At 33.2% G+C, this 101,357-nt stretch overlaps 3 protein-coding genes across 9 annotated transcripts; 2 read left to right on the top strand and 1 right to left on the bottom strand.

The window, feature by feature from the left end:
• Positions 1 to 9,814: 9,814 nt before the first annotated feature.
• Positions 9,815 to 10,824, top strand: LOC114328158 (protein KTI12 homolog). The gene has a single exon (XM_028276940.2). It carries the CDS (start codon positions 9,924 to 9,926, stop codon positions 10,755 to 10,757), a length of 834 nt encoding a protein of 277 aa, XP_028132741.1. The 5' UTR covers positions 9,815 to 9,923; the 3' UTR covers positions 10,758 to 10,824.
• Positions 10,795 to 47,852, bottom strand: LOC114328159 (UDP-GlcNAc:betaGal beta-1,3-N-acetylglucosaminyltransferase-like protein 1). Of its 6 annotated transcripts, none has more exons than XR_007696746.1 (9): positions 47,527 to 47,852; positions 47,246 to 47,471; positions 47,126 to 47,190; positions 41,884 to 41,952; positions 41,668 to 41,831; positions 39,346 to 39,498; positions 33,694 to 33,976; positions 14,188 to 24,250; positions 10,795 to 13,245 (listed from the first exon to the last, which is right to left on the bottom strand). XR_007696746.1 is itself a non-coding variant. In XM_028276941.2 (8 exons), the coding sequence occupies exons 1-8, from the start codon at positions 47,548 to 47,550 to the stop codon at positions 24,170 to 24,172; spliced, it is 1,065 nt and encodes a 354-aa protein (XP_028132742.1). In that variant the 5' UTR covers positions 47,551 to 47,852; the 3' UTR covers positions 10,795 to 24,169. The 6 variants fall into 6 exon arrangements, 1 of the variants encoding a protein (XP_028132742.1); XR_007696747.1 differs by having other exon boundaries at positions 10,795 to 14,280; positions 16,991 to 24,250; XR_007696749.1 differs by having other exon boundaries at positions 16,991 to 24,250.
• A 1,584-nt stretch (positions 47,853 to 49,436) lies between these two features.
• On the top strand, positions 49,437 to 95,192 carry LOC114328160 (translocating chain-associated membrane protein 1). 2 transcript variants are annotated; one of them, XM_028276942.2, is made up of 7 exons: positions 49,437 to 49,871; positions 49,957 to 50,121; positions 68,829 to 69,157; positions 75,226 to 75,335; positions 76,020 to 76,203; positions 88,467 to 88,576; positions 94,916 to 95,192. In XM_028276942.2, the coding sequence occupies exons 1-7, from the start codon at positions 49,743 to 49,745 to the stop codon at positions 94,993 to 94,995; spliced, it is 1,107 nt and encodes a 368-aa protein (XP_028132743.1). In that variant the 5' UTR covers positions 49,437 to 49,742; the 3' UTR covers positions 94,996 to 95,192. The 2 variants fall into 2 exon arrangements, with proteins under 2 accessions (XP_028132743.1, XP_028132745.1); XM_028276944.2 differs by having other exon boundaries at positions 88,467 to 88,624.
• The last annotated feature ends 6,165 nt before the right edge of the window (positions 95,193 to 101,357 follow it).

Below are 101,357 nucleotides of genomic sequence, written 5' to 3'. Positions count from 1 at the left end.
TAAAAGCCAAAAACATTATGAGAGAAAATTAACACGGCTTGTTTACAGAAGCATTTGTTTAAAAAACATGTAAAAAAATAAGTTCCTATCTACATGCAAGGGCATGATTGATGATTATGTGTTGTTGATGATTAAAATAACAAATATATTAAAACCAAAAAATACCAGAAAATAAAGAAAATATAGTATTAATGTCTATTTTATAGATTTTAAAAGCGTTCGAGCGGGTGCAGCCCAGGACCTTGATAGGAAGATTGAACGACATCGGAGTCGACAAGAGATTCTAAAATTATAGAAGCTATTTATTGGAATCACACAGCAATCATAAAGACCAATGGTAACACGTCAAGGCCAATTGAAATACAACGAGGTGTCAGACAGGGTTGTGTGCTATCACCGATATCTACTGTTTAATGTCTACTATGAGGTATTATTTTCTAACGTTTTATCGTACTTTTCAGAAGGAATCAGGATAAACGGGCAAATAGTAAATAACATCCGCAATGCAGATGACACGGTATTAATGACTGATTCGGACCATAGTCTTCAGATACTGTTAAATAGGGTTACTGCGAAAACCAAAGTTATGAAAATATCAAGGAACAAAAAATTACCCCTTCCATATGTGAACCACCAACAGCTTGAATACGTAAACCAATACAAATATCTTGGTTGCTGGTTCATCAATCAACTCGATTATAAACAAGAAGTAAGAGCGAGAATAGAGGTAGCCCGACAAGGGTTCATCAAAATGAAAAGCTTATTTTGTAACAGTAGCATTAATATATCAACCTTAGATGCCGTTTTCTGCATTTGATATGTGTGGTCAATACTTTTGTATGGAACGGAGGCCTGGACACTCAACATAACACTGATGAACAAGTTAGAAGCCTTTGAACTCTGGCTTTATAGAAGAATCTTGAAAATACCTTGGACAACTCATACCACCAACGAAAATGTTCTGAGGAGAATAGGTACAGATAGAGAGCTGCTAAGAATTATCAAAGTCAGGAAGCTACCTGGGACACATACTGAGAAACGAAAAGTACTGCCTCGCGCAACTGATCATTCAAGGTAAGATTGAAGGAAAACGGGGTCCCGGTAGGTGCCAGATTTCATGGTTTAGAAATATTAGAGACTGGACCGACCTTGATTTAACACTTTGTTTAGAGGCGCATTGGACAGAGACAGATTTGCCAGTGTAGTCGCTAACCTCCGCACTAAAGGGGAAAGCACCACAAGAAGAAGATGGTGTTAATGTTTATATGGAATGAAATTCTTTGCAAATGTCTAAATTAATTAAGTTCTAGATTATTGAAACGAATATAATTGAAGCAAAAAGATTATACTGATACAAAACACTCATATAACACGATTATGAATTATCTAATTATCCAGATTTAAGTCACGCAGCTCTCAGTCTCTCTTTTTGAATGAGCTCATAGAGATGTTAATTAAACCCCAGCAATTAAAATTTCAGTTCAAGTGGTGTATGCCATCTAGTACATTACACAACTTATCTTTCTCATTTTTAGCCTATATCTACTAGTCCTATTCCTCCTAGATTTTTTCGTAATGTTCTTTGTTCAATGTAATGTGAGAAGTGTCCTTACTTTACGCCTAAAATTTTCCAAACCCAAATAATAATTTCTGACGATCAAACAATTTTAGCAGACGACAAATACGACATCGTCTACACGACGAAAAAGCTAGAAAAAGAATTTGGAAGCTGAGGTTCGGAACTTAACTAAAATCAAACGCAATACATGGTCATTGGAAACAGTGAAGAAAACCTGGAGATAAATAACAACTCCATAAAACAAAGAAATTAATATAAATCAAAAATGAATAACCATTTTCAATTTCGTTGCAACACGAAACTACAGCCGCATCATATTCTAGTTCAATCAGAGAGTGCTGCAAGCACCTCTACCGGTTTCTAAACTTATTAGTCTCTCATCAGGAGGCACATATGCTCTCATATGCATCTCTCTGACGCAACTACGACAAACCCCGGCGTGCAGTTACGGATTGCAACGAACGAAATGGCATGGATGCCCTAGCGGCAACTGCTAGCAAAAGACGAAGTTTTCAATCTAATAGCACATAAAACAACACCAAAAATGCTGCTCTACATCCTACTAGATTGAAAACAATGGGAACCTTCTCTGGTTACACCTCCGAGGCTTCTAAAATTTGCAAGCCATAACGGATGCTGAGAATAAGGAAGATGAGGGAATTCTACAATTTATAATTCACGTCCCATCTGCTCAGCGCGATAAACTTCCAACGAGAAAGGTTCCCTTCGTACTCCAATCAGAGTAAACATGTAAATCAAAAATGAATAACCATTTTCAATTTCGTTGCAACACGAAACTACAGCCGCACCATTACTCCAGCCCAATCAGAGAGTGCAGCAAGCACCTCTACCGGTTTCGAAACTTATTAGTCTCTCATCAGGGGCACATATGCTGCTTTCTCTGACCCAACCAGGACAAACCCCGGCGTGCAGTTACGGATTGCAACTAACGAAATAGCAGGGATGCCTTAGCGGCAACTGCCAACTTCGTCTTTTGCTAGCAGTTGGCGCTAAATTTCGTTCGTTGCAATCCGTAACTGCACGCCGGGGTTTGTCCTAGTTGGGTCAGAGAGAGCTGCATATTATGTGCCTCCTGATGAGAGACTAATAAGTTTCGAAATCGGTAGAGGTGCTTGCACCACTCCCTGATTGAACTAGAATATGATGCGGGTGTAGTTTCGTGTTGCAACGAAATTTAAAATGGTTATTCATTTTTGATTTACATGTTTACTCTGATTGGAGTACGAAGGGAACCATTCTCGTTGGAACTTTACCGCGCTGAGCAGATGGGACGTGAATTATAAATTGTAAAATTTCCTCATCTTCCTTAGTCTCAGCATCCGTTATGGCTTGCAAATTGTAGAAGCCTCGGAGGTGTAACCAGAGAAAGTTTCCATTGTTTTCAATCTAGTAGGATGTAGATCAGCATTTTTGGTGTTGTTTTATGTGCTATTAGATTGAAGACTTCGTCTTTCGTCTTTTAAATTAATATAAATACTTAGGAGTAACTTTAACAAATACCGAATCAGATGAAAATAAATGAAAAAATTAATGGAAAAAATTTCCAACCTTGTGAAATCGGTAGGTACTCACCCTAGGGACCGCAGACGTTCGGATATAATAAGCGTCTCTTTGTAAAGACAATGAAGTTGACTTTACTGAGTAACAAGACATATATACGACTCATTACTAATTACATGGCTATAAAGGTTCCACAACAAAGCCAAAAATAAAAAAGGATCAGATGAAACGGGTATCATAAATAAAATTAAAAAAAAAAAGAAAAGACACTAACCCAAAAATTACACTTGATTATATGGAGCGACATTACAAACAAAACTAAACAACATAATTACACTTTTATAAAAAAGAACTTTTTATAATATCTACCACGTTTTTATTATTTATATAGGACACGATATAAAATTATAAATTATTTTGTCGTTTCAATTCCTATGTCATAGTAGGGGAGGAAAGTATGCTAAATTTGCAATTACTCGAGCGTTATGGAGACCTATTGGGTTGTGAAGATTCGGTCCTAAAACCAGAAAAAGTTAAGTAAAGTTTTCCATTTAAGTAGGCACTTTCCATTTTTGAATTTAATTTTCCATTTCCAACAATCGATATTCCCGATTATAGCACCACCTATCCATAATTCGAAAACATGTCTCGAACAAGTTACTTATTTTTACGTAAGGAATACAAATCTGAAATAAAAAATGGGGTTCCTATTTAAGAATTTAAAGAAATCCCCACCCCACCTCCGTGGGAGGTCGTGTTTGGTGTCATTCGATAGATTTTTCAAAAATTATAAATACGTGTATTTTGCAGTTTTTCGATCTGATGTTGTATTTTGACACTGTACTGAATATTGGACACGTATTTTTTAGTTTTTCGATCTGACGTTCACTTCGCGAAATATTCGCTTTTTTTGTGAAACTGTGTGACTCGCCCATTTCCTTACGCCCCGCTCAAATCGTCGGATTTCTTAAATATACACTGTTTTGCATGTACTTAACTTACCTTATCTTAACCTGACGATTTCGAGTTTTTCTACGAATAGATTTTTTTTTCGGACCCCCCTTAACGAACTCCAAGTATTAAGAGCCAATATATGGTAGAGGTATATTAACAGGGAAAAAGGTTTCTCCCCATGTTATAATCTGACGCGCTCGAGTAACTGCAAAAATCCCCTACCATAAAATTATAAATTATTTTATTGTTTCAATTCCTATGTCATGAACGAATTTTGTAATCGATTTTAAACTCATATAAATCATGGAAAATAAAATAATTCATAAATTCAGGGGCTCAACAATGTAAGTCAGCTATATTTCTTACCTATCTGCTCCTGAACACTACACTTTCACTAATCACTTTTATATTATTTAAACTACACCTTCTGACACGAAAACTTTAGAATTTTTAATTTTCATAAAATATTTATTTTTGAGAATTTTTTATGTAAACGAACTAGCGAGGGAATTTTAAATATTCAGTAGCGGTTACAAGTGAATATAGAAAATTTTACATGACAGAGAAAGTAACGCCTTTTTTGAAAAAACCTTTAACCTTTTCTCAAAAAAGGCGTTACTTTCGAAATCTTTTGATAACCAATTTTACCATAATATAAGATTTAAAATTGCTTAAAATTTTAAATAAAACTCAATGCATCCATGTAAAAGCGGTCGAATATCGCATTGTCATTAAGTTATGGAGCTATTCTGAAAATTTCATATCTCTAGCTGGTCGGGAAGTATGTTTTTAAAATCGATTACAAAATTTTTCAGGCAGTAGTGGAAAGCTGCTCATTGTATGGCTCATGAGACGTGGGTGACAAATAAAAAAATCGAAAAAAATAAATGCGACGGAAATGATGTTTAGGAGAAGAAGCTGTAGATTAACACTAATGGACGAAGTGATAAATGAACGAATTATAGAATTATTCTATAATATTATATTATTTTCATAATATTATTACCAGGTCTCTATAATCTTACTTAACCATTTAAAAATGTGTGGTGGATTTTACAAATATTCAACTTATGTCAATAAAAACTGGCTTATCGAAACAGTACTAGGAGGAAAAAAAGTTTTAAAAACATTGTGTTTAACTAATGGTATGGTACCACAATAATAAATTAATTGGAATGCATACAGACATTTGGGGGAGTTTAAGGGAACAAAACACTTATAAATTTTTTATGGGGGTGCACAAATTTCACTGTTATCTATTTTTTACGATGTTCCTGCCATAAGAAAGCCACATGTCCATTTTAAATCAAAAATCTCCAAGAAAAAAAATTTGAATTACTCCTCTTGGTTTAGAAACGTACTATAATACCTTTTGATATATTGCAAAAAAATCGATTTTTATTTTGTAACTTCAAAGGGCTGTAACTTTTTTTATGTGCATACTTTGTACTAAGGTAAGTTAGGTTCAATCGAACCATTTTTGGTCCCGGAATAAGTGATTTAATTTACGACCTGCCTTTTTGTTACACCATGTTGGTTAGGGTGGTTCGAAAAAAACTTTTTTCTTATTTCAGATTGCTATAGTGCGCAAAAGTTGCCATTGGTATAGACTTGAAAAAAGCACTAATTATTATTTTTTTATTAATTTTTCTTCCGGTCGCGCAATGCCATCTAAGTTAGCAAAAATTGTGAAAAACCTTAATTTTTCAATTTTTTTTAAACAGGTCAGATGGTTTTAATTGCGTTCCTATAAAATAAATTAACTACTAAAAGTATGTAAAATCAATATAAATGCACTTATTACACATTTGTTTCATATCTTCCTGTCGATCAACGTAATACAAAATGAGTAAAATTAGTAGTTTTTGCAAAATTTCAAAGATTGACTGTTTAGTACAATTTAATCATACGACTTTTAGAGATGCTATAGTTTAATTCAATTACAATAATATATTTAAAATTCAAGCATCTAACATACATTTTGATATTCAAGTGGAATTAGGTCGCGCAGCTTCGTCAAAAACAGCAGACTACCGAGAGGCGAGGCGAAAGTGGCGAATACCAGCGAAGCTCGCGCAGCCACAAATAGAGATACATGTGGGAAGACCTCTACAATGGAGTATGTATTTGTCTTCTCCATTACAACGAACTGCCATTCCGCCACCTTTTCCAACACTTAGATGGAAATACAACAGGCACTATAGGATATACGGACCCATTGGAAAGGCTCTACCTGATTGTGAAAGACTACCAGTTGTTGGTTCTAATATAGCCGTCTCTGGAACTATGTCCACACACTTTACTTGAAGCTACGGTCACTGGCTTAACGCATCTTTCAATTGCCTGTGTATGGCATGGCAAAGTATCTATACTCAGAACAGGCTTGAAGTCATTGATCACATACTGTTTTATCTCTTCATTAGTCAATGTTCTCAGCCGTAGAGGGGAGTCAGTATACTGGTGTTTCATTTGATAATTTCGTAATACTATTTAGCTTCAAAGTTTAAGTTTGGTGGTTTAAAGACTCTGATAGAGTCACTTTCAGATATTGCTTGCTCTTCCTTAACCCTTAAATGCATCGTGTTGCCGTTCGGCAACATAGGTAAACGAGTCAATAAAATGTCTATTCTGATTCGAATTTGAAGTAACTGCATGGCGTTGCCTGTAGTCTACATAGTGTAAATATTAAATAGTTTGGCACTTTTTGCACAGATGGCATAAACATGCACTTCGACCCATCGAGTTGTTTGGCAGCTAACCTGTAACGTCGTGTATTATTTGATGAAGTTTGTGAGTCGTATCTAGTTAGAATATTAGTGATTTATTATTGAAAAAATATCCTAGTTACTAGGTAAGGTATCTACTTTTTACTTTTATTATGCTCCCTTGTTGTTTTTACCGCATTCATGAGAAAAATGAAAAACATTCTTTTGTTGCTGTTTTGCTACAGTGCGCACTCAAGAATCTCCGACACAGAATATTTACATCTGATACTTTATTACAGAATGCATCGTCAGAATTATTTGTCGGAAAAGGATCTGCAGGAATATTGGGCAAATTTCACAGGCCTGAGTAGTGAAGATGAAAGTGATTTCTCCGACACAGATAGTATTGCAGACCCTGAATTTGAACCTAACTATGGCGACGAATCTGATGAAGAAACGTGCAATGGGGCTAAAGATATGGCAGAGGAGATAGACACAACAAAAAATATGGAAATGCTAGAAAGTGAGCAAATCATCCAGGAGAATGAAAGCTTGCCATCTACCGATCTTGGAGCACCCGGTAATGTAGTTGTTCGTTTGGCTAGCATTATTCCAGAGCATCAAATTTCCGTCTTTATCATGATAATTATTATACAGGTGTACCGCTGCTTGTACATAATGCCAAAAGGGGAATATTATCATTGGGAACAGTTCAAAGGCAACGGATACCATATTGCAAATTACCAACACATACGAATATGAAGAATTTCTTCGTGGTGACAGTCATGAATATACTGCAACGGTTGACGGCGTAGATATCTCATCTACAACAGATCTCATCTACAAAGATAATAAAAATAACGTCTTGCTTTCCACTTTTGCAGGTATATCTCCTATATACAAATAAAACGCTTTGATAAGACTGCGAGAAAAACAGTTGCCAATACTGGATACTCTATAAAAGAGCGACGGTTGCTAAGAACCCAAGGCAAAGCTTTTAACACAAGCAGCTTTTCGCAGAGAACTTGCAGAGTGTCTGTGCAAAATGAGCACAGCCACTGCAAAAAGAGGGAGACCAAGTACATTGGAAGCTGACATCTAAGACAAGAAAAAGAGAGGACTAGCTCAGTACATTCCCCCCAAAGATATTAGTAGGGACCAATATGGACACTGGCCGACTATAGAAGATAACAAACAACGGTATAAATATCCCAATTGTAAAGGGTTTACACATACAAAATGTCAGAAATGTGGTGTGGCACTGTGTTTCAATAAAAATAATAATTGTTTTTATAATTTTCATGTAAAGTAACAATGCAGATTTTATATCCTAACTTGACCTTGTATGCACAATGTAGCATTTTGGCAACAAACATGTTATTGTCAAAAACAAAGTGTTTAAAATTAAACTTAATTTTTTTTATTATTTTTTCATCATTTCTAAGCTTCTCCTAAAAGCTTTTTTTGATATTTGACATCAATAAAAAAAATCATGCATTTAAGGGTTAAAGGCCGCGTCCCACGATCAAATAATTTGATCAAACTGGTTTGAGCAAACTGAAAGTGACAGTTAGTGACGTCACATCCTGAGTGTTCATTGTGGATAATAATGAAAAATTTTAATTCTAAATAAAGTACAAACAAGTTAGACAACTCAATACAAAAAATTTGATCAAACTAGACTGATAGTGAGAGCACAGATTTTTGGAATTTAAAAAAAACTGCAATTATGACGTCACTTTGACGTACTTCCTCAAGTACGTCAAGTTTGCTCAAATTATTTGATGGTGAGACGCGGCCTTCATGATACGCCTAAAGCCCAGCTATCGGATATGGTTTCTGTCATCAGTTACCATAGCCAAAAGTAAATTTTCGGGATGGGAAAAGTAAGCATTCCGTTGTCAAACGGGATCAACAACTTGAAGAAGCTCTTCTGGTAAGTACCTTGAATATTCAATTATTTTGTAATCATGTCTAGGCCCGTCTGTGAATTTGTGGTTTATTTTTGTGGCAAACCACATAGGCATATTGAGAATGAATGTGACAATCTCTCTCAGATTTTCAGAAGGGTTGGACACACTGATGTAGAAACGCAAAACTCGATTTGCAGTAGTAAGCCATCTTGAATGTGAGGTTGGGATAGGATCACGTACCCACTACAAAGTCTTCTGGACAATGTCCTGACTTGATGACTTCTGATATCTCAAGCAAGTACAATTATTGGTGCTTGCTAAGAATAAGCTTGTCAACTTTTGGAATCTCACAATCAATAGGATTAAAATCAATAAGTGCGGTAGTCTTTCACAATCAGGTAGGGCCTTTCCAATTGGTCCGGAATATCCTATTGGTGGTGGTGAAATGGCAGTTCGTTGTAATGGAGAAGACAAATACTACATTGTAGAGGTATTCCCACATGTAACTTTATTTGTGGCAGCGCGCGCTTAGCTGGCATTCTTCACTTTCGCCTCGTCTCTCGAAAGTCTGCTGTTTTTGACGAAGCAGCGAGACCGAATTCCACTTGAATATCAAAATTTATCTTATATGCTTGGATTTTAAATATATTATTGTAATTAAATTAAACTATACCATCTCTAAAAGTCGTATGATTAAATTTTACCAAACAGTCAAACTTTGAAATTTTGCAAAAACTACTAATTTTACTCATTTTGTATTATGTTGCGCGACCGGAAGATATGAAACAAATGTATAATAAGTGCATTTATATTGATTTTACATGCTTTTAGTAGTTAATTCATGGTATAGGAACGCAATTAAAACCATCTGGCCTGTTAAAAAAATATATGAAAAATTAAGGTTTTTCACAATTTTTGCTAACTTCGATGGCATTGCGCGACCGGAAGACAAATTAATAAAAAAATAATAATTAGTGCTTTTTTCAAGTGTATACCAATGGCAAGTTTTGCGCACAATAAAAAAAAAAATTTTCGAACCACCCTAATGTTGGTTCACCTTTTTAATCCCTGCATCAAAAAAACTCTACGCCTATGACATTTGTCCTTCCCACTCCTTTCTTCATAATCTGTCGCTTCTTCTTCAACGATGTCAAATTCGAAGTTCGAAGAGGAAGAGACGTAAAAAAGAAGAATTAATTAACCACAATGTTTGTTTGTAATTTTTAGTTTATAAATTAGAATAAGAAAAAAATGCCTTTAATAGTAATTACAGGTGTTCCAAGCAGTGGTAAAACTACAAGAAGTCAAGAATTACGAAAATTCTTTGAAGAACAAGGTAAAGAAGTTCATATTATTAGTGAATTAGACCATATTGTGAATGCTGGTTTTGAAAAGAACTCCTTCTATGACGATAAAGACAAAGAAAAGCATATTAGAGGACTTTTGAAATCTGAGGTATTAAAATTAGTGTCTGCTAATAATATTGTAATTTTGGATGCCTTGAATTACATAAAAGGATATAGATATGAACTTTTCTGCGGAACCAAAGCGAATAAATGTACTCAGTGTACAGTTCACACTGAAATAAATCGAGAAGAGGCTTGGCAGTTTAATGAAAACCGAACAAATGAAGCTGAAAAATACAATAGAGAAACCTTTGATGCCCTTGTTATGAGGTACGAAGATCCTAATGGTAACAACAGATGGGACGCTCCGTTATTCACTATTTTTCCTAATCAAGATTTGGATTTAGACAGTATTTATGCCAGCTTATTTAAGAAAAAAGCTCCAAAACCAAACATGTCTACACAGAATCCTCCTCTGAAATCTACTAACTTTTTATATGACTTAGATCAAGTAACTAAAAAAATTGTAGACGAGTTAGTAAAAGAGAAGAAAAATGGACATAATGGTGTTGTTACTGTGGCTGGATTTGATGATTTAGAAGTTGATATATCTAATATGAGTATACAACAGATAATGAACTCTAGACGACAATACATCACTTATTCAAAAATGCATGCACCTGATCCTGATAGAATACCTAAATTATTTGTTCAGTTCTTAACTACTACTCTTAAATAATATAATATGTTTATAAAGGTGAAAATTATACACAATATTTATTGTAAATATAAATTTTATTTTTTAACTTTCCTCTCAATGGTCATCCTCAATTTGATTTTTTTACGTTCTCCTAACATCGAGATATAAAAGTATCCATATCTCACCACCACTCAAACAGTGGCATAAGTCAAAAAGGTAAAGTATCGAGAAGACGCAGTTTAAAATTTGTGCTAGAACTTTTCCAGGTTTAATTCAAGAACTATTAAAATTAGAACAATAACTATAGGTTAGGTTACAAAGATTTTTGAAGCTCTACAAAATAGAGTATTTAGCTCTACTAAAAATATTTAATAAAGAATAATTTTCTTTGAGATGTGACACTATACAGATAATCAGCCGTGTGATGGATGACCGAAGTTATCTTTAACTTAAAGTTATCCTGTAGTTAAGTTATAATCCTCGAATTGGTGTGATCTATCATTATTTAACTTAACTACTTGCGTTATTTCTTGACAGTTTTTGAGTTATCAGTATATCAACATGTATCAACTGTCACTTTATAACGCGACGTTAAACCTCAAGTTATGAGATAACTCTGTAGTTATGTAAGGATTTGTAAGGTTAGATCATCTTTTGACTTGTTTTTAGATATAAATCAAGTGAATATTCAATGAAGAACGCTGCTTCATATTGTCCTAGGACTTTATGCGGCATGTTATTAATTTAATATCAAATATAAAGCAGTGCAAAATTAAAAATATCAAAAAAACCGACTTCAAATAACAATTAAAAGCCCTTAGGTAATAATATGATTAAAATAATAATTAACAATAAAAAAAAGCTAATAATTTAAGAATAGAAGGGTAATACAATTCTAAAAATCATACAAAACTCAACTCGAGATATAATTGTTGAATATAAGTTGAAATTTATAAACATATGCAGTGTTGCCAGAGAAATTTTTGTAAATGCACTGGAATGACTGACATAGTGACACAAAATGTACTAAACCAACACATTTTGTACAAAGACTTAAAAAAACGTTGTTTAATGTTATTTGAAGCAAATTTCTCATATCACAAAATTGGAGGTTTTTACTTTAAGATACTTAAGTATCAAAAGTTTGGTTGTTAATTGTATCAAATTGGTACAATTGTACCATCTCTGCATCCTGTCAAGCCTGTGGCATGTTCCGATCAATCTCTCGCGCTCACTCCAACTTGTAATATTTCTACATAAGGTTCTCTTTGTTACTTCAAACTTTGTTAGTCAAATGTTATTTCTCTTTTTTAATGTTGAAGAAATAACTATCTCATAATGGTGACAGATACATCACACCGAATTTACGAAAATAGTTATGGGCACGTTATCCCTGAGTTATCTTAACTTTAACTCAAATGTTAAAGATAACTTCGGTCATTAATCACACGGCTGAATATAACAAAAAATTGACGAAACATTATTTTTTATTAAAAGTGGTTTTAGCAGTACAGAATATAATATCATTATTATTATCTGGTTAGCAGGTTATAGTTTTTAATCCTGCACTTTTTAATCCTGGTCTAACTTTAAATATAATTGTTGATTGAATACCCGAATATTCAGGTATTCAATCAATTATATAAGTATCAAAATTAAACAAAAAATACTGCAAAAAAAAATAAAGGTGTCACTTTTCTTGAGCACATTCACAGATTGTTTTGAATAAAGCAATGGCATAATATACTGTCTTAACTCAACAAACGGCACTTTATATAGATCTTAGATGGACAACTGCCTTGTGCAAGCTGATATGTGTCACTGTTTATGTAACATCATTGATTTTGGTTAATTACATAATGACGCTAGTGTCACCTAACGACAAATAATTGTACCGTGGAATTTTTGAGATAAGATTTTGTAGTTTTATTAAACTGTTGGTGCAAGTTTTTATTTATTTTTTTTTTGAGTTGTGACACTATTTGAGCGGAAGTGCGATATATGAAACAACTTATAGAGCTAGGTAATATATGCACATAAAAAACATTTTTTACAACTAGTCAAAACTATAAAGTCTATATCATATATTTATATAATAATTGTAAAGAAAAATAAAAAAATTGAAGACACTCGTGGGAGTGCCGGCAGAAGTGAAAACTTCTTATAGTATATAAATTACGAGGTGAATGCATTTTCCCCATCCAAAAAGAAGTCCTATACCTATATCATATACGCGATGCGTATACCCTATACTATTTATGTATATGTATGTACATACACCTAATTTATATACGTACAAAATTTATTTCAGCGAAGTGATGACGATCGAAAATTCAATACTTTTTCCCCATCCAAGAAGTGCACAACGTCCCTAAAGAAATTTTCAATTCAAAAATTTATTTCGTCGAAGCGATGACGGTCGCTAATTTTATACTTTTTCCCCATCCAAAAAGTGCACAACGTCCCTCAAGAAATTTTCACTTCAAATATTTATTTCGTCGAAGCGATGACGGTCGCTAATTTAATACTTTCTCCCATCCAAAAAGTGCACAACGTCCCTGAAGAAGTTTTCACTTCAAAAATTTATTTCGTCGAAGCGATGACGGTCCCTAATTTAATACTTTTGCCCCATCCAAAAAGAGCACAACGTCCCTAAAGAAATTTTCACTTCAAAAATGTATTTCGTCGAAGCGATGACGGTCGCTAATTTAATATTTTCCCCATCCAAAAAGTGCACTATGTCCCTCAGTCCCTCAAGAAATGTTTTACTTCAAATATTTATTTCGTCGCAGCGATGACGGTCGCTAATTTAATACTTTTTCCCATCCAAAAAGTGCACAACGTCCCTAAAGAAGTTTTCACTTCAAATATTTATTTCGTCGAAGCGATGAAGGTCCCTAATTCAATACTTTTCCCCCATCAAAAAAGTGCACAACGTCCCTAAAGAAATTTTCACTTCAAAAATTTATTTCGTCGAAGTGATGATGGTCGCTAATTTAATAATTTTTGCCCATCCAAAGAGTGCACAACGTCCCTAAAAAACGTTACTTCAAAAATTTATTTCATCGAAGCGATGACGGTCGCTAATTTAATACTTTCTCCCATCCAAAAAGTGCACAACGTCCCTGAAGAAGTTTTCACTTCAAAAATTTATTTCGTCGAAGCGATGACGGTCCCTAATTTAATACTTTTGCCCCATCCAAAAAGAGCACAACGTCCCTAAAGAAATTTTCACTTCAAAAATGTATTTCGTCGAAGCGATGACGGTCGCTAATTTAATACTTTCTCCCATCCAAAAAGTGCACAACGTCCCTGAAGAAGTTTTCACTTCAAAAATTTATTTCGTCGAAGCGATGACGGTCCCTAATTTAATACTTTTGCCCCATCCAAAAAGAGCACAACGTCCCTAAAGAAATTTTCACTTCAAAAATTTATTTCGTCGAAGCGATGACGGTCCCTAATTTAATACTTTTGCCCCATCCAAAAAGTGCACAACGTCCCTCAAGAAATTTTCACTTCAAATATTTATTTCGTCGAAGCGATGACGGTCGCTAATTTAATACTTTCTCCCATCCAAAAAGTGCACAACGTCCCTGAAGAAGTTTTCACTTCAAAAATTTATTTCCTCGAAGCGATGACGGTCCCTAATTTAATACTTTTGCCCCATCCAAAAAGAGCACAACGTCCCTAAAGAAATTTTCACTTCAAAAATGTATTTCGTCGAAGCGATGACGGTCGCTAATTTAATATTTTCCCCATCCAAAAAGTGCACTATGTCCCTCAGTCCCTCAAGAAATGTTTTACTTCAAATGTTTATTTCGTCGCAGCGATGACGGTCGCTAATTTAATACTTTTTCCCATCCAAAAAGTGCACAACGTCCCTAAAGAAGTTTTCACTTCAAATATTTATTTCGTCGAAGCGATGAAGGTCCCTAATTTAATACTTTTCCCCCATCAAAAAAGTGCACAACGTCCCTACAGAAATTTTCACTTCAAAAATTTATTTCGTCGAAGTGATGATGGTCGCTAATTTAATAATTTTTGCCCATCCAAAAATGCACAACGTCCCTCAAGAAGTTTTCACTTCAAATATTTATTTCATCGAAGCGATGACGGTCCCTAATTTAATACTTTCTCCCATCCAAAAAGTGCACAACGTCCCTGAAGAAGTTTTCACTTCAAAAATTTATTTCGTCGAAGCGATGACGCTCCCTAATTCAATACTTTTGCCCCATCCAAAAAGAGCACAACGTCCCTAAAGAAATTTTCACTTCAAAAATTTATTTCGTCGAAGCGATGACGGTCGCTAATTTAATATTTTTCCCATCCAAAAAGTGCACATGTCCCTCAGTCCCTCAAGAAATGTTTTACTTCAAATATTTATTTCGTCGCAGCGATGACGGTCGCTAATTTAATACTTTTTCCCATCCAAAAAGTGCACAAGGTCCCTAAAGAAGTTTTCACTTCAAATATTTATTTCGTCGAAGCGATGAAGGTCCCTAATTCAATACTTTTCCCCCATCAAAAAAGTGCACAACGTCCCTAAAGAAATTTTCACTTCAAAAATTTATTTCGTCGAAGTGATGATGGTCGCTAATTTAATAATTTTTGCCCATCCAAAGAGTGCACAACGTCCCTAAAAAACGTTACTTCAAAAATTTATTTCATCGAAGCGATGAGGGTCGCTAATTTAATACTTTTTTCCATCGAATAAGTGCACAACGTCCCTAAAGAAGTTTCACTTCAAATATTTATTTCGTCGAAGCGATGACGGTCGCTAATTTAATCATTTTTCTTCATCCAAAAAGTGCACAACGTCACTCAGGAAGTTTTCACTTCCAAAAAAGTATTTCATCGAAGCGATGACGGTCGCTAATTTAATACTTTTTCCCATCCAAAAAGTGCACATCGTCCCTAAAGAAGTTTTCATTTCAAATATTTATTTCGTCGAAGTGATGATGGTCGTTAATTTAATACTTTTTTCCATCGAAAAAGTGCACAACGTCCCTAAAGAAGTTTCACTTCAAATATTTATTTCGTCGAAGCGATGACGGTCACTAATTTAATAATTTTCTCCCATCCAAAAAGTGCACAACGTCACTCAGGAAGTTTTCACGTCCAAAAAAGTATTTCATCGAAGCGATGACGGTCGCTAATTTAATACTTTTTCCCATCCAAAAAGTGCACGTCCCTAAAGAAGTTTTCACTTCAAATATTTATTTAGTCGAAGTGATGATGGTCGCTAATTTAATACTTTTTTCCATCGAAAAAGTGCACAACGTTCCTAAAGAAGTCTCACTTCAAATATTTATTTCGTCGAAGCGATGACGGTCGCTAATTTAATAATTTTTCCCCATCCAAAAAGTGCACGTCACTCAGGAAGTTTTCACTTCCAAAAAAGTATTTCATCGAAGCGATGACGGTCGCTAATTTAATACTTTTTCCCATCCAAAAATGCACAACGTCCCTTAAGAAGTTTTCACTTCAAATATTTATTTAGTCGAAGTGATGATGGTCGCTAATTTAATACTTTTTTCCATCGAAAAAGTGCACAACGTTCCTAAAGAAGTCTCACTTCAAATATTTATTTCGTCGAAGCGATGACGGTCGCTAATTTAATAATTTTTCCCCATCCAAAAAGTGCACGTCACTCAGGAAGTTTTCACTTCCAAAAAAGTATTTCATCGAAGCGATGACGGTCGCTAATTTAATACTTTTTCCCATCCAAAAATGCACAACGTCCCTTAAGAAGTTTTCACTTCAAATATTTATTTAGTCGAAGTGATGATGGTCGCTAATTTAATACTTTTTCCCATCCAAAAAGTGCACAACGTCCCTAAAGAAGTTTTCACTTCAAATATTTATTTCGTCGAAGCGATGAAGGTCCCTAATTCAATACTTTTCCCCCATCAAAAAAGTGCACAACGTCCCTAAAGAAATTTTCACTTCAAAAATTTATTTCGTCGAAGTGATGATGGTCGCTAATTTAATAATTTTTGCCCATCCAAAGAGTGCACAACGTCCCTAAAAAACGTTACTTCAAAAATTTATTTCATCGAAGCGATGACGGTCGCTAATTTAATACTTTCTCCCATCCAAAAAGTGCACAACGTCCCTGAAGAAGTTTTCACTTCAAAAATTTATTTCGTCGAAGCGATGACGGTCCCTAATTTAATACTTTTGCCCCATCCAAAAAGAGCACAACGTCCCTAAAGAAATTTTCACTTCAAAAATTTATTTCGTCGAAGCGATGACGGTCCCTAATTTAATACTTTTGCCCCATCCAAAAAGTGCACAACGTCCCTCAAGAAATTTTCACTTCAAATATTTATTTCGTCGAAGCGATGACGGTCGCTAATTTAATACTTTCTCCCATCCAAAAAGTGCACAACGTCCCTGAAGAAGTTTTCACTTCAAAAATTTATTTCCTCGAAGCGATGACGGTCCCTAATTTAATACTTTTGCCCCATCCAAAAAGAGCACAACGTCCCTAAAGAAATTTTCACTTCAAAAATGTATTTCGTCGAAGCGATGACGGTCGCTAATTTAATATTTTCCCCATCCAAAAAGTGCACTATGTCCCTCAGTCCCTCAAGAAATGTTTTACTTCAAATGTTTATTTCGTCGCAGCGATGACGGTCGCTAATTTAATACTTTTTCCCATCCAAAAAGTGCACAACGTCCCTAAAGAAGTTTTCACTTCAAATATTTATTTCGTCGAAGCGATGAAGGTCCCTAATTTAATACTTTTCCCCCATCAAAAAAGTGCACAACGTCCCTACAGAAATTTTCACTTCAAAAATTTATTTCGTCGAAGTGATGATGGTCGCTAATTTAATAATTTTTGCCCATCCAAAAATGCACAACGTCCCTCAAGAAGTTTTCACTTCAAATATTTATTTCATCGAAGCGATGACGGTCCCTAATTTAATACTTTCTCCCATCCAAAAAGTGCACAACGTCCCTGAAGAAGTTTTCACTTCAAAAATTTATTTCGTCGAAGCGATGACGCTCCCTAATTCAATACTTTTGCCCCATCCAAAAAGAGCACAACGTCCCTAAAGAAATTTTCACTTCAAAAATTTATTTCGTCGAAGCGATGACGGTCGCTAATTTAATATTTTTCCCATCCAAAAAGTGCACATGTCCCTCAGTCCCTCAAGAAATGTTTTACTTCAAATATTTATTTCGTCGCAGCGATGACGGTCGCTAATTTAATACTTTTTCCCATCCAAAAAGTGCACAAGGTCCCTAAAGAAGTTTTCACTTCAAATATTTATTTCGTCGAAGCGATGAAGGTCCCTAATTCAATACTTTTCCCCCATCAAAAAAGTGCACAACGTCCCTAAAGAAATTTTCACTTCAAAAATTTATTTCGTCGAAGTGATGATGGTCGCTAATTTAATAATTTTTGCCCATCCAAAGAGTGTACAACGTCCCTAAAAAACGTTACTTCAAAAATTTATTTCATCGAAGCGATGAGGGTCGCTAATTTAATACTTTTTTCCATCGAATAAGTGCACAACGTCCCTAAAGAAGTTTCACTTCAAATATTTATTTCGTCGAAGCGATGACGGTCGCTAATTTAATCATTTTTCTTCATCCAAAAAGTGCACAACGTCACTCAGGAAGTTTTCACTTCCAAAAAAGTATTTCGTCGAAGCGATGACGGTCGCTAATTTAATACTTTTTCCCATCCAAAAAGTGCACATCGTCCCTAAAGAAGTTTTCATTTCAAATATTTATTTCGTCGAAGTGATGATGGTCGTTAATTTAATACTTTTTTCCATCGAAAAAGTGCACAACGTCCCTAAAGAAGTTTCACTTCAAATATTTATTTCGTCGAAGCGATGACGGTCACTAATTTAATAATTTTCTCCCATCCAAAAAGTGCACAACGTCACTCAGGAAGTTTTCACGTCCAAAAAAGTATTTCATCGAAGCGATGACGGTCGCTAATTTAATACTTTTTCCCATCCAAAAAGTGCACGTCCCTAAAGAAGTTTTCACTTCAAATATTTATTTAGTCGAAGTGATGATGGTCGCTAATTTAATACTTTTTTCCATCGAAAAAGTGCACAACGTTCCTAAAGAAGTCTCACTTCAAATATTTATTTCGTCGAAGCGATGACGGTCACTAATTTAATAATTTTCTCCCATCCAAAAAGTGCACAACGTCACTCAGGAAGTTTTCACGTCCAAAAAAGTATTTCATCGAAGCGATGACGGTCGCTAATTTAATACTTTTTCCCATCCAAAAAGTGCACGTCCCTAAAGAAGTTTTCACTTCAAATATTTATTTAGTCGAAGTGATGATGGTCGCTAATTTAATACTTTTTTCCATCGAAAAAGTGCACAACGTTCCTAAAGAAGTCTCACTTCAAATATTTATTTCGTCGAAGCGATGACGGTCGCTAATTTAATAATTTTTCCCCATCCAAAAAGTGCACGTCACTCAGGAAGTTTTCACTTCCAAAAAAGTATTTCATCGAAGCGATGACGGTCGCTAATTTAATACTTTTTCCCATCCAAAAATGCACAACGTCCCTTAAGAAGTTTTCACTTCAAATATTTATTTAGTCGAAGTGATGATGGTCGCTAATTTAATACTTTTTCCCATCCAAAAAGTGCACAACGTCCCTAAAGAAGTTTTCACTTCAAATATTTATTTCGTCGAAGCGATGAAGGTCCCTAATTCAATACTTTTCCCCCATCAAAAAAGTGCACAACGTCCCTAAAGAAATTTTCACTTCAAAAATTTATTTCGTCGAAGTGATGATGGTCGCTAATTTAATAATTTTTGCCCATCCAAAGAGTGCACAACGTCCCTAAAAAACGTTACTTCAAAAATTTATTTCATCGAAGCGATGACGGTCGCTAATTTAATACTTTCTCCCATCCAAAAAGTGCACAACGTCCCTGAAGAAGTTTTCACTTCAAAAATTTATTTCGTCGAAGCGATGACGGTCCCTAATTTAATACTTTTGCCCCATCCAAAAAGAGCACAACGTCCCTAAAGAAATTTTCACTTCAAAAATTTATTTCGTCGAAGCGATGACGGTCCCTAATTTAATACTTTTGCCCCATCCAAAAAGTGCACAACGTCCCTCAAGAAATTTTCACTTCAAATATTTATTTCGTCGAAGCGATGACGGTCGCTAATTTAATACTTTCTCCCATCCAAAAAGTGCACAACGTCCCTGAAGAAGTTTTCACTTCAAAAATTTATTTCCTCGAAGCGATGACGGTCCCTAATTTAATACTTTTGCCCCATCCAAAAAGAGCACAACGTCCCTAAAGAAATTTTCACTTCAAAAATGTATTTCGTCGAAGCGATGACGGTCGCTAATTTAATATTTTCCCCATCCAAAAAGTGCACTATGTCCCTCAGTCCCTCAAGAAATGTTTTACTTCAAATGTTTATTTCGTCGCAGCGATGACGGTCGCTAATTTAATACTTTTTCCCATCCAAAAAGTGCACAACGTCCCTAAAGAAGTTTTCACTTCAAATATTTATTTCGTCGAAGCGATGAAGGTCCCTAATTTAATACTTTTCCCCCATCAAAAAAGTGCACAACGTCCCTACAGAAATTTTCACTTCAAAAATTTATTTCGTCGAAGTGATGATGGTCGCTAATTTAATAATTTTTGCCCATCCAAAAATGCACAACGTCCCTCAAGAAGTTTTCACTTCAAATATTTATTTCATCGAAGCGATGACGGTCCCTAATTTAATACTTTCTCCCATCCAAAAAGTGCACAACGTCCCTGAAGAAGTTTTCACTTCAAAAATTTATTTCGTCGAAGCGATGACGCTCCCTAATTCAATACTTTTGCCCCATCCAAAAAGAGCACAACGTCCCTAAAGAAATTTTCACTTCAAAAATTTATTTCGTCGAAGCGATGACGGTCGCTAATTTAATATTTTTCCCATCCAAAAAGTGCACATGTCCCTCAGTCCCTCAAGAAATGTTTTACTTCAAATATTTATTTCGTCGCAGCGATGACGGTCGCTAATTTAATACTTTTTCCCATCCAAAAAGTGCACAAGGTCCCTAAAGAAGTTTTCACTTCAAATATTTATTTCGTCGAAGCGATGAAGGTCCCTAATTCAATACTTTTCCCCCATCAAAAAAGTGCACAACGTCCCTAAAGAAATTTTCACTTCAAAAATTTATTTCGTCGAAGTGATGATGGTCGCTAATTTAATAATTTTTGCCCATCCAAAGAGTGCACAACGTCCCTAAAAAACGTTACTTCAAAAATTTATTTCATCGAAGCGATGAGGGTCGCTAATTTAATACTTTTTTCCATCGAATAAGTGCACAACGTCCCTAAAGAAGTTTCACTTCAAATATTTATTTCGTCGAAGCGATGACGGTCGCTAATTTAATCATTTTTCTTCATCCAAAAAGTGCACAACGTCACTCAGGAAGTTTTCACTTCCAAAAAAGTATTTCGTCGAAGCGATGACGGTCGCTAATTTAATACTTTTTCCCATCCAAAAAGTGCACATCGTCCCTAAAGAAGTTTTCATTTCAAATATTTATTTCGTCGAAGTGATGATGGTCGTTAATTTAATACTTTTTTCCATCGAAAAAGTGCACAACGTCCCTAAAGAAGTTTCACTTCAAATATTTATTTCGTCGAAGCGATGACGGTCACTAATTTAATAATTTTCTCCCATCCAAAAAGTGCACAACGTCACTCAGGAAGTTTTCACGTCCAAAAAAGTATTTCATCGAAGCGATGACGGTCGCTAATTTAATACTTTTTCCCATCCAAAAAGTGCACGTCCCTAAAGAAGTTTTCACTTCAAATATTTATTTAGTCGAAGTGATGATGGTCGCTAATTTAATACTTTTTTCCATCGAAAAAGTGCACAACGTTCCTAAAGAAGTCTCACTTCAAATATTTATTTCGTCGAAGCGATGACGGTCGCTAATTTAATAATTTTTCCCCATCCAAAAAGTGCACGTCACTCAGGAAGTTTTCACTTCCAAAAAAGTATTTCATCGAAGCGATGACGGTCGCTAATTTAATACTTTTTCCCATCCAAAAATGCACAACGTCCCTTAAGAAGTTTTCACTTCAAAAATTTATTTCATCGAAGCGATGAGGGTTGCTAATTTAATACTTTTTTCCGTCGAAAAAGTGCACAACGTCCCTAAAGAAGTTTCACTTCAAATATTTATTTCGTCGAAGCGATGACGGTCGCTAATTTAATAATTTTTCCCCATCCAAAAAGTGCACAACCTCACTCAGGAAGTTTTCACTTCAAAAATGTATTTCATCGAAGCGATGACGGTCGCTAATTTAATACTTTTTTACATCCAAAAAGAGCACAACGTCCCTAAAAAAAGTTTTCACTTCAAATGTTTATTTCGTCGAAGCGATGACGGTCGCGATGTCAGTCGCTAATTTAATACTTTCTTCCATCCAAAAAGAGCACAACGTCCCTAAAGAACTTTTCACTTCAAATATTTCTTTCGTCGAAGCGATGACGGTCCCTAATTCAATACTTTTCCCTCATCCAAAAAGTGCACAACGTCCCTCAAGAAGTTTTCACTTCAAAAATTTATTTCATAGAAGCGATGACGGTCGCTAATTTAATAATTTTTCCCCATCCAAAAAGTGCACAACGTCACTCAAGAAGTTTTCACTTCAAAAATTTATTTCATCGAAGCGATGACGGTCGCTAATTTAATACTTTTTTCCATCCAAAAAGAGCACAACGTCCCTAAAGAAGTTTTCACTTCAAAAATGTATTTCGCCGAAGCGATGACGGTCGCTAATTCAATACTTTTCCCCCATCTAAAAAGTGCACAACGTCCTCAAAAGAAGTTTTCACTTTAAAAATTTATTTTGCCGAAGCGATGACGGTCGCCAATTTAATACTTTATCCCATCCAAAAATTGCACAAGGTCCCTAAAGAAGTTTTCACTTCAATATACATACGTACAAAATTTATTTCGCCGAAGAGATGACGGCCGCGAAATAAATCCTTTTTCCCCATCATAAAAATGCCACAAGGAAATAGCTTCAGAACAAAATCCAAAAATAGGTTTTACATTTATTTTAAATTTAAATACTTTATACAATTTATGTATAGATACACATAATATACATACGTACAAAATTTATTTCGCCGAAGAGATGACGGTCGCGAAATAAATCCTTTTTCCCCATCCTAAAATAGGTTTTACATTTATTTTAAATTTTAATACTTCTATACAATTTAGAAAGTGCTAAATTTGGACTCATGGTTAACTACAACAAAACCAAAATCATGGTTATTGATCGCCAACAACAGTTTCCTGAAACCCAAACTATTGCGGGATGCGAGGTAGTCTCATCTATGATATATCTTGGAGCTCTAGTTAACAACACAGGCAGTTGTGAACCCGAAATTAGAAGACGCATTCAACTAGCAAGAGCAGCAATGAGTGAACTAAACGGGGTCTGGCGTGATCGTCACATTACTATGACAAACAAAAAGAGACTCGTTTCAACTCTGGTCTTTTCCATATTTTACTATGCATGCGAGACATGGACAGTCAAAGAATCAGATAGACGACGTATAGACGCCTTTGAAATGTGGACATGGAGACGCCTGCTTCGAATTCCATGGACGGCTCGCCGTACAAATGTCTCGGTTCTGGATGAAATTAAACCGGATCAGCGTCTCTCCAGTACCGTTTACTCTAGAATTTTAAAGTTCTTTGGTCATATCCATCGGAGTGATCACAAAATGGAGCGGTTGGTGGTCCAAGGAAGGCCTCAGACTCAACGCCAACGCGGAAGATCTCCACAGCGATGGGCGGACATTACTAAAAAGCTTCTCAACAAACAGTATACTGAGGCAATACATGTAACTGATGACCGCGACCAGTGGAGAAATATTATCAATCAAACTGTCCGAGCTGCTGAAGCCCAATTATGAACCACAACACATCTACTAAGATGTTAATGACTATGATGATGATACAATTTATATATACCTACAAATAATATATAGCATAAGCGATGACGGTCGTGATGACGGTCGCAAATTCAATGCTTTTCCCCTATCCAAAAAATCGATGACGGTCGCGAATTCAATGCTTTTTCCCCTATCCAAAAATCGCATAACGTCCCTAAAGAAGTTTTCACTTCAAAAATAACAAGAAAACATATAGTCGGTTTGCTAAACTCAGACATAACTGACTAGTGATCTTAGTAGGTAATTTTATTGTTTTTGGCCAATTTTGCCAAAATTGGCAAAATTACTAACTACTTAATAATTATTTTTTTGGCAATTTTACCAAAATGGTAAAACTACTTACTAAAATCACTAGCCAGTTGTGTCTGAGTTTAGCAAACCAACATTAATAAAGAAAGAAATCATTTGAAAAAAAATAGATATTTCATTATTTACAGAACTGCATCAATGATACTACCTTATTTTTGGTCTAACTGAATATTACATATTCTAGACCTTCTTGCAGATTTAAAGACTGCAAATTGTCTTCAAAAACTCCACCAGTCATATCCTAAAAGATTAAAATTTTAAATATTTTTAATACATATTAACACGTTGACGGACAGAACGTCTATAGACGTCTAATTTCTATTCTACTCTCCAAAATACATATAGTGTCACAACACTTGCTTATACATTTGACGCACTGTCCGTCAACGTGTTAAGTATGAAAAAGTTGGTAATATCACTCTTCCGTTTATATCTATACTCATAGTTGTAGTTTTCACATCCAATACAACAAGGGCGGCTCTGGCAGGGAGGCGCTAGGGGCACTGCCCTCCCGCTAGCTCACTTAATGTAGTACATATCTCATACAATTTATTTTGAATGAATCTTTCTTTATTTAAAAAGCTAATAAATATTCAGTCGATGCGACGAGATGCTGCAAAAAGTATACAAATACCTACATAATTTAACAGTGTTTACCCGCACCATTGATTAAAAACAACTACACAGTGTAGTTTTTAATCAATGCCCGCACCCGATGATGGGCTCTTTTTCGAGCGACCGCGGGCACTGTTGTCAAGTTAGAAAAATATCGGGCGGTAGATGATGACTTGCCGTGTGCTAAAAAAGAAATATTCTCAGATTCAGGTAGTAACTGGCAACGTTACGGTATTTGCCTTAGCAATCGGTATCGCATCAGTATACTTCACTCCGGACCAACTCCGGACACAGCCCGAGCTTAGTTTTCGGCCTGTTAGTTTACAATTCTTAATAATTCTGAACTCATTATTGTTAATATCCGATAATTCGATATGGCAACAAATATTAATAGTGTAGGTACGCTTTATTAAGACAAAAGTATTTTGGACTTTTTTTAAATACAAAACAATTAGGACCTTCTAGACTCTAGACCAAAATTGGACATAATTCAGGCGGGACAAAGTGGTAATAGAACTTTTAATCGAAAATGCAATAAGAAACATTATTTGTTAGCAGATTAATTATATCGCTTCTATTGTTTTAAGTGTTTATTGTTTTCACCACAAGTGGACGAAGCTTGGACTATCCGGGGTAAATGATAAAACATATCTCAGAGAAAATTAAAAAACAGCGTTAGCCCCAAGGCTCCAAACATATTCCACTATTGCGTTGAATACCAATTATTAGGGTCAATAAATATTAAATCACAGTTAGACTCGGCTTTTAGAAGATCAATAAAGGAACATAACGAGATAGTGGCCAAAACAGATACGTATTAAATAGAATAATCGACTGCATTAAATTTTGCGGAGCGTTTGAATTAGCTCTAAGAGGTCACGATGAAAGACCAAAAATAAGCATTTTTTTAAAAAAGATTTTCTCAGAACCTTTATTAAAAATGAACATAAAACTTCTTGCATATTCATATCTAACTCTTAGAGAATACAAAAAATATATCTTTTTTCATTTATGTACGTACACTAATATTGTAGAGGTCGCCAAAGTCGAGGCCTCAAAAAAACGTAGTTCCGATGGCGGACAGTTAATCTCAGGATTGGGAGCTCTGAAACAAAAAAATCGTACGGCATTTGAAAAAGGAAAGTTTCTTACGTGACAATTTACCACCGTTAGTGAAAAATTCCGCAAAAAAAGATTTACGGAACATTGAAAAATTTTTGTGAAAAAATCGCCCATTTGTCTTCAGTTTTTCATGGTTAAAAAATATTTATTGTTTATTTTTTGGTCAAATTGTGGTAAATTGTCACGTAAGGAACCTTTCTTTTTCAAATGCAGTACGATTTTTTTGTTTCAGATATCCCAATCCTGAGATTAACTGTCCGCCATAATTTTTCGAGGCCTCGACTTTTGCGCCCTCTACAATATTATTTTATTTCGGGGTCTTATCAAAAGGTACTAGCACACTTTAGAAGACCAAAAATAAGCATTTTTTCAAAAAAAAATTTCTCAGAACCTTTATTAAAAATGAACATAAAACTTTTTGCATATTCATATCTAACTCTTAGAGAATACAAAAAATATATCTTTTTTCATTTATGTACGTACACTAATATTGTAGAGGTCGCCAAAGTCGAGGCCTCGAAAAAAAGTAGTTCCGATGGCGGACATAGTTAATCTCAGGATTGGGATCTCTGAAACAAAAAAATCGTACGGCATTTGAAAAAGGAAAGTTTCTTACGTGACAGTTTACCACCGTTAGTGAAAAATTCCGCAAAAAAAAAATTTTACGGAACATTGAAAAATTTTTGTGAAAAAATCGCCCATTTGTCTTCAGTTTTTCATGGTTAAAAAATATTTATTGTTTATTTTTTGGTCAAATTGTGGTAAATTGTCACGTAAGGAACCTTTCTTTTTCAAATGCAGTACGATTTTTTTGTTTCAGATATCCCAATCCTGAGATTAACTGTCCGCCATCATTTTTCGAGGCCTCGACTTTTGCGCCCTCTACAATATTAGTGTAAGTGCATAAATGAAAAAAGATATATTTTTTGTACTCTTTAAGAGTTAGATATTAATACGTAAAAAGTTTTATGTTCATTTTTAATAAAGGTTCTGAGAAAAAAATTCTTGAAAAAAAAATGATTATTTTTGGTCTTCTAAAGTGTACTAGTTACCTTTTAATAGGAGAAGTTAACACTTATTGCAAAAACATGTAACCAAAAATAATACAGTAGAACCCCGATTATCCGTGTGTGGATTATCCGTGCTATGATTTTCTATTACTTAGATTGCATTTTTGAGGTTTTATTAAAATAGCGTCACTGTAAATCACTCGACGGAAACTCTATACGCGGAGAGGGAGACTCATAATGAAAGATTTATTTTTTCTGTTGTCTTTTTATGGTAGGGCTATATGTATGGATATACGTACATATGTATTACAATAAGAAATAAATGTTCGGATTATCCGTGCCAACGTCCGGTCCCGAGGAGCACGGATAATCGGGGTTCTACTGTACAACCTTTTTGGAAACTTCAAAAATTATTTAAAACGAACTGCTGGATTCAATGTTATTTATAGCTCGTGGATTAATAAGCAAAGAGGTAGAAATGGCTCCTTATGTGCCAATTGAGGCTGATGAGACTACTGACGCTTCCGTTTAAGATCAAATGATTTTATTTTTAATTTTGAGATATACCCTTGGCAATCAAATCTTTGAACGATTAGGGGGATATTTTATATACCTGATTCGCATAATGCAGAGGGAATTAGTAAGTGTATTTGAGAGCAACTTAATAATTTAAACTTGAACAATACTCCTAATAAGTCAATTGGCCAAAGTTATGATTCCCAAAATGCCAAAATTAGTTCAAATTCTTTTCCATGCTCATTTTATCCATTGTTATGCTCATTGTTAATTTGATTGTATCCAAGGCAGCTTTTGAGCATCTTCTTCTTCTTTACGTGCCATATCCGCTACGGAGGTTCGTAATCATCATGGCTATTCTGATCTTAGATGCTGCTGCTCTGAATAGTTCGGTTGATGTGCATCCGTACCAATCCCTCAAGTTACGCAACCATGAGATTCTTCTTCTTCCGACACTACTCTTGCCCTGGATTTGCCCCTGTGTAATTAATTGAAGTATGTTGTATCTCTCATTACGCATAACATGCCCCAGTTATTGCAGATTTCGTGTCTTGATGGTTTCCAATATTTCCAGTCTTTTGTTGACCCTTCTTATGTTGACTCTTTTGAGCATAAAATGGTAAAACTCTTTTTACTAACTTAATTGTTAATAATTTCATATTTGCCGCTCAAAATAAAAGTGCCCCACCGATATTTTTACCCACGAGCCGCCACTGCAATACAATCCAAAGATTAATTTTACGTTTTTTAATCAAATATTATGATGGGCATTATAACTCTTATTTCTGTATTACATGTGGATTAAAATAGAGGTTTGTCCCTAATGTAACTATAAAATTTATTTCTACAGCAATTACAATTTTAAATGCATTAATTTTTGTGCTGGAATGCTGTGGTGTACATTTCAAACACAGACAATTTTGAATTTGATATTTCTTTTCAACGAATAGTTTGAAACATAGAGACATACTATACAGGGTGAGGCAGATAAAGGGCCTATTAGAAATATCTCGAGAACCAAAGCTAAGAGAATCTTGCAAATTGGAATACAGGGGTTTTGAGGTATGAACTATTTAATGAAAATATTTTCTTCTCTTTGCTGCTTCCGGTTATACCGGAAGTTGATTGTAACTTCGTTTTTTTAAATGGGACACCCTGTATATTTTTAGATTTTTTGATTTTCCTCGATTTCTTCTTTCTTAAAATATAAGGTTTTGTAATATTATACAGGGTAGGTTAAAAGATAATTACGTTTTCTTATTAATTTCGTAGCAACATTAACACCCTGTAGGATTGTAGTAGATTGGTATAATAAATTCTATTAATGTTCAAATGATTTTTAATATAGTCTACTATTGTTAAGAGTTATTGGTATAGTTAAACTTTTCATTTTAATATACAGGGTTGGTCGAAACTCGGAATGAGTATTTTCTGAGTTTTCTTAAATGGAACACCCTGTATTTTAGTATTGTAATGAAATGTTATTTTATGGTACTTTTTAATTTCTTAAGCATTCCCTATACCTAACTTCTTTAATTTGTGAGTTATTGGTGATTAAAGCCAAACATTAATTGCAACACAAAATAGGTGAAATTGTATTAGGTTGGCCGTGAAAATATTCAGTCACAAATAATTTTTTGGAAATAAATACATATTAATCTATACTGATACTTAAAATTGCCAATAGTGGTTGAGGTATCAAAATACCATCGAAGTTAAGATTGTTGGTGCGATTAACAATTAAGCACAAACTAAAGCAGTTAGGTATAGGGAATGCTTAAGAAGTAAAAAGTACCATGAAATATCATTTCATTACAATACTAAAATATAGGGTGTTCCATTTAAGAAAACTCAGAAAATACTCATTCCGAGTTTCGACCCACCCTGTATACTAAAATTAAAAATTTAGCTACACTAATAATTGTTAACAATAGTAGACTATATTAAAAATCATTTGAACATAAATAGAGTTTATTATGTCAAACTACTACAATCCTACAGGGTGGGAATATTGCTACGAAATTAATAAGAAAACGTAATTATCTTTTAACCTACCCTGTATATTATTACAAAACCATATATTTTAAGAAAGAAGAAATCGAGGAGAATTCAAAAATGTAAAAATATACAGGGTGTCCCATTTAAAAAAACGAAGTTATAAGCAAGTTCCGGTATAACCGGAAGTACCAAATAGATGAAAATATTTTCATTAAATAGATCAGTCTTCAAAACCCCCTTATTCCAATTTTCATAATTCAATTGTCTTTAGTTCTCGAGATATTTCTAATAGGCCCTTTATCTGCCTCACCCTATATAGTGTGTTCCAACGAGAATTTGACCACCCCTTCCCCAGAAACTCAGAAAATAACGTAAGAGTTTCTTCACAGTTTAAAAAAACACGTCGATTTGTATTGGAAGGGGGACGAATTTTCATGCAAAATTCATGCCCTCAAATGTAACCCCCTACTGCCCCTCCAGTTTTTTTTAAATAACAAGTGTAGTCGAGGAAGCTAGGACAAATAATCCCCGGACAAAAAATCCCCACAAAAAATCCCGGGCAAATAATCCCCACAAATTTTTTTGGACAAAATATCATACATGAAAGTGTGAGTTTTTTTAAAAAATCGTGGAAAATATGGGGAATGAGCTAAGGCCCCGTTTTCATGACAGGCGCTTAACGCGCATTTTGATAACGCGCGATTACAACTATTGTCCTTTTCATGATCATTTTTCAGTGCGTCACAAATGATAGGAAAAAGGGTAAGTCCGTGATAATACACATTTCCCATATAGCACACAACGTCCGATGTACGTCCATATAACGTCCATATGGACGTCCAAACGTCCATGGACCAAAACTGGACGTACTATGTACGTACATTACGGGACGTCCATTGGACGTTGGATTTCAACGTACATTGGACATCCATTTGTTGTCCATGGATATTTTACACAAAACGCGACTATTATATTAAGTCCCAATACAAACTAAATGAGAATCTTCTTGACAACGTTGTCGCTCTTCGCGCTATCGGTCGTGAAAGGTAGTATTAGGCAGGTACTTTTAGGGGATTATCGCTGTTAATTATTGTGGAATACTGAAGGATGGTTTATTTATGATAATTCACAGAATGGCAAACGCGCTTGTAATATACAACAACGGTACTGACTCTAAAAATAGTTTGGAACAGAAACAGAACAGAGATTAAACCTCTTTTAATGTGCATGCTTCCTAGGGCGTCATTATCTAAATCTCGTCTTTATGAAAATACATCCTGTGATATATTTGTGTTTTCTGTTTATCGTGCCAAGTGCAGCCGTGCATTAATGAAGTTCCTAGTTCCTATAATAAAGTATATATTATAATGAAGTTATAGTAAAGAGAAATAAAAAAGTCTTTTGTGTAATATTTTTAAGTATAGGAGTTTAGTATTATAAGGAACTATTTCCTATAAAGGCTTTTTGCTATGTATTCACAAAATTATGGATACTAGATTTCTTTCTGAAAAGTGCCCTACAAATGTCCATAAGACGTACATTGAATGTACATAAGGTGTACACTGAAAGCTTCAATACAACGTACAATGTACGTTTGTAGCGGACGTTCTATGGACGTCCAATTTTGTGAACTCTGGACATTCGTTGGACGTCCATCGGATGTCCATTGTACCTTAGCGGGACGTCCATTGGACGTTCCAATGTACACAGATGTACGTCCATTGGATGTCCATAAAACGTACTTGTGCTATCTGGGTTATGACATTTATTCTAACATGACATTTTAGTTAAATCTGACAGTTGTCATATTTTATTTTCAATTTAGAATAAAAACAAATCAAATGTGTTTCTTGCATTTATAAAATGGTATTTTCTTTGATTTGTATAGTCTTATAAATTATACAGATTATATTTGTAATATTATTATCTAATTAAAAAAAATATTTTTTTTAATTATGGCGCCATCTATCGACAACTAGAATAATCACAGAACTAGAAGTAATCACCGACGTGCCTTTTTTTCTGTCACATACAATTTAATGCGTTAGAAAGAAATCGAAAAACTGTGACGCACTGAAAGATGATCATGAGAAAAAGAATACATACATTTTACTTGAGACCGTTCACATGCCAACGCGCGTTAGGATGTGAACGGTCTTCAGTAAAATGTATGTGGTTGTAATCGCGCGTTATCAAAATGCGCGTTAAGCGCCTGTCATGAAAACGGGGCCTTAGCTCATTCCCCATATCTTCCACAATTTTTGAAAAAACTCACACTCTTTTGTCATTAAAATTTGAAGTTTTCAGCATAGAATTGGAATTCGAAATTTATTAAAATTTCGGGAAAACTTTTAGATAACTATTAGGCAGCAAATATTTCTTGTGGATTTTTGTCCGGGATTTTTTGTGGGGATATTTTGTCCAAAAAAATTTGTGGGGCTTATTTGTCCGGGATTTTTTGTGGGCATTTTTTGTTCGGGGATTTTTTGTCCGGGGATTTTTTGTCCGGGGATTTTTTGTGTGGATTTTTTGTCCGGGGATTATTTGTCCGGACCCCGTAGTCGAGTTGTGCATCATTTGAAAGGTATTTTTTTTCTGTACACGACCCTCATTTTTTTTTAGTTTGCGGAATAACTTTAAAGGCAATTTTGGATTTAACTAATTTAGAATACATTTGTTAAATCCAAAATTACCTTTAATTTTATTATGTAAATTAAAAAAACAGAGTGTCGTATAGAGAAAAAAATTACCTTTCAAATGATCACTCGACCACACTTGCTATTTAAACAAACTGGGGGTTGATTCGGGGTAGTAGGAGGTTACATTTGAGGGTATGAATTTTGCATGAAAATTCGTCCCCCTCCTATTATAAATTGACGTGTTTTTTAAATTTTGAAGAAGCTCTTGGTTTTTGAGTTGCTGGGGGGGGGTCAAATTTTGCACCCTTACAATAAATAAAATATATGCATATTTATTACTTGGGAATGACCAGGAAAACCTAGGCTTGACAGTTGGTCAACTATTTTCAATGGGAAATAAGACACAATTTTACCAAAAAAATGATTTTATTAACGTTTCTACGCCCAAGTCGGGTGTCGTTGTCAAAATACAAAATAATACTAGATTAAACAAAAATGTTGTTGCTTAGCAAAAAATTCTTCTAATAATTTATTTAATCTGACTCATTTATATCGGCAATTCAGGCATGTATTATACATTTTAAAGTAGAAGACTTTAAAATGGTATTGCCAATATTGATGAGTTGCGTTCCTGGGACGACTTTACTAAAAGATAGTTCATTCGATTACATGAAATCAACCTCAACTCAAGAATATCCGCCACAAAAAATCATAGCAGGTGATCTGTCTTTAAAAAGACAACCAAATGCAACGGTGGCAGTAAAATTCTCGCGCTAGAGATTCCATAGTAAATCTCGAGGGAAAACCAGGAAAAAACCTCGTGATACTATCCCGACATCGTAAGTATTTGGGCTTACATTTAGTTTACTCTCAAAACTAATACCAAATTCTGACTTTAATATAATATATGCTATTTTAAATTATAAATAATATTAATAATACATAGATATTATATAAATAATACTAAAATATAAAATATGTACTAACTCGTATGTTACTGACTTACTAATCGTGGATCGTGGTATTTTCTTTCTATTGACTTCCTCTTTTAGTATGGGTAACCACATCCTATTGCATTCTACCGAGGAATTTGCAACACAATTGTTTTCATTTAGCATAATTAGAGAAGCTTCTTTTTCTCTTTTTACTATATGTTTCTTTCATGACTATACTTGAATCTCCTCGTGATTTACTATGGGATCTCTAGCGCGAGAATTTTACTGCCACCGTTGCATTTGGTTGTCTTTTTAAAGACAGATCACATGCTATGATTTTTTGTGGCGGATATTCTTGAGTTGAGGTTGATTTCATGTAATCGAATGAACTATCTTTTAGTAAAGTCGTCCCAGGAACGCAACTCATCAATATTGGCAATACCATTTTAAATTCTTCTACTTTAAAATGTATAATACATGCCTGAATTGCCGATATAAATGAGTCAGATTAAATAAATTATTAGAAGAATTTTTTGCTAAGCAACAACATTTTTGTTTAATCTAGTATTATTTTGTATTTTGACAACGACACCCGACTTGGGCGTCGAAACGTTAATAAAATCATTTTTTTGGTAAAATTGTGGCTTATTTTCCATTGAAAATAGTTGATTATAAAAATGTCACAAGAAAATAGCTTCAGAACAACATTGACATTGTTTTTTGATTGGTCATTGTTAACTAAGCAAATACCTCCACACACTGGGGCTAATAGACACACCTCCATGGAGAAAGTGTGAACGAGAAGAGCATATTACCATCTTCTCCATATACTGATAATAATCATCTTACCATTTTTACACAAATAACCAAAGGTGGAAGTGCATCCTTGAAATGAACGATTTCAATCATCTTTTTCTTTCCTTTACGATCATTAGGGTTATATGGTATATAAGGTTTACCAATTTTATTACTATCTACATCACAGAAAGCTACAACTTTTGCTTGATTTTCCTTCGATAAAGAGTTGTATAATTTCTTGCCTTGCTTACCAGCATTCCAAATAGTAAACTGCGGCCAATCACTTAAAATTTTCTTTTGTAACCTATCTACTCGTAAATTCCAGATGGTATCCCTAAAAAAATAAGATCAGGTTAAAATTGCTCAGATTAAAAAAGGATTTAGTATTTTACAGTATCTCTAAAATCTTTATTTTGAAATATAGAATGGTTCCTTCTTTATTACAAACAAAAGTTTTCTTATATTCTTTAACTAAGTCTAAAAGTTTCCTTAGATTGCAGTTAACCCCTTCGGTACGGTGATGCACCCGTGTGCATCATGCTTGACTGTCCGCTCAGTACGGTGATGCACACGGGTGCATCATGAGTTTTCGTTCGCCATAAGGCGGTGTCACTATCTACATCATATTTCAGGTATTTTTGTTCTGTCCGAATTACCTTATTCAAATCTAAAAGTGGGGAAACCACGCCCAAAAGTGGGTGATGTCCAGAGGGAGATTATATTTAGTTAATTTGATTGGTGATAAGGTTGTTTGGATGTTTGACTGATGGGATTGTGTGGAAGGTGAATTTACTGTGCTGCTGTTAACAAATTACCTTACTATCCCTTGCAAGATAATTCGAATGGAATTTCCCAGATTAGGAGACTGGGACGATATCATGCACAAAATAATCTGGGGAATTCCATACGAATTATCTTGTTTATCTTTTTTAATAATTTTTGTTTAAAATGGTTCTTTATGGATAAAATTTAATTTAACTCACATACTATGTAGATGTATAATAAATTTATTAAAAATACTTTTATTTCTAAAATTAGTGTTATTATTACATTAACTTTCATTAGTTGTAGTGGGATACTGTATTTTAACGGACCGCGCGAAGCCGCTCGGTAAGCGCTCGAATTCGTATGCAGGAGCCGACTTGCCGAATGACGGTCCGGCACGAAGGGGTTAATGAAAATACTTAACTGTGCTGCAACTTTTTTAAAGTTGATACCATAATATATTGGTTGATTAAAAAAAGAAAAAATTATATATAATTTTTCTGTAAGGTTTCTATTGCTTAGAATATACAGACGATCTGTCAATTGGGATCAAGAACCAGGACGTTGTGTCAAAAAAATCTCTGAAGGGTGAAGCAGTCCACTCTGGTGTGAAGGTGAATGCCTAATCCTCAATCCAAAAAAGCAAAAATTTTCTTTACTAAAAGAAGACCACTACAAGGACTGCTTCCACCACTGCTCAGGAGGGTAGAGAGTTTTGTAATTCAGGCCAAATACTTGGTGTAATATCTGATCAGAAGCTGATGTGTTGACGTGGAATGTATGGACAGAAATTGTTGCAGATCATATCATAGGTCCCGTTTTCATTGATGGCAATTTGAATGGCGATACCAACTCTGACAAACTTACTTATTTTTAGCAAGATCAAGCACCACCCCATTACCAAATCAATGTTCGGCAGTGCCTCAGCCGACTATTTCCAAATCGGTGAATAGGGACACGAGGATCGTTGGGATGGCCAGCATGATCTCCTGATCTAACGACATTAGACTTTTTCTTATGGGGATATGTCAAAAATATTGTAAACCTTTCATCTCTTACAATCATATTAATGTACTAGTTTTGTTTTTTACGTTAGAAAGAGATAAACAGCAAGAAATGAACAGCACCACTTATTAGTTTTTGAGTGTGCTGTAGCAAATTTTTGTACACAGATCATTTTCACATCAAAATACTTAATATTTCCAAAACAGTTAAATACATTTTACATAAGATAATACCTAATATGTTTGGAATATTCTGAGGAATCCAAAAAATGAATAGTATATAGGGTGTTTATTTATAATAAAAAAGTTGGTATGAACCACTGTTACATGATACACCCTGTATGAAAAGTTTTTATTGTAAAAATGACGTGTCCCAGCGTTTTTTTTAATATGCACCCATTTATTTACTATCTAATTTATTCGGTTTGGCTGTTCCACTCTAGGTATATCGTACACATTATGCCTATACATAATTGACAAATTGAGCCCATCCGAATCAAAACCTGCTAAATCCTAAATTTTTCGTTCTGCTAAATCCAAACTAAAAGTACAAATTTCTGAAGATGTAAGGAGCATGCAGAATAATGACAAATTAGTGTGCAATTTTATATTTATTGATGCCCCTTTGATTAAGAAATGCCGAATACTTTTTGGAAAATTTACATTTTTAATGTTTTTCCTCCTGGCAAAATTTCAAAACATGGATCTAGCAAGTTTTGATTCTATAGGCCTCAATTAACACACTCTACACCATTTCTTAATTAGAGTTTATATAACATAAAGTTGGATTTATAGTTTGACCTAGCGTAGACGTAGACGCAACGGAGACATAAGAAACAGACTGGAAACGTAAGAAAATATTATGTCACTTTATAACTCGACCGCAATGTAGTGGAATTTTTGCGCATGAGTAGAAACAGTGACTTAATTCAACAATATAGACTATAAATTATACGAACCGTAAACAAACTTTGTGTTTATTTATTTATAAGGTACCTGACCCAAATAAGGCCCGGTTCCAAAGAAAGCCCATCGATTGTTTTTACTAAAAAAAATCGAATATTTCTCAAGGTGACGTTTGTCTCTGGACGCTACTGGCATCTATTGGCTAAATCTGAACTTAAATCGAGGTTAAGTGTGACTACGCCATGTTGATGTCAGTTGCTTGTCCAGACACGCTAGGCGCACATCAAATTACTATTTTCAGGTATTTATGAATTTATTGATGTTTTGAAATAAAAGTGATAAATAATTGTGTTATATATAATCTGATAGCTTATAATTTATATAATAGACAACATGTAAAATAACGTACTGTAACGTTTGAGTATTTACAGTTTTTCATAAAAATACAGGACAAGACACGGGTAAAGAAGCTGTCCCTATTAAGGCCCACCGGTAGAGTTATAAACAAGGCCCGTGGGCCTTATTTGGTGCCTGTATGTTTTCAGCAATGTTTATTTATTTAAAGCCTGTTTTTAAAACGTCACCTAGAGGTCGCAAAAGAAAAACACAAAGCATGAACCCTGGAAGAGCAGCCAAACTTAATAAGTTTATAGGAAACGACTATTATAACAAGTTAAAAGAGGTGCTGTCTAAATTGGACATTTTTGATAAACCGCATTTGATCTTTAATATGGATGAGAAAGGATGTCGACTTTCTCTACATAAATAACAATCAGTCTATGCTAAAAAAGGATCAAAAAGGGTACATATGATTGCTCTTGAACATGGTGAAAATGTTACCATAGTTTCATGTGAAAACGCTCTGGGCCAAGTTATACCTCAAATGATTCTCTTCAAAGTAAAAAGAATGCAGCCAGAATGGCAAGATAATCTTCCAGCTGGTTCGGTCATTGAAATGACAGAGAAAGGATCAATGACAACATCAACCTTTATAAAATGGGTACACTACTTTGCAAAGTTCAAACCACAAGGTCCTGTTTTACTTATTTTCGATGGAGATAAGTCTTACTTAGACGCAGGTATTGTTGATGCAGCTGACTTCCATGGCATTACACTTTTTTGTATTCCTAGCAACACTACACATGAGCTACAGTCGATGGACAAATCTGTATTTGAGCCTTTTGAAGAATATTGGGACCAAGAGGTTTTGTTGTACTAGACCACCACAAAAACTGACGAAGGACGTACGATTAATAAAAGCATTTTCGGAAAAATATTTTCCAAATTCTGGCCAAGAGCTGCTACACCTCATAATGTTTCAATTGGGTTTCGTGCCACAGGCATCTATCCGTTTGACCCTAATGTTATCCCGGAACAAGCATTTGCTCCATCTGAACTGTCGAGGCGAGATAACGTAAATGAAGAAGATACTCCATCGCTTACACAATCGAGGACCGATGACAACCAGGCACCAATGATACAAGAAAGAGACCCCTCTGAGAAAAAGTGTCAGAAAAGAAAGATTTATTCTTCGCCAGATTCAAGTACAACTTCAGTTTCCGACATCTTATCTTTTCACGATGATTCCAGTAATGACGAAGGTATTTTGGAGACTTCCTTTCAGTAAATTCTTCCTACACCTGAAATAAAAAAGAAAATTGTCCAGCCCCGAGCAAAGTCACTTAATTATAGAGCGGTTACAGTAAGTAAAGCTTTATTTACTGAAAAGGATAAAAATCAAGACAAAAAACCTATTAGTGATAAAGGGAAACAGACGAAACCAAAAAAAGGAGAACATAATATAAAACTAAAATCCAAAGGTCCAAGTGGATTGTAGTCAAAGGTTTGAAACTCATGAGAAAAAGAAGAGAGCTGGTTTTGCTACTGGTGTCAAGAGGACAGAATAGCAGATATGAGGCTATGCACCAAATGCCTTAAATACGTACACGAAGAATGTTTAGGATTAACAAGCAGAGACAAAACACCTACTTGTTTGTAAAAAGTGTGATTTATACACTGCGGATTATTACAAAACTGTAAAATTTCTTAAATGTGAATAAACGTATGTTTCTGATTTGATAAATGCCTTTATTTACTGGATATCTTTCAATAAAACACCCCCAAAAATAGTTAACAGTATCTAATTTTATTAACATCTAAAATCATGTATCAAATTAATGAACAAAATAAAATAACAATTAAAAAAAGGTGGGCCTTATTTGGATCAACTGGTGGGCCTTTTTTGGAACTACTGTACCCAATAAGGCCCACAACACTTATTTTGAAAAAACCGTTATAACTTTAAAAGTATTAAGATTTGATAAACTGTACCATAGTAAAATGAAAGAGCATAAACCTTCCATTCGTTTCCCATTGCTTTTAGAAATTAAATCGAATATTTAATATTTATTTAAAAATAATTAAATAAGACGGGCCTTATTTGGGTCAGGTACCTTACTATTATTTATTATAATATTTATCCGTTTTGTGTGTTACATGGATTAGGACATTAAGAAATACACGAAGGTATGCTCCTTGGTGCCGTGGGATTTCCAACTACATATTTTGTTTCATTTCCTGGTCTTTAAAATGTTTATTGGATTTATTATAAACCTATCGTATATGTGTGGATAGCCTCGAATTAGGCTAAAAAACAACTCATATTTATCTGAAATATTGAAATTACTCTATGATATATTTTTATTAAATTAATAACTTAACATCCATTGTAACAAATAATTACCAAAATTCGAATATGTTGATAAACAACTTTACAAAATGGATGAGGGCGGGTCCACTTTAGGCGACAGAACAAAATTCTTCCGTTTGATTGGCCAGACGCAAGAAACGCACTGTAAAAGATAAAAGTTGGCGAACTCTTCCGTTCCGTTACGTTTCTCTTACGTTCTGTCATGCGTTTACGTTCATTTATAAACAAGAGTACACAAAATTCGGTGTTGAACTTTTCCAGTGTGTCTACGTCTACGCTACGTCAAACTATAAATCCAGCTTAACAGTTAGGACTTACTGATGAACAGAAAAAGTAGCTTGGTTCGAATGAAATCTGTATATCAACAAACACTCGTCTACTCTAATAATTTTTCCACCAAGATCAAGATGCTTATAGAAAAAAATTAAGTCTTCTGGAGTTCCCATTCCTTTTTCCACAAATCCTCCTACTCTAAAAAATAATCAATGATATTATAGTCAAATGTACATTAAAGGACCCCTGTTGAACTGCCTCCTTGCAGGAATTAAAAAACAAATAGCGCTAAATTATGAGTTTTCATATCCCGCAGATTAAAAATTTTGAGCTCATTTCACTGGACAGGAATTTAATATTTTTTGTGGTGGAGGCTGACTCAACTCCCCCACTACTTAAAAATAGGGATATTGAATCGATCTTTGCGGCAGAATTACGAGATATTTATGAGTATGAGCTTTCGAAGTGATGTTTCGATTTTTGAGCTCATCCCTTAACCCCCAAACAACCGTTTAATTGATTCAACTCAAGAGAAAAATTAAAATATATCGTATTGCGGATATAATTAGTATAGCACATAAATTCTAAGAATAAACTCTTAAAATACGCGCATTTCGATTATTGCGCGTAACAACTCCCTCGCAAGAAAACCTTCCCATCTTCCCGGCTTAAGAGAGAATTGCGCTTAAAATTAATAAAATTAATTATTTTTGCGACTTCATATCGTTTACTAATTTATGAGCTTCTCGATTATTGAATTGCTATTAAAAAATTAATTTAGATAAAATGTAAATTAATATTCTATAAGTAGGTATAACTTTAGAGGCTGTTTATTCATAAATTAGCAAACAACATGTTATCTCAACATAATTAATTTTGTTCACACAAAATCCGGGAAGAGGGGAGGTTTTCTTACGAAGGGGTTGTAGCTCAATAATCAAAATGCGCATATTTTAAGAGTTTATTCTTATTTTTTATACGCTATACGAATAATATTCGCAATACGATATATTTTGATTTTTCTTAACATTTTTATCTTAAATTGAACCAATTAAAGGGCTAATCAACTATTTTCAATGGGAAATAAGCCACAATTTTACCAAAAAATGATTTTATTAACGTTTCGAAGCCCAAATCGGGTTTCGTTGTCAAAATACAAAATACTACTAAAATAAACCTAGTTTATTAGTATTTTGTAGTATTATTTTAGTAGTATTTTGTATTTTGACAACGAAACCCGATTTGGGCTTCGAAACGTTAATAAAATCATTTTTTTGGTAAAATTGTGGCTTATTTCCCATTGAAAATAGTTGATTATAAAAATGCCAAAAGGAAATAAGCTTCAGAACAAAATTAAAGGGCTGTTTGGAGGTTAAGAGGATGAGCTCAAAATCTAAACTATATCACTTCGAAATCTCATAAATATAGTAGGGGAGGAAAGTATGCTAAATTTGCAATTACTCAAGCGATATGGGGATATTGGGTTGCGAAGATTAGGTCCTAAAACCAAAAAAAGTTAAGTAAAATTTTCCATTTAAGTGAGGACTTTCCATTTTTTAATTTAATATTTCATTTCAAACAATCATTTTTCCTATTTAATATTTTAAAGCGACCCCCCACCCCACCTCCGTGGGAGGTCGTGTTTGGTCTCATTCGGTAGATTTTTCAAAAATATTGAATACGTGTATTTTACAGTTTTTCGATCAGATGTTTATTTGCGAAATATCGCGGGATTCCTATTTAAAATTTACCCTCGACCCCTCTCCGTAGAGGGTGGTGTTTATCTATCATTCGATAGATTTTTAAAAAATATACATATTTTTTAGTTTTTCGATCTGGCCCTTTATTTCTCGAAATATTCGCTTTTTTCCTGTGAAACTTTGTGACCCACCCATTTCCTGACGCCCCGCTCAAAGCGTTAGATTTTTGAAATATACACTTTTCTGCATGTGCTTAACTTACCTTATCTTAATCTGACGATTTTGAGTTTTCTAAGGATAGATTTTTTTTCGAAACCCCCTTAACGAATTCCCCTGTATTGAGATATATGGTAGGGGTACATTTATAGGGTACAAGGTTTCTCCCCAAGTCACAAGTTGACGCGCTCGAGTAACTGCAAAAATCCCCGCTTGAGCTCCTCTACCACTAGTAATTCTGCCGCAAAGATCAATTCAATATCTCATTTGTAGTGGACGGGCTGAGTCAGCCCCCCACAAAAAATATTAAATTCCTGTCCAGTGTAACGAGCTCAAAATTTTTAATCTGTGGGACATGAAAGCTCATAATCAGCTCATAGTTTAGCGCTATTTGTTTTTTTAATTTCTTCAAGGTGAGGGGCCAGCTAAGCAGGGGTTATTAAAGGCTTACTCGTCAAAATGATCCCTATACAAAAACCATGTAGGCATTATTACTGTAGGACCATGTGATGTATATACTTGAATGCTCAATTGTTCCTGACTTAAAGAATTAGCCCATTTGGTGTAGCGAACTGTGGAATCCTCTGGTTCACGTTTGAACTGAGCACCCACAATCTAAAACTGCAACATTTAATTTTTCTGAATACAAGACATGAACAACTCTTACTGTATCAACTGAAGAATTTACAGCAACCTGATATTGCTTTTGAACTCTTTCTGGTAACATCACATCATCCTGAAACAAAAATCATTTTTGTAATATTCTTCGTATTGTATGATAGTGGCTGAGTTAGGGAGACAAGCGCATGCAAAAACTAACCCTAAGAATTGTGAAAAAAGACAAATGAGTATATGGTATGCTCATTTGATGCCCTAATTAATGTATGAATGACAGTGATAAACACCATTAAGATAAATACCAAATTTTAGTCATATTATGACAAATATAAAATGTGAACTACTTCAACAATATTTGAAGACAATATTGAAAGACAAGGTTGTTGTCACTACATTATTTACATCATTGGTATGCTGTTAGCATCATACTATTATTCTTAATGTCCGCTTGACATTATTCCAGTCTAGCAATCCAGTAGAGCAGTGGAATGCCACTGAACTAATGTGAATCTGCACTGGAATGAAGCATTCCAGGCCAGTTGATGGAATGAGTCTATTTTTCATTCCAACTTGCTCATTCCAGAGCTCTTGGAACTAGAATAGTGTGAACGGCCAATCCATTGCTTGATTATTGCATTAAAGCATTGTCAATATAGTGTTACTGATCTTATTGGACTGTTAGTGAGTTAATCCAGTACACTGCTGGACTGAATCACATTGTCCCATTATTCCAGTCATCTAAAAACTGTACGATTGGTTACACTACAGTAACAATGCTTTTGCAATAGCTCAGAACTGGATTGGCCGTTTACACTATTTCATTGCTCTGGAAAGGGTGAGCTGGACTGAAACATAGACTGTCATTCCAGCAAACTCAACAGTGAACAGTTAACTGGAGTTAATTAAATACAGAATACAGTGCTGGACTAGATGACATTATCCACATTATTCCAGTCATTCAAAAGCTGTAAGATCAGTAACAGTATTGTGATTATGCTCTTTTAATAATTAAGAACTGGATTGTCCGTTTACACTATTCTAGTGGCTCTGTAACATCCAGTTCATATTATTCCAGTCAAGCGCTAGAATGGCACTGGCGGAGTATTTAATGTGAACCTGCACCACTGAAATATACACCATTCCAGTGATCAATCCAGTCCGATTGACTGGAATGACTGTCTATTTTTCATTCCAGCGCCACTGGAATAGTGTGAACTGTCAATCCAGAATCCAGTGTAAACTGTCAATCCAGTGCTTCATTATTTGATATTCACATCTGGGACCGCTACTATTTAATCTATTCATTAATGATATTACCACTTGTTTTTCCCATACAAAAGCTCTCCTTTTCGCTGATGACCTTAAGTACTTTACGATAATAAGATCTCATGATGATACTCTTGGACTACAATCAGATATTAATAAATTATCCCAGTGGTGCTCTCTTAATGGCATGTAATTAAATGTTGGTAAGTGTTATATTATGCGTTTCTGTAGGAATCACCATTTGCTAACACATGACTATACTATTAACGATAAATCATTGCAATCATGCACACAAATCAGAGACCCAGGCATAATATTAGACTTTTCACTATGCCCAAAAGTCTATGAAAATGCTTGGTTTCATTAAAAGAACATCTCGTGATTTCACAGATATAAATTCAATGAAAATTTTATATCGCTCACTTGTTAGATCTTATCTTAATTTTTGTTCCTCTGTGTAGTCTCCATATTATCAAGTCCATAAAAATAAACTTGATAAAGTTCAGCATGCCTTCCTCAGATACGTAGTTTTTAAAAAACATATATATCGTAGCTACACAGATATTGAATTATTATTGAATATTACTTCATTAGAAACCCGTAGAAAAAGAAAAGATCTGACAATCTTATTCAACATTATTAATGGTAATAGTAGCTGTCCCAATCTTTTGTCAAAAATTAGTCTTTTTGTTCCTACTCGGTCAACAAGACAAACTCGAACTTTTCACATAATAAGCTTCCATAGATATAACTATACTTACAAGAATTTTTTTACCACGAACACTTAGACTTGCGAATTCTCTAAATGACTTAATAAATTCTGCAACTCCTTGGATAGATTTAAAAACCATTTGTTGAGCATTCCAATATAACTAGATGTTAATGATATAATTTCTATCAGCAATTTTTAAGCTTAAACATTGTTTGTTTTTTATATCGTAATGTTCTTTTTTTTCTTTGAACGTAATAGCTTTTTTATCCAGTACATATTGTAATATTTGTTCTTTGTGTTGACACTGTTTATGTTTTTGCTTTTGTCTGTAATATTTTTTTTTGTAATAATCTTTTCTGAATTGGGCTTGCCCATAAATAAATAAATAAATATTTTTTCTTCCTCTACATCAGTTACCTCTTTTAACACTAACAATTGAACAGTTTTAAAACAATTGAAGAGTTTGGTGCAATAACCAGTCAAAGCCAATTTTTGTAGAAATTAAGTTTATGACAATTCTTGCCTTCAAAAATACCTCCACATAGTTTGGAGCAAAAACTGTACACATAAGGCACGTTCCAAGTGACATGAAACCCGTCCTTCGTACTGTCCTCATCATGCGCATTATAAAAAATGCGTTCCAAGTGAACATGAATGATGATTCGTATCGTACACTGTGTTGTTCAAAGCGATCCATGTACCGTTTCGAAATCTGTAACTGAACGGTCCTTTTGATACATGCCTTCAAGCAGAAACTATTTGTACTGACTTACGCAGTTAGGATTGTTTTCATTTTTACTGGTCGCTGTTATGAGATCAGCTGATGATTCAATAATAGAATTATCCACAATCCACGCTATTAGTACATATGAATCTTGATTTTCGTTTAAATAATTATTAATTCTTTTTTTTCAAATTAATCTTAAAAATATGGATTATTTATTTTTTTTTTCATAGAAGACAGCGATTTTATGTCAGATATTGATTCTGAGGAAGATTTTGAAGTTGAAGTGATGTTTAATGAACATGTTAGAAATGATAATTTTTAACCATCTAGCAAACTACTAGTGGTACTGTGGTACTCGTACTGAAAATGGCTCAGGCACAAATCGAACTTGAAATGGTACACAAATAACTTCCAAGAGGGTTACATACTGGTAATCGGTTCAATATCGAAAGAAAACCATTCAAGGGCGATTCTGCGCATTAAAACAGTCCAATCGATTTCGTGACGGTTCAAGGGATCGTACAAATGTGTTGTCTTGGAACGAACCTATAGTGTGTAAGAAATTCAATGTTGAACAATGTGGACGGTTATTGCACCAAAAATGTTAATAGCATAGTCCTTAGGATCAATACAAATGCATATTTTCCTCAAAACTATGCAATGTGTATGTGGAAGGTTATTGTACCAAGCCCTCCAATTTCTAAACTTCTTTCTTGAAAGCATTTTCACTATAGTGTTACTGATCTTTTGATTGACTTGAATCATTTTTATGGCTTTTAAATGACTGGAATAGTGTGGGTGATATTATCCAGATTGATTACTGGTATACAGCGGCGGCTTTACCTATTGTGCAGGGTGTGCGGTGCACACGGGCGCCGGGATGTTAGGGGCGCGGAGCACCAAAGAGCGGGTCCTTTACTTTGTTTCAACATAAAATATGAAAATTTTATAAATAGGAGGCGGAAGATGAATCAGTAACTGACGTGAAAATACATTTTAAAGTAAACTTTTACTATTACCTATTAGATACCGCAATTACTAAATTTGACGAACGCTTCAAACTTTTAAAGCAAAATAATGATCATTTTTCGTTCATTCAAAAATTAAAACACTGGAAGGATAAAACACTGCAGTAAGCGGAATCCCGCATACTGCAGACTTTTTATCGGCAGATAGTTTAGTCGGGATGGGCTGTTAGTGCGCATACTGAGCCAACTAAACAGTCGGGTTGGTGAAGAGGTCACACACTATCAACAGCGACCGACTATTCTCGAACGATTTAGTACTAAAGTTCTTATTTGACTGTTGAAGTTAGTAGTCGCACAATGAAAAATTATTCAGACATGTTATTATCGCTCTCATATAACGGAGGGGGAAATCCAAGAAGAGATTCCGAGAGTATTGAGTGCATCATCATTTACAGTGAAAGAAATAAGACGATGTGACGGTTAAAAGTAACAGACGTAATCCAGAAGATTGTCATGTTAAACTGGAACTGGGCAGGACACATAGAAAGAATGGAAAACAACCGTTGGACGAAGCAAATTCTTAAATGGCGACCAAGGACTAGCAAAATAAGTAGAGGCGGACCTCAAACAAGATGGACTGATGACATCAAGTGAAAGGCTGGTCACGAATGGATGCAAAAAACAACAAACTAAAATGAATGGATACACCTAAGGAAGGCTTCCTTCTGGCGATGGATGCAGTAGCTGTTGATGATGCTGATGATGAATTCTCAGTGATAGATTATTTAGTGGAAAATTCTACACAATGTATTCTAAATTACTTGATTACCCAAAAAGTTTTTCACCTTTTATCGGATGATCTTAGTCACCTTCAATGAACTAGTCATGCTAATTGGGCCATGCAGGTTTCTACAATTAACGATTGTGAATTAGACGATGCCATTTTTTCGCAAAATATTTAAAAAATATTCGCACTGCACAAGTATTGGATACCAAAACTAGGAGAGAATTGAACTATTGACCGATAAACAATCGTCGTGTGAGCGCAAGTTCTAGTTAGCTCACACTGAGTAAACTGTCGGCCGATATTTGGCCGACAAATTAGTTTGAAGGCAAATTATCTGCCGGTAAAAAGTCTGCAGGGGCTCTTTTGGGTAGGTTGTTCTGACGCCGTGAATATCTATGTACTAGTACTAGGAATAGGTAGGTACCTATTCGACTATTCCATTTTGACTGCGCGTCTACCAAAGGGCGCCAGAGCATCGACTGCACACGGGCGCTACATGGGCTAGAGCCGCCTCTGCTGGTATAGTACATTCCAGTGTCATTTTGATGGATTGCTGAAATACTGTGAACTGGACATAATTAGAGGTTGAAATTTCTGCAGAGCTCAGAGGCTTGTGCTTCACATTTCCTTATTAAGTAAAAACCTAGCCCATCAGATAATATGTTTATCATTTTCTGTTTTATCAAGTCAATATTTTGTTCCTCAGTATTTAATGAACCAAAAGCGATACACACCGGCACCCATACAAGAAAATATCAAAATGAAGTGTTACTGATTATGGTGAAACATAGAACTTGTTTTAATAAATTAAAAAAACATTAATATACATACTATATCTTGAAAGCACAGAAATCTTCCTGAACTGATTGAAACAGCTTTGTTTTTAGCAAATCCAACTAAAAAATAAAATAAATTAGCATTAAAATTATGCTCAGTTGTTTAGATATTAACCTCCTCCAGGATTTTCACTTCTATTATTAAACACCTTTAGGGACACACCAGCTTCTTGAAAATGATCTTTCCATTTTCCCAGTAATGTTGATGTTTCATCTGTACTGGAGTCATTACAGACACATACCTCCAATTGAAATTGGGTATCATCTACATTTTGTTTTAAAATGCTATGAAAACAGGGGTCTATCCATTTGGCCCCATTATAAATGGGAACTATGACACTCTACAATATAATCACATTAATAAAGATGGATTAAACAAAAGTTCATCACTCTTACGATTATATCAACTTCTTTATTCATAAGTATCCATTACAATACGAAAAATATTGGGTGTTCTTATTGTTTATGAGAATGATATAATACATTAATACATTACAAAAGTAAACAAACTGTCTGCCTTATCTTTGGTTGGGTTGGATCTCCTTTAAATTTATTAGGAAAGGCATGTATAAAATTCAAGAGGTAACAAACACAAATACGAAAATATTTACAATTCTCTGTTTTAAAATAGTTTTTAGTACCAAAGTTGTTGTATTTTAAATATTTTTAAGATTTCCTTGTTTTTAAACTAGGAGTAATTCAAATTGACCGCGCCATAATGCTTGTTTGTAATTGGTCCAACTCCAACCGCAGGCAAGTTTAATCCACTAAATACTGAAATTTTGACTCTATTGACATTTATGAAGTTTTGACTTTGACATTAATTGAATTTAAAATTCCAGTGGCGGATCTAGGGGGAAGTAAATAGGGGAAATTTCCCCCCTAAAAGGTCCGAAATAAAAAAATGTTGAAACTTTGAAAAATAAAAATTATATTAGCTGACATTGACATGAAAATTAAACCACAGACAAACAAATTCAACCCAATTTATGAAGTTTTGACTTTGACTCTACATATTATTTGCTGCTTGCTTGGTTATTGGCCTTGCTTTATGCAATTTGTCCAGCTCGGACAAATTGCATAAAGCAAGGCCTTTATATTATTTGCATTTAATAGTTATAATTTCCGACTGGTATATTATTTGACAAATAATGACATGATTTCGAAGTCAGTAAGCATGATATAATGCTGTAGGGCGTTATTTTGAAAAATAACGCCATATGCCATTAAATTTAAATAACCGGTTAATAACTATTAAGGTACCACGGGTATTATAAGGATAATAACGCTTTCGGTCAACGTATATACCTTAATAACTATGTATTAAGGTACCGCAAGAGTATTATAAGGATAATAACGCTTGAAGTCAATGGTGTATATACCGAGGGTCTTTGGCCCGAGGGATATACGTTGACAGAAAGCGTTATTATCTATAATACCCGTAGTACCTTCAACGTTTAATGTCCGACTAAATTATTCTTTATATACAAACAATTTGAATGCATTTTGAATTAATTAGTTTTCAAATAAGTACATTTACCAGCAATAGTCGTAACGTAATTGTGGTAACCATAGTTTTACTATGGTTTTACTTAGGTTGTTATTTGTTAACTTAACAGTATTTAATAGTTATTTAATTTTAATGCCCTATTATTTTAATGCCCGTTATTTCTCAAAATAATGCCCTAGGCATTATATCATACTTAACTGACTTCGAAATCATGTAAATTTGTCACATAATATACCAGTCGGATATATTAAATTCATAGCAATTCAGAGGTTACTTCAGTGGCAGATCTACGGGGAGGTAAAAAGGGGAAATCTCCCCGAAATTAAATAAAAACTGTTGAAACATAAAAATTATTTAGGTGAAATGAAGCTTAAACTACAGACAAACAAATTTAAACCAATTTATGAAGTTTTGATTTTGACACTATTTGCTTTTAAAATTCATAGCGATTCAGAGGTTACTTCAGACTTCAGTGGCAGATCTACGGGAGGGAAACAGGGGAAATTTTGCCCCTAACAAGTTCCGAAATTAAAGAAAAACTGTTGAAACATAAAAATTAAATTAGCCGAAATTAAACTTAAACCACAGACAGACAAATTCAACCCAATAAACATTCGGGGAACTTAAACTTAACGCATATTTATTATTTAGTTTGGGTACAGATTTGGCGTATCTTTTTTGTCTTTGGGTTGGTGTCTTGGTGTTTCAATCATCGAAGGCTGGCTGATAGGATTAATCAAAAAAGAAGATGAATCTTGTTATTTTTGTAGTAACCTTATTGGGTGTGAATCTGTCTTTTGTGATTAGTTAGTTTTGAGATGCTGAAGTACAGTCTACAAGACCAATATTTTTAAATTAAATAGAAGAAATTTATTGACGTTAATGAGATATGTCAATTTTTATGAATTAAAACAAGTTACGGTGTCCATGTCTTGTGACGTGTCTTTGCGTGGCACTTGCGGTAAATTTTGATTGTTGTAAATGTAGATTAGTGGGGAAACCTTACTTTTCGGTGGCAAGTGGTGGCGGAAGTAACTTAGCTAACATACGTTAATATAGCAGTAACATTTTTAGTAGTAAAAAAATAAAAATCAACAAAAAAATGGTAAAACCTGTAAGAAAATCTGCAAATAAAAATCCACCTATTTTGAGCCACGAATTTGTTATTCAAAATCATGCCGATATTGTGTCATGTATTGCTATGGTGTTTGTAGTTGGCCTTATGGTACAAGTAAGTAGTGTTTTTTAAGGAATTCTGAATGAAAACCAGCCTATTCCACCCAGTATATGTTGTAATATGTTTCTATTTTTGTCAGGCTACATCTCCAATTGCTTCAATATTCATAACTCTGCAGCACAATGTAACAGAAGCAGGAGAGGTGCCCCTTTACAGTCCTGGTGTGAAAGATTGGGCTTGTATATTTTTCTACACCTTGATTTGCGTTGTTATCCATGCCATTATTCAGGAATACATCTTGGACGTAAGTATTATTAATAATAATGAGTGAAAATAATGTGTTATTGGAGTTTAGAGTAAACAAGTGAACATTTTTTACTGTATGTGATTTAAAGTTTAAAGCATGACTCCAATGCTCTTTTTCTTCTTCTTCTTCTTCCTTTATTGGGTTATATCCCTCGGGATAATTCGCCCAGCTTACACCAGGGAAATACTCTTGTCTTGCTCTGGGCAGTCGAATATTTCCAAATATATATGTTAAAGCCTCAATTTTTTTAAATATATATTAGCAGGAACGTATTCGTATAGGGCCAGACAGTCCCTACAGGAAAGGCAATATTATACCATAAGGGTTAAGGCTTTTATCATTTGGAGGTCCAATATCTTTTTATATCTTTATCTTCTTAATTTTTTTAATTCAAATTTGGGAATTGATTAATTTATAAATTAAGTTTGGCTAAGTTAAGGAATTTAAGGATCAGGTTAATCCTACGTGGATTAAGGTTGGACATAAGTAGGCAAATTTCAATGGGAGTAGGGATATTTGTCTTGGCTAATTCTTTATATAGATCAAAATTGGGTGACATATTTATAGGGCACTCAAAAATCAGATGATTTAAAGACCCAACTCGGCCACAGTCACAATATGGGTCATCTTTTACTCCTATCCTGAATAGGTGAACTGGAGTAGCACAATGACCTGTCCTCATTCTAATAATGGTGGTTATATGTCTTCTGTCTTGGTATGCAAAATTGTGGTACCAGGGGAGTTTATCTATCTGACCTACAATTTTAGAGTAAAATGAATTATTTCGATTTTTCCCCTGCCATTCTTGCTTCCACCGATTCCAGATGGAATGCTTGATGTCTGGTAGAAAGTTGGAATAGTGAAGAGTGATACCAGCAGCTACATTTAAGGTTCTACCTATATTAGCTAGTTTATCAGCCACCATGTTCCCTTTAATATTCGAGTGTCCTGGAATCCATGCCAGACTAATATTAACGTTATTTTCTTTCGCTTCAATGATGCCTCTCTTGGTCATGAACGATGAATGTTCTGTTTCCATAGAATAGGTTGATCTGCCTATTTTCTGTAAGGCACTTTTAGAGTCCGAGCAGATGATTGCTTGTTTAATCCCATTTATCAAAATAATTTGGAGGGCATGATTAATTGCGACAATCTCAGCCGTACATATTTGGGTATACTTAGGTAGTTTACTGGTATAAGAATAGTTGATCTCTCGGCTAAAGACACCAAAGCCTGCTGATCCTTCATCATCAACCGAGCCGTCCGTGAAGAATTTGGTGTGACTAGGTTTATTTAGAATAATTTTTTGGAGTTGAACTGAGGCAAGTTCATCTGAACGATTAGATTGGATATTTATGATTGGAATTGTTGATAATTGATGGTCTAGTTCAAAGTTATGGCATGGGTATAAGTCACTTAAATATAAGTTGGGATAAGTACTTTTAAATTTGTTTTTTAAAAGCACTAGAAATGGAATACTTCTGTTTTTCCAATGATTTTGGTTCCTTTGAATTGCCAAGTCTAACAGGTCGAGAGCGGAAATAATTGGGTTGCCAATTAACATTAAATTTCTTAATATAAATTTAGAGCTAAGCCATTCCCATCTAGATTTAAGCGAGATCTGACCACTTTCACTTAAGAGAGCATGAATTGGGGTAGATTTCATGCATCCAGTTATAATTCGGATACTTTTGTATTTTAGTTTCTCCAATCTTTTAATTAAGGAAGTTGGACAATCGAAAATTACCTGGCAGCCATAGTCCAGATGGCTCTGAATCAGACCATTGTGTACAATTTGTAAGGTTTTTGGATCACTTCCCCAATAAGTCCCACAAAGAGCTCTCATCACATTCAGGCCACGATTTACTTTTAGTTCTATTGAGTTTACATATGAATTCCACTTTAAGTTTTTTTGAATATTTACCCCCAGGTATTTGACTGAATCCACCCAACCAATATTCTGGTTACAAAATATTACGTTAGGGGGAGAGATTTTCGTGTTTCCTTTTGTAAATAATATTGCAGAAGATTTGTTCTTAGACAGATTTAAATTGTGGTGTAGCAACCATGATTCCATCTGAATCAATAATTTATTTACATTAATTACCAATTCATTAATATCACTCCCTCTAATCAGAAGAACCAAATCGTCTGCATACTGAATTAGTTTGCATGAAGAGGGGATCAAATTATACAGGGAAAGACAATATAGGTTGAAGAGGATAGGGCTTAATGGGGAACCTTGGGGTAGTCCCAGACTTGATTTTCTTGGGCCATGGGTTTGTCCCAGTTTGTCTTTAACAAATAGCTCTCTATCATTTAGAAGGCAGAAAATCAAATTAGCCAGTTGGGTTGGAATGTTATACTTTAATAATTTGGAATACAAGAGTGATATATTGACATTATCATAAGCAGACGAGATATCTAGAAATATGCCAACAGTGTATTGATTTTGAGCGAAGCCTATTTGAATTGTTGAGGTGAGGTATGTAAGGCATTCCGTACAACCTCTACCCCTTCTAAATCCTAGTTGTAGTGGATTAAAAATCTTATTATGTTCCACAATCCACTCTATTCTATTCTTTATAAGAGTTTCGAGCATTTTGCCTACACATGAAGAAAGAGCTATTGGTCTAAAGTTTAACGGATTATTACAATCTTTATCTTTTTTGATTATAGGTAAAATTACTGATTGTTTCCACTGAACAGGAACTATACCCGTTCTAAGACTTTCATTGAAAAGTTGAATTAATAACAAAGATCCAACAACGGGAAGATTTTTTAACATTGAGTAGGAAATCTGATCCAAACCAGGAGTCGAGTCAGATTTAATTGAGAGGGAGTTCTGATACTCGTCGAGAGCAAATGGCGGTTCTAGGGCTTGAGGAGATCTAACCAATACTTTATTGACAGCGGAAAGGGGGGTTAAGCAACATAGAATTTCGTGGGATACAGGAGTAGAGGGCAATTGTGTATATATTGAAGGTTTCGAAGCCGATACCTTATTAATTTTCTCCCACACAACTTTTAGAGGAGTGTTTCTATTTAATTTACTGCAAAATAGTCTGAAACTATTTTTACGTTTTGATTTTAGGAATTTTCTTGATTTGGCTATATTCTTTTTAGCCTCGATATAGTTTTCCATTGAGGGGATATTTTTAAATTTTTTTAAGGCAGACACTCTCGCAGAGACGACTTCAGCACATGAGTCATCCCACCATGGAATGTGGTATTTGGAATTATTAGGAGGGTGAAGCCAAGGTATTGTTTCATCAGCTACCGATGATATGGAGTTAGTAAAAAATTCGTAATCTTCCCTGGGAGAAGCTAAGAAAATGCTGTTTAAATTGTTATGATAAGTAGACCAATCAGCTTTCTTTAGATTTCTTCTTTTACATGAATGCGGGGGAGATTGAGGACATACACCTATCTGACATATTATGGGGAAGTGGTCACTAGTTCCAGTATCTGAAATAGTGGACCACTTGCCCACACTGGCTGCCACATCGACTGATGCCATTGTTAGATCTACTACCGACTTACTGCCTCCTGGGGCCACCAGTCTAGTTGGGGACCCATCATTGAGAAATACTAGCTCAAGTTCCTCCAAAGAATCAAAAATAATCCTACCATTGTGACTGTCTCTAGAACTACCCCATGCCTTATGATTACAATTTAGATCACCCATGATTAAAAATGGCTTATTAAGTAATTTAACAAGGGAAAACCAGTTGGATTTGGAGATAGAGTTGTCTTGTGGACAGTATATATTAAGAATATTCAAATTAAAGTTAGGGAGAAATGTGAGTTGGAATTGGACATCATGATTGAAGCCTGGATTGGCAATTTGAATTTCCCTATAATCAATATTATTTTTGATAAGAGTAATTAATCCGCCATAGCCATCCTCTCGATCTTTTCTGATTATTTGATACCCTCTACATCTTATAACATGTTGGTTTGAGAGCCAAGATTCGCTAATAAGGATTATATCTGGGTTAAGGTTTTTTATAAGGATTTTTAGATTGTCAGAATTAGTGTTATACGAACGTATATTCCACTGAATAATAGTTATCGGAATGTTAGGATTCATTATAAAGAGTAGGTTTGCTAGACCAAGGAGTCAAAAGATCTCGAATCCTCAGGCTCGAGATCCTCTATTCCCCTCCGACCCTGGTTTACATTTGTATTGAAAGGTGATACACTTTTGTTTATGCTAGTCTTTAGATCTGCCATATTGTAAGGAATGGAGTATGATTTTGAGTTTATTAAGTCCCCAATGAAGGTCATGACGAGCTCCCTGTGAGATTGGTTCAGCATAGACATGGCCTGATTGAAATCCAAATGAAGTTGGGATAAAGATTGTGAGTTAGTGATTTGAGAATCAGAGTGAGCAGGATTGAATTTTGAAGTCGAAGGCTCATTTATTCTTCTACCTGATGGATTAATAAGTAGTCTTTGGTGGGAGATTTTATCATAACCTGTATTTTCTTGTATTGAAGGTCTTCTTCTTTTTGGTGGAGATTGAGTGACTTGACTAAAAGGTTTTGAATATTGAGCTGAGGCTGCAGACCTCCTCTCCTGTGGTAAGATGCCATTAGAATTATTATAATCGCTATGTAAGGGGGGGAAATCGTTTATGTTTAAAGATGAAATATTATGGATCCTAGGAACCTGCTGACTTGCCTCATAGAAAGATAGATTAGAAAAGGACATTAGATCCTTAATATCTTTTTGTCTGACTCTCTCTCTACAATTACGACTATTTGATTCATGGTCAGAAGATTTGCAGAAAATGCAATATTTTGTACACGTATTAGATGAAGAATCCTCATGAGAAGTTCCGCATCTTGCACATTTCTTTTTTCCTCTACATTGGTTCGTAGAATGGCCATAAAGTAAGCAATTTCCGCATTGAAGAACAGGGCTGATGAATGGTGTGACCCTCATTGGTAGTTGATATATGGAAATTTCTTTAGGAATAGTTTTTCCTGAAAAAGTTATGCTAATAGTTCCCGTGGAGACAAATTCAACCTTTGAATCCACTTGTACTCTCCGGTTCATTCGCTTTACACTTAATATCTTACATAAAGCCAAGTTGGTTTCTGATGCCTCCTTTATTTCTTCCTCTGTGAATCTTTTATTAACTCCCCTTACTATACCCCTACAAGAAATCTGATGAAATGGAATGAACACGTCATACCCTAGGGCTTCCCAATCTTTCCTCACAACGAAATCGTTGGCTGCTTTTCTAGTGGCAAATAATACCCCTATCCTGTTTTTACCTTTTCTACTGATTTTCGTGATGTCTTTAATTTTTAAAACAGAAATAGATTTAGCTATACTTAACACGTGGTAATCTCCAATATTTTTATCCTGACCCTGGACAAATACTTCATAAGGACCTATGTCGGTCTCCGAAAATAGTATTTGTTTTTTTCCTTTAAGACTTTTCTGAATAATTGGAGGTTGAGATTGACATTCATGTTGGTTGATTTTATTTGGAGGGTCAGGTGGTGGAGGAGGATCGGGAGGAACTTCTTCCTCCATCTTATGCGGCAGATTGACGAATTTAAAATCTATGCCAGTCGATGCAAATTAGAAATTAACAGGGAAATATAGATAGTTTTGGCCCTTACCCTTTGGATGAGTCGTCCGTTCACCTCGAACGATAATCACAGATTTGTCTATTTTAAGTTTTCTTCCAAAAAATCAAATGTCAAACACAACAAAATTCACAACAGATATTCACTGCGAAAAGAAGCCGAGGCTGTTCATCCCAGCGGACCTCGACTTCTTATCAACGATAAATAAAAAATTAACAAGAATTAACAACTGTTTTCACACTAAATTAGGTTTGATGAGGTTTTTTTAGCAAAAATTAAAAACTGTCAACTGTGACCGGTTATGCTCGTTCAGCAAAAGCGAAAATAATCCAATGCTCTTTTTACAGATTGTATAAACTATTTTTGAAGGTGCTTTTTAAAACAATTTAGATCAAATGTTTGATGTATTTGAATTCATGTGTCAAGTGCACAATAGAAGTTTACATATTGTTAATCATGGAAAAAGCTTTTATTGTAAAATACTTTTAGTTGAAGGTCATAACACTACATACATGTTTTGAATAGGAACTCAAAAATAGTTTTAGAACATTTGTTTTTACTTAACGTTATTTGCCTATTTGGTAACGTTAATGATACCTGATATTAATCTTTGCGTCACAATATAAGAAATTTGGCCTGACGCTGGTGGGATGTCCCTACCGATTTAGTACCATAATAAATAGTTGATGTTACTAATCCCTCAATTATCTTTGCGACGGGTGGCAATAGTTTTGGAACAGCTTACTAGGGCCGGACTTTATATTATTTACAGAACTGACTCGTTACCTGCCAATGCAAATAAATTATTAACATTAAAATTTCTAGACAATGCTTCGTATTAAAAAATTTGTTTGCTGTATATTATACATTTGTATATTATATTGTATATTACACCGGGTGTCCACTTATAGTTTCCCCCATTTTAACTGCCTATAACTTCTAAATGGCTCAAGATAAAAATATGCGGTTTTCGCTGAAATGTTTTATTTTAGTAAACGTTTTGTCTGAATGGATTGAACTTTTTATATCGCTTTCAAATACGAAAAAAAAAATGGCGGATTTTTGAAAAAAACGTTCAAGTTTTTTTTTAATGGAACACCCAGTATATTTTTTTGTAAATTGAAAGAAAGGTCATTCACCTATCCAGCGATATAAAGTTTTTCAAAAGCGGTTGTCAAATCACTGAGTAATTAATTTTTAAAATGAGAGGTGCAATGTGGATATCACATACCTAAGTAACATAACTAAGCAAAATAATATTATGTCATGTGATTTCCACATTGCATCTCTCATTTTAAAAATTAATTGCTCGGTCATTTAACAACCAATTTTAAAAAATTTTATATCGCTGGATAGGTAAATGACCGTTTACTTCTTAGAACAAAAAAATATCAATTGCTTAAAATATATCTCTGGGCAAAACCGTTCTTCATAAGGGTCTGTACTAAAAGGTGACCGTGAAACGGAGGATAGGGACCATTGCATATTGACAAAACTGCTACTTGGCCGCGTGCTGGGGGGCATTTTTTTAATATCTTGTCTAGTGCTTAACATGTTAAAACTGAAAGTATAGAAAATAATGAATAACAAATTATAATATGGGATGGGATTTAGAAAAGAAGATTAATGGAGAGTGATAGGATAAATGATAAAGAATGCATACCTATATGTAAAATAAATTGGAAGAGGGTCCAATTACAAAGATTTGTCACTGTTGACATATTTTTTTCACTGAGAAAAAAACATGTTAAATTGTTTTGAATAAAAAAAAGCATGTCGAATTGTTATCCTTTTGTTTTTGATGTTTGATTGCTTCGGCATAGATTAAATAAACTGATAAATCTTTGTATTTTATCTCATTAATCAGCTAAACAAATAAATAATGCAATTAAAAATGTAGTGAAATATTTGTGTGAAGTCTTATTCTCCTCTTCTTCTTAGTTCAGGTGAGAGCTGACCTCATTTGACCCTTGAATTCCTGCCTCATATCAAATAGTACATTGCAATGGCATACAATCTGCATGGCAGTCTCTTATTCCATTTTCTGCATCATGGTTCTTTCATCTTACCTACTTTAAGTATATGACAATATTCGATCACCATTTCAGTGATTGTTTTAATTCTTGTTTATTGATATTTGTCAAATTGTCCTAGAGATTTTTATCAATATTCTTGATTATTTTTTTAGTCTGGATTCACCCATAAGTGGCATCTCATCTTTTTCTGATACTACATAATGGTTCTGGGCCTAGAAAGGTTTGTCTCTAGCCTTGTTTTATCAACAAAACTCATTCATTCTAATGCACTCCTTGATCCAGCACCCATATTAAAGACACTTTGTTATCTTTTGCCAGGGTGGAGATTTTTGCAATTCCTCACCAGTTTTCATTGGATGAGTGGGTTCTTTTGAAGCCTTTATTAGTTTACCATGGATACTAAAAAGTAGTATATTGTAGATCTGTACAATTAAGTTCATTATAGTGAGTTGGAATATGGATTCTTGTAGAAATATCCATAGAAGATTGTGTTAACTAGAATTTTAGATCCAGACCCAGAGAAAAAATTTTAGAACAAAAACTTGATGTTATTTTCTATTTTTTAACCTCTTATCCTATTATTTTATTTTTTATTACTTATCATTGTTCATTACTTGTAAATAAAACACACTCCCATATTTGTATGATGCTATTCCATTGTTTCTTACATTTAACTCATCTGTTGCTTTATCTATATTAAAATTTGTATCTGCTAGCAGTCGTAGTGTGGCTCCTTTTCTTTTGTAAATGTTTATCAGTGTTGTAGTTGTTATATGCCAGTCAATGAGAGGAAAAACAGGATATTACCTCCGAATTCTATCCTACTGCATGTATTTTAATGACATTTTGGAAATAGCTGCTACTTATCTCCTAATTTAAAGTCTATCCTATGCCGATGTGCGCTTTTATCTTGGGGGTGGTTGCCACCCCCTCTCGGGGGCGGAAAATTTTTTTGTCAAAATAACCACGAAATGGCTAGAGAACCCAATTCTTTTACTTAGAAGCAAAAACTGTTCTATAATTTTTTTGAATACTTAATACTTTTTGAGTTATTTGTGGTTGAAAATTTGCCATTTTCATTGAAAAACTTTTCGGACGGTTTTTTGCGAATACCTTAAAAATTCAGCATCTAACGAAAACAGAGAAATGGTCGATTTTAGGGGTGTAATGCTACAAATACCTTTTGTGCTGGTTGAAAAGACCTTTAAAATGAGCACTGTTAAATGTCAATTACATTCAATCAAACTAAACAAGATATGGTGCAAAAAAATTTATGACTAATGTATTTTAAGGGAAAATGAGAAGTATATTTAACCCCTCATCCACCAGAATTTAAATGCATCGTTTTTCTTTTACAGTACCTTTTATTATAGTGTTATTTCTATGTTCCAAAAGTTGGACGGGTTTAAAATGAATGGTTTTTGAAAAAAATAAGATTAAATTATAGAGCGTTTTTTTAGTTTTTCTTAAAAATCTTTCTTTTTCTCTGAACACACTGAAAACAAAATTATAATCTGAAAATAACGGACGTCACCTTTTCGGACGGTTTTTTGCGAATCCTTAAAAATTCAGCATCTAACGAAAACAGAAATGGTCGATTTTAGGGGTGTAATGCTACAAATACCTTTTGTGCTGGTTGAAAAGACCTTTAAAATGAGCACTGTTAAATGTCAATTACATTCAATCAAACTAAGCAAGATATGGTACAAAAAAATTTATGACTAATGTATTTAAGGGAAAATGAGAAGTATATTTAACCCCTCATCCACCAGAATTTAAATGCATCGTTTTTATTTTACAGTACCTTTTATTATAGTGTTATTTCTATGTTCCAAAAGTTGGACGGGTTTAAAATGAATGGTTTTTGAAAAAAATAAGATTAAATTATAGAGCGCATTTTTAGATTTTCTTAAAAATCTTTCTTTTTCTCTGAACACTCTGAAAACAAAATTATAATCTGAAAATAACGGACGTCACCTTTTCGGACGGTTTTTTGCGAATACCTTAAAAATTCAGCATCTAACGAAAACAGAGAAATGGTCGATTTTAGGGGTGTAATGCTACAAATACCTTTTGTGCTGGTTGAAAAGACCTTTAAAATGAGCACTGTTAAGTGTCAATTACATTCAATCAAACTAAGCAAGATATGGTGCAAAAAAATTTATGACTAATGTATTTAAGGGAAAATGAGAAGTATATTTAACCCCTCATCCACCAGAATTTAAATGCATCGTTTTTATTTTACAGTACCTTTTATTATAGTGTTATTTCTATGTTCCAAAAGTTGGACGGGTTTAAAATGAATGGTTTTTGAAAAAAATAAGATTAAATTATAGAGCGCATTTTTAGATTTTCTTAAAAATCTTTCTTTTTCTCTGAACACTCGGAAAACAAAATTATAATCTGAAAATAAGCCTACTTTTTTACTGTATCTTTTATTCGTATCTCTTATCATTTTCGAGTTACATGGAGAAAAAGGAAGATTTAAAAGTGCGCCCTATAATTTGATCTTATTTTTTTCAAAAACCATTCATTTTTAACTCGTCCAATATTTTGAATATAAAAATAACACTGTAATAAAAGTTATTGTAGAAGGAAAACGATGCATTTAAATTCTGGTGGGTGAGGGTTAAAAAATATACTTCTCATTTTTCCTTAAAATACATTAGTCATCAATTTTTTTTGCACCATATCTCGCTTAGTTTGAATGTAATCGACAATTAACAGTGCTCATTTTAAAAGTCTTTTCAACCACCACAAAAAGTATTTGTAGCATTATATAATACCCCTAAAATCGACCATGTCTCTGTTATTTAAAGTTGAACACACTGATTAGAGCATGCACCAAAAAAGATTTCTTTTCACCTACCATATCTCTTTTTGTATTATAACTAGAAGTTTCATAAAGAAACGAATCTGTTTGATTTTTAAGATCAAAGATAAAAGCGCACATCGGCATAGGCACTTTGAATTAGGAGATAAGTAGAGGCTATTCCCAAAATTCCATTAAAATCCATAGACGGGCCGAAATAAAGGAGCACATTTTTTAGTTGAAAATAACTTTTTTGGTTTTCGGGCGATTTAATTAATTTTTGCAGGGCTAATAGCCTAACGTGCCCTCAATATGACTGCAAATTTGGAAGCAAAAATAACGTACAGGGTCGGACTTATAAAAAAATTTATGTAACGGTGCATTTGAGCTCGTTGCAAATGAAAACTGTCAGAACACTTCAGTAAAAACGAAATTTTTCACAATTACCGGATTCGCAAAATATCATTTTTTTTATTTAAATAATGTTCAGAACACGCCTTCGCCATACAATTTTAAAAAATCCCGAATTTTTAAAATATCATTTTTTACTTAAATTAGGAAATCTTATTCGAGTACTATTCTAATATAGTCACCAGAATGAAATCCTCTTAACACTAAATTACATCTTTTCCATAATTTTTGCCTCATATTAGCAGTAATTTTTGTTAAATGTCTTAAATATCTCAAACGCTCAAATATATGTCAATTTTACTTAATAAGCCATGACTGTTTAGGTTGCCATGGAATTTGTTTATAGTTAAATAAGTAAATTGGCCAGTTCATAATGCCACTTTTAAGCAGAGAGGACAGAATATTAATTAAATATTACTGTGAAAAATATAATTATGGTGAAAGAAAAATTGTAACTGCATTTCCTGAGAAAAATTGGCATACTGAAACGATAGGAAAGTTCTTAGGACATCAAAGCTCAAGAATTGAAGAAAATATTGCTAGAGTAAGGGATGTTTTAGGAAATTTGCAACCTGGTCAATCTGTTGGAACAAGGAAAATCGCAAAAGAAACTAGGATGTCCTGCACATCAGTTCGAAAAATCATTAAAGAAGATTGCCATCTTAAAGTATTTAAAAAAGTTTACTGTCAAAGACTTACTGCCAATGTAAGAGAAAAACGACTGGAAATATGTAATTTGCTACTAAGATTCCGCTCTCGTGAAGAGATTAGAAAAATATGGTTTTCAGAAATAAACAATATTACAATTTAAGAAAGAAATTTCTCTAGAGCATCTTTTAATTGAAAAAAGTCATTTCTCAAAAGGTGTAATGGTCTCTGTTGCAGTATCCATGTTGGGAAAATCTCGTCTGATTTTTGTTGATGCCGGGATAAAACTTAATTCAGAAACATATCAAGAACAAATCTTGCAGCACCTATTACCTGAAATTGAAGAAGTATGTTATGATTATACTTTTCAGCAGGATGGTGCTCCTTCGCACACTTCCCAGAATACAAGGATATTCTTGAGTGAAAATTGCCCGGACTATATTGAGCCAGAGATGTGGGCACCTAACAGCCCAGAATTGTATCCTGTTGACTATTCAATTTGGGGAATTTTCGAACAAAATCTTTATGACGGACAACAATTTGAAACCAACGAACAGCTCAAAGAAAGAATGCAGGTTGTTTGAAACAATTTTGAACAGTGTGTAATAAATGGGGCTATCAATTTATGGCGCAGACGACTTCAAGAAGTGGTAAACAATAATGGTGGCAACATTCACAATATTTTAATCTTAAAATTAGTTTTAAAATTATTAAACTGTTTTCATAAATGTGTCATTTGTTAAAATGTTATATTTTCCTAATTTAATAAAAAAAAATGATATTTTGCGAATCCGGTAATTTTGAAAAATTTCTTTTTTACTGAAGTGTTCTGGATTGTTACCCTACCAAAAGAGCATATCAGTTCAATTTTAGCTAAGACAGTTTTCATTTGCAATGAGCTGAAATGCACCGTTACATAAATTTTTTTATAAGTCCGACCCTGTACGTTGTTTTTGCTTCCAAATTTGCAGTCATGTTGAGGACATGTTAGGCTATTAGCCATGCAAAAAGAAATTAAATCGCTCAAAAAACAAGTTATTTTCAACTAAAAGATGTACCCCTTTATTTCGGCCCACAGTGTAGTAGGATGGAATTAAGAGCTGACTGCACTATTATTCAGATCAGAATTTGACCTGAATGTCTGTAAGATGTGTAAGAGTAAGAAATGTGTTCCACTTTGTATCTTCTTTATATATACAGTGCTAGTCAAAAGTCGTACCCCCCTCGTATCTTTTGAAATGTTATACCTATAATAGTGAAATTTGGAGGAAGAAAATAAACGGACGTAAGCTTCTTAACTACTCATGACAGGTGACGTAATAGTGACAGATGACGTTACAGAGCCACTGTGACCGATAATTTTAAATGGGACCTTATGGCAAGTGATACCTCGTTTGAAAGGTATTGAAAATACCTATTCAGTCATACTAATTTTGTTTGAGTTTAAGCTAATTTTGATGAACAAATGAAATAAATATAAAATTGTAGTTTCGCATTTAATTAATAAAAATTCAAAATTCTGCCTATGATTACTTGTCAAACAGGTTGACGTTGACGTAAAAACTACTAGAGAATTAAAAAACGTCAACTTTTTCGACAAAAAATCCATAGGTGGACATTTGAATTTTTATTAATTAAATTCGAAACTACAATATTATATTTATTTAATTTATTCACCAAAATCAAAATCAACCTAAACTCAAAAAAGTTAGTATGACTGAATAGGTATTCTAAATACCTTTCAAACGAGGTATCACTTACCATAAGGTCCTATTTAAAATTATCGGTCACAGTGGCTCTGTAACGTCATCTGTCACTATTACGTCACCTGTCATAACTAGTTAAGAAGTTTACGTCCGTTTATTTCCTTCCTCCAAATTTCACTATTATAGGTATAACCGTTCAAAAGATGCGAGGGGGGGTACGGACTTTTGACTAGCACTGTATAGTATATTCTTCATATGATTTATTAGTTTTTGTTTTTATGTATTAATTATTTAATTCTTACAGTATGTTGTTTTGATGTGAGAAGTAGAAATAGGGGTAGGTCAAAACTCAGATGGAAAGATGGTGTAGATGAGGATGGTAGAAAAATAGGTGCAGAAAACTGGCAACAGTTGTCAATGGATATAACTGATTGGCGTAATATACTTGAGAAGGTCGAGGAGCTCTTTTATAGGGCTGTAGCACCATTGATGATGATGATTTTGTCTTGATATATTTTGGTTCACTTATTATGGTTTTAATATTTTAAAATTACCTGAAAATGTAAAATTATGTAAGAGTTACATAATGTAACATTTATTTATCATTTGTATATTTACATAAAATTTACATCTTTTTCCTTTAATAACAAATGGCATACATTAGTACATTAGTATACACTGTAGTAATTACTTTTATGAATAATTTTCTACATGTTTTCAGTGTTTGTTTTACAAATTATTTTAAAAAGGAAACTTTTCTTACATTTACATAAACATTTTTGTAACAAAGGAATGATATCTGAATAAAAATTACTCATTTTTAACAGATACCACCTTGAATTACTAGGGCAATTATTTTAATGAATAATTTTCTATAGGTTTTCAGTTATCAGTTGTTGTGTTACTAATATTTCTAAATGAGTAACAGTTTATTGTGTTATTTTAATTACTTGTTTACAAAATGTGCAGGTTTAATTCATTTGTTATTTGTTAGAATGCTCGACATTGAATAATTCAGTAGATTGCTTCTTACCATTAATTGAATGTTCTTATTTAGATAACAGGCAAATTCTTCCTCCTATCTATAATCAAATTCATTGAACAATTTTTTATTTAATTATTTGAATTAAAATTATATGCATAATAAGTTGGTTGAAGTCAAGAATGTAATCTAATTATTAAGGAAACATGTCTGTTTTATTTCATTTATTTAAAGCACAAATTAAAAAATAAATCATTATTGTGTTTCTATTGGACAAAATTACAGTGTATAGACCTGGATCCCACGTACCAAATAAAAGATTAACAAACTGAAAATTTGTTCATAGCTTAACAGTGTCGAGTCGGACAAACTTTGATGCATGGGAACACTGGATCACGAGAATCTTTAATTGTGGAACATGATAAACGTGTCATCCGGACAAGTTTATGATTGTGGAAAATAGCAGGCTGTTTTTAAGTTTATTCAATAGAAAACGTCATATCGAAAATCTGTTTGCTCGACAAAAATATTGGGCATTTTAACCAGTCAGACACGTAGAATATGTCAAATGACAGGAATTATGTTGGTGATAAATAGTAGTGATGTAGCGAATATTCGTATTCGCATTCGCTAATATTCGCATATTTTTGCATATTCGCATCCGCAAAATTTGTGCGAACAGTTTGCGAATATGATTTTGAGAAAAAAAAATATATGAAGATGATATTAGGTTCATAAAGTCAAAATCTATTCACTTCTCATCTTTTTTTGTTAAGAAAAGGTAACAACCTCGTACAATCACATTATCAGCCTTCACTTTATTTTATTATTTGGTATTATGTAATAAAGTTATAAATTTCGCATTATAAATTTAGAAAACGTTACAAAAATAGAACCAGATTTAAAGAAACTGAATATTCGCATTCGCATCCGCATTCGCGAATGTCAGCAAATATTCGTATTCCTATTCGCGAATGTTCAAAAAATGACATTCGTTACATCACTGATAAATAGCAGTTTGATTTTTGCATTAGAGTTTAATGAAATTGTATAAAATCAATTGGAAGTTCTGTCCGACAAAAATCATGGGAAGTTTTCGTAGTCCGACGTTCGAGACTGTCTATATGTTACAGGTTTCTCGTATTTTCTATTATTTTTCTTTCACCCCTCAGTCAGGGTAAGAGTCACCCTAACATACGTTAGGGGGGGGGGATTAAATAAGAAATTGTTTTAAGGCCTTGCAATTTTCTGTACATTTGTCTTTATTAAAAATACTTTATTTTATTTATTAAAAAAACCTAAACTTTAAATTGTATTTACCTCCTTAATTGAATCGGTCGTTATGAAAAGGGGTCATCTCCACTTTTTTGACATTTCTACTTTCTGTCGAATTTGTATGTAATACACGTAGACACGTCTATTCCATATAAAAACGGGTCAACTGTCAATATTATTACTGTAAGCACAGCATACCCCGCAGTTTGAAAATGAGTCATCTCCTAATACCCATTCTACAACATGATCTGTTCATTGTGAAAACGGGTCATCTCTATATATCAATAACTATAAAATTGAAAGAAATAACTGTGTTAGAATTTTAAAACAAGTTAAAATTAGATTTTATGTTAAAAACAGTTAGTAGGAACTAATAAAACTATATCACAATTTCAAAGTCTTGAACATGAAGGTGTAACATATAGTGTAAATTTGGCAAACATATTAAATCAATATTATGTTGATAGTATTAAAGATATTATTGTAAGTTTTGACCAAAATAGTGATATTAATTTAAATTTGCAGACAGTTGTTTCATCTGATGTAAATTTTGAAACTTTTGAGAGCATATCACTAAACCAACTATATGATATAATCAAATTGCAATATAAAAAAATAGTACGGATGAATTAGGTCTTGATATTATCAAAAATCTATTTCATGTTTTAGGTTATCCTTTATTAAATTTAATTAATATGAGTTTAGAGAAGGGCCTGGTGCCCAAGCAATTTAAAATATCAACTATAGTTCCTGTTCCAAAAGTTCCTAATACTAATAAACTTGATCAATTACGTCCAATAAATATGCTCCCATTTTGTGAAAAAGTTTTAGAAATTGTGGTGTACAATCAGCTGATTAAATTTATTACTTCAAATAATATCCTGTATAATTACCAGTCTGGATTTAGAAATTCTCATTCATGTGAGACCGCATTACAGTTAGTTGTCTCAGATATGAAAAGTATTTTAGATACGACAGGGGTCGGTATATGCGCAGTTTTTATAGATCTCAAAAGAGCCTTTGAAACAATAGATCGTCATATACTTCTTTTGAAATTAAAGAAATATGGTTTTAACGGGACAGTTTTTAATTGGCTGGAAAATTATCTGTCAAATAGGTACCAAAGGACTAAATTAAATAGTGAAATGTCAAATCCACAGTTAAATGATATTGGTGTGCCGCAAGGCAGTGTACTTGGACCTCTACTTTTCATATTATACATTAATGATTTGGGAAACGTATTAAGCAAATGTAAAATTCATCTTTTTGCTGATGACACATTAATATATTTTTATGGGGAAGATTTTGTTGATGTAGTGGACACGATGAATCGTGAATTGCATTTATTAACTGAAAGATTTAAGAAAGGTTTCGTTGATCTTTGCCTCGATGAATTGACGTGTAGTGGAGTGCAACTATTTAGACCCCCACGTCTCTGCATTCATCACCCTTTATTCCTTGTAAATTGTAGAAGGATGGGGCATAGGTATAAGAGAGAATCTGTTTCCGAACTAAGAAATCCAAAGATTTTATTAAGTTTTTAAACATTTATTTGTTTAAAGATGGAGTCTTTTGGTTTCGACAATTTGAAAGATTTAAGTTAAACAAATTGAAAGTCAATGAGTTAAAATCCAAATACATACATGTTTATTGGTAATAATACTCTTTTCGGGAAATTCTTAAGTTTGGATGTTCACATTAAATTAAATAATGAAAAAATTGAAATGGTTCAGGAAATAAAGTATTTGGGATTCATATTGGATAGGGAACTAACTTTTAGTAAACATGTTGATTAATTACATTTGCAGAAAGATAGGGAAAAAAATAGGTTTTTTTCGAAGAGTATCACCATTTTTGACATTTCAAACTAAATTAACAATTTATAATTCGTTAATATTACCTCACTTTTTATATTGTTGTTCATTGATTTATACAGGATGTTCTAATTATGACAGGCTTCAAATTCTCCAAAATAAGGCTATGCGAGTAATATTGAGATGCAATCGATATACTAGAATTCAAGATATGCTGAAAACTTTAAATTGGTTAAAAGTTGAACATTTTATGTATGTCCAATCTATGACATTCTTATTTAAGATGGTAAACCATTTATTGTCTGAGTATTTGAACAGTCCGTTGGTCCCGATAGCAAATGTTCATGAGCATAGCACTAGAGCTGCAAATTCAATAAATTTTTATGTTAGAACAACCAACAAGTCCAGTTCAATGAAAAGCTTGTTTCATAAAGGAATTGTACAGTTCAATAATATACCTTATCACATTAAAAATAGCCATAATGCAACTATCTTTAAGAGATTATTAATCCATTAAATTAAAACTGAGACCTAGAAACCAATTGGCAATGTTTGTTGTACTTCCAGTGTTTTTATTTTTATTTTTATTTTATTTTTTCTTTTTTGTATTTATATATTGAATGTTTCTGATTAATTTAATTTGACAATGCTTATTTCTTTATTTGTTTAGTCTCATGTTTTTAATTTTTGTAATACTTTATGATAATTATACAGCGCTCCTTGCCTTGACAATTCTTATGTAATTTGTACAGGTGTGGAGTGCAATGTTTTTGTTTTGTGTATTATCTATTATGATAAATAAATATCTATCTATCTATCTATATATCTTAAAAAAAATGCAGTTTCTATTTTACAATAAAAAAAAACGTTTTTAAAATATTCATCAGCTTGTATTTAGCAGTTTAATATGTGCAATAAACAATACTCACATTATAATGACTATTTTTTTCTTTTAATGCCTGTTAATTTTGAAAATTGGTCATCTCTTAAAAAAAATGCGGTTTCTAGGTCTTTTACAATTAAAAAAACCTTTCTAAAATTTTCAACAGCTTCTACAGTAGATATTAAAACCAAAAAATACATAAAAACAGTTATTTTCCTAATAGTCTTAAAGATAAACAGTTTTTTACCTCTCCTGTGAAATTTAAAAAAGTAAAGATGACTCCTTTTCAAAATGACTCATTTAATTAGTTGATTTGTTACGCCAATTGTTTAGATTTTAATTTCTTTCTTTGCCCAGTGTTTGTTTTTTGACACATTTGTTGTACTAAGTAAATGAAATGATATAAACACACAAAGAACATGAAATTAAATGATTCTCTTCTGAATATCAATCTGACAATTCTGAGTATCAGTATTGTAGTCTTCTTGTATTTGCTTACATATATGTATTAATTCACAAATTTAATTTTAGAAAGTCTCCAAGAAACTCCACCTCTCCAAATCCAAGTTAGCAGTCTTCACCACCAGTGGTCAACTGACGATATTCTACTTAATATCAACTTTGTGGGGACTTGACATCATCATCAAAGAAAACTTTGTATTTGATATAGCTCGCCTGTGGGTAGATTACCCAGCTCCAATGACATTCCTGATGAAATTGTATATTATTGTACAATTGGCTTATAATGTCCATGAGCTTCCTGAACTATATTTCCAAAGGGCTAAGAAAGAAGAATATATTGGCAAAGCCACACAAAGCTTGGCAGCTGTTTCACTCATATTTATCCCTTATTTCCTCAAGTAAGTGGTCAAAAATACGTACTTACCTATTTTAAACAGCTAGACAAATGAAACATTAATATATTGGTAGGCTTCTACAGGGTGATTGATTAGTGGGGTAAAGCTCAATAGATCCGCTATAGTAATAGATAGCAATAAAAGTTAATAACAAAAATTGTAGACAACTTTGCGATTCATATTACAAAATTAGTTACAGTGTTACAGGGTGTTCGATAACCTAGTGGTAGACCAAACTTGTTTTTTTAAATGGAACACCCTGTATTTTATTTTATATTAGAAATCTCCTTAACTGTCCCATCACAAAAATATAAAGGTTTGTTATGTTATACAGGGTATTTACAAAGTTATAACCAATTTCATAAGAAAATCGTAACAAGTTCAACTCCCTGTATAAATAAAAATAAGCAAAACAGCAATGATTTATTGATGCCATATTTTTTGTTTATTGTCAAAATTTTCAAACATGATTGATATCGCTAATTTTCTTTATATCAAATACAGGGTGAGTCAAAACTCAAGTACATTATTTTCTCAGTAATTTTAAATGGAACACCCTATATTTTATATCACTATTGAAAAGTACCATTACCGTACTTTAATTTTTATATAACATTCCCTATGTCTAAATTTATTAGTTTTCGAAATATTTTCATTTTTCAGAGCAAATTATTAATTAGGTATCTATATTTTTCCAAATTTTAAGTAATCCATGACTGAACCGTTTTTATGAAACTTTATCTCCAAATAGTACATTATCCAAGAAATATATCTGTTGATTAATTTTATCTAAGGCCCATTCACAAAATAATATTATCTTTTCAAAATCTTCCTGAATTAATTCTTGGTGCATTTGAATGCGGTAAGGGTGCATTCTGTTTTTTGCAAGAATTTTTTGCACAGAGTAGTAAGTTTGTTCTTTTTATTTGGAAATATTTCGTATATTTGTATGTGGATTTTCAGTAACTGCCAGCAACACATTCATTTCATTTTCCTCAGTTACAATACTTTTTGTACGTTCGTGTTTTTTATATGTAACTGAACCAGGGCGGTTAAACGGATCCTTTAATTTTAATCTTTCAAAGCTTGCTGTTGTAGGTTGTCGTCTTTCAGGAAACCGTTCATATTCATGATAAATTGTTACTGATAATAACGCATTTTTATTGCACTCCCCCAATATCCAGCCAGATCAACCATTTCCTCAACAGTAAAATTCATCTGAACTATTTAATAACACAATAACAGTTTTATCATGATGAACTGTCAGTTTTCGACAATTCGGTCATGGCTTACTTAAAATTTGGAAAAATTTAGACACTTATTAATAATTTGCTCTGAAAAATGAAAATATCTCGAATACTAATAAATTTACGCATAGGGAATGTTATATAAAAATTTAAGTACGGTAATGTCACATTTCGGTGGTGCTTATTTTTATTTATACAGGATGTTGAACTTGTTACAATTTTCATATAAAATTGGTTATAACTTTGTACATACCCTGTATAACATTACAAACCTTTATATTTTTATGATGAGATAGTTAAGGAGATTTCGAATATAAAATAAAATACAGGGTGTTCCATTTTAAAAAAGATAAGTTTGGTCTGCCACTAGGTTATCGAACACCCTGTAACATTCTAACTAATTTTGTAATATGAATCTCAAAGTTGTCTACAATTTTTGTTATTAACTTTTATTGACTACTAATCAATCACCCTTTATTTTATTAACTACTAATCAATCACCCTGTATAGTTCTTCCACTCTAAATTTTCCCATGTGTCACGATTAATTTTCAAACAAGTTAAATCAAAAAATAAAGTGAAACATAATATATGTCGATGTATTGGGACCGTGCAAGTTCGGCAAAGCGACCTCTATTTCTACGCTCTGTACTTTTATTCGCACTTTTAATTATATTGGCCAATTATATTAGTCCTGGTTGCTGGATAATTGTCAAGACCATAGTCCAAAAAAATAATAAGAAGAAAAAATAAGATGCAGGTTATGTTTAGCAAACGTAAACAATTGTATGTAGTAAATAAAATCAGTTATTAAAATGCAGTACTGCAAGCAAAATACAATTAATTAAATTTACCTTTATATAATAATTGCATATCATATCAATATTGTGGAGCAATATATAATTTTTCTGCGTCAATGACAGAAGGTATGAAATATACGTCAATTTGACAATTTCAATTGACAATATGAATTATTTAAGATAGTTGCAATATTTCTCCGCGACTCGCGCACGGTCGTTTCTCGTTTCCCTTTCCAAGTACTTGCACACCGCGAATAGTATCATTGGTAGGTACTGACAGAGTGTCAGTGGTAATAATTAGGAAATGGCTATTATCCCGTGAACGTAGTCATTTTATTAAATTGTTTAATCTTTTTTCACTATTGTGGAGATTAATGGACTCAATATTAAACATAAAGATAAGACCTACAAAGGTAAATATAGAACGGTAATAAATAAATTAAAAAATAGTCGCAACAAAAAAGTTAATCTTATTCAGAATATTTAATATTACCTAAGTAAAAAAATACAAAACTATCGAGTGAATTACATAAATAAATTATTAATATTTTTAATACAGTCGAACCCTTTTATTAGAATACCGGTTATAGGAATACCCGCTTTAAGGAATAGAAATTTAAGGTCCCGAAAGTTCCCTGCTAGCCACCAATGATCGGTTATTAGAATATCCCGGTTATAGGAATACTTTTGCTTGGCGCGACGGCTATTCCAATAAGCGGGTTCGACTGTATATCGTACCTTTGGGGAAACAGTGATACAAGTACAAATTTTTCACAAATTGAGTGATCAAAACTACGGTATTACTAATACTCTCTTTGTCTGGAGACCCAAAAGTCACTATTGCAACTCTTCCTTTACCTATTTAACTGAAATATTATACAAAAAAATAGCATAGAGTACAAAGACTCGTTTCATATGGGCTCTCTGAACCGCAAAGTGGAATGTTTTCCTGGCGGTGCCTTTTGGTATGTTATACCTGGGTTAAGCAGAAAGCTTGAATTGAGTCGAAATTCATTTCGCTTATTCCCCGTTAGAGGGCGTTCTATCCATACTGCGATATAATTTATTTTAATTTATATCGACAATCTACGGTCGGAATGGTAAAAATCTGTCTTCCTTAGAGCCTCCTTGACAACAGGTAGACCTAGAAATAGTGCTATCGGGGGATGGAGGAAGACAGATTTTAATCAAAACGAAACCGTAGATTTTCTTATTTTGTTAATGCCATACTCTGCATAGAGTACAAAGACTCGTTTCATATGGGCTCTCTGAACCGCAAAGTGGAATGTTTTCCTGGCGGTGCCTTTTGGTATGTTATACCTGGGTTAAGCAGAAAGCTTGAATTGAGTCGAAATTCATTTCGCTTATTCCCCGTTAGAGGGCGTTCTATCCATACTGCGATATAAATTATTTTAATTTATATCGACAATCTACGGTCAGAATGGTAAAAATCTGTCTTCCTTAGAGCCTCCTTGACAACAGGTAGACCTAGAAATAGTGCTATCGGGGGATGGAGGAAGACAGATTTTAATCAAAACCAAACCGTAGATTTTCTTATTTTGTTAATGCCATACTCTGCATAGAGTACAAAGACTCGTTTCATATGGGCTCTCTGAACCGCAAAGTGGAATGTTTTCCTGGCGGTGCCTTTTGGTATGTTATACCTGGGTTAAGCAGAAAGCTTGAATTGAGTCGAAATTCATTTCGCAAAAAAATATAATTTGTATTTATTTATTTATTTATTTTTGTATTTATTTTTTATAAATATAAAACCAAATAAACTTTATTGATTTATAAAACCAAATAAACAATAAATACAAATAAAACAATAAGCTGTCACTGTTATTGAAAATTATAAACCTCAAAATTCATAAGCTATTAAAGACATTCCGTATTGTTTAATAATAATAGTCTCCCGTTTTATACCGCTGACGCGACGCGGCTTTGGGATTATGGCAGGGTAGTCTGCTATATCTAGGGCCTACGGTATACATGGAAGGTAACAAGGCCAGTGCTACGCTTCAACCGCCTATTATTACCCCTGGTTTTACCCAAGGTACTCATTTTATTCAGGCTGAGTCGACCTGGGGCCTATAGACATTTAAAAATGTCTAATGTCTGTCCCACCTTGACTTTACAGTATACGAACATACGGCAATGCAATCCTTATGGGAGATTTTAGCGCGGCGATGCCGATTTTCTTCAAAAGAATTTTCAATCGAACATTACCAGGGTCCTAAAAATGTAGAGCCCTAAAAATGTTAAATTAAAACTAACTCGTTACAGTCAATAGCATTGTAGTAAAACAATATTTTTCATTGTGTTTTTTGAGTGATAGTCATTTTCGAAAAGTAATCAGCAATTTTATAATCGATATACGTAATAACTTTTTTTGGTTAAGAATGTTAGAATATCCAACATTAAAAGTGGATGTTGTTCTATGGTTGTTAATTTATGTATTGACAGTACCTGATAGTTCTGAAGTAATGTCAAGCAAAATATAAAATATATTGACAGTCAAGTTGAAAGTTTTATATTGTCCTACAGTTGAGAATAAATAAATTATAATTGTTGATGGTCAATTCACCTAAATTAAATTATAACAAATAATATCAAATAAGCTTATAATTATTACTGATAACATTGTATTGAGTAACTCATTGCTTATTTGGAAAATTTGGATCCTAATTGCACTTTATTGTTATTCTTAACGACTGATTTCCAACCTGAAATTAATGTAATTTTAATGTGTTTACACCCTCATTAAAATTTAGTATAAATTCTAAACTTGAAATTAATTTTAGTTATTTCATTTGATTCGTTAAACTTCATTAATTGTTAGTTAGTTAGTTCAGTTAGTTCATTTTTTAGTTAGTTAATTTGATTCGTTGAAGTTCATATCGACTGTAGTTATTATTGTGGTATTTTTGTGTTATAACGATTGCATTTAGTAATGGAGAACAGTACTCTGAAACATCGCCAGGGGATATTAATTCGCTTAAATACATTATTATATAAATGTCTTATACAAAATTATTTTTTATTTTATTCACATAAAGGTATTTTTCGAAAAAAAAGTTTTAGAACCCCTGACAGCCACAAAATGTCAATAATATTAATTCCCTATAGTTATCCTATTGGGACCGTGCAAGTTCGGCAAAGCGACCTCTATTTCTACGCTCTGTACTATTCGCACTTTTAATTATATTGGCCAATTATATTAGTCCTGGTTGCTGGATAATTGTCAAGACCATAGTCCAAAAAAATAATAAGAAGAAAAAAATAAGATGCAGGTTATGTTTAGCAAACGTAAACAATTGTATGTAGTAAATAAAATCCGTTATTAAAATGCAGTATTGCAAGCAAAATACAATTAATTAAATTTACCTTTATATAATAATTGCATATCATATCAATATTGTGGAGCAATATATAATTTTTCTAAGTCAATGACAGAAGGTATGAAATATACGTCAATTTGACAATTTCAATTGACAATATGAATGATATGAATTATTTAAGATAGTTGCAATATTTCTCCGCGACTCGCGCACGGTCGTTTCTCGTTTCCCTTTCCAAGTACTTGCACACCGCGAATAGAAAAAAGTATATTTGCTTAAAACCTGTTTCTGATAAAATTTGGCATCACTGTTGGTCATAAGAACCTGTACTGTAAAGTCAAGGTGGGACACACTATAGTTGTTCTTGCCGGCGCTAGGATTTGAACCCCGGCCTACCAGCACTCGAGCCAAGCATACTACCGCCTGAGCTACGCCGGCCCCCTCCGTATTGTTTATTATTGTTTAACTTATTGTGATTTCTATGGAAATGCGGCTTTATTTTGCGATACTAGTTTCTGTGAGTTAAAAAGAGACCTAGTATAAAAAGTAATTCGTGAATAATTGCATGGGAAAAGATAGCGTGGAAGAATTATATGTGATAATATTAAATATGCCAATATGACACATTTGTAATATACTTTCTGTTTATGTAAATATAACGTTTTGTATTCTTTATATTTTCAGCTTCAACCGTTTACTAGTCTCTCTTTTGGTCCTTCATCACATTTCTGAATTGGTTTACCACTTTTTCCAATTGATCCAGACTGTTGACAAAGACGAAAAATTCTCTAAAGGTAAGATTAATCATTATTTACAGCATTACAACAGTTTATTGGAGAATAGAATTTTATTTTAAATTTTTTCAAAAGACACCGCACACATCTTATGGAAACTGCAATGTCACTCAAATACAATAAAATTTACATGAATAGATTTTTCTCGAAATTACAATCATTTCATATAATTGCAGAGAAGAGCAGGCAAATCAAGAAGAGGTCGGATACCAAATGAGAGAATACGAGAAATGATGGGAGTCACACATACAATAATTGATGACATAAAAACAAAACAACTAGTATGGTACGGCCATGTACAGAGAATGCCAGATGACAGGATCCCTACACAGATTTTGGCATGGACACCACAAGGAAGAAGAAAAAAAAGGAAGGCCGAGAAGAAGCTGGAGGAAGGGAATTGAAAAAGAACTAGAGGAAAGAGAAATCCCTCCAGGTTTATGGTTAAACAGAGAAGAATGGCGGTTAGGAGTCAGAAGGCGTCGGACAACGCTGTAAACCGATAGAAGTAGTGAATCAAAATTCACAGTTAGCGCAATGATATGAAATGATCGTAATTCCGAGACGAATCTATTCATGTAAATAATGTATTTGTGTGACATTAAATTTTCCATAAGATGTGTGCGGTGTCCTTTCAGAATTTACTGGTGGATACTCATTATTATTTAAAATTTACATTTTTAGTTACCACTTTAGTGTCTAACAGCTTTAAATTGGTGGCCCGCCTCGGCAGCATCATATTGTCCATTCTTACCCTTTGGTATGGTTTGGCTCTCGGTGAACAACGTGAGCTAGACTTGACAACTGGATACTACAATACCCCCGTCGTCCGTATCGCTGTATTGGCTGGTATATTAGGACTTCAAATGTAAGTACATATGCTCTTCTATAACTTCATGTGATAATTATTTTAAATGTATTTATTTATCGGGGAATAGGATAAGAAGGAATGGAGTCTTAGCCTAAGAAACACTTAAGAGTTTGGAATAGAGAAAATCTGTTTTAGAAACATAGCCAAAAACACGTAGAGTGATAAGCCAAAAATAATGGAATAGTGAGTTAAAGTGCTAAAAGCATGGATACTCATTTACTCATAAAGAAGAGCCATAAAGAAAATTAGGGAGTTTGCAAAAGAACAGCAGAACCTAATTAGGGTTTACTGTAAAGAGGCCGAAATCATTAGACCGAACTCATTAGACCGAAAAGCACTTTACTAAAACCTCACTAGACCGAACAGTACAGGAGACCGAAATAGGTACATAATACAGGGTGCTCAAACACGATTGTAATCTGAGCAAGGGTAACATCAACCTCCCTTCACCCTTTATCCAGACTTAGGACTGGCAGCACAAAGTACTGGCGAGTTTAGAGGTTGTTTTTTTTGCTTTGTTTTTTGTTTATTTTTTTCTTTTTACTTGTCACAGTAAAAGATATAAGACAAATGTAATAGGGAACTTGCACATTTTTTTTTATTACATAATAATGTTCAGTTTTGTTTAAAAATGAGATTTCCAAACTTTCACGCTTCAAAAACTCGTAATAACTTAGAAATACATATTTAAAGTCTTCTGCGGTATAAAATAGTTTAAATGACCCGTGACGTCACATAGTTTTACTTTAGTTATTACTATGGTTATATTTCGCTGTTTCTAGGTACGCTAACGTGTACGCAAATAAAAAAGTTAGGTACACGCGAATTAAACTTCATCAAGCCAGTGACGTCATTATTTAGCGTGCGCAGTGACTGTATATAATATTTTGGTACATGCTATTTTGATATGTTTAGTGTTTGTTTGATAGAAAAATATTTGTTAAGGGAAGGGATGCAGAACTATTCAGATATTTCAAACTTAATTGTAATAAATCAATGTATATATTAAAGTATATATTTAGGTTAGCAAAATAAATATATGTATTTAGTTGACATGACACATACAAAATATTGTTAAAATAATTTTTATACGTCAGTTAATTATTATAATCAACTATTCTAAATGGAAAATAAGCCACAATTTAACTAAAAAAAAAATGATTTTATTAACGTTTCGACGTCCAAATCGGATGTCATTGTCAAAATACAAAAATTAGTCAGATTAAATAAATTATTAGAAAACATTTTTTACTAAGCAACAACATTTTTGTTTAATTTAATAATATTTTGTATTTTGACAACGACGTCCGATTTAGACGTCGAAACGTTAATAAAATCTTTTTTTAGTTAAATTGTGGCTTAGTTCCCATTTAGAATAGTTGATTACAAAAATGCCACAAGGAAATATCTATAGAACAAGTTAAATATTATTGTGAAAGCTTTAGGTCTTCCTTTTATTTTAATTTTGGACGGTAATACTATTTCATTTATAACTAAAAAAATATATATTAATTTATAGTCTCTTAACTTTTTCATATTGTTTTAAAATGTTGTTAAACTCATTAAAACAACTAAATAATTGTCCACACTGCATAGTTAATTTAAAAACAAACACTAAACAAATAAAAAATAAGAAATCTCTTTACTAATCAATATTAAAATTAAAGTGTAAACACAACGCATTAAACAAATTCCAACACTCTGACACTCTAACTTTTTTATTTGCGTACACGTTAGCGTGTACCTAGACACAGCATTATATTTAGGTATATTCTTCTTCTCCTTCTTTAGTTTATTGGCCTGCACCTACTTGGGTATTTGGCCAGCTCGTCGTCGGGGAATAAAGGAAAAATATGTATATTCTAATGACATTTATCGTATGTCGTTGTAATAATATATACCAGTTTGTTGAGATTGGAGTTTGATACAGTGTTTAAAGGAAAAGAAAGAAGGTTTACTATTGAAAATAAAACCATTTTGTAAAAGTACAAATTTTCTATGAATAGTTCAAACGATCAAATTCACTTTTAACGTCACATAACTGTATTTTTTACTGACGTTTATAATGTCTAATTTAAAATTATATATACAATTGGTGTAGAATGTAAACATACAACGGCGTGACGTCACGAGGCGTTTTGGAGTGGCTGGTATAAGTTGAATTTTTAGTCGTCTTTAGGGGCCAAACGAAAGACAAACAAAACTTTTTTATCTTTGATACAGGTTCTAAATTATGTTCTGTTGTGATTTATAACATTTTTTTCGAATTTAAAATTTTATGCAAGTTCATTATTACAACTAAATGATATTTAAATGGTTATTAGAAACAGTTAAAATGGTGTCAACGTCACTCTACCCTTAATTTATTTTTACCTTCACTAATTTGTTTAACGTATGAAAATTATTTCATATCAGACTGTACAGGGTTATTCACTATATTTTGACCCCCCTGTAAACTGCTTTATTTGCAGAATTAGAAAAAAATTTAAAATACAAAAGTTATTCGATTTTTAAATTATGATTTTTTGACATATATATCATACTAGTGACGTCACCCATCTGGGCGTGATGACGTAAACGACTATTTTTTTAAATGAGAATAGAGGTCATGTGCTAGCTCATTTCAAAGGATATTAAATTCTCTATTCAGTAATATAAACATTAAGATAATTATTTATACAGGGTGTCCAAAAAAATTTTTTTAAATTAAATTAATTGACACAAAATGAAGAATGTATGTAATTTATTTAATTCAAAATATCTTCTACTGCTGTTAGAAAACAGAAATAAAAGATTATTGCACAAATAAACATTGCTTTTTGCTTAAATTCAATGTTCAAACTGCCATGAGGCAGATGGGTGGCAGCTTGAACATTGAATTTAAGTGAAAAGTAATGTTTATTTGTTAAATAAATTTTTTTTCTGTTTTCTGAGACAGCAGTAGAATATATTTTGAATTAAATAAATTACATACATTCTTCTTTTTGTGTCAATTAATTTAATTAAAACAAATTTTTTTTGGACACCCTGTATAAATAATCATGTTAATGTTTATATTACTGAATAGGGAATTGAATAACTTTTCAAGTAAGCCAGCACACGACCCCTATTCTCATTTAAACAAATAGTCGATTACGTCATCACGCCCAGATGGATGACGTCAGTAGTACGATATATATGTCAAAAAATCATAATTTAAAAATGAAATCACTTTTGTATTTTACATTTTTTCTAATTCTGTAAATAAAGCAGTTTACAGGGGGGTCAAATATAGTGAATAACACTGTACAGAGTAACAATTTACACAGTCTATATATAAAATATTACAAAAAGATGCAATAAACAAAGAGACAGATATACAAAATCTTAGCATAATTTACTGCAATCTTTTTTAATCTATGTACCATGTCGGTCTAATGCTGTTCGGTCTAGTGAGGTTTCGGTAAAGTGCTTTTCGGTCCAATGAGTTCTTACTATCCTTACAATGAGTCCAACTAATCTTAAAGTATAGGACTGTCAAAGGGGCTTCCTTCCTCTAACCCATGACCAATCTATTTATTGGATTGGTCAATTCAATACATACAATACTTTTTTTCTCAGAAAACCATCATACGGCAGCGAATTGGCTTTTTACTTACTTTACTTGATGTTTCCAGTTAAAAAATTCAGTCTTGTTTATCCAGACAAGAGCGGTCTGAATGGTCGTGTCAGTTGCGTTCAGGAGATTGTGTCCAGTGCAAGGGTTCTTCAACATTTGAAGAACTAAGAAGATGTGTTGAATCTTGTACCGCCCCACATTCACACAGGTTGTCTGAGTGAGTCAGCAGACAACAGTCCCCATTTCCATGATAGTTTTACACTTAAACTCTCTGATTCGCTTGAAATGATTGAGAGTCCTCCACACATGCTAAGGAAGACGGCTACCAGACGAAAGTTTCTTTTGAGAAACCAGATGGCGAGGAACAGCTTTTTTCCATTTGGCAAGACAAGTTGTTTCTTGTGTATGTGGTGATCTGGGCAGAAAAGTTTTCCTCGATTTGAGTCTTTTCTAGTTACTTCTCTTAGGATATCAGGTGGGTGGACTGATACCTACGATAGGGTAGAGCTTATGTATGGGCGTGAGTCTCAAACATTGACTGATGATTTTTGCTGACTCATTGATAGCTACATCTACGTGTCTAGCATGTGCTCATGCTTCTCATACTGGCCATATTCAGCAACAGAAATACAGAGTGACAAATGTCAACGTTCTAAGGTTGGAAGAATAAGCACCCCATTTTTGGTTTACAAGCTTGTGGAGAGTATTTTTTCTGCCTTTGTTGTTGCCTTTTACTTTCAATAGATTCGATTAGCTTCCCCCAGAAATAGAAGTAGGATCAGGCCAAGATTCAGTAAGATTGGTGCTCCAAATTGGCAACAGTTTGTATATCTACAGATTTTGTAACTTCTGAATAGATGTCAGCACCTACTTTTGAGCTCCTTTTGGCTCGAACTGCCTTGTTTTAACATCTAACTAAAACTTTCCCTCACTGAATCCCTCATATTCACCCGCTTGATCTTTTGCTGTCTTAAATGAGCTTCTTTGCGTTTGACTGACATTTTACTGGTATTGCTGATTATATTTTTAATCTTCAGAAGTGTGGCCTGCAAGGAGATCTAGTTCCACTGTTTCCAAATGACTAAAGGTGCTTTATTTATTTGTTCCTAGTTCATTTTTGTCCCACGGGAAGCTAGGAAATGGATGAATGGATAACTCCTGCATGCGAAGAGAAGACTAATAATTTGTAGCTGTTCCCTGCTATCCGAAGGCTAGCTATCTTTAGCTTGTACTCGGTTTGTGCTCACCTCACAGAATTAGCTACTGTGACCAAGTATGAACAGCTCATCCACCACGAATAGGTCTCATGGCTCTCGGAGCTAAGCCCATTTGTTTGCTTATGTGCACTGATGTCTTAAATGGATATCTGTTGATATGAATATTATCTTACTTAGGGTTTCATTGTTGCTTTGTGCCATATCTTACTTAATTGATGGATTCGACCGTTACTTGATGGAAGTTCATTTTATCTAACAATAAAACACTGAAAACGTTTGTTTTCTATACTTCCACAAAATTTATTACACCTATTTGACTACAGCTGTTTCGGCAGAGTGCCTTTCTCAAGTGATTTAGTTTACTATGTGTTTGCCTTTTTAAAGTCTTTAACTGAAGAGGTTGAGGAGTGGGGAGCTGTTTGTCTCGAGTTGGTCATTCAGAATTATATCTGTATTTTTCAATTTATTAATTTCCATAGATTCTAATAAAGATAGCTTAAGGCTTTTATTTTGAATATGCAGAATTTGAAACTGTTCATTAAAAGAATGATTATGATCTAGAAGGTGAAGTGCGTATGTAGAAGTGTCTGTTTTTCTATTGTTGAAAGCCCTTTTGTGTTCTGCTATCCGTTTGTTAAAGGTTCTGCCAGTTTAATCGATGTAAGTTTTCGGACAGTCACCACAAGTTTGTTTGTAAACACCACTCTGTAGTTGTTTTCTCTTTCGGCTCTTATTGTTCTTAATATATTTGCTTAAGTTGTTGTTAGTTCTGAAAGCTGGTGTTATTCCTTTCTTTTTTATGTATCTGGCTATTTTTGTTGTTATCTTGCCAGTATATGTGATAGAGCAGAAGGTACTGGGTTTTTCTGTGGTGGTGGATAGACTAATTTCAGGGCTTTCTTATGGAGTTTTTGGTTTAAAATTGTGTTAATTGTTTGTTCGTTATAGCCATTGTTTACTGCTATTTGTTTAATGATGTTCAGTTCTATCTCGAAGTTATTTTTTGACATGGGAATTTCTGTCAGTCTATGTATCATGCTATGGTAGGCTGCTAATTTGTGTTGTGTAGGATGGGATGATGAATTGTGTATATTTGTGTCAGTATGGGTAGGTTTATGATATACGGAGAACTGATGTTTGTTATGTAGTCTGGTAATTGTTACATCTAGAAAGTTTATGGACTTATGTATTTTGTTCTGTTTCTATTGAAAACTCAATATTACTATGAAGTGAATTAATGTATGATAGGTGAAAAAACGTGATATAATTCAGGAATTTTTGAAACCTATCAGGTGTTGTAAAGGACGATGCCAGGAATAACTTCTACTAAAATGTAGCCAAAAATATTGTGCACTTTTTTTTTATTGCGATTTTCAGTTGTTAAATATGCAATTTTTAACGATTTTTAATTTTGCAGCTTAGGATATTGATTTTAGAGAAAAACTTTTTAATAGAAAGTTGTAGTATATTAAAAAACCTACAATTTGAGGTATGGTAAGTTTAATTTCGTTAATTGGTTATTGCAAAACAGCCTGCGACAGGTCCAAAATGGCCGTTTTTTACAATTGCATTATTTATTGAACAAATAATTTTTTTTTATTTTTTAAAGCTTTAAAATGAAGATCTTTCAATTCCAAACATAAAAAAATTGTAAAGCCAGATTAACGAATTTGTTGCTTAGATATTATAAATTGTTTATCCCAAGAGGTCAAATGTCGAAAGCTATAACTTTTTGAAAAAAAATCGTAGAGAGTTGGTGAAACATCCAATCTCCTTCTAAAGAGTTATATTTTCATATTCTGATGTAAATAAATGCGTAAAACATTTTTAAACCTCTAATTTTTGGGTTTGAAAATAAGGGGGCAAATTTCGTTATAAACATTTAGAGCTGAAGCGGCCCTGTACATCCTATGAGTTTCTAACTTACAGATTATTGTTGCTAAAGATGAAGCGAAGATTTATAAAAAAATAAAAAATTTCTACGACCAACTGAAGCCGAGATAATTTTTGGGTTTGAAAATAAGGAGGCAAATTTCTTTATAAACATTTAGAGCTGAAGCGGCCCTGTACATCCAATGAGTTTCTAACTTACAGATTATTGTTGCTGAAGACGAAACGAAGATTTATAAAAAAATAAAAATTTTCTACAACCAACTGAAGCCGAGATAATTGTTTTTTTTTTCTTAAATCGTAGTGCCTTTATTTATAACAATTAAGAAATTGTTTTAAAGTCATTGACTAAAAAAAGACTTATATTATCTTAAAATGAAAATTATTATAAAATATAATTACATTTAATTATTAAAAATTATTTTTAAAATCGGTGCTTTTGCAAGCGGTCGAATTTTGCAAATCCGCGCGCTCGGAAAATTTTTACGTAACTTGTATTAAATTTTGACAGAAAACAATTTAATAATATTACCATTATAATATACAGTCTATTTACCACTGTATTTGTTTTTCTTGATAAACTTTTATATGTGAAATTTCATTTCTGAAGAAATAATATTACAAAAATGATACATATATGTATATGAAATATATAACTATATTTTTAATTTTCTCATTGTTATATAAAAACGCTGGACGGAAGGGCCGCCCGAGAACTTTTATCGTACCGATCTATTATCGTTATCGTACTAGATACTGCCATTCTATAAAAATAACAAAGTTACTCGTTATTTTGATATTTTAGAAACACCTTGTATACTTGAAAATATTTTATGGTTCTACGCATCATTAATTCCCGCATTTGAGAAAATGTTCGGGGACACACTATAGATTATTGCATAAATCAATAGAATATTAGTCATACTTTCATTTCAAATTAGTCCATTTTTCTGAGAAATTAATAGTTTACAATATTTGCATTTTACTGCATGGATTGTAATGAAATTTTGGGAGTAGCACAAAGCCCAATCACCTAATTCAAAGTCTATCCTATATACTATGGCGCTTTTATCGTGGGGGCGGTTCTCACCACTTCTCGGGGATAGAACATTTTTATTTGCGAATTGCATGGAGCAAAAGGAAGAATTTTAAGAAAATTTAAAAATGCGCCCTATAATTTGATCTTATTTTTTTCACCCGTCCAACTTTTTGAAAGTAGAAATAACACTATATTAAGAGGTATTGCAAAAGAAAAACAATGCATTTAAATTCTGGTGAATGAGGGGTTAAATGTATGTACTTCTCATTTTTCCTTAAAGTACATTAGTCATATATTTTTTTGCACCATATCTCGCTTAGTTTGAATGTAACCGACATTTAACAGTGCTCGTTTTAAAGGCCTTTTCAAACACTACAAAAGCATGAGCATTTTGAGCATGCACCAAAAACCAAACTCTTTTTACCTACCATATCTCTTTTTGTATTATGTATAGAAAATTTACGAAGGAACGAATCTCTTTGTTATTTATAATTAAAAAAAAATTTATATAGTGTTTTTAGTTTGATGCATAGTTTTTAAGGTATTCACAAAAAACCGTCCTAAAACGTGTCATTTTTAAATGAAAATGGCCAATTTTCAACTGCGCATAACTCAAAAAGTATTGAGTTCTCAAAAAAAAGTATAGATCAGTTTTTGCTTAAAAATAGGTTCTCTAGCCACTTCCATGCTTATTTTGACCAATAAATTTTCCACCCCCTTGAAGGGGTGGGAATTGCCCCAAGATAAAAGCGCCATAGTATATAGGGTAGATTTTGTTTCTTGAGCTATTCCCTACTTACTGTGAAAATATCAAGTACATCGATGTAGTAGGATGGAATTCGGAGCCAAATACCCTCATTGACTGCCCTATAATAATGCTCTGCTATGATCGCGTGAGAGGACACACACAAGATTCTAGCAAAATTTCAATTTTCTGTAACTTTTCGAGTTTTTGAGTTACAGCAACGAGTTTTATGTCATTGGAAAGATAATTTTACATTCTTTCAAAATATGTAAAAATATACAGGGCGTATGTAAAAAATTAAGATTTATTTTTCATTTCCGGTTAAACCGGAAGCCATATTGTGGGTAAAATTTATTGTGCTAATAGATAATAAAGTACTATATATGTCTGCCAAATTTCAAATTTTAGTTTCTATTACAGAGGTAGTTACGGGCACTCGAATATTTTTTTATAAAAAATTCATAACTCCCCTCCTATGAGGAGTTAAGAAACCTGACTAATGTTATTCAATTTACCGATAGGATATCAAAAATATATCAAAAAATAAACAAATTCCTTGGAGTCATTTTTGAGAAAATTTAGTTCAAATTTATGTCAAATTTTGACCCCTTAAATATAGGCAACCCATAACTTTTTCTGAAAAACGATAATATTCTTGTTATAGCCCCATCTTTAGGCTATATAAATGTTTTTTCAAATTAAATTTATCTTAAACAAATTTTTAGATTGGTAGGGAAATGTGTCGGGTGGGCGGTCGGCCATGCTGGCCGCCATTTTGGATTTGGAAATGTCAAATTCCGTATTTCTATTTATCTATCGATGAGCTAACTTTAAGTTAAATTTCATTCGTTTCGGTCAAAATTTGCAAAAATGGGCCCTAAATAACCCCCCTATTTCGGCCCCCCTTTGAGAGGTTTTTTTCAAAAGCTTAGTTTCTCGACAAAATTCTCTTAAACTTACTCATACCGAATTTCATCGAAATCGGTCCAGTAGTTTTTGCTGGGCGGTGGCGACATACGTACGTACATACGTACGTACATACGTACGTACATACTTCCGACATGTTTTTTTTATTTGCTTTTTAGACTCAGGGGGACTCAAAACGTCGAAAAAAAGTGAAATCTGAAAAAAAATTTTTTGCACGATCCTATAACTTTATCTATTATACTCATACTGCGTATGTAGTACGATAAAGTAATATAATAATAATGTTACTTCTTACTATAATATACAATATAAAACTTTTTCTTCTTGTAGTGACTAGTCGTTTTGGATTTCACATATAAAAGTTTATCAAGAAAAACAAATACAGTGGTAAATAGACTGTATATTATAATGGTAATATTATTAAATTGTTTTGTGTCAAAATTTAATACAAGTTACGTAAAAATTTTCCGAGCGCGCGGATTTGAAGAGAGCCGGGCGATTTGCAAAATCCGGCCGCTTGCAAAAGTACCGATTTTAAAAATAATTTTTAATAATTAAATGTAATCATATTTTATAATAATTTTTATTTTAAAATAATATAAGTCTTTCTTTTGTCAATGACTTTAAAATAATTTCTTAATTGTTATAAATAAAGACACTACGATTTAAGAAAAAAACAAAAAAACAATTATCTCGGCTTCAGTTGGTTGTAGAAAATTTTTATTTTTTTATAAATCTTCGTTTCATCTTCAGCAACAATAATCTGTAAGTTAGAAACTCATTGGATGTACAGGGCCGCTTCAGCTCTAAATGTTTATAACGAAATTTGCCCCCTTATTTTCAAACCCAAAAATTATCTCGGCTTCAGTTGGTCGTATAAATTTTTTATTTTTTTTATAAATCTTCGTTTCATCTTTAGCAACAATAATCTGTAAGTTAGAAACTCATAGGATGTACAGGGCCGCTTCAGCTCTAAATGTTTATAACGAAATTTGCCCCCTTATTTTCAAACCCAAAAATTAGAGGTTTAAAAATGTTTTACGCATTTATTTACATCAGAATATGAAAATATAACTCTTTAGAAGGAGATTGGATGTTTCACCAACTCTCTACGATTTTTTTTAAGTTATAGACTTCGACACTTGACCTCTTGAGATAAACAATTACAATTTTTTTTATGTTTGGAATTGAAAGATCTTCATATAATAAAGCTTTAAAAAAATAAAAAAAAATTATTTGTACAATAAATAATGCAATTGTAAAAAACGGCCATTTTCGACCTTTCGCAGGCTGTTTTGCAATAACCAATTAACGAAATTAAACATACCATACCTCAAATTGAAGGTTTTTTAATTTACTACAACTTTCTATTAAAATTTTTTTTTCTAAAATCAATATCCTAAGCTGCAAAATTAAAAATCATTAAAAATTGAAAATTTAACAAATGAAAATCGCAATAAAAAGAAAGCGCACAATATTTTTGGTTACATTTTAGTAGAAGTTCTTTCTGGCATCGTCCTTTACAACACCTGATAGGTTTCAAAAATTCCTGAATTATATCCTGAAATCGACCTATTTTTCACCCACAGCCTGGGGTATACTAGTATATCATCCACGTATCTCCACCAATATAAGAACTGTTTAAATACGGGATATTTAGAAGTTGTTGTTTCAAGCTGGTTCATAAATATATCTGATAGCAATGGGCTTAGAGGATTACCCATAATAAGTCCTGCACTGTTGTTTGTGTATATTTGATTATTGAATTCAAAATAGTCTTGATTTATGCAAATTTCAAGAAGGTGTATAATTTCAGATGCAATGATCGGATTTGTACTATTATGGTCTAAAAGATTTTTAACTAAAACATAAGTTTCTGTAGGAGCAACACTAGGAAAAATATTTTTTACCGCAAATGAAATTAGTCTGGAGTTGTTGGGCAATTGAAAATGTTGTATTTTATCAACTAGTTCTAGTGTATTTTTTACGATGAATTTAGGTGAAAATTTAGTGCATTCTGTAATAATATCTGACAGTTTTTTTTGAAAGCTTATATGACGGAGCTGTATAAAAAGAAACTGCAGGCCTTATTGGGAGGTCAGGTTTGTGTAGTTTAATATGAGTATAATTTAGGAGGTTGTGGGTTCATAATATTAATTTTCAGTGGCTAGTTTAATTTGTTTTCGGTATTTTTCTGTGGGGTCTTTGTTTAGTGTTATACTATTTTGGTTATTTAAAAATTCTATTGTTTTATTATTATAGTCTCTTTTTTGTAGCCGAAACAGCTGTAGTCACATAGTTGTAATAAATTTTGTGGAAGTATAGAAAACAAACGTTTTCAGTGTTTTATTGTTACATATCTTACTTATTAAGCGTATTATTAATTCCAACTGGTATTGACTTGCAAATAAATGGCTCCATAGCCTGTAATCTAGAATAATTTACCTCAAATCCATCGTAAACCATGCTGTTTTTAATTAAAGAGATTATATCTATGGGTACTTGTAATCACTTAAAATGATATGTAGACGTAAAATCTGATGGTTTGTCTAGCTTGACAGTAATTTTATGTTTCTTCCAAATTAGTTTTTGCTTTAGGATTTTTTTTTCATGTTATGCCAGTTGCAACTGAAGTTGAACTTTTTATTTTGTACTTTCTTTTCCTAGTGATTGTTAACAAGTTTCTTAATCCACGCATCCAGACAGATGTTCTTGCCAAAAATCCTTGTACAACTCTTCGTTTTATGCCTTTGTTTATAATCACAGTGTGAAGCAAAATGAAATAATAATGGAGAATTGATAATAAATATTTTCCTAATATATTCATTCTTTTCTTTTTTTTAGGTACTTGACTTTCAATGTCATCAGTCAAGAAATTGCAAGATCTCGTGAAAGTAAAGGAGCGAGCGTAGCTCCGAAAGCCAAACCCCAAAAGAAAGAGAAATCTAAGAAAAGTAAGTCAGATAAGTTAAACTGAACCGATGGTTTGGGTATCAATTAAGGTACTAATTTCCATTTTTCTTTGGTTTTCATTTGATGTTAATATGTTTTGTTTTCGTTTTTACTATTTTTGGTACAATGTTCCAACGGATCTTCGCACAAACGTAATGATTAATTTGTAAACAAGTTAAATCGAAACATTAGGTGAAACGTACGTCGGCATGTACTGTCAACGTAGTTATTAGGAAATGTCTATTATTCCGGTGGATTTATTTTATTAAGTTATTTTATTGAAGTGTTTGATCTTTTTTCACTATTGAGGAGATTGCTAGATTCAATATTAAAGAGCTTGAACATCGTAGCGACTATTACTAATATAAAGATAAATATGAAACGGTAATAAATAAATAAAAAGAACAAGTCAAAAAGTAATCTTGAAAATATACAAATAAGTTCAGTGGCGCACTTAGTGAAAGACAAGTTACATTTTCCTACTATTCTTTATATATTTTTTATATGCCCTGGGAGGGGTTTTCCCCCAAAATCCCCTTGGGTGCGCCACTGATTAAGTTTCCGTTCGACAGGGCCCGGAGCACGCTAAATAGAATTCTATTTTGCTGACGTCACAAAATAGAATTTCATAATGGGAGAATCGACGGTTGCTAGGCAACGTGACGTCACTAAAATAGAATTCTATTTTGCGTGCTCCACACCAGAGCTACAATTTTGAGGTTAAATGAGGGGTCTAGATTCAAAACCGGACATTTCCACTTTATGTCATTCCGAGTAAACTAAAAAAAAAAAACAATTTACAACTTTACTGTTCCCTATCTCAAATTGGAGGAAAAGTCCACTTTTGCATCTGAGCCAATTCTTTCACACTGAATTACTACTAGAAACTGTCCAATTTTGCTCTTTATCAAATTGTTAATATATGGATCTTTAATCACAGATTACAGAGGTGTAACTATTTTTTGTACTATTTTTATATCGTATTTGGGAATATTTTCGAATACTGTATCTATTTGACTGTAGAAGTCTTCCTTTATCTCTGTGTTTTTCTCTTCAGTCGGTGCATGTATGTTTATAAATGTTATTTTTTGGTATTTTCCTCTTATTCTTAGTATGCATATTCTCTCTGATATTGGTTTAAAGTCAACGATTAGATCTTTCAGCTTTTTGTTTACTACAAATCCTGTGCCTAACTTTCTATTTTCGCCTCCGCTATTGAAAAATAAATAGTCATTTATTTCCATTGAGTTTTGGCCTAGTTGTTTCGTTTCTTGTAGTGCTACTATTTCGAATTTATATTTTTTGCATTCATCTACTAGGTGTTTCAGTTTTCCTTCTTCGTATGTTCCTCTTACATTCCATGTTCCTACTAATATATGTTCGTTTATGGGCTTCTTTTCATTAATAATCTGTACATTTTGTCCATTTCGTGTATCTTTACTTTGCCATGTCGTCTCCGTTATTTCAGTCTGTTTTAGTTGTATTGCTAGTTTTTTGGTTGTATATTTTTCTCTTTGATGAGTTGTTGTTGGCTGTTATTCCATGTCCATATTTCACCATTGATGATTAGCTTCTGGTATCCTATTTTCACATTTTTTTCATTATGCCTCTCTAACATATCCTTGCTTCTAATTCTTTCTTCTTTTGACATATCATCATTAATATAGATTCTTTCGTCCTTTTTGGTTTTTAATTTGCTTTTATTTTTCATTACTTCTATTTTGTTTTTCACGCTGTTAAGTTCCACTATGACAGTATTTTCTCCTATTTTCCTTGCTCCATTTACATCTACTGAAACTTGTAGCTCTTTTTCCATAAAATTCTCCATAGCCCCTCGTAAAACTTTCTGATCATTTGTATCAATTTTTATTCCTTGTATTATTACATTTTTCCTCTTTCTTTCTCTTTCCAATTTTTCGATTTTTTCGTTTGCTATACTAATTTCTTTTTCTAATTGACCTATTTGTTTTATAGCTTTTTCATTTGTTTCTCGCAGCTTTTTTATTTCATCTTTTTAGCCGCTTTGTTGATGTTGTTCTGAAGCTATTTTCTTGTGGCATTTTTACAATTTTAACTATTTAGAATGGGAAATAAGCCACAATATTATTAAAAAATGATTTTTATTAACGTTTCGACGCCCAAATCGGGTGCCGTTGTCAAAATACAAAATACTATTAATATAAACAAAAATGTTGTTGCTTAGTAAAAAAATTCTTCTAATAATTTATTTAATTTGACTCATTTATATCGGCAATTCAGATACATATGATACATTTTAAAGTAGAAGACTTTAAAATGATATTGCCAATATTTATGAGTTGCGTTCCTGGGACGACTTTACTGAAAGATAGTTCATTCGATTACATGAAATCAACCCCAACTCAAGAATATCCGTCACAAAAAAATCATAGCATGTGATCTGTCTTTAAAAAGACAACCACATGCAACGGTGACATTAAAATTCTCGCGTTAGAGATCTCATAGTAAATCACGAGGGAAAACCAGGAAAAACCTCGTGATACTATCCGGACATCGTAAGTATTTGGTCTTACATTTAATTTACTCTCAAAATTAATACCAAATTCTGACTTAACTATAATTTTGTTTAAATTATAAATAATATCAATAATACATGGGTATATAAGTAATACTAAAATATAAAATATGTACTAACTCGACTATTGACTTACTAATTGTGGTATTTTCTTTCTATTGACTTCCTCTTTCAGTATGGGTATCCACATCCTACTGCATTCCACCGAGGAATTTGCGACACAATTGGTTTCGTTTAGCATAATTAGAGCCGCTTCTTTGATTCTCTTTTTACTATCTGTTTCTTTCAGGACTATACTTGAATCTCTCCACTGAACTCTATGTTCATTATCCCATGCGTGTTGACAATGTATTTAAAATGTATCATATGTATCTGAATTGCCGATATAAATGAGTCAAATTAAATAAATTATTAGAAGAATTTTTTTACTAAGCAACAACATTTTTGTTTATATTAATAGTATTTTGTATTTTGACAACGGCACCCGATTTGGGCGTCGAAACGTTAATAAAAATCATTTTTTAATAATATTGTGGCTTATTTCCCATTCTAAATAGTTAAAATCGCTTTGTTGATCTTTCAGTTCTTTTATTTCATTCTTTAGTTGTGTGATTTCGTCTCCAGATCTATATTGTTCCTTTTTTATGTCTTTTATATCCATTGTTAATTCTCTCATCATTTCCATCATTTGTTACATTCCACTTATGTTTTCTTCATCTGTTTTTTGTGGTGTTCTAGCTGTTATTTTTGATTTTTTGCTGGGGTGTTCCTCCTCTTCCCTTCTCCTTTTCATTTCATCAGTTAATTCGCTATCTGAACTCATTGTTCTTAATTCCTTATAATTCCCAGTTCAACACAGTTCAAATTCCCACCCACACCCTCGCTGGCCGTAACTAATTTTCCAGCACTTTTATTCATAGGTAAAAATCAAAATCCGGCCCTGGTTATCTGTTTATAATAAAATTAATTATATTATAATAAAGTTTTCTACTTACAGCTGATTCTATCGCAGTTTATGTCAATAAATCTTTATTAACGAAAAACAAAATATTTTTGTTGCACTATAAATTACACTATAAATTAATAACTAATGAATTCTAAAAATTGTATTCGTTATTATCACTACAAAATAAAATATTCAAGTTTAACAAAATAATCTCATAAGGCTCAATGTTAAAACGTCCTTACAAAATCTGACAGCGTGTCACGTGACTGTAAATAGAGGGGAGACGCACAGTGCGAATACCTCATCACATAGACGGTACCGTGGGCCATCCGCCGATCCAAGCAGGTGAAGGTGCCGCTGGAGTCTACAGTGGCTGGTGAGCATACTAACCACCAGGGAGTATCTTGTAAGATCTAGAAGAAGAAGTTGGGCTGTGAGATTTTTGGAACCTAGCCTGTCTCAAACCTCCACTACTGGCCCAGGAGTCCTGGAACCTCTGCAGAAGAAGCTCCTTGAGATTACTCCGACCAATACTGAATGAAGGGCACCCTAACCACAGGTTTGGGTCCAACAGGCAGAGTGGATGAGCCCCGTCTTGCCAGGACTTCAGGCCGTTATTTTCCTCCACATCTGGGTGTCCCACCCATACTAAGCTACCCAAGTAGCACAATAAAAACATTTTAGTTTTATTTAAGGTTTATAAAGGTTTTATTGTGGTAAATAAGATAATGGTTTTAAAGTTACCTTGTAGATATACTGCCAGAACTTTAAAACTGTTAAGCATTTGTCACTAGTTTTAAAGTATCTAATAAGAGTATCAAATAAGACTAATTAATCTTAATAGATAATTTGCCATATTGTAGTTTTAAAATGGTTTATTCTCAGTTCACTTCAAAACTAATCAGTTTTATGAAGAAATTCCGGACTGTTTGGTTTTATTAGATTCTAGTTTGTTACCTTTTAGGTTAATTGCAGTTTTAAAGATTCTGCTAATATGACTAATAAAACCTATTATTAAAACTACTTGATCTCAAGACTATTATGTCAGTAAAACATATGCCTTAAAACTTTTTTTTTAGTTTTCTTTAAGTTGCTTTCTTAAAAGCAATTAGTAGGCTATATTAAAACCAAACGCTCTTAACTGAATCAATTTGGTTATCGTAAAGACTAAACTATGCTTCTTGTTAGAAACAATAAAACTAAACTCATCCCCCCTTCTTTCATGTCCAAAATTTTCGGCCATTTGTTTTAGAGCGAAACAGTGGTATAGTGTGTTGTAAAAAGTGGAAGTACAGTTAGTATGGAAGAAATAAGTCCAAGTACTTAAAATATAAACGGACTGGTCATTTTAAAAGAAAAATACAACACACACAGCACTACGACGCCTCGATTTTAGGTTAGATTCACAATAAAACCGAGTGGTATTATTGACAGCAGCATTAAAACTAAACGGTTTTAATTCCAAGGCAACCTTGATTTTATGTAGGATATTATGTTCTTCAAAAGGTATAAAATAAAACCATTTGATCTTAACAATTCTATGTCGATAGACCAAATAGTTTTATTTAGATTTCGGCCATATTGCTCTCTGGAGATGCTGAAAGCCATGATAGATTACAATATAAGGCATACATAAAAATTATAAATAAGCGACTTAAAGACATTAAAATAAAAATGTGTACCATTTTTATTCGGTTGCAATGCGAAGGCAAATAAATCTTACTTTTTAATTAGAAAATGGTAATGGTACACATTTTTATTTTATTTTCGTATTACTCCGTAGAGTAACCAGGTGCATCTTTCAGTTGGAACTTTGCCGGCTGCAGACGGGGGATGTGAATTGCAAAGTGTAGAATTCCTTCCCTCTCGTCTTCACTGCAGCATCCATATGACTTGCAAATTATAGAAGTCTTGGAGGTGTTACCATGAAAATGTACCAATAAGTTTTCAATTTAAAAATCTTTTAGTGATTTTTAATATTTTTCAATATTATTAATTTACTATTAGGATTGAAAACTTGCTTCGTCCTTAAAGACATTAATTCATTTCATTTCATTAAACAAATTCATTTCATTAAACCTTTTTAAGTTTGCTATAAAACTGCCTGCACTTAAAGTGTCTTTTAACATGGTTTTAAAAGCACCTTCACAGCAGCTTTAAAACCAGTTACTTAAGAAAACAAAGTTTTAAGAAGGTTTTTATTTTTGGTTTTATTGACCTCTTTCAGAGTGGGCCCTTTTATGCTGAAAGCGGTTTTATTGCAACCTTAAGGTTTACTTAAAAACCAAACGGTTTTAATGTTAGATTTATTCTACAGTTTTAAAACATCCTTAAAAGACTTAATAAACCCGTTCGGTGCTACTTGGGTAACCCTGTTGGTCAGAGCAACATCATCCAGTGCTCTCTTGCACTCAAGAACCAGCTTAGAGCTGACCTTGGGCGCTTTCAATGCCCTTAGCGCTTCCTGGCTGTCAGAGCACATAGAGATGGTCCTGCCTCAGCAAGCTCTGTCTATTATCTTTTGAGCACATACCAGGATCGCAAAAGTCTCGGCCGGAAATACTGAACAGTTAGTCGTTCTAACAATAATTATGTTTGAAAATAAAAATTGCAATGAAATGTACAATGACTAAAAGTTTAAATAATATGAAAAACCATTTTTAAACAATAAAGTTGTTAAACGTTAAAATTCTTATTGAATAATGGATCAACGATATTTTTTACATCAATAATGAATAATTTTATGCATGTGCAAAGATCCGTTGGAAGAACTGTATTATATTAAAGAAAAATGTTGAGATGCGTAATCCTTGTTGACATTTATTACTTTTATTGTTTTAGCTAAGAAAAGTGAAGAATCTGATTTACCAGAAGTAGATCAAAACACGAACAAGACTTTGAAGAAGCAGAAAGTAAAATAATTTCTCTCTATTTTGTCCCGTTTTTTTTTGTCATCCGTACCATCGTGACATTTTACGTCACATTTTCACGTTTAAATTGGTTTTTAAAGATTTATTTTCATGTTAATTTAAGTATATATTTTTTTATATTACATTAAATATAAGTTTGTGAAGTCCCTCCAATTATCAAATTTTCAATAAATTGTTATACAAAAATAGTTTTATTTGGCAGTTTAATATTATTTTTTCATATCTTTACCCCCGCTACACACAAAAATAAGTGGTCAGTTTTTTAATGCAACTAAATAAGCAGATGATACAGTAATAATTATGTAAGACAACACTGAAGATCTCCAAATGCCAAAATATCAAAATAAATGAAAATAAAACCATAAAACTGTAGACTGTAACCGTAGTTACAGACTACAAGTTAAAAGTATTCATGTAAATGTGAGAACTATCTTTCTGAATATTGAAAAATTAGATATAGAATCAAGACAATAAGGATAGAGATAAACCACCACAAAACAAAATACATGACGATAGGGAAGAACGACACAACTCAGAAATACCTATAATAGTCTGTTTTTAAGCCAAGAGGAGCAATTCAAATTTCCCGAGCCGTAAAGCTTGTTTGTAATTGGTTCAACCTCAGGCAAGTTTACTCCACTGTTAGCAAATTTTGACAATAAATAATGACATTTATAAAATTTTGACACTATTGGCATTTCATAGGTTAATTAAGTTATATCAGCGATTTTTTGTATTTTCTGCGTTATTCCTTTAATTTTTAGGTTTTTATTCTATTTTTATATAAAAAAAACAGTTGTTTTTAGAACTCTTTAGCGACGTATTATATAATATTTATGGATTATCGTCAAAGGCCGATATGATCAATCAAAAAAGAAGATGAATTTGGTGATATTTCTAGTGACTTTCTTGGGTGTGAATATGTCTTTTCAGTTTACTCCTCTTGGTTTAAAAATAAAGTATAGTAACACAGAACCATAAGTTTGAAACGGTATCCACATTTAGCTATTTGGGAGTAAGAATAGTTGGACACTGAAGAAACACATAAGAAAAATAGAAGCGTTCGAAATGTGGTGTTACAGAAGAATATTGAAAATTCAGTGGGTTCAATGGTTCAAAGGATTACCAATGTTGAAGTGCTACGACGTTTAAATAAGGAGTTAGAAATTATGAACAGTATAAAAACAAGAAAACTGGAATATTTGGGTCACATTACCAGAGGAGAAAAATATGAGTTCTGAGAATTATTATTCAAGGAAGAAGACGCATCCCCTGGCTGAGGAACCTTAGAGAATGGTTTAACAATTACAACTGTTCAGAGCAGCAGCCAACAAAGTGACCAAAGCCATTATGATATCCAACCTCCGATAGGAGATGGAACTTTAAGAAGAAGAGTAAGAATAAGGAAAATCAGAAAAGGGAAAACATAAGAAAGGATTCTGAAAGGCAAAAAACATGCGGAATGAATAGAAATCTGCTGAGAAGCAATACTAAGTAAGAGAACAAAAATGAACCCATATAAGACCTGTTGTTACACATGGGATGGAAACTATGACGATTAACAAAATAGAGGAAGATAGTCTTCTGAAATTTGAAAGAAAAATAATGGGAACAATACTGGGCCACAATATAACAAGACAGGGAGAAAGAAGAATGAAACCATTGCCGAAATTGAAGAGAGAAAATATAGTCAAGATACATAAAATCTCTTCGCTTAGACGAACGACGCCATATAGGACATATATACAGAGACGCCCACACTCAGATATATTGAGAAGTATAACTATGCTCCTTCTCATGCATCTTTCACTGCGTCACAGTTTTTCGATTTATTTCTAACGCATTAAGTTGGAAGTGACAGAAAAAATGTACCTACGTCTGTGATTGAAGTCAAGCTATAACATTTATTCTAGTTGTTGCTAGATGGCGCTATAATCGAACAAAAAATATTTTATGTATTAAGTTGGATTTATAGTTTGACGTAGCGTAGACGTAGACGCAACGGAGACGGAAGAAACGGACTGGAGACGCAAGAAAATAATATAGGTCTGGATCCCGCGTATGAAAAAAAAGTTGATTAAAAGCAAGCTGAAAATTTGTTAATAGCTTAAGGGTGTCTAGTCGGATAAACTTTGATATATTGGAACAGGGGCAGTTTTAATTGTGGAACAGTTTAAAAATTTGGAACGGTCAGACCACGAAAACGGCACATTTATTTTGTCCGACAGAATAGACTTAAACTCTCCGAACAGAGATTAAACTCTCATGCAAAAATCAGACTGCTATTTATCACCTGTCATAATTCCTGTCATTTGACATATTCTACATGTTCCACTCATTAAAACGCCCATTTGGTGATAAATAGCAGTCTGATTTTTGCATGAGAGTTTAATCTCTGTTCGGAGAGTTTAAGTCTGTTCTGTCGGACAAAATACATGTGCCGTTTTCGTGGTCTGACCGTTCCAAATTTTTAACCTGTTCCACAATTAAAACTTTCCCTGTTCCAGTGTTCTCATGTATCAAAGTTTGTCCGACTAGACACCCTTAAGCTATAACAAATTTTCAGCTTGCTATTAATCAACTTTTTTTTCATACGCGGGATCCAGACCTAATATGCCAATTTATAAATCGACGTAGCGGAATTTTTGCGCATGAGTAGAAAGAGTAAACAATGACTTTAATTCTAATTCAACAACATAGCCTATAAATTATACGAACAGTAAACAAACTTTGTGTTTATTTATTTATAGTTATACTATTATTTATTATAATATTTATCTGTTTTGTGTGCTACATGGATTAGGAAATAAACGAAGGTATGCTCCTTGGTGCCGCATGCCGTGGGATTTCCAACTATTTTGTTTCATTTCCTGGTCTTTAAAATGTTTATTGGATTTACCTATAGTATAATATGTGTGGATAACCCCGAATTATGCTAATAAACAACTCATATTTATCTGAAATATTAAAATGACTATGATATATTTTTATTAAATTAATAACTTAACATCCATTGTATTAACAAAATTCGAATATGTTGATAAACAACTTCTTTACAAAATTGATGAAGGCGTGTCCACTTTGGGTGATAGAACAAAATTTTTCATTTTGATTGGCCAGACGTAAGAAACGCACTGTAAAAGATGAAAGTTGGTGAACTCTTCCGTTCCGTTACGTTTCTCTTAAGTTGGATTTATAGTTTGACGTAGCGTAGACGCAACGGAGACGTAAGAAACGGACTGGAAACGTAAGAAAATATTATGTCAATTTATAGATCGACCTAGCGGAATTTTTGCGCATGAGTAGAAAGAGTAAACAATGACTTAATTCTAATTCAACAACATAGCCTATAAATTATGCGAACAGTAATAAACAAACTTTGTGTTTATTTATTTATACCTATACTATTATTTATTATAATATTTATCTGTTTTGTGTGTTACATGGATTAGGAAATAAACGAAAGTATGCTCCTTGGTGCCGCATGCCGTGGGATTTCCAACTATTTTGTTTCATTTCCTGGTTTTTAAAACGTTTATTGGATTTACCTATCGTATAATATGTGTATATAACCCCGAATTAGGCTAATAAACAACTCATATTTATCTGAAATATTGAAATGACTCTATGATATATTTTTATTAAATTAATAACTTAACATCCATTGTATTCACAAATAATTAACACAATTCGAATATGTTGATAAACAACTTTATCTTTACAAAATTGATGAGGGCGTGTCCACTTTGGGTGACAGAACAAATTCTTCCTGTTGATTGGCCAGACGTAAGAAACGCACTGTAAAAGATGAAAGTTGGTGAACTCTTCCGTTCCGTTACGTTTCTCTTACGTTCCGTCAGGCGCTTGCGTTAATCTATAAACACGAGTACACAAAATTCAGTGTTGATCTTTTCCAGTGCGTCTCCGTTGCGTCTACGTCTATGCTACGTCAAACTATAAATCCAACTTTATCTATACGACTATAATCTGTACAATTTATAAGACTATACAAATCAAAGAACGTTCCTTTTTATAAATGAAATAAACACAATTCATCTGTTTTTATACCAGATTACGATTCTGACAACTGTCAGATTTAACTAAAATGTCATGCTATGATTCTCTAAATGCTTAAAATCATATATTACATCATTAATGACACACTGAAAGACTGAGAAGAACTTTAAATTATAGCCGAATATATATGTATGCTTCTTTTCATGAGCATTTTTCAGTGCGTCACAAATGATAGAAAAAAAAGGTAAGTCCGTGATAATACACATTTATGACATTTATTCTAACATGACATTTTAGTTAAATCTGACAGTTGTCACATTTTATTTGCAATTTGGCATAAAAACAAATCAATTGTTTATTGCATTTATAAAATGGTATTTTCTTTGATTTGTATAGTCTTATAAATTGTACAGATTATATTCGTAGATATATATTATATAATTAGTAAATAATTTTTTTTTCGATTATAGCGCCATCTATTGACAACTAGAATAAATGTTATAAATGTCACCGACGAAATGTAATTACCGACGTGCGTTTTTTCTGTCACATGCAATTTAATGCGTTAGAAAGAAATCGAAAAACTGTGACGCACTGAAAGATCCTCATGAGAAAAAGCATAATAGGGCTTTTCATTCCCAGTCATTATCTACGTCGTACGTTATTGATATATACCAATGATACAAACCAAAGACGTATGACGTAGATATATTAATATTATGTGACACTCGCACCCTCAGTGCAAGACTGCAGTAAGTCAAAATAAGTAAGTTTCGAGATAAAGACGATTTTGTTTATTTTCGTGCTAATATCGGTGAAATAAGACACAAGTTTTAAGAAAAATTAACATTTAATTATTATTTTGCATGCTTTTCAGCCTATATTACATTAACCAAAAATAGAAGTTTAAATAAAATAATATTAATGAAAAAAAATTAGGAATTTCAAAGTTACAACACTTTTGCACGGAAAAGATTGTTAATCACTACACATTTAGTATTAGAATTTCAAAGTTACAACAGTTGCACGAAGAAAATTGTAAAAAGTGTAGACACATTTACTTTTACAGTAAAACCTGTGTTACCGGCCACCTGCCAGCATCGGACACCTGTACTAACGGGAACTTTAAAAATTCCCCAAACCAATTATGTATATCTAGAGGCCACCATTTTATATCGGCCAATAGTTCTTTCATTTTTAGTGGCCGTTACTGACAGGTTTTCCCGCAGTTGTTGTCCTCTTCTCGTACACCATCTTGTGCCAAAATATTTTTATAAAAACTATGGTGGACTTCTGGTATCATACCCGAATGGCATAAAGTATACCCAATCTTTCTTTTTGGCCATTTGAATTTTTGGCTGTTCTTTGGCAAGTTTTCTGAGAATAGATATTTTTGACCTGTCATTATTGTCAATACACAAGTTTTAAGATAACTGTTTTCCTTTCATGAGAAAAAATACTTTTTGGTCGTAAATAATTAGTCTTAATTTATGTGTTTTTAATCCAATCTAACAAATAAATGGTCAAACGACATCGCACACATCTTATGGAAAATATAATGTCACACAAAGGACATAAAATTTACATGAATAGTTTGGTCTCGTAAATATTTTTTTATTGTCTCGGCCGTTAATGGATTACGTAGAATATTACGCAGTATATTGAAATTAAACACCACAGATATAGATATTATAATAACAAATATCTTACTTTTTTCTTGCCTTTCATTGCTTGATATCGAAGCCATTGCAATGTTCCGTGCAAAACTGTTGTAACTCTGTTACATTAGAGTTACAACAGTTTTGCACGGAACTTATATTCAAAAACGCAAAAAAGTTAAACTGTTGTTGTTGTAATATTTAGCCGGTTAAGCATTTGAAAGTTACTAAAGTTTTACAGGGGATAGATATGCATGTTTACAATCGAATTCCATGATTACTTCAATTTCGTAAAATTTTTGAGTTACTGCAGTCTTGCACTGAGGGTGCGACATGACAGAAGCTCGAAATAAATGACAATCGATGAAAAGCCCTAGAGGTAAATAGTGGGTAAATACCTAAATCTTTTTTTCCGATTATAGCGCCATCTATCAACAACTGGAATAAAGACTATAAATGTGTATGTATCACGGACCTACCATTTTTTCTGTCACTTGTGACGCACTGAACTGAAAGGTGCCTCTGATAAGGAGTATAACTGGACACCACTATGGCTCAGGTGTAGAGGAAAGCGTAGAATGGCTGGATGATCTAGCTAGAAGATATAAGAACAATGAATGTTATAAACTGGAAAGTTTAGTGCAAGGATAGGAAGAAATGGAAAATAGTCATAACAGC

Source organism: Diabrotica virgifera, chromosome 3 (genome assembly GCF_917563875.1).
Source record: "Diabrotica virgifera virgifera chromosome 3, PGI_DIABVI_V3a".
NCBI lineage: Eukaryota > Metazoa > Arthropoda > Insecta > Coleoptera > Chrysomelidae > Diabrotica > Diabrotica virgifera.
This window is presented reverse-complemented; position numbering and strand designations above follow the sequence as displayed.

What these genes read in the sequence shown, in the direction of transcription:
- LOC114328158 (XM_028276940.2), top strand. Translation starts at nt 9,924, where the DNA reads ATGCCTTTAATAGTAATTACAGGTGTTCCAAGCAGTGGTAAAACTACA.
- LOC114328159 (XM_028276941.2), bottom strand. Translation starts at nt 47,550, where the DNA reads ATGAATAAAGAAGTTGATATAATC. An exon ending in ATAAAGAAGTTGATATAATC is followed by an intron (nt 47,472 to 47,526) that starts GTAAGAGTGATG and finishes ATTATATTGTAG; the next exon opens with AGTGTCATAGTTCCCATTTA. An exon ending in TATAGGGATCATTTTGACGA is followed by an intron (nt 39,499 to 41,667) that starts GTAAGCCTTTAA and finishes ATTATTTTTTAG; the next exon opens with AGTAGGAGGATTTGTGGAAA.
- LOC114328160 (XM_028276942.2), top strand. Translation starts at nt 49,743, where the DNA reads ATGGTAAAACCTGTAAGAAAATCTGCAAATAAAAATCCACCTATTTTG. An exon ending in GGTATATTAGGACTTCAAAT is followed by an intron (nt 76,204 to 88,466) that starts GTAAGTACATAT and finishes TCTTTTTTTTAG; the next exon opens with GTACTTGACTTTCAATGTCA. An exon ending in GAAAGAGAAATCTAAGAAAA is followed by an intron (nt 88,577 to 94,915) that starts GTAAGTCAGATA and finishes TTATTGTTTTAG; the next exon opens with CTAAGAAAAGTGAAGAATCT.